This window comes from Budorcas taxicolor, chromosome 18 (assembly GCF_023091745.1).
Source record: "Budorcas taxicolor isolate Tak-1 chromosome 18, Takin1.1, whole genome shotgun sequence".
Classification (NCBI taxonomy): domain Eukaryota; kingdom Metazoa; phylum Chordata; class Mammalia; order Artiodactyla; family Bovidae; genus Budorcas; species Budorcas taxicolor.
This window is the reverse complement of record NC_068927.1, coordinates 55025037-55164675: the sequence shown is the minus strand read 5'-3', so window position 1 is coordinate 55164675 and position 139639 is coordinate 55025037. Positions and strand designations below refer to the sequence as shown.

General features: G+C 52.2%; 5 protein-coding genes across 6 annotated transcripts; 4 read left to right on the top strand and 1 right to left on the bottom strand.

The window, feature by feature from the left end:
- Nucleotides 1-26749: 26749 nt before the first annotated feature.
- Nucleotides 26750-38166, top strand: SLC1A5 (solute carrier family 1 member 5). The gene is made up of 8 exons (XM_052656010.1): nt 26750-27941; nt 30224-30266; nt 30723-30770; nt 31596-31762; nt 34520-34753; nt 35486-35680; nt 35826-35960; nt 37308-38166. Exons 1-8 carry the CDS (start codon nt 27373-27375, stop codon nt 37540-37542), a joined length of 1626 nt encoding a protein of 541 aa, XP_052511970.1. The 5' UTR covers nt 26750-27372; the 3' UTR covers nt 37543-38166.
- Nucleotides 38167-42985: 4819 nt separating this feature from the next.
- Nucleotides 42986-52809, bottom strand: FKRP (fukutin related protein). Its single transcript, XM_052656729.1, has 3 exons — nt 52776-52809; nt 51222-51283; nt 42986-46738 (listed from the first exon to the last, which is right to left on the bottom strand). The coding sequence occupies exon 3, from the start codon at nt 46697-46699 to the stop codon at nt 45212-45214; it is 1488 nt and encodes a 495-aa protein (XP_052512689.1). The 5' UTR covers nt 46700-46738; nt 51222-51283; nt 52776-52809; the 3' UTR covers nt 42986-45211.
- On the top strand, nt 52430-77091 carry STRN4 (striatin 4). Of its 2 annotated transcripts, none has more exons than XM_052656728.1 (18): nt 52430-52714; nt 59479-59582; nt 60065-60138; nt 61041-61119; nt 63186-63383; nt 65504-65645; nt 68840-68999; nt 69530-69643; nt 70009-70103; nt 71945-72120; nt 72211-72258; nt 72616-72737; nt 73798-73968; nt 74106-74246; nt 74705-74803; nt 74985-75071; nt 75695-75932; nt 76159-77091. In XM_052656728.1, the coding sequence occupies exons 1-17, from the start codon at nt 52430-52432 to the stop codon at nt 75862-75864; spliced, it is 2265 nt and encodes a 754-aa protein (XP_052512688.1). In that variant the 3' UTR covers nt 75865-75932; nt 76159-77091. The 2 variants fall into 2 exon arrangements, with proteins under 2 accessions (XP_052512688.1, XP_052512687.1); XM_052656727.1 differs by having other exon boundaries at nt 69988-70103.
- A 2657-nt stretch (nt 77092-79748) lies between these two features.
- PRKD2 (protein kinase D2) lies at nt 79749-112206 on the top strand. Its single transcript, XM_052655492.1, has 18 exons — nt 79749-80683; nt 82871-83009; nt 87079-87210; nt 91406-91560; nt 91665-91887; nt 93154-93231; nt 93307-93460; nt 94490-94607; nt 94886-94963; nt 96446-96704; nt 98405-98457; nt 98593-98665; nt 99320-99426; nt 100285-100446; nt 104283-104381; nt 108346-108613; nt 111374-111459; nt 111788-112206. The coding sequence occupies exons 1-18, from the start codon at nt 80444-80446 to the stop codon at nt 111998-112000; spliced, it is 2637 nt and encodes an 878-aa protein (XP_052511452.1). The 5' UTR covers nt 79749-80443; the 3' UTR covers nt 112001-112206.
- Nucleotides 112207-116828: 4622 nt separating this feature from the next.
- DACT3 (dishevelled binding antagonist of beta catenin 3) lies at nt 116829-126596 on the top strand. The gene is made up of 4 exons (XM_052656496.1): nt 116829-117077; nt 122672-122768; nt 122930-123082; nt 124386-126596. The coding sequence occupies exons 1-4, from the start codon at nt 116829-116831 to the stop codon at nt 125783-125785; spliced, it is 1899 nt and encodes a 632-aa protein (XP_052512456.1). The 3' UTR covers nt 125786-126596.
- Nucleotides 126597-139639: the final 13043 nt, after the last annotated feature.

Genomic DNA, 139639 nt, shown 5'->3' with positions numbered 1-139639 from the left:
AATCCTCTGGAGTGGGAAATGGCAACCCATCCCAGTATTCTTGCCTGGAAGAACTCTTGAGAGTCCCTTGGACTGCAAGGAGATCCAACCAGTCCATTCTAAAGGAGATCAGCCCTGGGTGTTCTTTGGAGGGACTGATGCTAAAGCTGAAACTCCAGTACTTTGGCCACCTCATGTGAAGAGTTGACTCATTGGAAAAGACTCTGATGCTGGGAGGGATTGGGGGCAGGAGGAAAAGGGGACGACAGAGGATGAGATGGCTGGATGGCATCACCGACTCGATGGACGTGAGTTTGAATGAACTCCGGGAGATGGTGATGGACAGGGAGGCCTGGTGTGCTGCGATTCATGGGGTCGCAAAGAGTCGGACATGACTTAGCGACTGAACTGAACTGAAGGGAAGGGAAGCCTGGTGTACTGCAGTCCATTGGATTGTGAAGAGTCGGACACGACTTAATAAACAACAACAACAAGTGATTGATTTACAATATTCTGTTAGTTTCAAGTGTACAGCAAAGTGACTCAGATATACATATAGATATTTTTTCAGATTCTCTTCCTTTACAGGTTATTAAAGATATTGAACATAGTTTTCCCTGTGCTACTCAGTAAATTCTTGTTGTTATCTATTTTATATCAAGTAGTGTGTATCTGTTAATCCCAAACTCCTAATTTTCTCCTTTGGTAACCAACATTTAGTTTTCTATGTGAGTCTGTTTGTTTCATAAATAAGTTCCTTTGTATTATTTTTTAGATTCCATGCGGAAGTGATATATTTGTCTTTCTCTGACTCACTTCGCTTAGTGTGATAATTTCTCGGTCCATCCATGTCGCTGCAAATGGCGTTATTCATTCTTTTTTATGGCTGAGTAGTATTCCATGCTATACACACACACACACACACATATATATATATACCACATTTTCTTTATCCATTCATCGGCTTATATGTCCTGACTATCGTAAACAGTGCTGCTATGAACACTGGTGTGCATGTAACTTTTCAAACTCGAGTTTTCATTTCTCCAGATATATGCCCAGGAATGGGATTACTGGATCAAGTGGTAACTTTATTTTTAAAACCTCCATACTGTTTTCCATAGTGGCTGCATCTGTTTACATTTCTACCAGCAGTATAGGAGGATTCACTTTTCTCCACACCCTGTCCAGCATAAAATGGTAACATTTTATTTTATGTATTTTTAACAACAATTAAAAATATATATATTTACAGGTACTGGAGGAGCCAGCGGCCTAGGGATCTAAGAGTTGCTGGACAACATGAGCGCCCCCTAGAGGTTAATGGTCCTGAAGTAGAGTAGAGCAACTAAGATGCTTACAGGGACAGCCCACCATAGGGGGAGAGTTGCTGGGTGTGTGGGGGGGTGGTCTTCTCCTTGAGACTGATGAGTCAGAAGGACTAAAGGCTGAGGGCGATCAAGAGAATTTGCAATGACCAGCCACAGGCTCTACGCTGGGTGAGGGCAGAGTAGTCATCAAGGGAACGGAGACAGCTGAAAAGGATCAGATTAATGGAATGGAAGTCCTGGGGAAGTTGAACGAATTTCGGAGTTGGGTAGGGCTTCCCTGGTGGCTCAGTGGGTAAAGAATCTGCCTGCCAATGAAGGAGACTCAGGTTCGATCCCTGGGTTGGGAAGATCCTCTGGAGAAGGAAATGGCAATCCGCTCCAATATTCTTGCCTGGGGAAATCTGATGGACAGAGGAGCCTGGCAGGCTACAGACCGTGGGATTGCAAAAGAGCTGGCTGCAACTCAGTGACTAAAACGATAACAACAGATGGGTAAGCAGGAAAGTTTCACGTGGCGGGGCCGGGGAGGGATGTTTGAAGCTGAGACTGTGGAGGGAGCAAACTGTCGGGGAGGGATGTTTGAAGCTGAGACTGTGGAGGGAGCAAACTGTGGTGCTTGGTTGTAACAAGTTGTCTTCTCTGATCTGAAGAGGGAGGGAGGAGCTGGGAGGGAGGAGCTGAGAGAGAGTGGAAGGCAAGATCTCTGGGGGAGAAGAGGTCAAGGCACTGAAGAGCAAGTGTGCTGATAACAGTCATCTCTGGGCATTTGGAAAAGCCCAAGAATTAGGACAGGAAAGAGTGAGAGAAGCTAGAGGACTGAGCGCCAGACAGGTTGGGGTCCACCATTGGTTGCAACCAGCCAACACAGCAGGGGGTAGAGTGACTGCTGAGCTTCAAAATGGAAGGTGAGCAGTGGTGTCGGAGAAGACTCTTGAGAGTCTCTTGGACAGCAAGACGATACAACCAGTCCATCCTAAAGGAGATCAGTCCTGGGTGTTCATCGGAAGGACTGATGTTGAAGCTGAAACTCCAATCTTTGGCCACCTGATGCAAAGAGATGACTCATTGGAAAAGACCCTGATGCTGGGAAACATTGAGGGCAGGAGAAGGGGACGACAGAGGATGAGATGGTTGGATGACATCACTGACTCAATGGACATGAGTTTGAGTAAACTCTGGGAGTTGGTGATGGACTGGGAGGCATGGTGTGCAGTCCATGGGTCACAAAGAGTCGGACACAACTGAGCGACTGAACTGAACTGAACTGAAAGCTGCTATTTTTATCCCCTATCACTCTAATTCCACCCAAAGGGCATCTGGCTGGAACAGACCTCGCTGTCCTGAGGATGCAGGGTTGCCATGGTGACAATGTCTCCATCCCTTTGGGCCAGAGGATGAGATCTGGCTCCCAACTCCAAGGAAACAGCCAGGCTCATATCCTGGAGAATGTTATTATCTGGAAGACCCTTACTTGCCTGGGATTCCTTCTTTTACCAGCCTTACTTCTTCCTCTAAGAAGCCTTCCAGAATTGTTCCAAATCTCCCTTCCCTACCTCATCCCCTCCCCATGCAATCTGGTTTCTACCTTGGATCTACTGCATGAATTTTTGGATCCTAGTTCTCCCACTAGCCATCAGACCTGGGCCCTAGAAGAGAAATTTCTGGGCCCTATAACCACTGAATCACCAAGGAATTCCCAATACAAATTTGTTTTTAATGTGTCTTTCTGGGACTTCCTTGGCAACCCAGTGTTTAAGACTCTGCTTCCAGTACAGGGATACATGGATTCGGGGTTACAGGCTTGATCCCTGGTCAAGGAACTGAGGTCCGGCATGCCAGATCAGGGATCCAGGCTCCCATATGCCTTGCCACCAACAAAACAAAACAAAATAGAAGTGATATCATAGCAAATTCAATAAAGACTTTTAATATTGTCCACATAAAAAAAGTTCTTAAAAAAAGAAAAACATTTTGCCCTTGACCTAACAACCCTACTGCTGAGAAAACATGCCATAGAAATCAAACCTCCAGGAGGTAAGGGCTTATATGCTGGGTGCTCACTACAGGATGTGAGAGTTGGACCATAAAGAAGGCTGAGCACCAAAGAATTGATGCTTTCGAACTGTGGTACTGGAGAAGACTCTTGAGAGTCCCTTGGACATCAAGGACAAATCAGTCCATCCAAAAGGAAATCAACCCTGAATATTCCTTGGAAGGACTGATGCGGAAGCTGAAGCTCCAATACTCTGGCCACCTGATGCAAAAAGCTGACTCATTGGAAAAGACCCTGATGTTGGGAAAGATCGAGGGCAGGAGGAGAAGGGGGTGACAGAGGATGAGATGGTTGGATGGCATCACCTACTCAATGGACATGAATTTGAGCAAATTCTGGGAGACAGTGAAGGACAGGGAAGCCTGGCGTGCTGCAGTCCATGGGGTCACAAAGAATCAGCCACAACTGGTTGACTAATAGACAACAGCACAGTAGTTAGAAGCTGAGAATCAAAGATGAAACCTATTCTGGGGGTGAATAAACGATAGTCTCCTCACTCTGTGAAATCTTAAAAAAAATTTTTTTATTTGTCAATTATTTATTTTTATTTATCTCCATTGTTGCCTGTGGGCTTTCTCTAGTTGCAGCAAGCGAGGGCTATTCTTTCTTGTGTTGTGGTGCATCGGTTTCTCATTGCAGTGGTTTCTCTTGTTGCAGAGCGTGGGCCGGGTAATTGTGGCTCCCAGGCTCCAGAACACAGGTTTCGGTAGATGTGATGCAGGGCCTTAGTTGCTCTGTGGCACGCGGTATCTTTCGAGGCCAGGAACTCAACCTGTGTCCCCTGCATTAGCAGGGGGATTCTTAACCACTGGACAACTAGGGAGGCCCACTCTGTGAATTCTTATGCAATCATTCCAAAGAACCCATTCTGGTGGACTTGGTCCAGTGGTCCACCAGTTGTTTAAAAACCATGATCTTCAGTTTAGTTCAGTCGCTCAGTCGTGTCCGACTCTTTGTGACCCCATGAACTGCAGCACGCCAGGCTTCCCTGTCCATCACCAACTCCCGGAGTTCACTCAAACTCACGTCCATCGAGTCAGTGATGCCATCCAGGCATCTCATCCTCTGTCGTCCCCTTTTCCTCCTGCCCCCAATCCCTCCCAGCATCAGAGTCTTTTCCAATGAGTCAACTCTTCTCATGAGTATGGCCAAAGTACTGGAGTTTCAGCTTTAGCATCAGTCCTTCCAAAGAAATCCCAGGGCTGATCTCCTTCAGAATGGACTGGTTGGATCTCCTTGCAAGGGACTTTCAGGAGTCTTCTCCAACACCACAGTTCAAAAGCATCGATTCTTCGGCGCTCAGCTTTCTTCACAGTCCAACTCTCGCATCCATACATGACCACTGGAAAAACCACAGCCTTGACTAGACGGACCTTAGTCGGCAAAGTAATGTCTCTACATTTGAATATGCTATCTAGGTTGGTCATAACTTTTCTTCCAAGGAGTAAGTGTCTTTTAATTTCATGGCTGCAGTCACCATCCTTCACTCTCTCCTGGAGTTTACTCAGATTCATGTCCATTGAGTCAGTGATGCTATGTAACCATCTCATCCTCTGCTGCTCCCTTCTCCTTTTGCTTTCAATCTTTCTCAGCATCAGGGTCTTTTCTGATGAGTTGGCTCTTGGCATCAGGTGGCCAAAGTATTGGAGCTGGAGCTTCAGCTTCAGCATCAGTCCTTCTAATGAATATTCAGGATTGATTTCCTTTAGGATTGACTGGTTGGATCTCCTTGCAGTCCAAGGGACTCTCAAGAGTCTTCTTCAGCACCACAGTTCAAAAGCATCAATTCTTTGGTGCTCAGCTTTCTTTATAGTCCAACTCTTATATCCGTACATGACTACTGGGAAAACCAGCTGAGCTGTTTTTAAATCCTAAAAGATGATGCTGTTAAAGCACTGCACTCTATATGTCAGCAAGTTTGGAAAACTCAGCAGTGGCCACAGACTGGTAAAGGCCAGGTTTCATTCCAATCCCAAAGAAGGGTAGTGCCAAATAATGTTCGAACTCCTGAACAATTGCATTCATTTTGCATGCTAGTAAGTTTATGCACAAAATCAACCATACTTCAGTTGTTTTTTTTTTAATTACCATTTTAGCATGTACAATTTGGTATCATTAAGCATGTTCATTATGTAATGCTACCATCACCACTATCCATTTCCACAGCTCTTTCATCGTCCCCAGCAGATACCCTGTACCCATTAGGTAATAACTCCCCACTCGCTCCTCCTAGCTCTTGATAACCTTTATTCTCCTTTCTTTGTGAATGTACCTATTCTAGGTACTCTGTGTACGTGAACCAGTACAATATTTGTCCTTTTGTGTCTGGCTTATTCCATTTAGCAAAAGATTTTCAAGGTTCCTCTGTGTTTTAACATGTGTCAGAATTTCACTTCAATTTGTTTTCCATTGAGGTATTTTATCTGTATGTTTTGTTATATCTCTAGAAAAAAGAATCTGAGGACCGTCCCTCCTGTATGTTTCTGTCTCGCTTCCTCTCAGTCCCCGATGCCAGTTGTGGTCGTCAGAACAATGAAACTAAACTGACCGGACGGGCTTGTGAGGTTCACAACAATTCACCCTGCTCTGTGATCGTCAGTGTTTTCAAATTTTCCAGTGTAATCATGCTTCATCATCACTATTAAAAGCTGGAAAATGACTTTGGAACATAGCCTAACAAGAACTTGGCATCTGCCTCTCATTTTGGCCTTGTTGATGCTCTCGAGAACTTCATCCTGGTCATTCATGCCAGCATAATGGTGGCACATAAAGATGGCAGCTTAATAATATTCCATTGTGTAGACATGCTGTGTTTCTGTTCATCCTTTCATTTTTTAATGTCAGTTGGTTTGCTTCCTAGACTTTAAAAATTTTTTTAATTGATTGATTGATTTTATTTTTTGGCCGCACTGTGTCTTTGTTGCTGTGCTCAGGCTTTCTCTAGTGGCAGCAGGCAGGGGCTACTCTCTAGCTGCGGTGTACAGGCTTCTCATTGCGGTGGCCTCTCTCGTTGCGGAACACGAGCCCTAGGGACCACAGTCTTCGGCAGTTGCGGCTCCTGGGCTCCAGAGCGCAGTCTCAGTAGCTGTGGCGCATGGGTTTAGTTGCTCTGAGGCGTGTGGGATCCTCCTGGAAGGGACTGAACCCTTGTCTCTTGCACTGGCAGGCAGATTCTTTACCCCTGAGCCCCCAGGGAAGCCCCCCTCCCACAGGCCTTTCGAGTCTTCTGAATTTGGCACCCCGACCACATCTTATCCATTTAAATTAATAAATGACAATGTTTTAAGAATTAGCCCAGCTCCTGGCATGAAATGAGTCAGCAACTGGAAGCCATGTGTTTATGGCCATGGGGAAACAAATGGGCCCCTTGGCTGGCTCCACGTGCTCCCTCCTCCTCAACCCCCCATCCTCCATTCTAGAACACTCCTGCCTGGGAAGCTGCATCTCCTCTGAGCCTCCCCCACGCTGGCCCAGCCCAAGGCCAGCTCTAGAGATGTTTGATCTGACCACTTCAGAGCCTTCATCTTGGGCCTGCAGCCCATCAGAGGTGGCTAGAACTGGGAATCCTCCCCACATGGGCCTTTTAGGATAAGATGAAAGAGGCTAGGGATCCTCCCCACAGGATCCTTTGAGGATGGGATGAAAGAGGCTGGGCTGGGTCAGGAAGAGGCGCAAGCAGAAGAGAGGCCAGGAGGCAGAGAAGGCAGGCCTTCCTGGTGATGACGAGGGCATTTAATGAGCACCTGCTGTGTACTCAGGCTTGTGCTGGGTAGTGCCGGAGACACAGTTGTGACTGGCTCTGACTTCACAGGACAGAGAGGGAGACAGGTCTGTGACCAGGGAACTACAACCTAGAGTGAACAGGATTAGGGTGAGGGAGCCTGATGCAGTCAAGGAGGGCTTCCTGGAGGAGGGGACACCCAGCTCCTTGCAGAGTCTCTGACATCCCTCATGTAAACCTACCTTTCCGGCTGCCTCTGATGACACTTTCCCTCAGTCCCTTGAATCTAGCCACACTGGCCTTCTTTCTGATTTCACAACTCTCTGAGCTCATTCTCATCCTCTGAGCCATCGCACTTGCTGTTCCCTCCTCCTGATTCTCTCTTCCCAGTTCTTCACCAGGTGAACTCCTTCTCCTCATTCAGACTGCAGACCACTTAGTTCTTTTAAAGAATTCTCCTGTTTCTAGTTCCTACTGACTCCTTTGTTTCCTGCCCTTCCCAGCTAGGATGTGGCCTCTCAGCGCTTGCTCCCTGACCCCTGGCAGGGCGCCTGACAAACCCGTGATGCTTGGTAAATCTCTGTGACGTGAAGGAAGGAAGCTAAGACCTCCAGGCTAAACCAGGGTCCAGGGAAGAGGCAGGGGAAAGGAGTTCCAGGCAGAGGGAACAGAAGGGACAAAGGCACGGGGCATTTGGAGAGGCAGTTGGTGTTTCAGAGGCGCTGGGGAGGTGGTGTGTGGCTGGAGGGAGGCTCCAGATGAGGGAAGCAGGGACGCAGGAGGAGGAGGCGGGGAGAGGAGCAGGGAGTGGGAGGAGAGAGGAGGAGGTCGGAGGATGAGTGGGAAGGCAGAGGGAGAGCAAGAGAGAGGAGCTTTTATCCGCTGACGCTGGCCGGCTGGGGAAAGTGGACTCTTACAGGGATCTTTTTATGTAGAGGCGGAGCTGCCTTTTTTTGGGAGACCCGCCTGTCTGGCTTGCAAAAACCCCAGGCTTGAGGGACAGGCCTGGCCTCCCAGAGCCTTCTAAGGGCTTCGTGGAGAACATTCCACAGCCGGCCCTTCTGGAACACCCCATGAAGGCTTGGCAGCCGCATCCCGCCCCCGCTCCCGGGTCACTGCCCTGGCCTCCTGGCTCAGGCTTGCTCTCCTCGGTGTCCCAGCTCCCCACGGCAGCCTGTGGCAGTACTTTTAATAGAACACTTGAAAAAAAATATTAATAGGTAATTAAAGGCACATGGCACAGATTTCCAAAGGTACGCAAGGGATACAGCGAAACCTTTCTCGTCTCCGTTCCCCCGGAGCGCTTCCTGCGAGGCCGGCAGTCTCTTGGATTTTCTCCCAGAGACTGTCTGTCATATGTAAGTACAGCTAGGGGAATATTATTCAGGTTATTTACACCATTCTGCAGCTTATTTAAAACAAATTTTTTAATTCATTTTTTAAAAACTGACCTAGAGTTGATCTACAATGTTGTGTTAGTTTCTGGTACACAACAAAGTGATTTAGACATATATGCGTGTGTCTATTTTCAGATTGTTTTTCATTTTAGGTTATTGTCGCTGTTATTGTTCGGTTGCCAAGTCATGTCTGACTCTGCACGACCCCATGGACTGCAGCGCGCCAGGCTTTCCTGTCCTTCACCATCTCCCAGAGTTTGCCCAGGTTATAGGTTATTAGAAGAGATTGAACAGAGTTTCCTGTGCTATATACAATAGGTCCTTATTTATCTATTGTATATATGATAGCTTGTACCTGTTAATCCCAAACTCCTAATTCATCCCTCCCTCCTTTCCCCTTTGGTAACCATAAATCTGTTTTCTGTGTCTGATTCTGTTTTTTAAATAAGTTAATCTTTTTTGGCCACGGTGAGGCTTGTGGGATCTTAGTTCCCCGAGCAGGGATCTGACCAAGGCCTGAGCAGTGAAACTACCGAGTCCTGCCCACTGGTTGTTCTTGTTGTTGTTCAGTTGCTAACTCGTGTCTACTGGACCACAGGGAATTCCCCATCTGTTGGATTATTTTTTAGACTCCACATATAAGCGATATCATACAATATTTTTCTGTCTCTGTCTGACTTCACTTCGTATGATAATCTCTAGATCCATCCACGTTGCTGCAGATGGCGTTAGTTTATTCTTTTTTTTATGGCTAAGTAGTATTCTATTCTATGTACCACATCTTCTTTACCCATTCATTTGTTGATGGATACTTAGGTGGCTTCCATGTCTTGCCCATCGTAAATAGTCTATGCTTCATTTTTTTTACCTAACTGTATACTCATTTATTCAATAAATACTTATTGAGCACCCTATATGCCAGGCACTCTTCTAGGCACTGGAGTTAAAGCAGAGAAGAAAACAGACAGAACCCCCTGCCTTCAAGGAGCTAATATTCTAGTGGGGGAGACAGACAGTCAACGAATCAACTGGCAAGTACTTTTTTTTGTTTGGCTGCAGGGTCATGTGGGGTCTTAGCCCTGCATGTGTGATCTTAATTTCCAGACCAGGGATAGAAGCCACGCCCCCTTCATGGGAAGAGTGGAGTCTTAACGGTCGGATCACCACGGAAGCCGTGGCAGGTCTTAATACATTTTAACATTACATAGTAGGTTGGATGGCACAGTCAGTGCTGTTGCTAAAATATAAGGCAAGCAAAGAAGGTGAAGTGTTGAGGAGGCTGGAAGGTTTCTATTTTTTTAACAGGGTGGTCAGAAAAGGCCTTGATAAAGGTAGCATTTGAGTAAAAGCCTGAAGGAGGTGAAGAAGTGAGTCATGTGGGTTATGTGAGTGGGAGAGGGGTAATAGCAAGTGCAAAGGCCCTGAGGTAGGTGTGAGCCGGAAGTGTTCCAGACCTATCCTGGAAAGGAGAAGTAACGGCGAGGGCATGTGTATATGTGGGGGGTGAGATACAGTCCTGCAGAGCCTTGTCCATAAATTGGCTTTGCTGTTTCATCTTGAAACTGTTCCATGGTGTGTGGGTGCCAACTCGTAACAGTTTGTGAGGGCTGATTGCTAAACTTCCAGAATTGTGCAAGCCTGTCATTAAGGATAGCTTTTACTACAACTTAAATTATAAAAATTTACAACTCAGTAAGTTTGTACACTGCCTGGGAAATCCACTGGACAGAGGAGAAAGGTGGGCTACAGTCCATCTGGCGGCAAAGAGTCAAACATGACCTAACGACTAAAAACCTCAAAAAATTCTATTATGCGCAACGATAAGCAGGCACAATTTATCGCTTCTTAACTGTTATCCTAAAGGAAATCAATCCTGAATATTTATTGGAAGGACTGATGCTGAAGCTGAAGCTCCAGTACTTTGGCCACCTGATGCAAAGAGCCGACTCATTAGAAAAGACCCTGATGCCGAGAAAGATTGAAGGCAGGAGGAGAAGGGGATGACAGAGGACGAGATGGTTGGATGGCATCACCACACTATGGACACGAGCAAGCTCTGGGAGCTGGTGATGGACGGGGACGCCTGGCGTGGTTCTGACTATGGGGTCACAAAGAGTCGGACACAACTGGGCAACTGAACAACACCAGCTGTTAGACTACATCTTACTGCTATCTTTGCTCTAAAGGTTATGAAAATCTCACATCATGGTGAGTTATTGAGGAGATCTTCCAAGTTCTGCCTTCAGTGAGGCCACGTTGGTAGCTTACAATCAGCTGTGATGGAAGTATTAACACTTCCGTGAGTGCTTATGTGCTAAGTCACTTCAGTCGTGTCTGACTCTGCAACCCAATGGACTGTAGCCCGCCAGCTCTTCTGTCCATGGGGATTCTCTGGGCAAGAAAAATGGAGTGGGTTGCCATGCCCTCCTCCAGGGGATCTTCTCGACCCAAGGATCAAACCCACGTCTCTTATGTCTCCTGCCTTGGCAGACAGGTTCTTTACCACTAGTGCCACAGACACTGGCAAACGCTACATGTCAGGACTGTTTCTTCCCCCAGAGACCTGGCAGTTAAACATTTACCAGCCCACCAACCTAATACATAGAGATGTGGCTCATTCTTTTGTAAAGCTGCATAGTACTCCAACACACACATGGGCCATGGCGTAGTTTCCTGCCACCTTCCTGACAGTTGACTAACATCCAGTCTCTTACGCACACAGACAGTGTTGATTTCCTATGTGCGTGCGTATAACTATAGAATCGACTCCTTGAGGAACTGCTGTGTCAGAGGCCATGGGACCTTCTAATGTGAATGCCTCTTGCCTAATACGTCTCCATGGAGGCTGTACCAATATCCACAGCCTCCAGCAAATGGGTCAGAGTGCAGAGGCTTCTTCTAAGGACGCAGATTTGATTGTGTCACTCTGCTGTTTAAATCCTTAGATGACTTCTGCTGCTCCCAGGACAAAGCCTTCGGGTTTTTCCCAAGGTCTAGGCCGCTCATCATCAAGCCTTGTCCTTTTCTTTCTGCAAGTGGAGGGTGGCACCATGACCCCACTGTGACCCCTCGTAAATTCCACATTGCAGTCACCTTGATCATCTGCTGTTTGTCCCCCGAAATGGGCCATGTTCCCACCCACTCTTGTTTGTTCATGCCTGTCCCTTCCCTGGGAATTACTTCCCAGCATCTTAATCACCTGGGTAACTCCCACTCCATCGGTTCTGTCCCTTTAAAAAAAAAAAAAAATCATTTATTTTAGTTTTGGCCACGCTTCACAGCATGCAAAATCTTATTTCCCCAACCAGGGATTGAACTTATGCCCCATGCAGTGGAAGCTCAAAGTCCTAACCACTGGACCGCCAAGGAAGTCCCAATTATGTCCCTTTTTGTTTCAAGAGGCTGAAAACCCCAGGGTAACTGTCGTCTGCAAAGTCGGGAATTGATCAGCTCATCTGAGTAAAGAAATCATCGAGTCAACTGGTTTCAGGCGTTTCGATGATTCCACGAAGCCAGTCTTGGCCTGTCAGTTCTGTTCTCTTCAACATCGGGACCCTTTGGCACCCCTGCCTTCAGAAAGGTGGCTCAGCAGGTAGAGAATCCACTTGCAATGAGGGAGATGCAGGAAGTGTGGATTCGATCTCTGGGTCAGGAAGATCCCCTGGAAGAGGGTATGGCAGCCCACTCCAGTATTCTTGCCTGGGGAACCCCATGGACAGGCCTGGCGGGCTGCAGTCCACGGGGTCGCACAAGAGTCGGTCACAACTGAACTGAATGAGCATGCATGCATGCGCACCTTTAGAAAACTCCCTCATGGCCAGAGGAGGCAAAGAGTTAGAGGTGGAAAGGAAGGTTCTAGGCAGAGAAAACAGCCCAGAACCGGTGTTCGTAAACCCAGATCCTGACTGGGCGTGGTGGATAACCTGATAGGTTCATAACATCCTGCAGGGCAAACTCCAAGGAGAAGACGAATTCTTGCCTCCATGCTAAATTCTTCAACTGAGGGGACTTCCCTGGTGATCTAGGGGCTAAGACTTCACATTACCAGTGCAGAGGGCCTGGGCTCAACCCCTCATCAGGGAGCTAGATATCGAATGCTGCAACTAAAGATCCCAGGTGCCTGTGTGTGTGTTCAGTCGCTTCAGGCGTGTCCGACTCTTCACCACCCTATGAACTGGAGCCCGCCGAGCTCCTCTGTCCATGGGGATTCTCCAGGCAGGAATACTGGAGTGGGTCTCCAAGCCCTCCTCCAGCGGATCTTCCCGACCCAGGGATCGAACCCCAGTCTCTTACATCTCCTGCGTTGTCAGGCGGGTTCCTCACCACTAGCGTCACCTGGGAAGCCTCCACTGAGACCCAGCACAGCCAAATAAAGAAATAAATATATGTTTTGAGAAAAATAAATAAATTCTTCAACTGAGAGGCAGGGTAGGAAGAGCTGCTTGGGTTCTGGAGGTAGAAAACCTGGGTTCAAATCCCGGGGTGATGAAAAATATTCAGAACCAGGTAGGGGCGATGGTTACACAGCACTGGGATTGTGCTCAAGGCCACTGAACTGGGCTCTTGAAAATGGTTGACAGAGTCACTGTCACGTTACGTATCTTTTACCACAGTATAAAAGTAATGAGGCTGACGATGCGAAAAAAAAAAAAGAATAAAAACACAAAGAGGAAAAAAAACCTGACTCTACCACTTAGCAACCATACGATTTCTCTGTTGTTCAGTCGCTCAGTCGTGTCCAGCTCTTTTTGACTCCATAAACTGGAGCACACCATACTTCTCTGTACTCTTGTTTATTGGACTATAAAATGAAGACAATAATAGGACCCCACCCACCACACCTGCTTATTTAGAGCCTCAGGTAGATTAACGCATGTACAGTCTTTGGGGTAGTACCTGGGATCTAGTTAAATATTCAGTAAATATTAGTTTTTATGGTTATATCAAAACATTGGGTGGATGGCCCTGTGGAATAGGCCAGATGCAAGAGCTTACTGCTTTAGCTTGTTCGGGCTGCTGCTTGAACAAAAAGCACGGATGGGGTGGCTTGTGAGCAACACAGATGCACTTCTCAGGACTTCCCTGGCAGTCCAGTGGTTAGGACTCTGCTCTTTCAGTGCAAGGGGCATGCGTTTGAACTCCCTTAGTTCCTGGCAAGGTCCAGGAGCTAAGATCACACAAGCTGAGCAGCGTGGCCAAGAAAATTTATTTTTTAAAAATGTATTTCACACAGTTCTGGAGGCTGCAAGCCCACGATTAGGGTAAATGGTTGGCTGAGGGTGCTCTTCTGGGTTGTAGACTTCTCACTGTATCCTCCTCACATGGGCAGAAGGGGTGAGGCATTTCTCTGGAGCCTCTATTATAAGGGCGATAATCCCAACCTTAGGGCATCACCCTCATGAGCTACTGATCTCCCAAAGGCCCTACCTCCTAACATCGTCATCTCGGGGGTTATATTTTTTTTCTTTACATGCATATATTTTTTTAGCTTCTTTTCCTTTATGGGTTATTACAAGATACTGAGTATAGTAGACCCTTGTTGGTTATCTATTTTATGTATATGTGTATGTGTGTGTGTGTGAGTGTGCATGCGTGCACGCTGTGGTTTCCCTCACATACAGGTGGCGTCAGTGGTAATGAATCTGCCTGCGATTCAGGAGACGTGGGTTTGATTCCTGGGTTGGGAAGATCCCCTGGAGGAAGGCATGGCAACTCAATCCACTATTCTTGCCTGGAGGATCCCATGGACAGAGGAGCCTGGTGGGCTACAGAGGTCCATGGGGTTTGCAGAGCAGGGCACAACAACTGACTGAGCATGCAGGCATACGTATGTTAATCGCAAACTCCTAGTTTATTCTCCCCCCCTTCCTCTTTGGTAACCATTGGTTTTGTTTTTTTTTCCTATGTCTGTGGGTCTGTCTCTGTCTTGTATATAAGTTCATTTGTATTATTTTTTAAAATTCCACAGGTAAGTGATACCATATGATTTTGTCTTTATCTGACTTCACTTAGTACAATAATTTCTAGGTCCATCCGTGTTGCTGCAAATGACATGATTTTATTCTTTTTTTTTTTATCACTGAGTAATATTTCTTGTATAAATATACCACATCTTCTTTATCCATTCCTCTGTGGATGGACATTTAGGTGGCTTCCATGTCTTGGCTGTTGTGAACAGGGCTGCAAGGTAGATTTCACCATATGAAATTGGGCGGGGGGAGGGGATGCAAATACTCAGACTGTCACAGTCACATATTGTAGGATTCCATTTGTCTGAAAACATCCAGAATACACAAATCCTTAGAGACAGAAAGTAGACGAGCGGTTGCCAGGATCCGGTGGGAGGGGATGCGGAGTGACTGCTGGATGGGCGTGGGGTTTCCTTTGGGAAGGCGATGAGAATGATTTGAAACTACCTAGAGGCGATGGTTGTGCAATATTGTGAAGTTTACTAAATGCCGCAGTGTATAACAGTTTAAAATGGTTGGTTTTTATGTGAATTTTACCTCAAAATTTTTTTTCCATTAGTATTTTGGGAAAAAAAAAAATGGATGGACTGTATCTTGATGTCCTTCTCAGGCTGCGAAGCCTTGAGACTTCATTGTCCTGGATGGATTGGGCCCTTCTCTCTTCCAGGGACTGATAAACCACTCCAGCTGACTCGGCTTACAGCTCATCCCCTGCAATAATTAGCTGTGGGTCTTTGGAACTCAGCTTCCTTGTCTGTACCAAGAGGGACTTGGACCCATTGGTTTCTCTTTTTTTCGGCCATGCTGTGAGGCTTTCAAGGGCTTCCTAGGTGGCTCAGTGATAAAGAGTCCCCCTGCCAGTGCAGGAGACGCTGGTCTGATCCCTGGGTTGGGAAGATCCCCTGGAGAAGGAAATGGCAACTGACGCCAGTATTTTGGCCTGGAAAATCTCATGGACTGAGGAACCTGGCAGGCTACGGTCCACGGGGTTGCAAAGAGTCAGACATGACTGAGGGACTGAGCATCATGCATGCATACATGTGAGGCTTGCAGGAGCTTAGTTCCCCAACCAGGGATTGAACCTGGGCTATGGCAGTGAAAGAGCTGAATCCTAACCATTGGACCTTCAGGGAATTCCCCAGACCCACTGGTTTCCAACGTGTCCTCAGATTTCACAGGCCCAGGCATTACTTGAGCCCAATGCCAAAGCTGAAGCTCCAATCCTTTGGCCACCTGATGCGAAGAGCCAACTCACTGGAAAAGACCTTGATGCTGGGAAGGACTGAGGGCTGGAAGAAGAGGGGGCAACAGAGGATGAGATGGTTGGATGGCATCACCGACTCAATGGATGTGAGTTTGAGCAAACTCCGGGTGATGATGAGAGACAGGGAAGCCTGGCGTGCTACACTTTGTGGGGTTGCAAAGAGTCAGACATGACTTAGCGACTGAACAACAGCAACAACAAGGTGGTACCCCCTTCACCCTACCCTTCCCCTCTAAATGCAGACTCTCTTCCAGCTCTAGCAGGATTTTGCACAGGGCCTGGGAATCAGCATTCAGACACCCGCCCCCCCCATATTGGACTGCAGACTCTAACACTTCTCGAAGTCAGGCCACTTGCTCCTCACTCTTCTCAGAAAGGGAGACCGGGGCTCTTTGGACTTTTCTCCCGGGATCCAGTTGGCTGCACACAGTGATGGGAGGGACCGGGCACTCCAGGTATCTAGCCCCAGGCAGTCAGAGGTGACCATTGTCTACAGACTCACAATGTCCTGGTCCTTCGGGCTGGCTGCCTTCAGAGATGGTGCCCACACGGTCACAGGAACAAACTGTGTGGTTATCCGCCCTCAGAACTGGTTCCTGACAGGGCCTCATCCTTTACAGCCCCAGGGCAGCCCAGCGTCCCCTCGGCCTCCCCCCATCTGTGGCTTGGCTTGCCTCTGACCGGAGCTCTCTAAAGAGAAAAGCTAATAATCGCAGTAATAAAAGCCTCCCCAACATACTGCCTCTTAATACATCGTCCAGACCCGTGCGAAGGACTTTGGTCACGCCATTTGTTCGTTTCTTGTTTTTTGGTTTTGTTTTTTGTTTGCGCTCTGCTGGATGTGGGATCTTAATTCCCTGGCCAGGGACTGAACTCGTACCCCTCCAGGGGCAGCACAGTCTTAACCACTGGACCGCCAGGAAAGTGCCCTCTCACATGGTTTTGTTCCGTTCTCTTACACCGCTGGGGTGGAAACTCCACTCATCCTGTCTTAGACCAGAGGATCTGAGGCTCGGAGGTGGAATCCTTTGTCCAAGGTCAGCTAAGGGGTGGGCAGGCACATCTCTCTGGCCCTGCCCCCTCTGCCTTTGACCACTTGATGTTGTCGGTCAGTCGTGATGTCGAGTCTGACTCTTCATGACCCCATGGACTGCAGCACGCCGGGCTTCCTTGTCTTCACTGTCCCCCGGAGTTTGCTCAGACCCGTGTCCACTGGGTCGATGATGCCACGCAACCGTCTTGTCCTCTGCCGTCCCCTTTTCTTCCTGCCCTCAGTCTTTCCCAGCATCAGGGTCTTTTTCAATGAGTCCATCATCTTAGCCTATCTCCCTGGAAGCATCAAATATCTTTCTCTGCAGGTCACCTGAGCTCCTGGACACCTGTGGGTTCCCAGGGCAGGGCCTGGAGTGGTGGCAGGGTCGACTTCCTTGGAAAACAGCTCCTACAGCCTTGGCTGATCTGGGCGAAGGGCACTGTCCGACTTTCCCCCCTCTGAGCCTCAAGAAACCTGAGTTACATGTTGTACCACAAACCGCAGGGGCCGGACAGCCTACAGCTGGGGGAGGTGGGGCAGAGCAACCCAGACAAGCCAGCTTTTAAATAAATAACTAGAGAGGTAGGAAAGGAAGGTCTGGGCCCGTCTCCAGTACCCCCAGTTGCAGCTTCCCAGCCAGGCCAGAAAGCATGAAGTCCCCATGATTCTTGGCCCTGATAGACCCAAGGGTTCTGCTTCCTCGTTTCCTTCCTATTTCTTAAAGACTCAACCCACACTCCCAGAGTCCCTATTGTGTGCCTGGCCCCATGCAGGGCGATGCCTGGGGGGATTCAGCAGTGGTTGAGAAGGTCCCCACCCGAGTCCAAGGGAGGGCACAGACTCAACCCCCGAGAGTGACCACCCAGAGTGGGCAGGGCTGGATGAGGATGTCCAAGGTGCTGGTGGAGACGAGAGGGACACCTGAGCTGGCCTCAGGGTCATGGAGACTCCGGGGATGCCTGAGGGGAAATCTGAAGATCTTAGTGACTTGAAGGGAAAAGCATGTGAGAAAAAGAGGTGAGGAAATAGGACTAAAAATTTGAGGAGGGAGATCACGCAGGGCTCCTTCGGCCACCGTTTTCTAAGCTGTTTTGAATTAGAGACCCCACAAAGTGTTTATTTTGCATGTAACACAGTATGTGTATGAACAAGTACGCACACACACAAATAAATTCAAATTTCACGAAACAGTAATGACTTGTACAATATGTTCTATTTGACCTTTTTTCCCTTTTTAATCGGAGTATAATTCCTTTACAATGTGGTATTAGCTTCTGCTGTGCAACGAAGTGAATCAGCTATATGTATGCGTGTATCCTCTCCCTCTCGAACCTCCCTCCCACACCCCTCCTCTCTTTGACATTTTGAAAAATTAACTGCTTGGAACCCGCTACTTTATTTCATGCCCTATTAATAGGTTAACACTGGGGTTTGAAAATATAGATGTCCAGGCTGTGCTTAGAACACTTGGACTCCAATCAAAGGAGGGGAATTCTAGAATCAGCAGGTGTGATGTCTTAGGTCAGCTCAAGGATTCTCCCATCCTCCTATCCCTCTGGGCACATGGTGGGACTGTACTTACCTCCCTTTGGAAGATAGCCTTGAAGCCCAGGAATCTGCATTTTAACAGACAACGGGAGCTGTGAGACTTGGGAAATTTAAGAAACAGTGACATAGTGATAAACTCCGAGAGGACAGGGCAGAATCTGCCTTGGCCATTGCACAGGCCCCAGAAGGACCCAGCGCAGAGCTGGGTGCTTAGATAACATGTGTTCAAGCAATGATTTTAACTTCAGTCTTTTTATTTCTGTCTACCTGGTCTAAGGTTTCCCTGGTGGCTCAGCGGTAAAGAATCTGCCTTCATTGCAGGAGCCACAGGAGATGTGGGTCCAATCCCTGGGCCAGGAAGATCCCCTGGAGGGGGGCATGGCAACCCACTCCAGTATTCTTGCCTGGGGAATCCCATGGATAGAGGGTTGCAGAGAGTCGGACATAACTGATAGCGCCCACCTCTCCAGCTTCAGTTCTCAGTGATTTCCCTCTTCCACTCTGGCCGGATGGAACTCTTGGTTTCATAAATTTCCCGTCTCCAGGTCTTTGCCCTTGCTGCGTCCTCTGCCTGTTCGCGTTTCCTCCTCTCTTCACTGTCTGGCTCTGACATCCTTCCAAACGCAGCTCAAATGTCCCCTCTTGCAGGAAGCCTTCCCTGACTCCATCTCCTAAGCTGGGTTTCCCCTCTGAGCTCCTCCATTCCAGCCCTACTCACTCTGGGTCATCACTGTCTGTCTATCCCACCGGATTCTGAACCCCAGGAGAATAGGAACTAGGTTTGTCTCAGCCACTGATGGGTCCCTAGTGCCACCTAGCACAGGGCACCCAGATCAGTTCAATTCAGTCACTCAGTCATGTCCGACTCTGCGACCCCATGAATCGCAGCATGCCAGGCCTCCCTGTCCATCACCAACTCCCGGAGTTCACTCAAACTCACGTTCATCGAGTCGGTGATGCCATCCAGCCATCTCATCCTCTGTTGTCCCCTTCTCCTCCTGCCCCCAATCCCTCCCAACATCAGAGTCTTTTCCAATGAGTCAACTCTTCACATGAGGTGGCCAAAGTACTGGACTTTCAGCTTTGGCATCATTCCTTCCAAAGAACACCCAGGGCTGATCTCCTTTAGAATGGACTGGTTGAATCTCCTTGTAGTCCAAGGGACTCTCAAGAGTCTTCTCCAACACCACAGTTCAAAAGCATCAATTCTTTGGTGCTCAGCTTTCTTCACAGTCCAACTCTCACATCCATACATGACCACTGGAAAAACCACAGCCTTGATTAAACGGACCTTTGTTGGCAAGGTAATGTTTCTGCTTTTCAATATGCTATCTAAGTTGGTCATAACTTTTCTTCCAAGGAGTAAGTGTCTTTTAATTTCATGGCTGCAATCACCATCTGCAGTGATTTTGAAGCTCCCCAAAATAAAGTCTAACGCTGTTTCCACTGTTTCCCCATCTATTTCCCATGAAGTGATGGGACCAGATGCCATGATCTTAGTTTTCTGAACGTTGAGCTTTAAGCCAACCTTTTCACTCTCCTCTTTCACTTTCATCAAGAGGCTTTTGAGTTCCTCTTCACTTTCTGCCATAAGGGTGGTGTCATCTGCATATCTGAGGTGATTGATATTTCTCCCGGCAATCTTGAAAAGGTCCGATTTCTCCCGGCAATCAGAAAAGGTCCAGTGAATGCATGAATGCAAATCTGAAGCAGGAGGAGAGGCCTGATCACAGGCTTGATGGAGAAGGCTGAAGCCCTGGAGTTTACTCAGTCCCTCCCGAGGTCAGACACCTAGTCCTCTCAGGGAGGATTAAGTTCAGAACTATGCCCATTTCACAGGCAACAAACTGAGACCTAAAAGGGCCTTCTTGTTCTCATCCCAGCCTTCTCCTGGGCCCTCTCACCTCCTTCCCAGAGTCTTTTTTTTTCCCTAATGATGAAATCTGAATCTGGGTGGGAGGTTTGGCTGAATAGCAAGAAAGCTGGCCGAGACCAGTTGTCTGTTTTTCTCTCCAAGCCTGAGGAGGACAAGGGGTGGGACATTCCTGGCCAATCCTGAACCAAATCCTCAAACCCTGCCCTCATGGCTGGGACCCACTCTGTACTTCCTGAAAGTTCTGGGATTCCAGGATCCCTTGAGTTCTGGAGCCTTCTCCCTTCCTCTCCTCCCTGTCTGGCACCCCTGTAGGTGGCCAGTGACTAGACCAAGCCTGGCCCACGCTCCTGTTGCCCAGCTGGCCTGGGTTGCTTCTCCATTGCCAGGGGCTCTGATTACCAGGGAGGCTGCCAGCAGCTTGCTGGCCCCCAGCCTGGCCACCTGGTGCTGGGTCCCACCTGGGACCTCTCAGGCTCTTTTGCTCAGTGGTTCCTGGGCCCTGAACATTCCTGGGCAGAAGCACCAGTCCGTGAGGCTGCGGGAACTCACAGAGAGCTTTTTTTTACTTTCACCCTTAGGTATAATGTCAATATCAAAAAGTCATTGGAGCTTAAAATACCATGAGGCTATGATTTGCCAGACACCAAGCCAAGCATTTTACACACATGATCTTGGTTCACCCTCCACGACCTTGGAGGCAGATGCTACCCTTTAAGCCCATTTCACAGTCATGCAAACTAAGGCTGGAGGATTGAGTGACTTGCTGGAGGTCATTCAGCTGCTAAGCCATGAGACAAGAAGATGACTGTTGCATGGTGCGGTGCGGTACTACAAAGCGACAGACTTCCTTCCTGTAAGTTCCCATTCTGAGAAGTTTCTGTGAATTCTTGCAGAGACAGTCAATGCAGAGGAAACTTAATTTAATTTATTTAATTCATTTAATATATTTTATTTATTTTAAATAAATTTTTATTTTAGTTATTTATTTTAACTTTATTTAATTACTTATCAATAATCACTTTAAATGTGAAGGGTTGAATGCCCCAACCAAAAGACAAAGACTGGCTGAATGGATACAAAAACAAGACCCCTATATATGTTGTCTACATATTTTATTTTTATAAATATTTTAATTAATTTATTTATTTATTAAAATTTTTGTTATATGTTTTAAAATTATTTTTATTTAATTTTTTACATCACTGGGAGGCATGTGGGATCTTAGTCCCCATCTACCTAACAGGACTGAACTCGAGCCCCCTGCAGTGGAAGCACAGATTCTTAACCACTGGACCACTGAGGAAGTCCCTATATACATATTATTATATGTATGCATATATATTTTTTGTTATATAGATTGCTTTTTTCCCCCACAGATGGTAGGGTGCCCTGTCTTATATACTCCTCCTGCATCTGACCTTTATTTCCTTAGCAGTATTTCTTGACCACCTGATTTGGTACTGAAACCTGCCCTCCACCCAGAGCCCCATCTGCCTCATTCTATCTGGTGCCTCTCAGTGGGTCAGGAGGGCTTCCCAAGTGGCACTAGTATGAAGAATCTGCCTGCCAGAGCCAGAGACCCGGGTTCCATCCCTGGGTTGGGAAGATCCCCTGGAGGAGGGCATGGCAACCCACCCCAGCATTCTTGCCTGAAGAATCCCATGGACTGAGGAGCCTGGCGGGCTACAGTCCATGCGGTCACAAAGAGTTGGACACGACTTAGTGACTAAACAATAACAACAACAAAAAGTTCCGTTCAGTGGATATAGTTTGTTGAATGATTGAAGGAATGAATTACTGAATAGACAGATGCTTGGCTAAAGATCTTGGACTTTGTCCTGAGAGAAGTCACTGGGGTGACTAGATTAGATCTGTGCTTTTGAACATTCTAGGCTCTTCTCATGTACTTGCCCCTTCACTCTTTCCCTGGATTTGGTCCAACCCCTCCCTATCCCAACTGGGATGCCTCCTCTTCCAGGCAGCCCTCCTTGACCCCTAGTCTGGGTCAAGCATTCCGTCTGGGCTCCTTCAACCCAGCTCTGCTTGCTCTGTGTTGTCACAATTGGAGGATGTGTCTGTCACCCCCTCTGGACTGTGATTCTCCAGAGGATAGGGTTAGGACTATCTTGGTCATTCCTGGATCCCTGGCACCACCTATCATAGGGCCCAAAGCTGTGATCAGAATAAATGATGGTCCCTGGAAGGAAATAGCTCTGCTTGGGATGGGGACCAGCTGTAGGATAGCTGAGGTGTCGGATAAGGGTTGAGGATACCTGAGTTCAAATCTCCTGCCCAGGTAGGGGTGGGGCCACAACAAACCTCATTACCCTGTCTGCTTCCAAGTCACTAAAATGGGATTGATCTCAAAGATTAGTGAAGATCTGAAAACCTTTGATAGCATCCACACAAGGGCAGAAACCTCTCCTGCTGCCTTAGAGGTTTGGACCGGGTTCGATCCCTGCTCAGGGAACTAGATCCCACGTACCGCAACCAAAGATTCTGCACGTTGCGACTCAAAGATCCTGCTTGCTGTAATGAAGTTTCCACAGGTCACAGTGAGATCAAAAATTCCATGTGCGGAAGCTAAGACCCAGGGCAGCCAAATAAGTTAATTAAATAAATATTTAAAAAAGAGAGATTTCTTCCCAGATTGTCCCAGTGGGCTCCTTGTCATTCAGATTTCATGGCAAATGTCACCTCCTCGGAGTGGGCCATCCTGTACTGTTCTCTCTGTATCTGCTGGGCAATGAACGGTTTCTCTCTCTCCAGCTGTTATTCCCACCTGGCAACCCAAGTTCATTTCCTCATCTCCCCTTGCTAGAATGCTAGTGAGGAGTTTTGTATGAGTTATTATTTTTAAATTTTATTTAAAAAGTTTTTATTAAAGAATGGTTGATTTACAATGCTGCGCTAGTTTCTGATCTGTAACAGTGATTCAGATATATGTGTATATGATTCAGATGTGTATATATATATATAGTTTTCTTTTCTATTAGAGGTTATTGTAAGATATTGAGGGAATTCCCTGGTTGTCCAATGGTTAGGACTCTTGTTTCACTGCCAGGGCCCGGATTCAACCTCTGGTTGGGGAACTAAGATCTTGCAAGCCACATGGCATGCCCCGCCCACCCCCCCCCAAAAAAAGATAATGAATATATTTCCTGGGCTTTATTTTTAATTATTTTCCTTACTGTGAAATCCCCAGCCCCTTAAACGGCACTTGGCCCCTAGTAATGGCCCGAGGAGTATTTGTAGAATGAACAGAGTGCTGAGGAATTGTTCCCTCGTGTTTTGCATCAGGGGTCTTTGTGTACGGCATCAAATTTACACTCACAGTGACTCTAGGACAAATGTGGAAACTGATGCTTAGCTGATAAGTGGTGGAGCCAGGATTCAAACCAGTCTGTGTGGCTTTAGGGCCCACGCTCTGCGTCTAGCAGAGTGCCAAGCATGCGGGAGTTTAAAGTGAGTGTCGTATGAATACAACTTTAGACTCGGAGGGTGGGGTGAGAGACGGGGGCCTTCTGAAGTAGGAGGCATGGAATCTGGAAGAATTTGGGAGGGAGAGCATCCAAGGGACCCAGGAAGGAGGTCTATAATGGCCACTTGTGCCTGGGTAGTGGGCTTTTTAGGTTCTGGGCAAATTCTCTGCTTGGTTTGGCCCCTTCAGTTCCTGCCAGATGTCATCATAAGCTCTCAAAGTTCCTGTCCAGGCAAGTCGAGGGCTAGGGCTGGCTGAGACCAAGTGACCAGGAGGAATAATTCACCACCAGGGGCCAACACCATCTGGAGCTGGTTGGGGACTCCCAAGGTCATGTTCTTCAATAATAATGACAATAACAACAATAGGGTCTTCCTTGGTGGTCCAGTGGCTAAGACTGCATTCTCAATGCAAGGGGCCCAGGTTCAAATCCTGGTCAGGGAACTAGGATCCCACACGCCACAAGGAAGATCAAAGATCCTGTATGCCACAACTAAGACCTGGTGCAGCCAAATAAATAACATAAATATTAAAATATTTTAATAAAATAATAATATTTATTTATTTATTTATTGCTTCTGGGAAGAAAAGCTATGACAAATGTAGACAGTGTATTGAAAAGCAGAGACATTACTTTGCCAACAAAGTGATGGCAAACAGTCAAAGTTATGGTTTTTCCAGTAGTCATGTATAGATGTGAGAGTTGGACCATAAAGAAGGCTGAGTGCCAAAGAATTGATGCTTTCAAACTGCGGTGCTGGAGAAGACTCCTGAAAGTCCCTTGGACCACAAGGAGATCAAAGTGGTCAACCCTAAAGGAAATCAACCCTGAATATTCACTGGAAGGACTGATACTGAAGCTGAAGCCCCAATACTCTGGCCGTCTGATGAAAAGAGGCGACTGATTGGAAAAGACCCTGATGCTGGGAAAGACTGAGGACAGAAGAAGGGAGTGATGGCATCACCAACTCAATGGACATGAGTTTGAGCCAACTTCAGGAGATAATGAGGGGCAGGGAAGCCTGGCATGCTGCAGTCCATGAGGTTGCAAAGAGTTGGACATGAGTGAGTGGCTGAACAGCAACAACAAATGTTTTAGAAAGATAGTGACAACAATAAGGGCAGTCATAGTTAACTTTATTAGGGGTTAGCCTGTACGCCATCTAAATACTTTGCATCTAGGGTCTCATTGGAGCTTCAGTACCCAAGGAGGTCTGAGCTACTATTATTCTCCCCATTTTACAGACTTATAAGTGAAAACAGGCTTATAGAGGTGGTGACTTGCCTAAGGCCCCACAGTTGCTTCAGAAGGAAGCCTCTGAGATGATCACTATCAATAGTCTTTACAAGTGTGAACACCTGATGCGTTATCAGAGAACAGTCCAGGTGGGAAAGAAGTAGGATTTCAACATGGCCAGGAGAAATAGGAGATCACAACTGATTCCCTTTAAGGGTAGGGCCTTGAGAGGCAGGCTTGCAACTCCCAGCTCCCTTCAGGTGTGGCTTCAAGGTGAGTGACTTCCTCTGGCCATAAGGCCCAGTCTTGCCCATCTGGAGAATGAGTATATTAGTGGACCCAACCTCACCAAGCAGTTTTGGAGATTCTGGTGAAATCAGGCATATGCAGTTGTCAAAAACCAGCAGGCGTCACTAATGGTTTGTGCATTTTGTGAAAAAGGACTGTGTACAGGGAATTCACTGGTGGTCTAGTGGTTATGATTCAGCACTTTCATTGCCCAAAATGTGGGTTCAAGCCCTAGTCAGGGAACTAAGATCCCACAAGCCAGTCAGCATGGCCCCAAAATAAAAAATAAATAAATAAAGAGGATTGCGTACAAATATTGAACTGTGATTAATAAATGCATCCTTAATTGTTTGGAAAAGGCGCTGATATTTGCAACTTACTTTGACATGTATCCAAAGAAGGTGAATGGGTAGATGGCTAGAGAAAGATAAATGTATAGAAATTGTATATAGAAGTTTGGTGAAATAACTCTAGATTCTAGGTCTGGGCTATTTGGATGTTCACTGTAAAATCCTCTAAACTTTTTTGTATCTTGAAAATTTTCATAATAAAAAGAGGAAAATATTTGGTGAAAGCAAAAGCCTTAGATTAAACGTAATTACCATTTAAAATAGATAATTGCAAATTACCTACCTAGGGGGAAGTGGATTACAATCTTCAGTTCAGTTCAGTCGCTCAGTCGTGTCCGACTCTTTGAGACCCCATGAATCTCAGCACGCCAGGCCTCCCTGTTCATCATCAACTTCCGGAGTTCACCCAAACTCATGTGCATCGAGTCGGTGATGCCATCCAGCCATCTCATTCTCGGTCGTCCCCTTCTCCTCCTGCCCCCAATCCCTCCCAGCATCAAGGTCTTTTCTAATGAGTCAACTCTTCGCCTGAGGTGGCCAAAATATTGGAATTTCAGCCTCAGCATCAGTCCCTCCAATGAACACCCAGGACTGGTCTCCTTTAAGATGGACTGGTTGGATCTCCTTGCAGTCCTAGGGACTCCCAAGAGTCTTCTCCAGCACCACCGTTCAAACGCATCGATTCTGCCATTAATCGACACGTGTGGGGCTCTGAACTGAGAACCTTTATTATGAAAATTATTAACATCATTCAATCACTCCATTTTATTTAAATCTTAACCAATCACGTTAGGGGTCTGTATTTTACTTCGACATCGAGGAATTGCCAACGAGGAAAAAAAAACCGGAATTTAGGGCGGTAGGAGCTAAACAGATTTACACGATAAGCCCCCCGCGGATTACCTGGCACTTTCTAGATGATTTGGCTCCAGGGACTTTTGTGGTTTAAAGCCCCCAATCCTAGCCTTTCTAGGAGGAAAAACAAACCTCCTTCCAACGCCCAGCCCCTGCGGACCCCCCACGCCCCGCCCGGACCCTGCCCCTGCCCCTCAATACAAACTCTGTTACTTCGCCTTCCCTCGGGGTGCCTTGGGCCCACCCCGGCCCTAAGTCCCGCCCTATAAGCGCGAGAGCCAATCGCCAGCGGCGCGCTCGTCCCCGGCTCTCTCAGGCCTCGCCCCGGGATTCTTAGTCCCGCCAGCTTCCGCCAAAGCCACTCAGAGCCACGCGGCGCGCTCGGGAGGTTTGGTATAGGCTAGCAGCTGTTTACTCCCGGGGTCTCGGGCCACCGCCTTCGGCATCCCGGGGCTCGAATCTCCCCTCTTGGACCCAAGAACCTGGCTCCCTTCTTCCCGGAGCTCCGTCTTCTGGCCCCCAGACTCAGACTCCCCAGCCCTCTGTTTCCAGGACCCCGCCAATCGCCAGGTTCCCGCCTCCCGGATCCAGGCGTCCCGGATCTGAGCCACCAGGACCTAGCCTCTTGAAGACCGCCGTCGCCCGGACGTCTTCAACCCTTCCGGAGCCGAGGACCCCAGGGTCCCAACTTCGAGAAACTCCCGTATTCCTAACCCCTACGGTCAAGAACGCCAGCGCTCCCACCTCCCAGCTTTCAGCGCCGGGCACAGACCGAGAACAGAGGAACCCCAGCGCCCAGCCAAGGGACTCTCAAACATTTCAGCTTCTAAGAGCCAAGGAACTTGAGCGCTGTGAACTCACAACTGCAAAGAATTCTTGAAAGTTCTGGCCTCCGGACTCTGTTAAAGTTTTAAGGAACGTCAGCGTCCTGAGAAGGAACCCCAAGCGCTCCCAGCTTGCAGGCGCTAAGGAACCCCAGGGGCGTTCATCATGGTGGCCGATCCGCCTAAGGGAGACCCCAAAGGGTACGCGGCGGCGGAACCCACCGCCAACGGTGTCTCGACGTTGGTCCCCATAGAGGACGTAGGCTCGGTAAAAGGCGGCCGTTGCTGTTCCAGGGATCAGGTGCGTCGCTGCCTTCGCGCCAACCTGCTGGTGCTGCTGACGGTGGTGGCCGTGGTGGCCGGCGTGGCACTGGGCCTGGGGGTCTCGGGAGCCGGCGGCGCGCTCGCCCTGGGCCCCGCGCGCCTAGAAGCCTTCTCCTTTCCGGGAGAGCTGCTGCTGCGCCTGTTAAAGATGATCATCTTACCGCTGGTGGTGTGCAGCCTGGTCGGCGGCGCCGCCAGCCTGGATCCGAGCGCGCTCGGCCGCCTGGGCGCCTGGGCGCTGCTCTTTTTCCTTGTCACCACACTGCTAGCGTCGGCGCTCGGCGTGGGCTTGGCGCTCGCGCTGCAGCCGGGCGCCGCCTTCGCCGCCATCAACACCTCGGTCGGGGCCATGGGCCCGGTGGAAGAGGCCCCCACCAAGGAGGTGCTCGATTCGTTCCTGGATCTTGTGAGGTCAGAGCCCGCCCTATCTGGTGGAGGGGTGGGGGATAGGGGTGCTTCAGCCTGGTGGGAAGGGGAGTCGCCACGTGGACGGAAGAGGGGTTTGGGGTCCTGGGGTGGGGGGCCCAGGACATCTCCAGGGCCTCAGGAAAACGGGGTGGGATAGTTGGGGGGGGCTCTGGGGAGGGTCAGGATAAGGAGGGTGAGGACACACTCCTGGAGGTTTCTAATATGAGGGCTTGGGTGCATAAAGGGGACCCCACAGGACAGTGATAGGCATGAAAGTCTTAGGAGTGATGCTTGGCAGCCGGGGTGGTGGGGAGGATGTGTTGAGCGGGGGGCCTAGGAGGGTCTCTGCTGTTAAAGGGGAGGATGCTGAGGGGATATTGGAAGGGAATCTTTGAGTGTTGGAGGGCCCCAGGATGAGATTTCTGGATAAAGATTTAAGTCCCCTGTCTGGATAAAAGTTTGGGGAGCTCTGCATCAGGGGGCCCTGAAGGACTTGAGGAGATTGGAGGGGACCCTCCCCCAACCAGGCCCCCTTCCCATGTGGTTCCCCCACCATGTGTCACCCAGACAAAGCCAGGTCCTTTTCTGAGCCTCTCTTCCACGCCTAGTTCATCTGTGCTGGACCATGCATGCGGCCACCTGTGCAGCCTTACCATCCCATTTCCTGTTCTGTCTGGCCCCGGCTGCCCTCCGCTGGCACTAGGCTGCCCAGAGAGGGGGCAGATTCTTTTCCTTCGGGCTTTTGCTCCCTGCTCCTCAAGAACAGCTCTTCTCCCTTTTAAGGAGGGCGGACGGGCTGGGTCCACACGGCCTTGCCTCTGAGGGCTGCTGATTCAGTATCTCCAGGTTGGTTGGGGACTTCCCGGAAGTGGCAGAAGGAAATGATGAGTCACGGAACAGTGTTCCCCCCTGGCCTCTTGGCATCAACGCAAGCTGATATTGGGGGAAGGCTGGGTGTCCAGAAGTTAACATGGTGGGCACCTCCTGGCTCAGACAGATAGCTGCGTCCCGACCCAGCCCTGGCTGGCCTGGCTGAGTACAGGCTGACCTGCAGGCAGGCACAGCCACCTGAAGGCTGTTTTTATGTGTACAAGCTTTGCTCTTGTGCCAGATCCACGTAACGCACTTGGCCAGTCACTCGACAACTGACCTGGAACATCTCAGAACCACCCAGCTTTATAAGCAGCTGACACACAGCTGGACACAGGCACACAGACACGCGGCTGTGCCATCTTACCGACACGTGGGCTTATACCGTTACACACACTGGGTACTCCCACCTTTTTAGCACAAACAGCCACTCACTGATGCTGCCGATCACACCAACATGTGAAACACTGCCTAAACACAGCTCATAGACACCTTCAGGGTCACACCTTCAGGGTCACACATCTCTAGACACTAACCCGTGCCACCACCCCCCCCCCCCCACCAGCTGCATACCCATGGCTTTGGTGAGAGAGAGGATCTGAGGTTACCAAGTGGTTGGGACTGTGAAACCAACCAGCAGGACTCAAATCCCAGCTCTGCTGGTCCTGCAAGTTTCTTCACCTGTCAGTGCCTCAGTTTACTTTCCTGTCAAATGGGGGATGAAATGAGTTGATTTATATACACCACTTAGTCCAACGCCCATAGTTGCCTTGGCTGTTATTTTTGTCTTAACCTGAGACACAGGGGGCCGCTGTCTGACTCGCTCACACACTCCATGGGGCTTAATGCATGCCGCTGTACCCTTAATCACACTCAGACACCCTCACACAAGAGTGGCCGCATAAACAAAGATGCCTTCAGGACAGCACAGCCAATCCTTGTCACTTTCTCACTAACACACCCAGATCTTCCCCACACCCTGCAACCCACCAGGCAGCCCCCAGGGCCAGCCCTTCCTCAGGCTTGAAGGAGGAAGTGGCTGATGCAAGATGTCCTGGGTATTGAGGCTGCTACAGGGGTGGAGCCCAGGTCCTGTAACCCTGCCCCAGCCAGCATGGGAAGCTGGCATTCCTCAGTCTTAATCAACACTCCCTTGGGGCTAGAACACTAGTCTCCTGGGGCCCCAGGAGTCCAGCTCAGACTCCCCACACCCTGGAAAAATGTGCAGGGCCAGGTCCATCTCTGCCTGGCTGAACCTGGCTGAGGCATGGTTGGGGACCACATCTGGATACAAATGGGGCCGCTAAGGTTCCCTTCACTCCAAGAAGCCAACCCAGTAACCCTGATACCCCCTGATCTCCTGCCTTATCTAATACTCCCTCCCCCCACAACCCTGCCCATGTTTCTTTCTGCAGAAATATCTTCCCCTCCAACCTGGTGTCTGCAGCCTTCCGCTCAGTGAGTCTTTGGGGGTGTCCCTAGCGGTTGGGAGGGTGGGCAGGGAGGGAGATAGGCAGTCTCAGCCGCTGGATGCCTGACTTGGGGTGGCACCTGGAAAAACACAGATGTCTACCTATTTATAGCCATAGTGCAGGGCTCCCAAATGACCTATGAATGAAACCCATCCACGTCTCTCATGAGAATATGGGTTCTGAGCCCCGTCTGGGTTCTAATTCTAGCTGGGTGACCCTGAGCAAGGGCCTTTACCTCTGTGAGCCTCACAATGTCCACCTCTGGAAATTGGGGATATGAATGGTCCTACTGCAGTGGGGTTGATGGTGGGATGGAACAAAATCAGTATAAGGGATGCCTATGGGGGGCTTTGAGTATTAACAGAGCCAGGGTCGGATGGGGGAGCCTCGATGACAACTGACAATGACAACTGATCCTGACTCTTCCCAACCCCTCCTGCAGTACACTACCTCCTATAAGGAGATATTGTTCAACGGCAGCCTGGTGAAGGTAAGAGGTGGGAAGGGTTGGGGTGGGCGGGGGGCTGCACCTTGGCCCATTGCTGTGGATTTTTTCATTTTGTTCTTACCCCTGTCTTGTCTGCCCTCAGGGTCTTCTAGCATTTGGGGTGCAGTCTGTTTTAAATTTTCTGAAGCCCCTCCCCAATTTCCGTCTTTTCTGACTTTCTGGAATCTCCCTTTTGCCCTTCTTCCTCCTTACAGCCATGCTCTGATCTGGGTTGTTATTCTCACCTCCACCCCCCCTTCAGCCTGGCTTTCCAAAGCGTGAACCTGACCTCTCCTCTCTTCCACCTAAAGCCCTCTCATGCTCCTGAGTGCCCTCGGAAGAAAGCCCAGGCTCCTCGCCATAGTCCATGGGGCTCTGTGAAGCCCCACCCCTGCCCATCCACCCACCCAGCCCCATCTTGTGACACTGCCCAGCCCATTCTACTCCAGCTTCTTTCTCTTCTTTGAATGCCTGAATTAGAGTCATTTCTAGGTTGTTGCATATTGTTACCACTCTAGAACCTTCTACCCCTTCCCCGCTTTACCTTGTTCACCCCAGTCTCCAAGTCTTAGCCCTCTCCTCCAGGAAGTCCTGCCGATCCCTCTCCTCTGAATTTGGCAGCACTGCTTTCCTCAGTTCCCCTACTCCCTTGGGTTCTCCCTTGCCCACTCTGGGTGGTCCCTGGACCTGGACTATGAGCCTTTGGAGGAAGGGGCCTGGGGAATGATCTTGTCTCTGCTGGGTCCCAGCAGTGCTCAGGACAGGTCCCCAGTCCCTGTGCAGGTTGACTGAATGGCCCCTCCTGACCCCATCTGTTCTTGCCCAAAGGTGCCCACTGGGGGCGAGGTTGAGGGTATGAACATCCTGGGCCTGGTGGTGTTTGCCATCATCTTTGGCGTGGCCCTGCGGAAGTTGGGGCCCGAGGGAGAACTGCTCATTCGCTTCTTCAACTCCTTCAATGATGCCACCATGGTGCTGGTGTCCTGGATCATGTGGTAAGTGATGGGAGTGGGGACCTCTGTCCCTTCAAACCAGATCATCTAGACTCAAGTCTCACGTTGACTGTTCCCTGGCTGTGTGGCTTTGGACAAGTGACTTACTCTCTCTGTGCCTCAGTTTTCTTATCTATAAGACAACAGTGCTGTATTCCATGCGAGCTAAGACTGATCCCAGAACCTTCTTGATCCTACTGCTAAGTCACTTCAGTCGTGTCCAACTCTTTGCAACCCTTTGGACTGCAGCCCACCAGGTTCCTCTGTCCATGGGGATTCTCCAGGCAAGAATACTGGAGTGGATTCCCATGCCCTCCTCCAGGGGATCTCCCCAAGCCAGGGATTGAACCTGAGTCTCTTATGTTTCCTGCGTTGGCAGGCAGGTTCTTTACCACTAGCACGACCTGGCACTGGAAGGTGACAAAAAGACAGCCGGGCTGTGGCCACAGCCTGGCTAACGCATCTCAGTTTTCCGGATTTCAGTGTCATCAAATGTTTGCCTTTGGGTCAATGATTGAGAATAGTGCCTGCTTTATAGGGTTATCATGAAGATGAAACGAGTGACTGGGGTGTAAGTAAAGCACTTAGAAAGTGTTGTAAATATCCCGCACTTACTGAGCATTCACTTAATGTCAGCTACGATTATTATTAATATGTATGAGCTTCTGTTAAATGGCCTCGGATAATGAGGGAAAACAACACATGCTGAGGCTTTCAGCTTCACCCTTGCCACCTCCCTCTGCCGTGTCTCCACATGGTGTCACATTGATTCTAGCCCCCATCCTAGATCAGAAGGTCAGACATCAAGAGGTGGGGGACTTCCCTGGCGGTCCAGTGGTTGACTCTGTGCTTCCAATGCAGGCTGGTGAGGGTTCAGTCCCTGGTTGGGGAACAAGAATCCCACATGCCATGCAGCATGGCCAAAAAAAGAGAAATCAGGAGGTGGGTTAGGGCTGCTGTGTTTTTACCCAATCTCCCTCCCTGACCTTGATTCCAGTGTAGCTGACATCTACAAAGCTGTTGGAACTAATAGAAAAAGTTTGTTGTTTAGTTGCTCAGTCGTGTCGGACTCCTTGCAACCCCATGGACTGGAGCCTGCCAGGCAACTCTGTCCATGGGATTTTTCCAAGCAAGAATACTGGAGTGTGTTGCCATTTCCTACTCCAGGGGATCTTCCTGACCCAGGGATGGAATCTGTGTTTCCTGCACTGGCAAGCGGGTTTTTTTTTTTTTTTTTTTTTTTAACCACCAAGCCACCTGGGAAACCCAGTAGAAAACACTTGGTGGTTGGGTCAGAGTAGGCTCTGCAGCTGGATAGCCTAGATCCCATCCTGGTGCTGCCACTTCCCAGCTCTGTGCCCTATGACATGTTATTTATCCTGCCATGCCTCAGTTTGCCCATGTGGAAAATGGAATTGATAGTGCCGGGTGTGAGTGAGTTAATATGTGTAAAGTTCTTGGGTCAGTGCCTGACCCATAGCGTGCCTACAGTAAATGAGCTTAGCTAGTATTTGTCAAGTAATGGTATAATTTCTGGGCACATCCCAGTGGCTAAAGTTCAGGCATTTGGCCAAACCGTGGTACACGGGTGGCTGGGAAATGGTGCTTTTCTTCTGTTACTAAAGAGGAGAAAGGGGGCACCTCCCTAGTGGTCCAGTGGTTAAGACTCCACGCTTCCAATGCAGGAGGCCTAGGTTCTGTCCCTGGTCAGGGAACTAGGTCCACATGCTGCAACTAACTCTCAGCACAGCCAAATAAATGTTTAAAAAAAAAAAAAAAAGTAGAGGAAAAAGGGTTTGAAAACAAGTAGCTATAGTGATTAGACAGTCGAGGTGATGATGGGAGCCCTCCTGGCAGGGAGGCACGAGCAACCCCTGGGATCTTCACTCCAGGAGTTAGAATAAATCCCTGCTGAAGTCTAGTTGTTGTTTAGTTGCCAAGTCGTGTCAGAGTCTTGAGACCCCCCATGAACTGTAGCCCTTCAGGCTCCTCTGTCCCATGGCATTTCCCAGGCAAGAATACCGGAGTGGGTTGCTATATCCCCCTCCAGGGGATCTTCCCAACCCAGGGATCGAACCTGCATTGGCAGGCAACTTCTTTACCACTGAGCCACCGGGGAAGCCTAGCTGAAGTCTATAGACTTCACTTATTGGGCACAGAAAGCTTTCAACTCATTTCAACTGGCATCTCATTTAATCTTCCCATAGTTCTTGTGAAGTTGGTAGCATTATGGGTCCCTGTTTTATAGACCGATTTGATTTTGCTTAATGCAATGATAGCTGCAAGAGTCTCAAAATAAAAGCTCCCTCCTGGGGTTGTGGTGAAGATTCCATCCTCTTCAAGGGCTCAGCACATCATAAATGCTTCATTCCTGGGAGCTGTCATTAAGACATGAGTCACAATCCTTATTTTTCATGGAGAGACAGTATATTGGTTTAAGTCATGTCAGCTGCTGTAACAAACCCCAGAAAATGTAAATGGTATGCATGGTGGGTGTTTCCTTCCTGGTCATGTGTTAAGTGCAGATCTGGTGGGTGAATCTACTCCAGGTGGTGATGGAACCATCCAGACTTCTTTTACATCCCACCAGCACCATGTTCAAGGGGAGAGAGTGGCAGATGACAGGGGAGGTGTCCAAACGTCAGCCCACAATGTAGTGGGCACTTCCTGACTTGAGGAAGGCTGAGATGTGCCCAGCACAGTGCCTGGCACTGGGTGAGCACATGATTAGAGGTGGCAATCTGTCTTTTGGGTACTTAGGTACGCCCCTGTGGGCATCTTATTCCTGGTGGCCGGCAAGATCGTGGAGATGGAGGACGTGGGGCTGCTCTTTGCCAGTCTCGGCAAATACATCCTGTGCTGCCTGCTGGGCCACGCCATCCACGGGCTCCTGATACTGCCCCTCATCTACTTCCTCTTCGCCCGCAAGAACCCCTACCGCTTCCTGTGGGGAATCATGACACCGCTGGCCACTGCCTTTGGGACCTCCTCCAGGTATGACCTTGGGGTGGACCAGGACAGGATTTTTAAGAGTAGGGGATCTGGAGTGGGCATCTGATGTCTAAAAAGCCCTGGAATTTTGTTTGTGGGACATGGGATCTGGGCACAGAGGCCATACTTTGGTATGTTTCTCATAAGGTCCTGGAAAACCCCTCTTCTTAAGAAACTGCTGTCTTGGAGATTTATTCCTCCGTTTCCGAGAAGCTCTCCCCGCCCCCAGGCCTGCCCTTGAGGGACTCTAGGACCCTGGATCCAACCTCTCTAAATCTCCTTCCACCCCTCCTGGGTAGTTTGTCCATCTGCTGGCCCTGTCCCCTCGGAACCCAACCCTCCCTACAGCAGCTTAGTCGAGGTCTGTTATAAGTAGAGGGAAGGGGTGTGAGTCAGCGAGCACTCAGAATTTAGGTATGAGTCTTTATGTGTATTTGTCGAGTAGTGGTCGGTACTCTCCCTGGGGGTCCTGGACTCTATATTTTGGAGTGTTTTCACTCTATGGGATCCCTAGTGCCTTCTCTCTCTGGGAAGAGAAGGGCATGGAGGGCTGGGGAGGGCTGGGGGTGTGGGAGCCAGGGGGTCTAAGCTGGTGAGCCGAGCTTGTGCCCCAGGGGAGGCGCTGTGGGCGGGGCCTGACCCAGGCTGGTCAGGGGCGTGGCTTGGGCGGTGGGCGGGTCCCGACTGGCCCGGCCTAGGGAGCGAACGCTGACTCTGATCTGTGGTCCCTCGCAGCTCCGCCACGCTGCCGCTGATGATGAAGTGTGTGGAGGAGAAGAATGGAGTGGCCAGGCACATCAGCCGCTTCATTCTGCCCATCGGTGCCACGGTCAACATGGACGGTGCCGCGCTCTTCCAGTGTGTGGCTGCAGTGTTCATTGCACAGCTCAACCACCGGTCCTTGGACTTCGTGAAGATTATCACCATCCTGTGAGTGTGGGGTGGCTGCGGCGGGGACCCCCGACCACCTGACCCCTCCCTTGACAACAGAGAAAACCTGGGCAGAGCAGCCGCCCCCCCGCAGCTTCTCCCACTACCCAGGGACCTCCTTGTGACCTCCCTTCTCCTCCCCCAGGGTCACGGCCACAGCATCCAGTGTGGGTGCGGCGGGCATCCCATCTGGAGCGGTGCTCACTCTGGCCATCATCCTCGAGGCGGTCAACCTGCCGGTTCACGACATCTCCTTGATCTTGGCCGTGGACTGGCTAGTGTGAGTGTGGGTTTGGGATTTCAGGGTTTGCTCAGGGGTACTCCTGGGGAAGGGAATGAGCAAGAGGGTCATTGATAGCCTCTGAGAAGAAGAGGAGAGGAAGGAAGGAATTCTAGAAGAAAGGGGAAAGGATCTAGAGTATTCCAATCAGAGGGAAGGAAGGGATCTTTGGGGTTCCAAAGTAGTTAATAGAGCAGACTCTTCAATCAGGCTCCCAGATCAGCTGTTGCTGGCTATTATGACCTTGGACATAAGATGTGTAAGATTATTACACATAATATTACACACAAAAACTTTATCACACATAAAAACTTAATCTCCTTGTGTCTCAGTTTCTCCATCTGTAAAATGAGAATAGCTTCTCCTGAAGGATTAGATAACGTAATACAAGCAGCTTTCGAAGACAGTTTAGTTTCAAAACTTAGAGAGTTACCATGTATCTTAGCAATACCACCCCTAAGTTTAAACCCAAGAGAATTGAAAACATGGCCACAAAAACTTGTACATGACTATTCATGGCAGCACCATTCATAATAGCAAACAGGTGGAAACAAACCAAATACTGATCAGTTGATAAATGGATAAGCAAAGTGTCCTATGTCCATACAATGGAATATCACCCAGCAATACAATGGAATGAAGCAGTGAGAAAAACATACATAACATATGACCCTTGAAAATATTATGCTAAGTGAAAGAAACCAGACACAAAGGACCACATTGTATATGATTCCATTTATAGGAACTGTTCAGAAGAAGCAGATGTATAGACAAAGTAGATTAGTGGTTGCCTAGGGCTGCAGTGTGGGAGGAAATGGGAAATACTTGCTTAATGGATACAAGGGTTTCTTTCTGCCGTGATGAAAATAATCTGGAATAGTGGTGATTGCCTAACTCTGAAAAAAATCTAAAACCCACTGAGTTGTATGCTTTTAAAGCATGAATTTTATGATATCTGAATTAGATCTCAATTTTTTTTAATAGCATACACACCCACACAAAATGTATAAGAAGAGGAAGGAAGAAAATCCTTAGGGTTCTAGGGAGTTCAGGGGGCCTGAGGGAGAATGTAGTATTTCAGAAGGAGAAAGAGGCATTGAGGGGTCTTCTGGGGCCCCCAGGAAAGGGAGGGGTGACTTTTTGAGGTTCCAGAAGGAACGAATCTTGTATTTTACTGGAAGGAGGATTGCTGGGGATCCAGGGAGAATGGAGGAGATCTTTGAGGTTCTAAAGCAGAGAACTGCATGATGGGGCCCTTGGGATTATGAAGATTTAGGGGGAGGGGAGTGGGGCTGGGGCCTGACCACTCCCCTCCCACTCACTTCCCTGTCACTGTTCCCCCTTCAGGGACCGGTCCTGTACCATCCTCAACGTGGAAGGTGACGCCTTTGGGGCGGGCCTCCTCCAGAGTTACCTGGATCGCACAGAGAAAAGCAACTCCGTGCCGGAGCTAATCCAGGTGAAGAGTGAAATGCCCCTGGCCGCGCTGCCGGTCCCCAGCGAGGAGGGGAACCCTCTCCTCAAAGGCTGCCCGGGACCTGCTGGGGATGCTGACACCTGTGAGAAGGAATCAGTCATGTGAATCCCTGTAGAGACCTTCCCTGCGCCATGGGGTTGCTCTGGACATTGGATTCACGGGGGATGGATGAATGGACAAACAAGGCGTTTTGGAGGGCCCTGACCACACACTCGGGAGCCATGGGCCTCAGCTTCCCTCCCTGACGTCAGATCCGGGAGGCCTCGCTGCTGGGGTGTGTGTTGCTTGTGTGTGAATGAGTGTGTGTGTGTGTGTGTGTGTGTGTGTGTGTGTGTGTGTGTGTGTGTGTGTGACTGTTTCCAGGTCTACCCAGTCCCCACCTAAGGCTAGGAAACCACAGAAGATGGAGAGGGAGTGTGGCCTCCACACCCCGTCCTGGCAGCCTGCCTGGCCTTCCTGTCTCAGGGCACAGGGCATCATGGGAAGCTCTGCTCTCTGAGAGCAAGGATGTTCTGACAGGTTGCAGGCTCCTTTGCTGGTTATTTTGGTGGCTGTGGCTGCGTGTGTGTGTGTGTTCTGTGACTCTCCACGGTACATCCCACCCTGTCCCCGGGCCCTCTGTCTCCTCCACAATAGCAAACACTCCTTGGGGAAACTGAAGGGAGACTGCTAACACATTGCTGTTACTCTGAGGAGGTTTATAATAAAACTGTTCGGTCTGTCTCATCAGATGTTTGTAAAAATTTGACTAAAAATGCTAGCTATGCAGAAAACAACAGAAAATACAAATAGGGCTTCATTGAAATGAAATATCTGCTTATCGAAAAACACCATGGGAAACCCCCATGAGATACCACTTCACTTAGCATGGCAGTGATCAAAAACAATACCAAGTGCCAATTGGGATGTGGAAGTGGATAGAGCCCGTGTTGCTGCTGGTGGGAATGCAAAATGGTCTAGTCATTTTGGAAAATCACTGGGTGATTATGAAAATGGGGTGTTTTAATGTCAAAGCATATATTAAAATATCTACTTAACCAAGGAGCTTGTGAGTCTCAGTCCTGGGACTGTACCCAAGAGAAAGGAAAGTTCCTATTCACTCAAAAACTGGTACACAGATGTTTAGAGTTGCTCTCCGTAATTGCCAAAACTTAGAAACATCAACTGGATTACTGGGTACAATCATCATTTGATGGAAGGCTCCTGAGCAAAAACAAAAGCAAAAAAAAATATGTATATATATACACTCAATGCGATGCATCTCACAGATAACATTTTGAGTGAATGGAACCAGAAATAGTAAGTGCCTTATAATTCCATTTATATGAAAGTCTACATGCTAAGTTGCTTCAATCATGCCCGACTCTGTGCAACCCTATGGACTACAGCCCACCAGGCGTTTCTGTCCATAGGATTCTCCAGGCAAGAATACTGGAGTGGATTCCCATGCCCTCCTCCAGGGATTTTCTTGAGGGATCGAACCTGAGGTGGGTTCTTTACCACTAGTGCCGCCTGAGAAGTCCCATGAAAGTCTAGAGCAAGCTAAACTGGTCTATAATGAGAGAGCTCAGAACAGTGGTGACTGACTCCTGGGTCAGGAAGATCCACTGGAGAGGGGATAGGCTATCCACTCCAGTGTTCTTGGGCTTCCCTTGTGGCTCAACTGGTAAAGAATCTGCCTGCAATGCAGGAGACCGGGGTCTGATCCCCGGGTTGGGAAGATCCCCTGGAATTGCATGGACTGCGGCCCGCAGAGTAGGGCATGACCAAAGAGCAGGATGTGGCTGAGTGACTTTCACATGAAGATCTATCCATTTGGAGAGGGCAGAAAGGAACTTTCTTTTTAAACAAGCTGTAGGGCATATGCCATCTTAGTTCCCAACCAGGAGTTGAAATTGCACCCCCTGCCTTGGAAGCACAGTCTTAACCACTGGACCACCAGGAAAGTTGAGGGCAACTTTCTATGACAGGAAATGTGTGTCTTGATATGACTGATGGTTACACAGATGTAAACAGTTTGAAAAACATTAACTGGTACACAATACGTGGGTATTCTCTCTCCTAGGTATGTTATCTCTTAGTTAAAAGTTTTGTACCACCAGTGGTAAATTCCTTTCCCACTGTAACCACCTCCAGAGTAATGCAGTTTCCTCTTGGTATCTTTTTTTTTTTTTTTAAGTCTTTGCTGAATTTGTCACAATACTGCCTCTGTTTTGGTTTTTTGGCCCCCGAGGCATGTGGGATCTTATCTCCCCAACCAGGGATGGAACCCACATCCCCTGCATTGGAAGGCAAAGTGTTAACCACTGGACTGCCAGGGAAGTCCCTACCTCTTGATATCTTAAGTCTCATTACCCTAAAACAATGGCTTGCTCTTTTTTAAAAAAATCCCAATTTGCTGTTTGAATCAAAAACTTGCTGTGTAACTGTTAGCAGTCCTGTTTGAATCCCTGATGCGGAAGATAGCAATCAAGACTCACCTGTTCCAACAGGATCCTGTCTTGTGCATTGTTGAAACATATTACTCATGACTGATATTCTCTTCCCCTCCCTGGGTTTCTATGTAGACTGCAGGTGCCTGGAGGCACCACCAATATGGATCCAATTATAAATGTTATCTTGTAACTTGGACCTTTCTGGGGAGCTATTTAGTTACATCTGATCATTGCTGTGTGACCCAGAAAAAAGATTCGTATCTGATTCTGTGCAAAACTGTATTGTGCACAAACATAGCCACTAGTGAGTCCATTGAGTTGAAAAATTAATTGTTTTCAATGTTTTCTATTATGCCAAAATCCTTAGTGGGTAGTTATAGAAGTGTTTGATAAGAGTGTTGAATGATATTTAGGGAAATCATCTGGGGGTTTTGGGTGGAGAAAGAGGTGTCTTATTTTCCTCAATTGAAACAGTTATTTATTCTCCAATTTTCTATTTTGTGCTTTTGGGGGAATGGATTAGATTTGGGTGATGAGGGATGGCTGTTTAAACACCTACACATGTAATAAATTGCATATACAATCTATGGAGAAATTACATGTACATAGAAAGAATATGTAGTGGCCAAATTCTGCTTTCTGGAGGGGGTCAACATTATTGAGTATAACTTACATACAATAAACTGCATCAATCAAAGCACACAATGGGAGGAGGTTTGGTTTTTGCCTTGAGAATTGTGGGATCTTAGTTCCCTGACCAAGGATCGAACCCGTGCTCCATGCAGTGGAAGCTCAGGGTCCTAACCTCAGGACCACCGGGGGAGTTGAAGGATTAGTTTTGACAGATACTTACACTCATGAAAAACCACCACCACAAAACACAGTATTCCCACTGCCTCCCCAGATTTCCTCATGCTTCTTTGCAGTTATTTCCTTCCTTCACCCCGGGTCCAACCGCCACTAATCTGCTTTTGATCCTGAAGGATTTCCTTTTGTCTCTTAGAATTTCACAGTGGCAGAATTGTACGGTATGGAGCTTTTTGCATCAGCTCCCTTGACTCAGCATAATGCTTTAGAAATGTAGTCATGTTTTCACACGTATCAGTAGTTCATCCCTCCCCCGTCCACCTTAATCACTGAGAAGTATGTATACATATGTATGATGTATACAGCTTATTTCATGTGTTCAAGGACATCGCATTGTTTCCAGTTGGGAGTTGCCGGGCATAAAAGTGCATCTGTAAACGTGTCTTTGTGTGCCATTCGCTTTTCAGACCAAATACTCTGTAATGTCCAGTAGTGATACTACAAAAGAGATGCTACTTAGTAAACGCATCGGCCCGTCTGACAGCCACTGAGACGTTTCCTCCCACCGTGCCTAGTGTTAACCCTGGGCTGCTGGGTCAGGGGGAGATCTAGGGAGGGGGTCCCCAGAGAGCCAGGATAATAGGGGATTCTTGGTGGTCCAGCAGTCGGGGCTCTGCACTTCCACTGCGGAAGGCATGGGTCCCATCCCTGGTCTGGGAAATAAGATCCCCCATGCTGCGCAGGGACACAAAAACTAAAGTAAACAAAAGGGGCTCTTGGCAGGGACCATTTACCAATGAATTAATAACCTGTAAGTTAATGCTTTTGTGTTTAAACCACAGGCAGGGCCACACCAGTGCTTGTGCTGACTTGCATGTCAGCTCTAGGAAAGACTTCTTGGTTCTCCTCAAATGAGGTTCATAGGTAATATAACCCACGCACACCTGATATTAAAAATGATTCCAAAAAGCAGCAAGGTCCTGCTATGCAACACAGAGAACTAGATTCAGTATCCTACAATAAGCCACAACAGAAATGAATGTGTGTGTGTGTGTGTGTGTACAACTGAATGACTTTGCTGCACAGCAGTGATTAACATGACATTGTAAATCAACTATATTTGGATCAGGAATAAAAATTTAAAAAGCAAATCCTTTCACACACACAAAATAATCCCATATTGCCCAAACTGAAAGAAAAAGGAGAAATAAAAGAATAGGAATTTGGGACTTTCCTGGTGGTCAAATGGCTAAGAATCCACCTTCCAGTGCACGGGAAATGGGTTTGATCCCTGATTGTGGAACTAAGATCCCACATTGCGGTAGGCCGCCCTCTTTCCCTGGTGGCTTAGATGGTAAAGAATCTGCTTGCAATGCAGGAGACAAGGGTTCGATCCCTGGGTGAGGAAGATCCCCTGGAGAACGGAATGGCTACCTTAGCTTCTTGCCTGGAGAATTCCATGGACACAGAAGCCTGGCAGGCTACAGTCCTGCCAGGGGTTGCAAAGAGTCTGACACGACTAAGTGACTAACTCTAAGCCCGAGAGCTCTAGAGCCCATGCTCCACAATAAGAGAGGCCTGTGTACCACAAGGAAGACCCAGTGCAGCCAAAATAGCAAATAAATAACAACTTAAAAAAAACCGATAAAAATTTATAATGTGTATTTCAATATGCAGATATGTGGGGCCACCTCCCCAGAAGCTGAGAGAAACCAAACATTTACACCTGTAAAGTAGACAGCTCCCTAGTTGGCTATAAACACGCAATGTAGGTGTCGAGTTACTGAGAACCAGGTGGAACATGATTTTTTGATATTGTTGACAATCCCTGGCCAAGCTTTGAACAAAACCTGATACTTCCCTCATCTTTCATGGTAGTTGCACTTCCTGGAAAATTCAGAACTAGTGAAAGCCGTCCAAAAAGGACTTTGTGTTTGCCCAAGGATAGTCTAGTTCTGGGCTTGGATAATTCTTAACAAGGTTTTTCCAAGTAGGGCTAAAATTTTGTTCATTTGTGCTAATGTGGATGGGCTGGTTGTTGAAATATTGAAAAAGCCTCTGTTCTGGCTGGTGAACAGTATAAGAGTAATTGAGAAAGCAGTAAAATTCAAAAAGACAAATTGCAACAAACGTATTAGTTCAAGTTAGTTGTTGTGATGGGTTTTCTGTCATTCCATTACTTAGCTGAATATAAAGATATTGAACAGACAAAGTGATTACACAATATTTTAAGGGCTAGAAAAGTCTCAAATGTAATTGCTATTAGTTCAGGAACTGCAAACAGAGAATTCGAAAAAAAAAAAAAAACACCAACACACTAAGTTTGAGTCTAAGAGAAATTCTTTATCTACTGAGATCTCAAGTTTCTAATGATTCTCATTTAATGGAAAGTTGCTAGAAGCATTTGATGTGGTTCCTTTCTCAAACCACAGCTAAGAAAAGGTTGTTTTAAATATATATATGTACATATATTTTATGTATATATGCATATACAGCTGTGTCAATCAAGAAGTCACACTAACAATTTCTAAATGAAACAAAACCATTACAATAATTTAAGTGATTTGAGCTTCAAGTTACGTCCTTAGCAACAAGAAGTATGGATATATAGATAATTTTGATCATTTTGAGAATTAAAAAATATTTTTAAAATGTGATACATATATTGATTTATACATTTATATTACCATACCAGTTGCAAAATATTTTGAATATCACCAGTCCTTCATGAATGCCTGATGGCACATCTAGAAACAGTATGTGACAAGGGTCCCTGCTTCGTTGTGTGCAGGTGCCCTGCATATAAGACATTTCCCTGGACTGTGCAGAGAGCCAAGAACATTGTCCAACCGCATCGATAACCTGAAGCATCCCCATAAGTTTCCAGAATTCTGGGAACCCAACAGACTGCCAGCAGTTGGCAGGTTCGAAACAGTGGTTAGAAACAGAGGCTGCATTATAAGAAGTCAGGCTTGGGATGTCTGAGCCTCTGGAGATTGGGCCGAAGTGGCATTTAGCTTCTCTTGCCGGTGAAGCCTTCTCCTCCAAGGGTTTCACACCCGTTCAGAGAAGCAGTGACTTGCCTAAGGTCACAAAGAAAGACAAGAGCCACACTTGGTCCTGACTCACAATCCCTTTACTCCTGCGGGTTGAGGATCAGATCACCGTTACCTAATTCTTGGGTGCATACTGAGGTGCAGGGAAGCAGAGTCCCTCGTGGCCGAAGTTCATAGTAGGAGTACGCAGCAGTCCTTGGATTTGAACCCAGGCCTCTCCCTTTTCAGAGCCTGTGCTCTCAAAGCCAAGTGCACATACCCAAGGGGTGTGCAGGACATGTCACTGGGATAAGGCTGGTCAACAAAGCCCTCTCTTTATTTTTTTATTTAAAAATGGAATAATTTGAGCTGTGTTACTAATACACAGAATGCTAGTATGCCTGGATATAATTTATCAATAAATACACATATTGGAGGTACACGGCCAAACAGGATTTCCTCTGAGGCGCCCGATCACCAGAGGAAGGCTGTCACCGCATCACCTGCTAAGTGGTTTGGCTTCCCCAAGCCCCCACCTTGGGGTACCACATCTGCAAAGACGATGTGGGCAACGGCAATGAAGTCTCCAGACTCACAGCCTGAGTTCGAGTCCCCGACTCTGACACTTCCAAGCTGTCTGACCTTGGACAAGTGACTTTATCAGTTTTCTCCTCTGTAAAATGAAAATAAGAGCAGCTCTCACCTCAGACGGTGGAGGTGAGGGGTAAGTCAGTTACTCCGTGTGAAATGCTGAGAACGAAGCCTGATATACAGTAAGTGCTCAGTAAATGTGAGCTATGAGGACTGTTCACCCTGCCTTGCGAGTGGGCGAACAGGCACAGAGAGCTGAAATAACGAGGTAAAAGTTCAGTGGCCTGGGGCTGGGATCCAGAACCATATCTGCATCTCTGAGCTCTGAGCCTGCTTCCTTCTCTGCAAGATGGGGTGAATAGCAGCATGCACCCCCCAAGGGCTCGCCCAGGAGGGAAGGAGGTCATTTTCTGAAAGAAAAAAAAAAAAGGGTGGTGGTGGTGTGCGGGTTTGTTATCCTGTCCAGCCAGGCGCAAGAGACCAGAGAGAGAGAAGCCAAAGGCTCAAAAGACGTGAAAGCCAGTGGAACACAGGTCCTGGGCTTACAGTCGCTTTGGCTCCAAGGTAGGACAAGGGGGCCCTCTAGTGGCGAAAGCAACCCAACAGCCAAGCGTCCTGGCCTCTGCGCTGGACTCCGCGGAATACCGAAGGAAACCCGAGGCACAGAAAAATTGCAACAAGACAGTCTGACCCCATAACCTACACGCATATTCTCCTTCTCTTTCCAAAACTCTGTCCCAGCCCCGGAGCCCCGGTTCTGGAACTCTTGGGTAGGGCACATCCTTGACATCCGTGGCTGGGCGGTTTCGCATCCCTGTCCCGCCCACCAAACGCCAGCTGCACCAAGCAGAGGACAGCGCCCTGTGCCCGAATGTTCTCCGGACGCCAGGAGCAGGCGCGGCAGCTTCAACTACTTCCCCCCAAACTCAGGAGTGCCGGGTTGGGATATTCGGGGTTCTCGATGACCCCGGGGCCGAACTTGAGCTCCAGGAAGCGTCGGTAGTTGTTAGGCGCCTGCGCCATGAAGCCGGCAAAGGGCAGGGGCACGAGAGGTTGCAGGAAGTGTTCGGGGAACTCGACATCCTGCCGGTGGTCCAGCCATGTGTCCTTGGTCATGACCCCGTTCCGGGGGTAGAAGGGCCACAGGTCCACGTGCAGGTGGTTGCTCTCGCTGTACTGCACGCGGAAGAAGTCACCCTCCACCGCCTTCTCCCACACGAAGCCGCGCTCGTCTACCACCGAGCCTGCCTCAGCACCCCGCAGCTGCTCACAGTTGCCCACGTCCTCCAGGTAGATGCCCAGGTCCACGTCGTAGTCCCATGGGATGATGTCCCCGTGGCGGGCGGCCCCCAGCAGTGAGCCGCCCTCTAGCCAGTAGCGCACGCCGGCTGCCTCTAGCACGCCCACCACGTAACGGGCCGTCTCGCGCAGTGCGCGCAGGCAGCACGGGGGCGTCCAGCGCTCCTCGTACAGGTAGGCCGGCGTGTCAGCCACCACCGTCCCAAAGCAGCGCGGGGTCTCCTTGTTGCAGCCGAACCACTCGAGCCGCCCGCCCTCCCAGCGTACCAGGCGGATGCCCAAAGCCCGCAGCAGCGCCGCCCGCCGTGCGCGCCCCTCGCGCTCCGCCTTCCAGCGCGCGTGGGCCGTGGCCAGCGGAGGCTGGCGCGCCGCGCCGAAGGGCAGGTCCAACATTTGCACCGTCCAGCCGCGGAGGGCGGTCTGCAGGAAGAGGCCGGTGCCCACGGGCCGGGCCAGGGGCGCCGAGAGATTGAAGAGGTCGCGGGCGCGCAGGAGCACCACGGCGTCCCCGTCCAGGGCGTCGCAGCGCGGTGCGAAAGGTGCTGGGCCGTAGTGGGCGGTCCACTCCCGCAGGCTGACGTTCAGGGCCAGGCACCGGGCCGGGTTGGTTGAAGCGACAGGAGCGGCCACCAGGCGTGCGCTGCCCGCTCGGAGCACCTCAACCATGCGCTCCAGCTGGCCTGGTGCTTCGGCTCTCGCGCCGTCGGGCACCAGGGCCACGTACTCGGTGGCCACATAGGTCTCCGGGCGCGAGGCTGCGGCGGGTCGGTCCAGGGCGGGCTGGAGCAGCGCCAGGCGAACGTTGGGAATGCGCGGCAGGGCCAGGGGCGGGTAGGGGAGCGTGTCGGCCACCACCACCATCGGCTGGGCGGGCTCTTGCTGCAGGAAAGAGTCCACCAGCTCGGGTATCGCGTTGTCAAAGGCCTCGAACTCACGCACCAAGATGGTGACACGGGGGCCGGAGGCGGATCCACGGCGGGAACCCCTGGTCCGGGAGCTCCTGGGCTGGTGATGCAGCCATGAGACGTAGAACAGGACCAGCAGGTTGAGGGTGATGGCGGCTGCCAGGGCAGCCTGGCAGCGGGTGAGCCGCATGGGGCTGAAGTCAGGCCCTAGCTGGGCTTCCGGGGTATCCTGGGGTGGGGGCAGTGATAAAAGGGGAGACTGGAACTGGTTGTCAGAAACTCCCCCACCCATCCTCAGCCTTGTCTTCCTCTCCCAGCCCTTTCTTTATTTTTCAGTTCTGACTTTTCCTCCTACAGGAAGCCCTCCCTGATCCCAGGCTGAGTCATGCAACCCCCTCTGGTCTCCTTCAGCCTCCTCCAGGTTCTCTGACTCTAGCTTACCACTCTAATTCATTACAAGTAGGGACCAAGCTCTGTGAGGGGGGTCCAGAGCCTGTCTTGGTCACTGTTGAGTCCCCACAGCCACCCAGCCCAGAGCCAGGGACACACTAGATGCTCAGGAAGTTTTTATCGAATGAACCACCTTCCCGTCTTCCTTGTTCAATCCCACCCTTTTATTCATTGTCAGCTTCTTCAGTTTTGGGTTCAGTTACATATGCCCAGACCCCTTCACTCCCTGCTCTTACCCCAGATCTTTCCTTCCTTTCCCTCCCACACTGTGGCCCTGGGGTCAGAGCTGTGGCCATCCAGCCCCTCTCCCCTGCCGTCTCCTTCTCACTTCCTCAAATCCTGTGCCATCTGGCCATCTCTTTCCTGATGATCAGCCAGATGGTTTTGCAAGAAAAGCTAGAAGTTTTAAGTCAGAAATTCCAATTTGTAATGTTGGCCACTAATTAATTTTCTTTTTTAATGGAATGGGTCAAACTCACAGAAACAGGAAGTAGATGGTGGTTGCCAGGGACCATGGGGGAAGGAGAAAGGGGGAATTGTTAAGTTAATGGGAATGGAATTCCAGTTTTGCAAGATAAAATTTCTGGAGATTGCCTCCCCAATAGTATGAATATACATAACTCTACTAAACCATACGCTTGAAAACTGTTAAGATGACAAATCTTGCTATGTGTCTTTTGTCACAATTAAAAAATCATTTTTTAAAAAGTAGAGTACATGCATGCTAAATCGCTTTAGTCGTGTCCAACTCTTTGTGACCCTATGGACTGTAGCCTGCCACACTCCTCTGTCCATGGGATTTTCCAGGCAAGAATACTGGAGTGGTTTGCCATTTGCTTCTCCAGGGAAACTTCCCGACCCAGGGACTGAAACTGCGTCTCTTACGTCTCCTGCATTTACCACTACAGCCACCTGGGAAGCCGCTCTCCCCACCCCCAAAAAAGTAGAGTGGGCTGCATCAAAGCAAAGGCTGCGCTCCATAGCGCACCGTCTACGGTCCGTTCACTGGTCACATTTCTAGGCAACCCCCAGGTGGCGCTGTCTCCCTATCCTCATCACAACTTGAAGCTTGGGCGGGTTTCCAGCATACAAGGAGTAACTAACTCGCCCCATTTGGAGCAGATACTCAAGAAACAGTTTTCCGATGAAGGATCATCTTAGGTTCAATCCTTCCCAGAAAGGGAGACGTTAGAGCCCCAGCTAATCTTCCTCCCTCCTGAGTACTTCTGACCCCTCCTCTTCATTCCCCCAGCTCCTGCTTCAGTCCAGGTTCACCGAGATGCCCACTCAGCCTCCTCCTGGTCTCCTGACCGAGTCCCTTCCTCATGGTAGCCACAGGGGTCTGCAGAGAGCACACCCTGACCTCTCCTCCTCTTGCTCGGAATCTGCCATGGCTCCCTAGTGCTCTGGGGAGAAAGTCTAAGTTTCTCACAACGTCCCACAAGGTGTGACCTGCCTGCCCAGCTTAAGCCATCTTGGGCTTTGCTTCTGACAGGTCTTATTCACCCCTACCACACACGATTTTTAAATTTTTTCTGGCCATGCTGCCCTGCTTGTGGGAGCTTAGCTCCCTGACCAGGGATTGAACCCAGGCTCACAGCCGTAAAAGCTCAGAGCCCTAACCACTAGACCGCCAGGGAATTCCCAAACAGGCTTATTTCTAAGCCTTTGCATATCCTGTTGCTCCTGCCTGGAAGAGTCTCTCTTGAACACCTTCTCCCCATGCCTCTCTTCCTCTGGAGAACTCCTGCTTATGTTCAGGCTTCAGCTCAGATGCCCCCCTCCTCCAGGAAGCCCTCCCTGAACCACCAGCTGAGTGAGAAATTCCCTCTAGGCTCCCAGAGCCCTTGGGCTCCGTTCTGGTTTGCCACTGTCTGGGAATGGGTCTGTCTGCCCCGACTAGACTGTGAGCCCCAAGAGGACAGAGCCAGGGCTGTCTCGATCACTGCTGTGTTCCTTGCATGCAGCTGGACACCGAAAATGTATCTGGGGAAAAGATGATGACCGGGGGCATGGTTTCTGTGTGTCTGTGTAGCCCACTCAGGTCCCCAGGGCTGCACTGGGGCCATGTACCTGGGGCCCTGCCCTGGTCTCCCTGTCTCCTCTCTTTCACCCACCAGGAACACCCTCCCATCCCCTTCAGCCATCCAGGCCTGCTTGTCCTTCTCTGATCCAATTCAGATGATGCTTAAGAATCTGTGTTGCACTTTCAGAGTGACTTGTTATTCTTCAGGACCCTGGAATTGCCTTCTGGACCTTCCATGAGCCCCTCCTTCCTTTCACCCTTCAGCATCTATTTGTGGAACTCTACAACACAGAGGGCACTGTCCTAGGTACTGGGGACCCAGCCGTGGAGACATAAGAGACAGATAAGACTCCTAAGCTTGGACAACGCACATTACAGTAGGGGAGGAAACTTTAAACCACAGAATGTTCGGGGTCTTAAAGACCTGAGAGTTTCAGCACTCAGGTACACAGAAGCACAGAACAGACCCTCAGGTGGTTCCAGAATCATCTACCAATTCTAAAGAGACCATCCTGGGACTTCCCTGGTGGTCTAGTGGTTAAGACTCTGCGCTTCCAATGTGGGTTCAATCTCTGGTCAGGGAACTGAGAATTGCACATGCCGCCGTGTGGCCAAAAAGTAAAAATGAAAAACTGAGGATCGCTTGGCTTCACTTACAAAAAAATAGAGACCATCCTGCTGCTTCACCCTTGTCCTCTATGGTCTGGGTCCCCCTCAGAGCCCAGAGGGATCCTGTTCGACCTTGAATTAGATCCTGTCCTGCCTGCATCTGCTCTCAAACCTTCTGTGGCTGGAGACTCACTCAAATGGAGGGCCAGAATCTTCACTGGGACCCACAAGGCCCCACGTGATCCCTGCCCTCTCCCACTCAGCTGCAGCTTGTTCCCTCCGACTGGACGCTCTCCCGGCCCGGCAGCAGCTGGATGCCCCCCACCCAGGCCCGCCAGCCATCAGATCTTGGCCCCTTCCTTTGGCAACCCTACTTAAAGCGCCTCACCCTAGCACCCCCATACTTCCTATGTCTTTCTTCCTCTCCCAGTAGTTCTCATGTAGATGTGACTTATCTTATGTCTTGCTTTGTCTGTTCTGTTTCATGTTGTATACCCGGAACATGGCTCAGTACCCTGCCCACTCCAGGTGCTCAATAGATTTGCGTGGAAAGAATGACTGATTCCTCTTATTCAAATGGGAAACATGAGCCCCATAGAGAGGAAGGCCAGAGGGAGCAGAATCCAGGTCTCCATCCCCTGGCCCTGACTCTCACTAGGCACTGTCTGGCTGACTCTGGGCCAGGAGGCGCCCAATAGAACACAGGACAGGAGCTGGTTTCTCAGAGACCAGTGGTGTGAGAGCCAAATGAGGAGGCGATGGGACCAGTGAAGAAAGAGGTCTCATCTTGTTCCGTGACAAGGTCAGTCTTGGCTTCCCCAACTGTAAGGACTCAAAAACACTGGGGCCAAGGGGATGAAATGAGGCTTCTGAAAGATCATAACAGGATCATAATAATATCAACAATTCTAGCCACTCATGATGTGCCAGACTGTATTCTAAGCATTTTACCAGTATCAACTTATTTAATCTTCACATTTGATCACACTAAAAGATGAGGAAACTGAGGCACAGAAAAGTGAGGTCACTTGCTTCAGGTCACACAGCGGGGAAGTGGCAAACCCAGGATTGGATTGGGAAGCTGGGTTCAGAGTTGTGATTTTAGCCAATAAACTTGGCTGTCTCTTTTGGGTCCACAAAGATAGTCCAATTCAGCCCATCTTCAGTGAGACAACCCTCTTTTCCCAGCCCTCACCTAACAGGTGCTTTCAAAGCTGAATATGGCCCGTTAATTAATTAACTCGTCACTCAACAAACAGGTATTTATTGAGTGTCCTCTATGTTCTGGAGACCCGGGATGAACCAGACAGTGGTTGGGCATGTCCTTCCAGAGGTTGCAAGACAGACAAAATCCCTGCAAACAACTTACAGATAGAGCAGGAAAACAAAAGGGGGTGTGAGAGAGAAAAAGTGGTCAGGTGAGGAGAGGACTGTTAAGCTGAGACTGTCCTGCCATTGCCCACGAAACAGTGTAAGGGGATCTATGCTCACTTCAGGCCAGGCTTCACCTGGCTGCAGCTGTAGAATGGTAATGTAATGGATAAAGAAAACATCTGACGTGTGGAGAAACCTTTGGGGACAAGGGCAGTTTCCCTGTGAGTGCTGGTAACACTGAGAGATTTCTTACCTTTTAGGTTGCAGGATAAGGGAGCTTCAGGGGAGCGGTTCCAGCCCAGCTCAGCTGCATCGCTGAGGAAGGAGAAACCAGGAGACCCCAAATCAATTTCACACAATAGAACACAATTTCATCTCACCTACAAAAGTGAGATGGGAAGGATGTCATAGCAATGTATAACCACCTCTTCTTTCATAAATATGCCCAGAAAGGTAAGACTAGAAGTGACAGAAGGTGTTACCATGACAACCCCTTCCCTAGATCCACTCCATCCTGAGAGACAATCTTAAAATGTCCTTTACCTTGGTAGGTCTTAGGGTCACTGGAAGGGGGACTGCCCCCATTACCATAGTAACCAGGACTTGGCTTTGCTTGTTTCTCACCTCTCTGGGGATGGTCCAGGCCTTGTAACCATAGCAACTACTTCTCAGCAGAGCATCTCCTCTAAATAAAAACACCTGGTTGGTTTAGTCCACAGACCTCCCACGATGGGAAAGGGGAGATGGTTACCATGGTAATGCCAACTGTGTGGCTGGGGGGGAGGGGCTGGGAAAGAGCTGCTTCCCTCAGCACTGTCCTTGGGGCTGGGGTCCTTTCTACCTGAGTGCTGGGTGAGGTTGCCATAGTAACCGATGTGGGTAGGGGCATAAGGACCACCAGAGACTTGGGTTACCTTAGCAACCTCTTCCTGGTGCAGGGCCAGGAGAGAGTTGGAGCTCCATAACCACAAAGGTGGAAGGGAGAGGAGGCTAAGGGTGTTGCAGATTGGGAGGAGTTACCATGACAACCGACCTGGGCCAGAAATCAGGATGGGGCCATTGCTGAAACCACCCCTGGTGGTCGTTCTTTCCCTCAAAGAGTGACAGTGATTGTGGAGGAGAGTGCTATTTGGGTCTGGAGAGGGCTAGAGTCTTTCTTTGGGGTGAAACGGGAGGAGGAGGGTAGAAAGCGGTCCCCCGCCAAGCACCGCGTTTCCCAGGGACGACCCTCGCGCGGAGCCTGGGTCGCGTTTGCCCTCCTCCGGGCGCGCGCCCCCTTTCTGCCCCGCGCCCCCTCCCACGCGCGCGCCTTCGGGGTCGACCCGGGTGGGCGAGGCGCGCGCCCGACTTCGTTCCCGTCACCCGCCCCCCTCGGCCCGCGCCGAGCGCGCGCGCGAGGGCTGGCGCGGCCGCGCAGGCGCGCGAGGCACAGCGGGCGCGCGGGCCGGCCCCGGGGCCTCCATGATGGAGGAGCGAGCGGCCGCCGCCGTCGCCGCCGCCGCCTCCTCCTGCCGCCCGCTGGGCTCCGGCGCGGGCCCCGGCCCGACGGGGGCGGCCCTGGTCTCCGCCCCCGCCCCCGGGCCCGGCCCGGCTGCCAAGGGAGGCGGCGGCGGCGCAGGCAGCCCGGGTCCCGCAGCGGGACCGGAGCCCCTGAGCCTGCCCGGGATCCTACACTTTATCCAGCACGAGTGGGCGCGCTTCGAAGCGGAGAAGGCCCGCTGGGAGGCCGAGCGCGCCGAGCTGCAGGTGAGCACCGCCCCGGGACCCCCGGCCCCCGCCCGCCCGGCCCGGCCCGGCCCAGCCTCACCCGCCGCCGCCGCCGCCGCCATCTTGGAGCAATGGCCGCCGGGACGGCCGGGGGGGGGCGGGCGGGGACGGCGACCGGCCGGGAGCCGGAGTGAGGGGCCGGCCGAGGGGCGGCCGGCGGCGGCGGGAGGGCGGCCCGCGCGGTCGCCGGGAGGAGGCGGCGCGGGGCACCCGGGCCTGCTGGGAGCGGGAGCGAGCCGGCCGGCGGGAAGGTTCCTGGGAGAGTGGCCGCGGAGCCCCGAGGGGCCCCAGGAGAGCTCCGCGAAGCGTTGGGAGGGGATGAGGGGTCTGGCATACGAGTGAGCCAGCAGCTCCCAGGGTGCCGCACGAGGGACTCCCCATTCCGCCCGCGACCAGGTGCGCGCCGGAGGCGGAGCCCGATGGACCCCGGGGGGGGGAGAGGGGCGTCGGGGGTGACTGGGATCAGCCGGGGGCGAGAGCGGGGCGGGGAGCCCGTGTGAGTCGAGAGAGGAAGTCAGGGAGCCCGGGACGCGTGTGTGTTTCGGAGCGTTGGGACTGGAGGGACTGAATGACGGCGGTGTTGAGGACTCCAAGGATGCGGAGCAAGGTCTCCAGGCGCGAGGTGGGGGGCGTGAAGGTGTGTGTCCTCTCCTCTGAGGAGGAAACTTTGGGGAGCCCTGGCAGGCCTGGCTTCCGAGTGCAGGGGAGGGGTCCCAGGGTTGGAAGCACGGATGGAGCCCGGACGTGAGCCAGGAGCCTGTGTTGGAAGAGAACGGAGAGCCGAAACTCTTTGGGGATGTGGGGGCCCCCGCCGTGAGGTGGGAGGTGAGGTGTGTGGGATGTCAGATGGAGAACCCCCGAACTGGAGTATGGGAGGGTCAAACTTGGCCAGCTGTGGAGAGGGGCGGTGGGATGGAGACAGTGAAGAGGAATCGGGGAACCTGGGGCATGGCAAGGGGAGCCTTTTTGGAGAGCAGGAAGACAGCCAGAGGAAACATTTAAGAAGGATCCTGGGGTGGGAGGTGTTTGTGGAAGTTTCTGGGAAAAGATCCTATGGTTTGTGGAGTAGATTGAGGGAGGAAGGTGTCCTGAGATGTTTGGAAGAGGCTGAGGAGCTGGGCTGGGTTTTGTGACCTTGAGAAGTGTGGGTCGATTGGCAGAGTGTCCTGAAGAGCCTGGGTATCCCAGTGGCGAGGATTTGGAGGGTTGGGGCATTGTTAGTAGAAGTCGGTATCTCCTTCTAGCATCTGGTCTTTCCTCTTTTGAGTTGCTGTTTCATATCTGGTTGAGGTGGGGACCCAAGTAAATAACCAGATTAGAATTTTCTCCCTAGGATGATTAAAGAGAGCATCCCACACTTCTCCCACCCCGAAAGGGATCTTCACTGTGTGGTGGCTGAGGCTTGGGGTTAGGGTGGGCAAGAGCCTTACGTAAGTACCCCTTGCTATGATATCCCATCTGTACGTCTTATTAGATCTTCTCAATACCCCCATTGTGGAGACAGGGCCAAGGACGTTGCCCTTATTTAGCAATTATAATAGCAGCTGCTGTTTATTGAGTTTGTATTATGGGCGAGACACTGTGTTAGACACAGCAGATACATGGTATCACTTAGTCCTTGCAACATTCTGGGAGCGTGAGGGATGTTATTCCCCTTCCCTTCCTTTTCAAAAATAAAAGAGGAAGCGGAGACTTTGAGAAGGTCAGTCGTATATCAAGGATCATAGCCTGTGGGTGGCAGGGGTGGTCTGTGGACTTTCAAGCCCATACCTGTCTGACGCCCAGGACAGATGACAAGCTTGTTTCAGGGAAGCTCAGTGACCTTCCCAGGGTCATCCAGGCGGTCATACCAGACGAGGGTACCCTACAGCACCCACCACGCCGCTGCCTCACCTTTGAGACCAGCAAGAGGAACGATGTGTCCAGGCTCCAGCGTCGTTTACTTTGTACTCCTTTGTTGTTATTGTTCTGTTACATTAGTAAATTTCAAGGATCTCAGAAGTGCCTGTGTGTATAGATGTACACACACCCCCAAGTAAGTGAGAAGGGAAAGAGCCACTCCCCGAAACCCTATTATTGCTATAAAAGTAATTCAGCTCTGTGTGTGTAATATATGAAATCCTATTCAGTTCAGTCGCTCAGTCGTGTCTGACTCTTTGTGACCCCATGGACTGCAGCACGCCAGGCTTCCCTGTCCATCACCAGCTCCTGGAGTTTACTGAGACTCATGTCCCTCGAGTCGGTGATGCCATCCGGCCATCTCGTCCTCTGTCGTCCCCTTCTCCTCCCGCCTTTTACATCCTATTATATGCATCACTTTGTGACTTATTGTCACGTACTTATATATCTTTGAGTTTCTTTCATATGAGCACACAGAGCGCTTATTATTTTGGGGAACTGCACCCCGCCAGTGTCTGCGCCACAGCTCATTTAGTTTGTGTCCCCTTGATGGATTTTTTGGTAGTTTCCACTTTTTGCCCATTGGAAGTGGCCGCAGCGACTGTCCTCGTATTCCCTCCTGAGTGAGTGTACAGCAGAATAAACAGGTGGGGTGGTAGAACAGACGTGTTTATAAACTGGTGATTGGTTCTGCCAAGTTGTCCCACATTTACACTCCCCGCAGCAGCACCTCTTTTTATACACTTTTACTTGAGCACTTATCACTTAGAGAGGTGTGACTTCTCCCGCGAGAGCCTTCAAGGCCTGGACTGCGTCAGATTTTCCCCATAAACCCCGAATACCTCTTCTCCAAATAGCTTCTTTGTGCAGCTGCTCCTGGCACCAGACAGTCAGTGTGGGGGAATGGCAGAAAAGGCAACTTCTTGGGAGGTCCTGCCAGGAGGCGCCTGGAAGATGGGAGCAGGAAGCTGGCATCGTGGGGGGATTCAGAGAAGGAGGTGGTGAGGTTTCTGCCCTTCAGAAACTTCCAGGCTAACAGAGAAGGCTGGTTTGCGCAGGGGGTTACAGAGGTTCACACGCAGTTGAGGTTTCAGTGGTGTGGCTGTGGCACTTCTGCAAAGGGCAGTGAGCTTTTTTGAGGACAAGAGGAACCTTGAGGGGTGGGGGTGGGGTCTGACTGGACATTCAGGGAAGAGCAGGGGCAGCGAGTACACTGCTGCAGGTGCAGAAGATGGGGAGCTGGTCCCTGCCCCCTGCGCCCCCACCCCCCACCCCCGCCAGCCTCACAAGGAGCTCTGAGGGATCCACAGGGACTCAACCCTGCCAGAGCCTGGGGAGGAGGGAGTGGAGTGCAGGAGACACAGGGCCAGATGGTACTGAAGGGACCGGGAGGGGTGGGACAGAAAGCTTGGGATGGGGAGAGTCAGCAAGGGCTCGCGGGAGGACTGAGATAGCCAGGTTCCTCCTGTGCCGCCTGGATGGGGAGGGAACAGCCGGAGGAGAGGCGGCCGCCCTGTCTCAGTGGCAGTGGGTGGAGGTGCTGGTTGGGTAGAGAACTTGCAGATCCCAGCCTTGCCTGCTGGCCCGGCAGGTCAGGCAGCCGCAGCCATGTGGCTGTGACCGCAGGTGTGCGCAGGGTGGGAGGGCCAGGCCCCCAGTGCTTCCCCTCTCTGTGGCATTCCACCAGCTCAGGACCCTTCACCCACGTGTTTCTGGTTCTCCTTCTCCTTTCTTTGCTGGAGGAACTGGGGAGGGGACCACAGAGCAGAGTGATATTCTTCCGTCATCACTGGATGGGCGCTCAGGGAGCAAGGGGGGCCGTGGGGGGCGAGCAGGTGTGAGGTCTGGGCGTGACTCTGACCCTGCTTCTCCCCCTCCACTTTCTTCCCCCACAGGTGAGGGCCACCTCCTTAGTACCCTAAACCCACTCCTCACCCCCACTGCCTGATCCTGGTTTGAGCCCCTGTCATTTCTCCCTGGGATCTGCCTCCTTCTGTGACTGGTTTCTAGGCCTTTGGCTTGGCCCTCTCCCTGCCCCAAATTTGAGCAAGTTTGATGATATCTGCTGAAAAAGCCCTTCCATAGCTTCCCCTGTGCTCCTAAGGTGAATTTCAAACTTGTTTGCATGATCTGTGATTCTTTGTAAGGCTGACAAGCTTCTCTGACTTCCCTCACTAACCCTTTTACGCATTCTCAGATGGAGCCATGCTGGCCTTTTTAGAGTTTGCCGCTCTCTACCAGCTGCGCGCTCCGCCCCTGGCCCCCTGCTAACCAAGCTCAGGTCTCAGCTGAACTGTCACTTCTTCACCTAGGTGTCCCTCCTCCCCACCCTCCTCTGCTCCCTCCTGGGGTCCGAGTCGAGTCTTGTGTTAGCTGTGGCTGCTCATGCCGGCCCATGCCCTGGACTGAGGGCTCTGTGGGAGCAGGAGGTGCTTATCTTCTCTGTTACTCCGCCAGCCCTGCACCCTGAACCTGTCCCATCACGGGCGGGTCACCAGTGTCCAGTGGGGAGCGCCTGTGGGCTCAGCAGGCAGGGGAGGCACCTGGCAGCAGAAACTTGTGGATGGAAGCCCAGAGGGGCGAGGGCGCAGGGAGATGGGAACCCGGGGCATGTGTTTGGTGATCAACCTCGTCTTCTCCACCACTCCCCTCACCTTCTAAAACTCCAGACAGCATTGATTTGGGTGGCTGAGAAGATCCACGAAGGACATAAATTCAGACTCTGAAGATGTTGATCACATGTATGTCTGCCTGTCTGGTCTTGGATTTTTATGTACATATGTGTTGATTTAAATGTAGGGAAAAGAAGTATTGGGAGGAGTCCCTTTCTCTCAGTGGACAGGTGAGGTTTATTTTCCGTAGCACACCTGCGACAGGTATTTATTTGTTCACTGCTGGTCCCACACCCTCCTCTAAAATATGAACTTCATCTTGTTCAGTTCTCTGTCCAGGATTGTATCTGATGCATAGTAAGCATTTGTGGAGGGAATGAAAGATACTTTTGTTGTGCGTTAATATATGCAAAGGAAGGAAGTCTATCCTTGCGATTATACTTATGGGGTAAACTCCTTAGAAGTGGAACTGCTAAGACCAAAGGAGTGTGTATTTGACGTGTTTGTGGATATGGCCAGATTGCCTGCTGGAGGGGCTTGTGAACTTGTGGCCCGCTGGCAGTGTCTGAGTGTGCCTTTTCCTCTGGCCCTGCGCTCAGGCCCATGCTCAGCAGTGCTCAGCCCACATGTGATTCTCTGCTGACCTGAGGGAGAGACCTGGTCCCTGGAGCAGGAGGCCAGTGATGGGAGGCATTTGGGCACAGGGCCGTGTGGGGCACAAATGCCCAGGGCAGGGAGGTCAGGGCTCCTCAAGCCCCAGGCCGAGGAGGAAGCATGTTCATGGGTATCTGAGAGGCCACTGACCGCGGACAGTCCTGGAGCAAGGCTTTGGGAATGTTCACCACCTGGCAAAGGTGTCTAGGGACTCCTGAGGGAGCTGCGGAAGTTCTTCAGCAAGCACATGATGTGTGAGGGTTGGCTCCAGGACGACGCAGCTGCCAGGGGGGCAGGAGGCCTATCAGCCACGGACACCTCTGCTCAGTGGTCTCAGGTCTCAGGGATCCTAGCTCCTGTGAAGAACTGGGCCCCGGGACTTTTCTGGTGGTCCAGTGGTTTAGAATCTGCCTTCCAAAGCAGAGGATGCGAGTTTGATTGCTGGTCAGGGAACTGGGATTCTACATGCAGCGAGGCAGCTAAGCCCACAAGAGAAGCCTGTGGACCACAAGGAAAGATCTCGCGTGCCTGCATGCCAGAACTGAGACCCAGTGCAGCCAAATAATTAAGTACTTTGAGAGAATAAAAATAACAAGAGGTGGGAGCTGGCATTTGTTAGCCCTTCGTCTGTGCCAGGCTTTGGACTGAGAACAACCTAACACATGAGGGGCAGGCACTCTGAGGGGCACTCTCAGGAGCCCCATTTTCTGGAAGGGGAAGGGGAGGTTCAGAGAGGGCTGGTTCAGAGAGGGAAGGGGAAGGGGAGGTTCAGAGAGGGCCTAAGATTGTGCCTCGCGGAAGTGGCCGAGCCAGGTCTGAAGCTCGGGTGGTCCCAGCCTGGGTCAGAGGAGCACTTGAGGGGAAGCCAGGGGGGAGCACGGCACTCAGGGCTCTGGCACTAGGCTTCCGGAACATGGTCGGGGGCCAGGAGCCTGCCTCGAAGGCCATTGGTGTCTCCAAAAGGCCTGTTGACAAGCCAGAGCAGATGGGGACAGACTGGGCCAGCAGACGGTGTGAAGTGGCTGGCAGGGGCCTGGGGTCATGTCTGTGACATGTCTGCCTTCCTCTGGGCTGACTCCCCTAGGACGGTTGGTCCCCACCATGGAGGTCAGGCGGTGAAGCTGTTGCGCGGGAGCCGAGCCAAGCCACCCACTCCTGTCCCTAGACTCCAGAAGCAGCTTCCCACACCCCCCAGAGACAGAAGCTCTGCTTGAACAGTGCCATGCCACCTCCCCCAGCCACCTCGGGGACGGCGCCTGCCTAGGGGTGGGGGAGGAGGCGCCCAGGCCTCTTAATATCTACCGCCCCCACCTTCTCCCCAAAGGTGGGGGCCCAGGGAGCCCCAAGCTGTTCCCATTTAGTCTCTCTTCAGTCGTTTCATCGCGGGTGACAGGGAAACAGATCCAGCCGCCCTCTCATTGCTCCGCTGAACCCTGGCTCAGGGTCTCCACGCTTGAAGAACTGGCTGCTGTGTGTCCGGGGGTGGAGGTGCTGGAGCTGCCTGCCCCGAGCGAGCACAGGACACAGGTCGGTGAGCCTGAGCCCTGCTCTTCCCCGCCCTCTTCTGTCCGCCCGCAGGCTCAGGTGGCCTTCCTTCAGGGAGAGAGGAAGGGGCAGGAGAATCTCAAGACGGACCTGGTGCGGCGGATCAAGATGCTGGAATATGCGCTGAAGCAGGAGAGGTGAGCCCTGCCATGCCCTGGCTGCCTGCCTTCAGGGGTCGAGCCCCTGGGAGCATCCTCTCCTCCATCACTCAGTACTGCATGGTCCAGGAGAGGGGGGCAGAGCAGGCCCTCGTGGGTGGGGTTCAGGGCAGACCGCGAGCAACGGCTTCATCATGGCAGCGGCCCACCACGTGGTAGATGCCACACAGTCCTTGTCTCATCCCTCCCTTCCAGGGGCCTGATGGGTGCAGGTGAGGCTTCTGGAGGGAGAGGACTTCTTCGAGGACTCTGGAGCTGGGACGGCAGCCTGGTGTGCCCGGCTCCCAGCAGCGGGCTCGCCACGGTGCCGTCTGTGCTGCCGCCTCCGCCACGGCTGCTTCCCAGTCGGGCAGGGCGGAGGGCGGAGGAAAGCGAGAACCCAGGCTCTGGGATTCTGGAGGCGAGGGCTGGCCCTGTCGACGCTTCGGTGCCTCTCATTCTTTCATCATTTGACCTTTCAGGGCCAAATACCATAAATTGAAATTCGGGACAGACCTGAACCAGGGGGAGAAGAAGCCAGAACTGTCGGAACCAGGTACCCACGCCAGCCTAATCCTTCCCGCATGCCCGCCCCCTGCAAACCTAGCGTGACAGAGCAGAGATGGACCCCCAAGCCTCAAATGCTCCAAGGAGAGCAGCTTGGCTGGGACCGGGAATGGTCGGGTCTCATTCTTGGTGCCCAGTCTTGGGGGGGCAGGGGGCAGGGAAGGCCTGGGAGTCCTGCCCGCTGTCCCTCTGTCTGTCTGAGGCAGACAGACACACGAGGCCCCTGGGAGTCGGAGCTCCTAGAAAGAGGCATCAGTCCATCCTCGGGGCAGTAGGGAGGGTGTCCAGGAGCGCGGAGACATGGAAGAGAGTGGTGTGCTCACAAGGTGAGGCTGACGGTGGCCGTGGTTCTTCATGTCGGACGCCGACCAGAGTGCCTTCCCCAAGGACAGGGGTCTGTGTTGACCGATACAGTCCAGGCACCTAGCCGGCCACATAATAGATGCCCAGTAAATATTTGATGAGGAAAGTAAACAGGCTGCCTCATTCAGTCCTCACAGCAGTCCCAAGAGGTGGGTGCTGTTATTGTTAACTTCGTTTCTCAGATGAGGAAACTGAAGCTCAGAGGATAAACCGACCTGCTCAGGCCACATAGCCGGGAAGCGGCCGAGGCGGGCCAGTTGTCTGCCCGTTCGTTCAGAGCCCAGCCCGTTTCCTGTGTGGGGAAACAGCAGGACAGGGTCTGAAGACAGTCCGGGGACGGTCTGGGGAGTGACCCAAAGAGATCAGAGAGGAGGAGGGCCGGGGGGAGGGGGACTCCAGGCCCTCACGGCACGTGGCTCCGCAGTGACCGACTTGGGTTTGAGGGTGAGGACAGGGCCTGTGGAGGAGGTGGTGGGCGCCTGGGTGGTGCCCTCGAGACAGCCCACCTCCTTTCTCTCCACCCTGCAGTCTCCAATGGCCCCGTGGAGTCGGTCACCCTGGAGAACAGCCCGCTGGTGTGGAAGGAGGGGCGGCAGCTTCTCCGACAGTGAGTGCGCGCCGGGCCAGGGCGGAGGCTGGGCCGGGGAGATAAGCCCGGGGACGCCACAGTCCTTCCTGTCCCCATTGGGGACCGAGAGCTCTCAGGATCCCTGCTGGCCACAGCTGAGAGGGCCCTTCACCCTGTGGGGGCGGAGCGCGGGAAGACTCCTGGCAGGAGGCAGCCCTGGGGGACCCCCACACTTGGAAAGCAATCCCACATACCCTTTATTCCCCCCCAGGGTGTAATGTTAAAATTTTTTTGCTTTTCATTAGAGAGATATGTGTGTTTTAGAAAACTTGGGAAACAGGAAAACACAGAAAAGAACAAAAATCACCCATAATTCCACCACCCAGGGAATTTCATGCCCCTGTAAACATTTTGACACACAGGCTTTCTCTTCTGTATATATGTATTTGTGTGTCTGCGTGTTTTATAAAAGCAGGGGTTCCCCCTTTGTATTGTTTCATAAGGCATTGCTTTTAAGTGTTGAACGTTTTTCCGCATAAATTAGTTATGTTGCATCATTTCAAGACCCATGTAATCGTCTGTTATGTGGATAATCATAATTTCCTGTGGCCAGTCTCTTCTTGTGTATTTTGTTGAAGGCATTTTTTTAATTGACAGTGTGACAAACACCAGGAAGTTATTTGTCCATATCCTTGATTTCCTTATGCTAAACGTCAGAGAGGGTAGTTGCAGTTGGTAGCTTAAAGGGCGTGCAGGCAGTGATGACAGAAGGATTGTCCCAGCCGACGCCTGCCAGGTACCTGTTATGTGCCCAGCACTGGGCTAAACGCCTGGCACACAAGGATTCCTCACGGGAATCCCCGGGCAGTGTAACTGCTAGTGTTTCCCTCATTTTCACAGGTGAAAAAAACGAGGTGAAGAGAGGGCATCTGTGCAGAAGGTCCCAGCTAATAAGTGGAGGGTCTGACGTGTGATCTTAGGAACCCGTCCCCCGAGCCCAGCTCCTTCCACCCCACCTCCCCTGCTTCCCCCGCCTCTCCCTGGTGGTGGGGGCAAGGGAGCCTCAAGACAGGCATGAACGTGCCCAAGATGGTGTGTCTGTTGTTGCCCAAGGGGCAAGGTCACGGTCAACAGAAAAGGCTCTGCGGGCGCCCCCTGAGGACCAGCCAGGGATTCCTGTCTCCAGTGATTTGAAGCCACAGATACCCATAGTTGAATTTTTTCCGTTTTTTTTAGCCCTTAGGCCAGTCTCAGCTGGCTTCAGATTTTGTAATCCTGGGGGTAATAAATGCTCGTGTGTAGAGTAAATGACAGAAGTTCCTACTGGCATCCCTAATCTCACTCCGCAGAGGAGATCACTGCTCTGAAGTTCAGTGCGTTTCTTTCTAGGCCTGGTGCGGGGCATGATGCAAATGCGTGTTTGTGTGTGGTCTATCCTTAGAGGCACATGCTTTTTTTTTCTATGAACACTTGAATTGTAAGGAACACTTAACTTACAGTTTCCGTCGTGCTATTTATTTAGCAGGCCCTTTCCTCTTTGGGCTTCCCAGGTGGCTCAGTGGTAAAGAATCCGCCTGCAATGCAGGAGCCATTAAGAGACATGGGTTCGGTCCCTGGGTCGGGAAGATCCCCTGGAGAAGGGACGGCACCCTGCTTCAGTATTCTTGGACAGAGGAGCCTGGTGGGCTACGGTCTGTGGGCTCACAAGGGATCGGACGCAACTGAGCACGCAGTGAGCACTTGGCACTCTGCCGCGTTTATCCCGTGCCTACTGTCCCACCAGCAGTCTACTTCCGCAATCCTCACCAGCAGACATGTGGGTCGGCCCCTGCCTTTAGGCCCCCCAAATGTACATTGTCTCTGCGAGCATCTGCGACAGCACGATGCCCACGTAGAAAGGCTTCCACTGGGAGTAGTCTCGAAGGGGAAGCAGCAGGGTCAGGGGAACGCTTATGTGAGATTGCTGTGTGTTGCCTTCAGCTGCTTCTCCAAAAGGGCTGGCCCAGCTTGCATCTGCCCCTGCGGTATAGAAAGGAGCCATGTGGTGCCTGACCCACCCCTGTTCCGCCTCCCCCACCGACCTGTCCTCGTTCTGCCTCCCGCAGGTACCTGGAAGAGGTCGGCTACACCGACACGATCCTGGACATGCGGTCCAAGCGTGTGCGCGCCCTCCTGGGCCGCTCGTTAGAGCTCAACGGGGCCCCCGAGCCCAGCGAAGGGGGCCCTAGGGCCCCACCGGCCCCCGGGGGGCTCAGCGGCGGGGAGTCACTGCTGGTGAAACAGATTGAGGAGCAGATCAAGAGGTGAGCCCTGGGGTCTGGAGGGTGTCTCTCCACCCCTCCCCCCCATGAGGCCGGTCCATGATCTGGGGTCGCATCCTTCCTGGAGTGTATCGTGGGTTCCTCTGCTCCAGAACCCTCTGTCCATCCCTTACAGGATGTGCAGGCTCTGTCCTGGGTCCCCCTGGGTGGCCCTCCCCTCGCGTCACCTCCGTGCTGATACACTCCACAGTTCCCCTCCGGTCCGGCCCTGCCTGAAGCTCCGGCCTGCATGCTCCCCATCAAACGCCACGTCCCTGCTGAAGGCAGCCCTGGGCCCACGCCAGGACCTGGGGAGCGTAGCACGACATGTGGTCACTGTTCCCCGGGGAGCTTTCCTGTGTTCATTCTCTCATCAGTAGCTGTTGTTTGTCAGAAAATAACTAAATTGCTGATGACGTGAGGAGGTCTATGAAAGGCAGTGAGAGAGCGATGGGAGGGGGCTTCCCTGCAGTCCAGTGGTTAAGACTTTCCCAGGTCTAGAGCTAAGATCCCACCCACATGCCTCGCAGCCAAAAGCCCAAACATAAAACAGACACGATAGTATAACAAAGTCAGTAAAGACTTTTAAAACCATCTACATCAAAAAAGAAAAAAAAAATCTCAATTTAAGGGAAAAAAAGAGATGGGAGAAGCAGTACTGCTTAGGACAGGATGACGTTTGGGCAGAGAACTGCCTGGAGTGGAGGCCGAGCCAGCCGAGTAGCTGGGAGGGGAGTGTTCTTGGTAAAGGATCCAGGACAGGAGAGGGCTGGCATGCCCAGGAGCAGGCAGAGGCCGGCGTGGCGGCAGCGCTGCCAGCATGTGGTGCCGCGGTCTGTGGTGAGGCTGAAATCTCAAGAGTCCGATCACAGCGGGCCTCACGGGCCACGATGAGGAGCTTGGAGACAGGCTTGTGGTTTCGAGCCAGGGTGTGACATCATCTGATAGGCTTGGTCTTCTTCAAGATGGAGAGGCTAACCGAGGGCCAGGCTGGGAGCAGGGAGGGGCGATCAGAGACTCCTGGAGACATCCAGGCCAGAGACAGTGGACGTCAGCAGTGGAGGGGTGAGGCCAGTCCGCTTCTCAGCAGGTTTTCAGCAGGAGTTGACGATAACGAAAGGACTGGCTGTGGGGATAGAGGCAAAGAAACTGGGGTGACTGGAGGGTCGGGTCTGAGCAGCTGGGAGCAGTGCTGACCTGGGTGGGGGGCTTCAAGGGGGCCATTCAGGTCAAGTGGAGTGTGAGGTGTCTGTGTGAGCCCCCGTGGCGAAGGTAGGGGCAGCACTTGACTCGTAAATGTATCTGCAGTTCACCAGCACACAGGTGGGCTTGAAAACTATGAGGCTGGGCAGTCGCTGAGGCAGAGGGTGTGGAGATGGCGCCAAGGAAGGAGCCTGTTTCACGTGTGGAGGCCCCCAGAGGGGCAGGGAGGCTGGGAAGTGAGGTCTGGGGGCTGGACTGGCACCCCAGGGGTGGGAGGTCTCTACCAAGTGGCCCCCGTCTCGCCCGGGCAGCTGACAAGAACGCTTAGAGTATCAGCCCAGTGGCAGCCTCCTTTTGGGAGGCTGTTCGCTTTAATCTGAACTTCGAATTCTGCCTGCCTTTCTGCCCTGGAGTCACGTTTGGTGGCAAATGACTGCTTGTCATCCCAAGGGAGCCACTCAACAGCAGGCCTGGAGGTGGATGGGCAGTGCTGTCTGGCGGTGGAGAGGGTGCAGGCTGTGAGGGGCCCGAGCGGTCACGGGGTGACCGGTTCCGCTTCCCTGCCACCGGGTGTGTCCCTGGCATGCTCTGCCCTCTGTGCGCGTGGTTCAGCCGTGGTGACGGGGGCTGCGGAGTCAGCAGTGATCTCTCGACCAGCTCTCTGTCTGACTGGGCACACGCGGGGGATGTGTGGTCAGGGTAGCGGGCTGGTCTGGAACTGCTCCGGGGAGGGTCAGAGCTCAGTGAGGGGTCCAGCCGGGGTGCGCCCAGCCAAGGCTGGGCTACAAGCCCCCTGCGGGGTCAGAGTCGAGGCTCCCCTGGGCTCAGGCTCCGGCCCCCAGCCTCCGCGCGCTCCCAGCTGAGCTTTGTCGCCCGGCAGGACTGACCCCTGCCCCTCTCCCCCACCCCGTCCTGGGCAGGAACGCGGCCGGCAAGGACGGCAGAGAGCGCTTGGGTGGCTCGGTGCTGGAGCAGATCCCTTTCCTGCAGCACTGCGAGGACGATGACAGTGACGAGGACGACGAGCTGGACGGCGCGCAGCACAGGAAGCAGCGTGTGAAGGTGAGCGCGCCGCCCCGCCCAGGGGGAGCCCCGTAGCAGAGGGCCTTCAGGGGCGTGCTTGGCTCCTCTGAGGGCTGCTCCATCCCTTCCCCATGTCCCTGGCTCCTGCCAGCCATGCTGTGGCCTCTGGTTCCTTTCGAGGCGCCTCGATCGTTTTCATCAGGGCAACCCCTTCTCCAGCTGTACCCCCGTCATTCTCTCCACATTCCCTCCTTGGGCTCTGACGTTTCCAAGAGTCCTTTCCTGAATCTCCAGGCCAGGCCAGCCCCGAGACACCCTCTCATGGCGCGTTCTCCTTCCTGCCAGCCAGACCATAGTGGGACTTGGAAATGTTCTGACGCGCCCCCGGCTCTGTCTCCTGCAATAGACTGTGAGCTCCCCGAGCCAGGGGCTGTGTGGGTCTTTTCTCTTCCCTCCCCAGCACCCTTAGCGGATGTGGCCGAGCCCCCAGCTTAGCCTGGAGTCAGGTTGGGGGGCTCTGGGAGCACTTTGTAGGATGCGAGTGTCCAGTCTGCTGGTGGTGGCAGGACCCAGGCCCAGGGACGCTGCTCACAGGGTAGAGTCCAGGTCTTCTCAGCTTGGCCTGGAGGTCAGTCTCCCACCACGTTTCAACCCTGCTCCTGAACTGCCGGAGCCCAGTGCTCCTGCTGTCCTGACGGCGCTGTCCTCAGGCGGGCCTGGTCTTGCCTGTCAGTGTAGGCCTTGTGGGCCAGGCTCTGTGCTGGCAGCAAGGACATGGAGACCCCAAGGCCTGGTCCCTGCAGGGAGGAGCTTGTGGCCGGCAGTGGGCTTATAGGTAGTCACGGGCAGGTACACACACCCATGAGGGGCGCCTGTGGGAGAGGAGACAGCTTCGGGGGCTTTTCTTGAGCAGCTCTTCCCACCTGAACTCCAGCCTTCCCTCCTCAGACTCGCCTCAGACACCCCCTCCTCCAGGAAGCCTTCTCTGACTCGCCCCTGTGGGCTGCCCCATCCTGACCGGGACCACCCTAGGTCCTCCCTGTCTGGTGTCAGGCCTGTCCTGGCCTCCACTCTGTATCCCAGGCCCCCACCATGGCTCAGCGCAGGGGCCCACGCAGGTCAGGCGCTCACTGACCACACTGAGGGGAACGGAGCGCCCGGAGCTGGAGCCCTGGCCCTGGGGTTCCAGGAAGAGCAGGGTGTCTCCGAGTCCAGAGCGCCTGGTCCCTCCTGCCCCCTGGTGGATTTCCACTCCTTTCTCAGGCCTCCCTCAACCCTCTCTGGGAAACCTCCCCTCTCCCCTGCACTCCTGTTAGGAATGTTCTCCTGCTCCCCACGTCTCTCCCACACACCCTGTCAGGCGGCTCCCTGTGCAGGGTCTCATGCTTCCCCAGGCCTCTGTCTCCACCAGCTGACCTTCAGTGACCAGACCGAGATTCATGAGTGCCTCCCAGAGTGGCCACTGGCCTGGTTCTATAACCGGGGACACGTGATTCTCTTTGTCATGGTTTCAGCCTCAGAGGCTGGTAGTCTGTTTCTGAGTTGTTGAGGAATTTATTAAAATGAGTCCTGGGAGTTCTCTGGCAGTCCAGTGGTTAGGACTCGGCGCTTTCACTGCTGCAGCCCAGGTTCAGTCCCAGCTCAGGGAACTGCAGTCCCATAAGCCGCCACATGGCAGGGCCAAAGATAAATGAATGAGTAAATAAAATCTGTATGTTTGAAAAATAAATGAGTTCACACTGGGTAGACACGTGGCACTGATGGTCCCAGGTGGTGAGAGAGAAGCGAGGCCCCTCTCAGGGCCTGAGCCCTACCGTCCTGTCTCTGGGCAGGCCAGGTCTTCTCCCAGAAAGGAAGGCGAAGGCAGTCACATCCCACCCCGCTCCTCCCACACAGGCCAGAGGCTGGCCGCTCAAGATGCCCTAGTGCAGCCACCTCCATGTCCATACCCTCGAGACCCAGCTTGGGGTGCTGAGCCTCTGGGATGGAGTCACCGGCACCCCGGAGGAATTCACAGCCTGACTGAACCTGGGTCCAGGCTGGGGACACTGAGGAGGGGGAAGGCTTCCTGGAAGAGGTGGTGTTTGAGTCCACTGGGCCCGGAGTCCCAGTGCTGAGGGCGGGCTGAGTCCTAAGCCAGCACTGAAAGCAGAACTCAGATACCCAAACGGTCTTTGAAAACTCTGAGACTCTCTTTAAGCCACCTAAGTGCAGTCTGTGACATGCCAAGCACACAGCTCCCTCCCAGATGGCACTTGACGTAAAACATAGTGACGCGTAGGAAATGGGAGGCTGAAGGATTACGTGCGAGATGTCACTTCATGAGGCTGCGTCTCAAAGGTGTCTGGTGGGGAAACGCAGGCGCGACGCTGCCCCTCCGTTCACAGGCCTGGGATGGGGTCCAAGCTCATGGACTGAGGAAAACGAGGGTTTGGTTCTCAACCCTGGTTACGACCGACTGTGGGAAAACTCAGCAGACTCTGTTTACTTGCCCAGCGTTCTGTTGCTCAGAAAGGAAGAACTGGGGTATTTTCTTATTCTAAAAGTAGCTCCTGCTTGTTATATAAGAAAATAAAAATGCAGCCAGTATAGGAAGTTATCAGGAAGACTTGGAGACCCCCAGGTAACCTCACACCCCAAAGCTTGTCTTTGATGTATGTGGAATGGCTTGGACCTGGGGCAAGGGGCTTCACTCTGCTCAGCCTCAGTTCCTTAATCTGTAATATGGGGATAGTAATTAGAAGACTGATAACTGTTCGTGGGGTTGTGAAATCATACGTGCGAAGCTGATGAGTGCACTGAGTAACTCAGAGAGGCCGGCACTGTGGTAAGTGTTCATCATCATTACTGTTGTAGCCGTGGATCTGATTTCACTTTATAGTGTCTCCTTTCACACCCATACACCCAAATATAGCTTCCCTTGCCCCCGAAACAGGTTGTCATATTATCTGACTTTTTTTCATGAGAAGTGTACTGGGCTGGGAGGCAGGGCACGGGGGAGCAGGACCAGCCTGAGCGAAAGGAGGAGGGCCCTGTGTAGGGGTCCCTGTGGGCAGCAGCGAAAGGGGTCTCCAGAGCCAGGCTGGGGGCTGGCGCCCCCCGAGGGCTTCCAGTAGGGGGAGCACGGCGGCAGGCTGTGGGACTGGGGGCCGCAGGCAGGAACGCTGGTTTCCCCGCTCTGGGCGAGCAAGTGGGCTGGGGCCCTGAGCTCTCTGCTGGTCTCCGCGCCCCAGCTGCCATCCAAGGCCCTGGCCCCTGAGACGGAGGATGAAGACGAGGAGGATGACTCGGAGGACGCTATCAGCGAGTTTGACTTCCTGGGCTCGGGAGAGGACGGGGAGGGCCCGCCTGACCCGCGGCGGTGTGCTACAGAGGGCGCCCACCACGAACTGGGTGAGCTGGGGCGTCTGCGCCGGCCTTCCTCGCCACGGGCACCACCACTGCCTGCGGCCTGCAGCTGCTTCCTGCCCCAGGGTCCCCACCAGCCGGATGCGCTTCCTGAGAGGAGAGTGGCCCCGCAGAGCCGGCAGCTGCACCACTGTGGCCAGGCCCTCTCCCTTTCCCTGGAAAATCTCAGGGGGTCACAGGCAGGCCTGGCTCTTCCTGAGGCAGGGCCTCCAGCCCTCCCACCCCCCGGGGATGGGGAGGGGAGGGGGGACAGGATGCAGACCCAGCACGGGGGAGGCAGGGGGGCAGCGCTTCCTGTCCTGTGACTCTGAGCTCTGAGGCCCCCGGGGTCACGTAGGATGGCAGGGGACTGAGGCCATGGAGGGTCCCCTCTCGGTCTGTCTCCTCCGCCTGTCCCCCACCCCCACTCGGAGCCCAGGGCTCTCCAGCCCCCCAACAGTGGCAGGAGAGCACCCTCCCCACGTGGCTGAGTGGCCGGTCAGTGACGCCTGCCTGCCTGCGCCCTGTGCCTGCAGAAAGCCGGCGGGTCAAACTCCAGGGGATCTTGGCTGACCTTCGGGATGTGGATGGGCTGCCCCCAAAAGTGACTGGCCCGCCTCCCGGCACCCCTCAGCCCCGGCCCCACGAAGGTAAGCGGCCTCTGCACCCTGGCCCAGTCCTGAGGGGCCCACGGCAGAGGGAGGCTGCAGAAGCTAAGCCCCGGGCTTCTGTGTCCTCAGGGTCGAGGCCCAGCCTCTGGTCTGCAGCCTCCTTGTCCCAAAAGTTCGTCTGTCTATCTCTGTCTCCCTCTCTTTTTGTCTGTCCTGCCCTGTCTGTCTGTCTGGCTCTCCCTGTTTCTTTCTTTCCAGCTGTGATTCTTGATCTTGTCCTCTCCCTGCCTCTCTGTCTCCCTTCTCACCTCTCTCTGCCTCTCTCTGTCTCTCTCTCTCTCCCCTGGCCCCTCTCTGCCCCTTCCCTCCCCTCCCCCTACCAGGTTCCTTTGGCTTCTCCTCAGACGTTTTCATCATGGACACTATCGGGGGCGGGGAGGTGAGCCTGGGGGACTTGGCAGATCTCACCGTCACCAACGACAACGACCTCAGCTGTGATGTAAGTCCTTGGGGTGCCCCACCCCTCGCAGGCACCCCCAGGCCTCCGGTGCAGCGCCGGGACTGGCTGAGCTGTGGCCGGGTGCCCGCCTGCACCCAGCCCCTCACAGAGCAGGATGGTGTGAGATCATTCGCCAGCTCAGCCTGTGTCACAGGGGTGCCGATGCAGACAGGCGCTGGGACTTGACGGGGTCACTGAGGTGCCTGGCCTGGCAGGCTCTGGGGCCTGGGTTTCAGTCACGCTGCCAGGCTGCTCCTCTCAGCGACGCTCCCTCCCACCCCAGGCTTCCATGCACCTCAAATCCAGGACCCACCATGGGCACGAAGCAGGGTCAAAGGGGCGCCGAGTCCAAACACAGCATCAGAGGCGGCAGGTGCCTTTGGGCTGGGGCAGAGCGGGTTGGAGTCTGTACAGGAGGCGGGGATTGTGGACGGGAAGGTGACCTCCAGCCACAAAACAACACAAACAAAATCAGGCTGATCTGGTGTGAGTGGAGGCTGGTGGGGCAGTGGGGCTGGAGTGCAGAGAGGCCTCAGGGCCAGTGTCCCGAACCTGAGGTCTGTGGCCAGGCCGCTGGCTCCCCGGGCATCTCTGAAGCGGGCGCGTGTGAGCTTGTTCCTGTGGTAGGACACTTACCGCAGCTTCCAGCGAGACTCCATGTGGTTGATGATCTCAGCCAGGTTAGGCACGCTGGGGGTGAGGGGGCGGGTTGGGAGAGTTTGAGCAGGAAGATGCAGGGTTCTTCTGCTCCCCCAAAATGAAATGAAGACACCCCCGCCCCGGAGCTACATACACGTGATGGGGTAGACCCTCTAGTCCAGAACAACTGTGGCAGAAGCGATGACCTCAAGGGACAGAGCCCAGAGGTAGGGGTCTGTCGGGGTGCACTCCGTCTTAGGGCAGGGCACTGATGCTTGCCTGACAGTCTGCTCGTCTCCTTTCCCCAGGGGCCCTCCCTGGGTCCCCTACCTCGAGAGTGACACCACGATCCATCAGGCCCTTGGTGGTGTCTCGGGAACTCTCCCCCAGAGGCCTGTGGACTCTGCTCCCTGGTCTCTCCCCGCCGGGTGTGCTGGTCCCCTTCTGCACTCCCCGCGTCAGGTCTGCCTCACCACTCCCTGGGAGACTTTCCTGGGGACCTCTTCGCGCCTCTCTCTGCAGCCACTCTCCTCTTGCCCAGCCCAGCACCCCCGCCATGGAGCAGCCAGAACAACCTGGGCCATTCCCCTGCTCTAAACCCTCCCGAGGGCGCCCCCCCACCCCCGCCCCGTCCCTGAGAAGGAGCAGCAGGTTCCTGAGTGTGGGCCAGCCCTCCAGGCCTCTTCCCCTGCCGCTCTCCCTCACTTGCTGCGTCCCTGGCCTCCTCGCAGCTCAAGATCCGCCTTTGCTCCCTCTGCCTCAGGGACTTCGCACGTTCGGTTTCCGCCCTCTTCCCCTTCATTTATCTAGTCACACGTCAGTTCCCCAGGAAAGCCTTACTGACCCGCACAGATGGGGACGGGTTGCCCGGTGCCTCCTCTCAGTGCATCTGAAATTCATAGCACTGCTTGTTAATCGTCTCTGTGATGGAGGCCATCTCTGACCATCTCCCCAACACTCCCCCTGAACGGGGATAGCCCCGGGCTTGGGCTCACCATTGCCTCCTCAGAAGCTAGCACGGGCCCTGCACACTGCAGGAACTCACAGAGCGAGTGAGGGGGCACTGCGGGCGGGCGAGAAGGAAGCGGCGCGGCCTGGCCCGGGCCAGAGGCTCGCGTGTGCCGCGTGCCACTTCATGTGGGGCTGGGTGTGGGGACCGCCGGCTGGGATGGGCAGACCCTGAGGCAGCTCCCCCACCCCAGCTGTCTGACAGCAAAGACGCCTTCAAGAAGACCTGGAACCCCAAGTTCACCCTCCGTTCTCACTACGATGGCATCCGCTCCCTGGCTTTCCACCACAGCCAGTCGGCTTTGCTCACCGCTTCTGAGGACGGCACGCTCAAGCTCTGGAACCTGCAGAAGGCAGTCACGGCCAAGAAGTGAGGGCAGCAGCCCCGGGGGGGAGGGCTGGGTGGGGGAGTCCGGGCATGGGGGTGCAGGGTGACCCTGGCTCTTCTGCCTGCCCGCAGGAATGCTGCGCTAGACGTGGAGCCCATCCACGCCTTCCGGGCTCACAGGTAGGGAAGCGCCCCTGCCCCCGTGGCAGCCTGCCCCTGGCCCGCTCACTGCCATCCTGGGGGCCAGGGCAGACGGCAGGGCAGCCAAAGGCTCCAGGTCCCCGTGGCCCTCTGCACACACCCCACCCGCTCCTGGCGCCCTGCAGACTTCCAGTGCCCTGCAACCGGTTCTCAGCACAGCCTTTAGAGGAGTGGGGGGAGGCTGGGGGCGGGCAGCTAGCCTGGGTGGCCCAACCAGAGGTCCACATGCCGGGTTCCTTTTCAGCAGCCTTGAAACACGCTAGCGGTCTCGTTGAGGGGAGAAGGCGAGCCCGGAGTGTCTGGTCGCCCCCTTCAGCCCACCTCGGTATCTTCTAGGGGCCCCGTGTTGGCCGTGGCCATGGGCAGCCACAGTGAATACTGTTACAGTGGTGGGGCAGACGCCCGCATCCACAGCTGGAAGATTCCAGACCTCAACATGGACCCCTATGACGGTTACGGTGAGGACAGCTCCCTCCCGTCTTCCTTTCCCCAACCCACCTGCCTCCGGGGCCCTCTTGGTTCCTTAGCACCCAGGCTTCACACTTTGAGAACTCGGGAGGGAACACCAAGGGCTCCGGCTCTGGTGAAGCCAGGACCCAGGTGATTCAGCACGTGACCGAGGGTCAGATGAACGAGGCAGCGAGGGGGCGGTGGGTGAGCGGTGCACAGAGCAGCTCACTGGGCTGGAGCTTTGGGCAAAGCCAGGTGAAGGCGTGGTGGGCCCTGGCAGCACCCCGCGGTCTCCACCTGCATCTGCGTGGTGGAGCGGAGCCGGCAGGGCCGGGGAGGTGCAGACGCTGGCTGGGCCGGGCTACAGGGTTTACTGTTAAGTGGAGAAGTGAGCAGACCGTCCCCTTGGTTCAGTGTCCGTGTCCCTACCCTCTGACACCTCTTTTGATAATGCTTTTGATCACACTTGGCTCCATGCCGCAGCATGTCGGGGCAGAGTTTGGGGATCTGTATCTCCTCTCAGGATCGTCTCACCCTGTCAAAGATCAGGGGTCAGCCCCAGACAGTGTCTGCTGTTCACCAGGCAGGCTGTCACACATTGGGTGTCAGCAGGGCCCAGCCAGAGCACCCCACATGGACCCAAGTGACCAGGGAGGTCATGGTGGGAATGACCACAGAGCTTTGGAGGAGAGAATGGGCAGGAAAAGACTGCGGGGACAGAGGGTGGGGCTGACTCCAGGGGCCAGGCTGCAGAAGTCTCGGCCCTTATCCCCTTAACTGAGTCCTAAAAGTTATGTCCCGCGCAGGGCTTTGTGGTAGGCGCTGTCACGGGCCTAGGGGAATGGCAGGGAGCCAGATCATCCCTACCTCTGGAGCTTCCACTTTGGGGGTGTTGAAAGCCTGAAACCTTCACAGAACAGCCGGCCGGTGGTCGGAGCCTGAGCAGCTCTGAGGGCACAAGGACGGGGCGGGGGGAGGGTGACTCGGCAGAGTGGGGCTGCTGGGCTGTCCGCGCTGGAGCTGGGCAGAGGCCCTGACGCAGCCCTCTCCCCACTCTTGCGGGTCCAGACCCGAGCGTGTTGAGCCACGTCCTGGAGGGCCACGGGGACGCGGTGTGGGGCCTGGCCTTCAGCCTTGCCTCCCAGCGCCTGGCCTCCTGCTCTGCCGACGGCTCTGTCCGCATCTGGGACCCCAGCAGCAGCAGCCCGACCTGCCTCTGCACTTTCTCCACAGCCAGCGGTGAGGGGTGGGGCGGGGGGCTGTGACACCCCGGGGGTGGAGGCCCCAGGGGAGGTCGACTTCTGACCGGGGCCCAGGCTTCCCGCCACAGGGCAGGAGCGGGGCTGTTGGCAGCCTTCTGTCCCCTCTGCCTTCAGATCACGGGACCCCCACCTCAGTGGCCTTCACCAGCACCGAGCCTGCCCACATCGTGGCCTCCTTCCGTTCTGGCGACACCGTTCTGTATGACCTGGAGGCTGGCAGTGCCCTCCTCACGCTGGACTCTCGGGGGAACAGTGGTAAGGGGGTGCCCAGGGCCAGGGGCTGAGGCCTGAATGCCTCCAGGGCCCCAGTTTCTCCTGGGGCTTTGGTGACCTGTTGCCCAGTCAGTGGACAGGGGCTGCCCTGCCCTCTGCGGGGCTCTGAGCAGGATGGACATCAAGTCCCAGTCACTGTGCCCTTACGGACATCTCCGGAGGGCTGGGGGAGAGACATCCCAGGGGCTCCCCTGTGGGCCGCTCAGTGGAGCAGAAGCACTGCCTTCATGGTCGCCATCCCTCCTGCTCGCCCCGGGGCCACGCAGCGTCCACGGCACAGATGGAGAAACCCTGGGCCCTGGAGGGAGCAGCTGGGGTGCCCATCCCCACTCGGCATCTCGGCAGAGGACAGGGATGGGATGGCCGTTCTCCTCTTGTCTTTGTTCCTCCTGGTCTCCCTGATTCCGCCCCCCTTGACTTCTGCTTTCTCTCCTGTTCAGGCCCAACCCAGATCAACCAGGTGGTGAGTCACCCCAGCCAGCCCCTCACCATCACCGCCCATGACGACAGAGGCATCCGTTTTCTGGACAACCGCACAGGTGAGGCCCAGCCTCCCCAGCCCCCGCTCACCTGTGCGGGTGGGGGGCGGGGTCAGCCCAGCTCAGAGGGGGAGATTGGTCAGTCCACCTTGGAGCCTCAGTGTCCCCGCTAGCCCCTACACCTTTCCAGGCTGGGCACAGAGTGGAAAAGTAACTTGGTGCCCACCCTGTCTCCCTGCAGGGAAATCGGTGCACTCCATGGTTGCCCACCTGGATGCGGTCACCTGCCTCGCCGTGGACCCCAATGGTGTCTTCTTGATGTCAGGAAGTAAGTCAGGGGCCTCCTGGCCCCTCAGGAGTGAGGGCACGTGCCCTTCCCAGCAGGAGCGGGAGAGGAGCGCTCGGGGGCTCCCTGAGGCTGGGGCGCTGGTGGGAATGCTGTCTGAGCAGGGCTCAGGAGCCCCTCTGTGGCAGGTTAGAGTGGTCACGGGGGTGGGGATACCAGAGCCACGGTAGGTGCGCTCCCACACGGCCCTGTTGCATTTGAATGAGGTTGGTACTGGAGCCCCCACTGTGCACATGTGGAAACTGGGCCTAGAGAAGTCACTTCACTTGGTCACAGCCCAGCGGGTTGCAGGAATTGACGTTCAGGCCTGTCTGACTCTCAGTCCCTGCAAGACAGGGGACTCTTAGCAGTGGGGCACCTGCCATTTGTGGATAAAGACACCAAGCCCCAGTGACTGCTCCTCGATGGCGTGGCCGGGACTCGGGCGGATGGAGAAGGGGCTGAAACTCCCCAGGGGGGTGAGGAGGAGGCACTGGCCTGACAGGATGGCCCAGGGCGGTTCAGCTGTCTCCAGGGAGGCCGGGTTCAGGAGGCAGGTCTGGGCGGGGAGCTGGGGGACCCGGAGCTGCTGAGCGACAGCCCCTCCTGCTCCTGCACCCGCACAGGCCACGACTGCTCGCTGCGTCTGTGGAGCCTGGACAACAAGACGTGTGTCCAGGAGATCACGGCCCACCGCAAGAAGCATGAGGAGGCCATCCACGCAGTCGCCTGCCACCCCAGCAAGGCCCTCATCGCCAGCGCAGGCGCCGACGCCCTGGCCAAGGTCTTCGTATGATGCCCACCTGGCCCTCCAGCCCAGGCCGCCACGCTGGCTGGGGGGTGGGGCCGGGCAGTGGGACTGAGGTGAGGGGATGGAGGGAGGGAGGCTGGGTTGGGAGGGCAGAAGCCCCGGGCACCCTCACTCCCGCCTGGCATTTCTGGAGGGTGCCAAATCCCGACACCGTAACTGGGATGCCCTGCGAGAATTGCCAGGGTGGCCCCCCGGCATTCAGAGGAAGGGCCGGAACTGCCTGACCTCTGGCACCCTGGAGACTGTGGTCCAGCCTCCCCTCTCCTCTGTCTCCCGCAGGTGACCCCGGCCTCGGTCTGGAGGCCCCGAGGCCCAGCTGCCTCCTGCCTGCCTTGGGGCCTGGTGGTGCTATCGGCCCTCTCCCCAGGAGGCCCTTCCCACGGCCTCCCACCGGGTGTGGCCTCCTTCAGGAATCGCCCTCCAGCGTGGTCTCTGGGAATTTTCCCTCTACCCTGGCACCCACTCCGGGTCTCTGAGCTTCCTTCTCGGGAGCCGCACATCCAGGCCTGGGTGTCCTTGGGGCTCAACTTTTCCAAGACGCCAGAAGGTGCCGGGTTCTCTTTTGGAACCCCTGACTGCTCCTCTCCACCTCCCTGGCCCCAGGTGGGAGCTGAGCGGGAGGCGCCCCAAACCCCTGCTCTGGGTCTGCTGGGGCCCTGGAGCCAGCTACAGGCTGAGATCGTCCTCCCTGTGGGGGCCTCCCATCTCCCCACCAGCGTGCCCAGTAATCCCCCTCCCCTCAGGTCCCTCAGCACAGCTTTCCAGACACTACCCAGGGCCGCCAGGGCCAGTAACTGCCTGGGGAGCAGGTGTGCCCTCGGGGGAGCGCCCGACCCTACCTCCCCCAACACTCCTCCAAGGGCAGCCCCCCAAACCCCCATGGGGTCGCCCATGGGGGGAGAGATAGCCTTCTCTTGCCCCTCCGCAGGGCATGGAGGGTGGAGTGGGGTCCCCTGGGCCCCCCATAACTCCCTGTATATCTGTATAAATAAATGGGATTTTAATGGAGCCCCCCCCCCCATGTTGTAATCACTGTGTGATAGTCTGTCCGTCTCCGCTCCTGACCCTTCACTCTCTTCCTCTATTTATTTCACTCTGTTTTGGGTTCCACCCTGTGCCCCCAGGCCCCCCTCCCAGGTTCCTGTTTATAAGCCCCATTCCCTCCGCCCTGACTTGTACGTGAAACTTGTCTCAATAAACCCTTTGGAGTAAGATGGGTGGCAGTGGTGACTCGAGGGGACTGGGGACTTTCGGGGAGGAGTCACCGGCTCCGCCAGGGGTGGGTGGAGCTTGGAGAGAGGAGATAGGATGGGTTGGGGTTTTGTGGTAGGGTTGTGGGGGCAGAGCTTGGGCGGGTGTGGGTGGAGGGACGGAAGTGGGGGCACAGGACCGAATCTCCCCGTGCCCCTCCTTTGGGTCCCTAAGCACTCCCTCCCCAGGGGCTTGAGCAGCAGCCTGGGGGGCAGAGCCCTGACTGGCTGATGATAGACGATAGACGCGACAGTTCAGCTCAAGATGCTCCCCTGCCCACCCCAGCATGGCAGCAAAAAACTGGTCGCGAAGTCAGCGTGCTGACCGAGTACGGAACAACCCCCCTCCCTCCCTGCCTGCATGGGGTGTAGGGCCTGCCAAGGGCCTGGGGCCTGCCCGCTCAGAACACCTCCACCCTGCTGGGATTCCTCTTCCCTCTTGAGGTGGCCACATCTCAATGGCTGGCTGTTCCTTCAGCGGGAGCCAGACCCTGTGCTTAAGCTCTTCAGGTGCCATTGTGCCGGGTTCCCACAACCTCAGAGAGTGAGGACAGATCATGACGCGTGTTGCAGAGGATGAGAGATGGAGTCCGGGGCTTGAGTCAGCCCCGCAGGTTGTGCAGGGCCCAGCAGGTCATCAGAGTTTGTATCCAGTCCCTGGGGACCCCCTCTGCTTGCTCGGGTCCTTGGACCAATCCTGGCACCTCTCTAGACCTCAGCATCCCCAGGAAAGAGCCAGACAGTAATGCCCACCTCCTGGCTTATCAAGGGCTGCACCCCAATGCCCAGAACAGGGCCTGCCTCCTGTCAGGGCCCTGTGAACACTTAAGGAAGGATGAAGGCCTGTGAAGTGCACTTGAGGAAGGATGAAACCCTGAGAAGTACACACTCCTGTTAGGACTTCACAGTGGCAGTTGCCCGCCCGTCTGGACAGAGGGTTCAGGTGGGCAGAGGGCCATCAGGTGAAGCTGACAGGAGCCCAGCTTCGGGCGCCACGTGCCCTCATTCTCCCCACCCCCCCCCCACCCCCCACCCTCTCATCCCTCTAGGCTCCGTGCTGCTTCCCCAGGTGGTGGTTTAGGTTTTCACCCCAGCCTCAGACTTCCTTCCCCAGCCCCAGCCAGCCTCCGGATGTGGTGGCAAATTCGCTACTGTACCGACCTCAGCTGCCCCCAACAGCCCTCCTAGGAGCAGCAGGGGGCTCGTCTTGAGGTCCTCATCCCCCACCCAGCCCTGCTGGTTGGGAGCGCATCTCAACCTGGGTGCCTCTGGGGCTCAGCCAGGCCTTGGCCTCTCGATGCAGCCCATGGGCGGCAGCTACCCGCTGGATGATCTTGGACAAGTCACTCTGTCTCTCTGAGGGTTCAGCTTCCTGTATGTAAACTAAATGATAGCCACCCTTATTATTAGCTGGGGAGGAGAAATCAAGTCCAAATGGCTCCTGAAGGGGTGTTTTATGACAGGCCTGGCACATTCTAGGGCCTCAGTTCATACTTGCTGAATGACTGAGCAAACCCACCCACAGCACCTGAGTGTCTGAGGTGCGCATGCCTTTATCAGCACATTAGAGTCACAGCCAGCAGGACTGAGCTTCTGCTGTGTTCTAGGCACACTTACACCGTCTCATTAATCCCCACAAAGACCCTCGGGGGTCAGTCCAATTGTCCCATCTGAGAGATAAGAGAAACAGGCTCAGGGCGAAGTCACCAACCTAGAGTTCCCCAGAGATAGACACGTGCACACTCCCCCAGGAGAACAATGTGCTTTCCGTCTGTGTGGTGGTGAGGCTGCGTGGTCCTCCCTGGTTGCTATGGTTCTTCCAGGCTCCCCTAGGCTTTTATTTGGCTCTTCACCCTTCTAAAGACTGGGGCAGAGTGGGAAGCTGACTACAGGAGGAAGGAAGCTACGCCCCTTCTGCACCGGCCCTGCGCCTGACCCTACCGGCACCGGCTGCACCAGCCCTGACACTCCAGTCTGTTCGTGGCACTTCGGCCACGGTCGTTGGAGCAAGACCTGAGGCAAGGCTCTCTGTCCATCTGGAGGCCTCGGTCTTCCCACCTGTGGAATGGGCTAGGGTGTGTCGCGAGGGAGGACGGGGTGACGCTCTGGGAAGAGGCAGGCTCATTCCGGAGAGCGGACCGGACCTGACACCGTCTCCCACCCTTTCCCCTGCGGTGGGCGCCGGATGCAGGCCAGGCGAGATGGCTCCCTTCCTTAAAGGGCCAGACACCTCCTCAGCCCCGGCCTCGCGACCCGTGGTGGGGGTGAGGGTGGCTTGCTCCTCCCTCACCAGCTGAGGGAAAAGTCAACTTTCCAGACAAGGGTTTGTTGGTGAGAGGAATCAGTCTATCCTCCCAGTCCTGCATCTCCCACCCTAGGTCCCCAGGCCTGAGCGGGGGAGGTGTTATCCCCAACTTGGAGGCGCGCTCAGCCCCGCCCTCCTCTTCCGCCCCCAGGCTCTCATCAGGTTCCACCCTCTCTGACGTCACCAAGACCGGTGCCGATTGGTCAACTGAACTGTCACTCTGAACACTTCCTCCTGGGCCGCCACTGCGGAGTTAAACTTTGGAGGGGGAAAAAGAGCCACCGGCTCCCTGCGCTGGGAGACTTTCCCATCCCTCCCACCCCCCGCCACCCCACTGCCGATGGTAACACCGCCTTCCCCGCGGGCCCCGACTGAGTTTTTCTCCAACTTCCGAGACCCGTGAGATTCCCTCTTTAGCACCCCGGCCCTCGGGATCCGTCTGCCCATCCCCCGGGAACCCTCTGCCCATCCCCGGCCCCGCCATCGGATCCCTGGGATCCATTCGATCCCGACTCAGAGGCTCCTGCTCTCCACCCTCAAGGTCTGGTGAATCCTCTGGCCCCCTTCTTAAATGGATCCTCTTCCTAGAGCCACTGACTTCTCGACTCCACCTGCTCCCTTTCCAATCCCCTCTCTCTCCACGAATCCTTTGGATCCTGGGCTCTTCTGATCGCTGTGACCCGGACCTACTAGCTTTCCTTCTTTGATTTCTTGGTATCTCCCAATCGCTGGCCCCTCTCCCCCAAAGCACTAGATTTCTCCTTTCTGATCATCTGTGATCCTTTAATTCCCCGGATGGGTGTCTGATCCACTGGATTCCTTTTCTCTAACTTCCCAGGGTCCCACCATCCTCGAGTTCTCTCAACCTGCCAGTCAGGGTTCTCTCTTTGGATCCCCGGGATCCCCGCTTATAAGATCCCTGGGATACTGTGACCCGAGCCTCCCTGCTCAGGCTTCTCCAGCCGGATCCCGGGGTGGGCGCCGGGCGGCGGACCCCGGGCCTCGCCCTATGGCCGCCGCCCCCTCGCATCCCGCCGGGCTCCCGGGCTCTCCCGGGCCGGGGTCACCTTCGCCTTCCGGCGGTTTGGAACTGCAGTCGCCGCCACCGCTGCTGCCCCAGGTCCCGGCCCCGGGCTCGGGGGTCTCCTTCCACATCCAGATCGGGCTGACCCGCGAGTTCGTGCTGTTGCCCGCCGCCTCTGAGCTGGCCCACGTGAAACAGCTGGCTTGCTCCATCGTTGACCAGAAGGTGAGCACACAGTTTTCCCACCCCCCCACCCCCACCCCAGTTTTAGGAGATGTCTGGGAGGTGCGGGGGCGCTGGCAGAGGTGGTTTCGAGCCCAGTATAAGGAAGAGGGAGAGAAGTGGACTAAGCCTTGGGCTGCTGAGGGTGCAGCATTGGCCCCCCAGTTGCCTCCTTACCCACTACCCCTTTGAGAGAGGCCTGGTCCGAGGTGGGGTGCCCCAGAGGCCTCCCCGAATTGCATGTCCCTGCATGTTGTTGTTCGCTGCAGACAGCAGGGAGGAAGGGAGGGGCCGGCCAGGTGTAGGCGCTGAGAAGGAGCAGGCGGGAGCCCCAGATGTGGGAGACCTCCCTGCCTGGGCCCACCCCAGCCTCCGACTTGGTGGAAACAGGAGAAATTGAAGCCGGGACGGCCTGGGCGATCGGGTGACATGTGTGAGTGTGGGTGTGGGTGCACACCGGACTAACTGCCAGGGGCAAGTGAGGTCTCAGAGACCAATTTCTGCCCTCCCCCAGGCCGGAGGTGTGTGTGGAGGGGCAGGCACGCCTCTTCAGAATCCCCAGAGGTTCTGAGGTCTCTGTCCCCGCTCCTGATCAGTGTCCCCACCCTTCAGCTCTGAGGCTGGCCTGTCAACAGGAGCCTTCCCCACTCCACCCCACTCTTTGCTTTGGACATCACAGTCACTGGGATTGAGGCCTGGAGAATCTCGTCAAGGGGAAAAGCATGTGGGACACAGTGCTTGAATTCTAGAACGCTGAAAGTTAGAATAGTGGGCTACTCTGCTGTTGGAATTTTTGACTTTAAAAATGTTAGAATTCTACATTGTTGGAATATGCAACTGCTAGGTGGCCGACTCCTCTGGTGTTGAAGTGTTCAAACATTAGACCCTGAGGTGGTTGAAATACTAAAACATTAAAATGTTGGAATATTCGATTCCCATGTTGTTAGAATCCTAGAGCATTAAGATGTTAGAATTTTGGTACCCTGGGTTGTCGAAATCTTTCAGACTAAGATATTCAAATATTAGAATCTTAGTTTGGCAGATCCCTACAACATTAAAATGTTAGGCTACTGCTAATCTAAGTAGTTAAAAGTCTAAACCTTATAATAATTTGTTGGAATCTAGAAATGAATCCTATCATAGGAGCATGCTGGAATCCCCAAATAGTCAAATTCTAGAATCTTCTTAGACTCCTGGGAATGGATTCTCTGGGCTTCAGAGAAAGCACGAGGAACCTGGCCAACTCTCCCATTTTACAGACAAAGAAACTTAGAGAAAGACCCCCGGGGGCAGTCAGGACTGAGTCCTGGCACTTGGGGACCCTCTCCCAGCAGCAAGAACAGATTAGTTTCCTTTTGCCACCAACCCCTCTTCCCCTCAACCAGCTCCCACACCCAACTCAGCCTGCTCTTAGGGGAAACAGGCTGGGGGGAGATCAGTTGTTCCCTGGGTAAGATTCTTTATCTGCTCAAGTCCTCAGCCTACCCCCTCAGGCCTCACCCCAGTTTTCTTTTCTGCCCCCCTGTCCAGGTGTAGTAGGGCCTCTTTCCTTCCTTCCAGCGGCTCCACCTGGGTGGTTTCACTTTCTGTTCTACAGGTTTCATTTCCTGCCCCCCCTCTCCCTAAGCTGGGGACCGGGGCACCTGGGTCCTTGGGGCTTTGGGTGGGGGCACCCTGCCTATCTTCCAACTCCTTGGGGCCCTAGACTTTCTGCACCCCCCCACCCCACCCTCCAACCAGGAGTCTTAAATCTCCTCCTTCCAGATTGCCCAGCCCCAGTGCTGGGCGTGGAGCCAGGTAACAGGGACAATAGATTCAGGAAGGAAACTGGTGGTTAGGGGACAAGGAGGGGGGAGGCGGGGGGTGCTGCGGGAGCAGGAGGTGGTGTGGAGATAAGGGAAGGGGTGCTCACTCAGCCGTGCCCCTCTAACTTCCAGAAGATTTTAGGTCCCTAAGATCCCAGAGCCAATCTCCCTCGCCAACTCTGGCAGGCAGCTCTCGCCCACTACACCTGGGTCTCTGGGACCCTGCCCGGCTCGGCTCGAGCTGGGTTTGGGAGGGTACTGGCAGGAAGCAAGGGACTGCGGGGTCTCTTGAGTTTCCGGGGGAAACAGACCGCCCTGCCCTGGGAAGGTTCCAGACCGCTGCTCTGAGCTTTTCCGTCACCACGTCCCTCTCCCGCCCCCTCAGTTCCCCGAATGTGGCTTCTACGGCCTTTACGACAAGATCCTGCTCTTCAAACATGACCCCACGTCGGCCAACCTCCTGCAGTTGGTGCGCTCTGTCGGAGACATCCAGGAGGGCGACCTGGTGGAGGTGGTATTGTCGGGTGAGAGGCCGAGGCCCGCCTTGGGGCGGAGCCTCGGGGGGGGGGCGGGACATCGGTAGAAGGCGGGGTGGGGTAGGCCCAGAAACTTAATTCTTCGGTTCTAAGCACTGGCAGCAAATTAGTAGCCCAGCGGGAGCTCTTAAAAACTCCCGCTTCGCGGAATGGGTAGATGTGGTCCTTGCACACTGTGGAATTCGCCGCGCACTGAACGTAAATGAGCCAGAGCAACCCGGATGGATCTCACACACCTTGCTTAAGGGACAGAAGCTAAGCTAGGCATTGAATCATGCCATTTACGAAGCACAAAGACATTTACGCTATTTTGGCAGAAGCCAGGAGAATGGGTGCCTCTGAGGAAGCTGCGGTGCGCGAGGGGGTGGGGGCGGGTCACAGTGGTTGAAACTTCCATTTATCCATCAGGACGCTGGTGACACGGCGTAAACAGTTTGACGGTTCATCGAGCTATGTGTTTCTGATTTGACCCCTTCTAGACCTACGTGTCACCTTGATATAAAGTTCAAAATGTTTTGCTGTCTGTGTCTCCCCTAGATGACATGCTTAATTCAGTCAGGTTCTGCAGCAGGAGATGAAACCCGGGCACCTGGATTTTCAGCCAGAATCTAGCCCACCCACTGGCCATTCCCATTTGATAGATGCGCAAGCTCTCAGCACTTAGAGGAATCTTTAGCCCTTGGTTCTTTCAGAAAAGGCTGAGGTGGATGGGAAGCACCTTCCTTACTCAGGCTGTGTGTCCCCCCGTGCCCCCACCTCCACCCCCACCCTGAGTGCTGCAATGCTCAGTAAAATTTGCTGGATGGATGGATGACAATTAGAAGTTTGGATTTACCTCCCTCCTGGAGTCTCACAACCGTTGGATGTTTATCTGCATCCTGGTCTCCCCCCAGACCCTAGTCTTGTTCATGTAGCTGTCTTCCTGATGCTTTCACCGGGTGCCTCCAGGCATCTCAGATATAGCCTGTCCAAGACAGAAATCTTGATTTTGCCTTCTTTTTTTTGTTGCACCGCTGGGCATATAGGATCTTAGTTCCCCAACCAAGGATTGGACCCATGCCTTCTGCAGTGGAAGCGCAGTGTCTCAACCACTGGACCACCAGGGAAGTCCCCTGCCCTTCTAACCCTTCCCTTCCCACAATCTTCTCCAGCTTGGTGAAGGATATCACCATTCACACAGGTGCTCATGCCCCAAACCTTGGGTCATCCCTGACTCTTCTTTTTCTCTTACCCCTTTACTTGGTCCATCATCAGACCTACTGATTTCACCCTTAATTTACATCCTGAAGCCATTTCTTATTCTCTCCATGGATCCAAGCCACCATCACTTCCTGCCTAGATTATTGCAGTAACACCTAAGTCAACTCATGACATTCCACTGTTGAGAATCCTCCCGTGGCCCCCCAGTACCCTTGGAAGAAAAAAATGCAAACTCCTCCTCAATGTGGTCTCAAGGCTGTGCATGACCTGGCCCCTGGCAATTCCCAGAATTCATCTCTTAACACTGTCCTTCTTTCTTTGTTCCAACCATCTTGTCTGCCTTCTGTCCCTTGAAGAAGCCAAGCTCCCTCCCACCTCAGGGCCTTTGCCCTTGCTGTTTTGTTTTTGGTTTTGGCTTTTGGTGTGTTTTTTTTTTTTTTTTTTTTTTAACATTTCTTTACTTATTTTGCTGCGCCAGGTCTTTTTTTCGGCTTGTGGGATCTAGTTCCCTGTCCAGGGATCAAACCTGGGCCTCCTGCATTGGGAATGCAGAATCTTAGCCACTGAATCACCAGGAAGTCCCTATTCTTTGTGTGTGTGTGTGTGTGTGTGTGTGTGTTTCTTGTCTCTTTCCTAAAAGAATGCTCTCTGAGAGTGGGGCGAAAAATCTCCCTTGTTCAGAGCTTTATCCTGAGTGTGTAAACAGTGCTTGGCACATAGAACCCAGTCCCCTTTCAGTTGCATAATATAAGAAAGGTAACTTAATGACAGACAAAAATTGGGGTGGGGGTAGGGAGCCCAACAAGATTTAGTCCAAAAACAAAACTTTAAAAACAATAGCTAACATATTATTGAGCATTTTCTCTGTGTCAGGCAGTTTTAACAGGTTTCCAGGACTTCCCTGGCAGTCCAGTTGTTAGGTCTCCAAGCTCACTGCCAAGGGCCCAGGTTTAATCCCTGGTCTGGGAAGTAAAATACCACCAGCAATGTGGTAAGGCGCAAAACAAAACAAACAAAAAAATAAAGCTTTCCATATATTCATTTAACCCATAAAAAAGAACTGTAAGCAGATAGTATTAAGATACTGGGCACAGAGACATCCCTGGTAGTCCAGTGGCTAAGACTCTGTGCTCACAATGCAGGGGGCCCGGGTTCGATCTCTGGTTGAGGAACTAGATCCCACATCCCACAGCTAAGATCCAGTGCAGCCAAATAAATACTTAAAAGAAAGAAAAAAGATACTGAGCCTGTTCTGTGCTAGATTCCTGCGTGGCCCAGACTCTGACCTTTTTCAGGCCTATATCCTCATGTCATCTCCTCAAGAAAGCCTTCCCTGACTACCTATTTTATTTTGGCCGTGCAGCACAGCTTTCGAGGATCTCAGTTCCCCAGCCAGGGACTGATCCCCAGCCCCAGGCAGTGAAAGCACCAAGTCCTAACCACTGGACCGCCAGGGACTTCCCCTGACCACCTATTTAAAATGGTACCTCTTGCATCTTCCCTATCTAACCTCTTTGCTTAATTTTTCTCCCGAGCATTTACTGACTTCTCACTTAGTGTATATTTTGTTGCTTAAAAATTTCAGAAGCAGTATGTATAGTGGCTCAGGAAGATCCCCTGGAGAAGGGAATGGCAACCCACTCTAGTATTCTTGCCTGGAGAATCCCACAGACAGAGGATCCTGGCGGGCTATGGTCCATGGGCTTGCAAAGAGTTAGACATGACTAGCAACTAACACTCTCAAGTACAGGGTTAAAAGCATGAACTCTAGAGCCACCCTGGCCTGGATTTGAATTTGAGTTCTGCACCTTGCTAACTGACCTCGGGCAGATTGCTTCACCTATCTGTGCTATAGTCTTTTCATCTAGAAAATAGGGATAATCATGTACCTCAGTGGGCTCTTGATAAGGGTAAATTTGTTAATATTATAAAGTACTCAGCACAGTGTGGCTCAGTGGCTCAGTGGTAGAGAACCCACCTGCCAACGCAGGAGACACAGGTGTGATCCCTGGACCAGAAAGATCCCCTGGAGAAGGAAATGGCAGCCCACTCTAGTATTCTTGCCTGGGAAATCCCATGGCGGGCTACAGACTCCACAAAAGACTCTAACACAACTTAACAGCTAAACAGCAACAACAACTCAGCATAGCGCCTGGCACAGAGTAACTGCTAGATTGAGAGACTGTTAAATGAGAGTATTTCTCTTCCTTATTTTGTTTGTCAGTCTCCCTTACTAGAGGCCAGGCAGAGATTTTGTCTGTGTTGTTCTCTGTAGTGTCCCCAGCCCCTGGAACAATATCCAGTAATTATTTGTTGAATTTCCATTTTACGGATGGGAAAAGTGAGAAACATAGGTATTTTTCTTTTGTTTTGTCTTTCTCTTTCTCTCTCTTTTTTTTACACTTCCCAGATCAAGTAGATCAGAAACTCTGAGGGTGGGACCCAAGCATTTGTATTTTCTTTTAGTTAAACATTTTAAAATTGTGATGAAATATACATAAGATAAAACTGCCATCTTAACCATTTTAAAAGTCCAGTGTTTAGCAGTGTTACTCGCACTCACATTGTTATGCAATCAACCTCCAAAACTGCTTTCATATTGCAAAACTGGAACTCTGTACCCATTAAACAACTCCCCATTCCCCCTCCCCTCAGCTCCTGGCATAGGTACATAGGTGTTCTGGCCAGTGGTGGAGCTGGGATTTGAACCCAGGTCGAATGTAGGATGCGAGTAAATGATTGAAAGAGAGATCAAACCTTGCAGCCGGGAGGACTGTTGAGAAACCTGGGAACGCGGAGGCTGAAATGGCCACCGCTGGTCGCGGCTCAACCATGCGCCCCTCCCTGCTGCCTGCAGCTTCGGCCACTTTTGAGGACTTCCAGATCCGCCCGCATGCCCTCACCGTGCATTCGTACCGAGCGCCTGCCTTCTGCGACCATTGCGGGGAAATGCTCTTCGGCCTAGTTCGCCAGGGCCTCAAGTGTGATGGTGAGAGACCGAGGGGGCTGGAGGCGGGGCCAAGAGGAAGGGCGTGGGCGCGAGGGCGGGGCCGAGGGGGAGCTCAGGACCTGGAGGTGGGGCCTAAGAGGGGGAGCTCGGAAGGCGAGGTGAGCGCCCAGAGGCAGGGCTTGGGAGAGGAACTGGAGGTGGGGCAGGAGGCGGGGCCTGGGTTGGGGGCGGGATCTGGGTGGGACTCGGTTTGGGGGTGGAGGATGGGGACTGGGAGGTGGAGCTCCGAGGGAGAAGTAAGAGACAGAGGCTTTGGGGTAGAAAAGGGGTGATGGAGAAGAGCGCGGAACCCGTACCAGTCAGGCACCAACGGGAGAAACAGAACCTGTGGGGAGCACATATTAAGGGATTTGGGGGGAAGGAATTGGCTTCCAGGATTGTGGCCGCTGGCAACTCTGAAATCCACGGGGTGGGTCGTCAGGAAGGGCAAGCTGGAGCTCTGGCAAGAGCTGAAACGTCTTTCCACCTGGGAAATCTCAGGTTGCTCTTTAAACCTTTCAACTGACTGAAACAGGCCCACCCAGATTAACTAGGATGATTTCCCTCCCTTAAAGTCAGCTGATTGTGGACTTGAATCACATCGCCAAATACCTTCGCAGTAACACGCAGATTAATAACTGGATGCGACACATGAAGCTGACCGTCAGCGTCCACCCCTTGGCAACTTAGCACTTCCTTCTCCTAGGGCTGTCCTAACAAAAGATCATGGGCTGGGTGGTGTAAACAATGGAAATTTATTTTCTCTTGGTTCTGGAGGCTGGAAAGTCCAAGATCTGGGTTCTGACAAGATATGGTTCCTGGTGAGGGCTGTCTTCCTAGCTTGCCGATGACCACCATCTCATTGTGTGCTCACATAGCACGTGGGGAGAGGGCGATTTTTCATGTCTCTTCTTTTTATAAGGATCCCAGTCGCCCTGATCAGGGCCCCATCCTTAGGGCCTCGCTTAAACTTAATTCTTTCCTTAAAGGCCCCATCTCCAAATACAGTCACATTGATGATTAGGGCTTCAATAGATTAATCTGGGGGAGAACACAAGCATTCAGTCCATAACAAGCAACCTTACGCATCTCCTTAAGCCATACTTTAAAAAAAAGAAAGGAACACAGTGTGTTCCTTTGAGACAAGTTGTCTTAAGGTTAAGCCCAAGAGTTGGGATCCACAGGTTCACTGTCTATGTCTTTGACGCTTCTGATCGGCAACGCTGAGATTACGCCTACCCTGAAGATGAGGGCGGCACTGCTTGGCTTAGCTGGGCTCTATTCACAGCAAAAGAGGACCATCCATTCTGAGATGATGATCTGCACCACCATTGTTTATTCATTGTGACCCACCATGAAAGAGTATTCTCAGATGTTCCATTGTCTAAGGATCTCCAGTTTTGTGGCAGTCAGGCTCATATGGAAATCTGGAGTCCCTGATACCCTATGTTTCAGAAGGCCCACAGCACTGGTGAGGACTCTTATCATGCATTCCTAAATATGGGACTTCCTTAGTGGTTCAGCAGTAAAGAATCAGCCTGCAATGCAGGCAGGAAGTGCAGGTTCAATCCCCGGGGTCAGAAAGATGCCCTGGAGGAGGAGGGCATGGCAACCCACACCAGTATTCCTGCCTGGAGAATCCCATGGACAGAGGAGCCTGGAGGGCCACAGTCTGCCTGTGTGCATGAATGCTAAGTCGCTTCAGTCATGTCCGACTCTGCAACCCCATGGACCGTAGCCCGCCAGGCTCCTCTATCCATGGGATTCTCCAGGCAAGAATACTGGAGTGGGTTGCCATGCCCTCCTCCAAGGGATCTTCCTGACTCAGGAATCAAACCCATGTCTCCTGCGGCTCCTGCATTGCAGGCAGATTGTTTACCACTAAGCCACCAGGGAAGCCCAGGCTACAGTCTATGGGATTGCAAAGAGTTGTACATGACTGAAGCTACTGAGCAGCAATGGCAGCCCTAAATATCCTTGTGGAGGACTTCCCTGGTGGGCCAGTGGTTAAGACTCCACTCTTCCACTGCAGGGGACACAGATTCGACCCCTGGTTGGGGAAATAAGATCCTGCATGCCGCATGGCCAAAAAACAACAACAAAAAGCAAAGCATAATTAAATACACTTGTGGCATTATTTAAGGGCTCTAGAGATAATAGCTGTATTAGGCCCGCAAAAGCCAATTTAGTGCATTCAAAGCTGCTATCAATACTGCCATCGTCCACACATCGTATCCAACTCTTGATGTCTTGGTTTGCATAACCTTCATCACGGTGTGTTCCTGGTGTCATTAAGTTCTAATGGCCATTCTCCAAGTGGACTTCATTGGCCTGGCATCACAGATGATGGTCCAAGTACACATGGTTCCAAAAGAGGCCCAAATGTCTGTCCTTAATGCTAGTGACAACCTTCCTACAGGAGATTGACTCCACTTTGGTATTCGTGCTAGGAGTCAAAGATGAGTTTCTGAAATTCTGTGAAGCATGTGAGTGATTAAAGACAAATTGAGATATGGTTCCTGTGTGCGATTTGCCATCCTGGAACTCCTAGCAGTGCCAACAGCGGTCCTGAGGCTTGCATTTGCAGTTGTGACATTATGCATTCGAGACTGCCTAGGAGGAGGAATTGCTGAGCAGGAAAGTCTGTAACAGGCAGGCTGCCAGAAGACAGGTTTCATGAGATGTTTCAAAAAAAGTTTCCAAAGGATGGAGGAACATTTTCTTTCTTTCTTTTTTTTTTTTTTTTAGTATTTCTTTATCTGTTTGGCTGTGCTGGATTTTAGTTGCAGCATTCCAACTGTTAGTTGGAGCATGTGGTATCTATTTCCCTGACCAGGAATCAAACCCAGGCCCCTTGCATTGGAAAGCATGGAGTCTAGGCAAGGGAGTTCCTGAAGGAAGATTCTTTGCTCCAGAGGGCAGTCCTGGAGTCATCTGGAATTATCAGAGATGTATGGAGAAGCGTTCAGGAAGTCCAGTAGGAAATGACAAGCTGAGCCTGACTCTATCATGGTCAAGGATTAAAAATAGAAAAGAAAGAACAAAGTCACACTTCCACCTGATATGATATAACCATCCGGAGTGGGACTGAAAATGTGCTCTTTCTCCAGAAGGCAATGCCCTCATGTGATAGTCCCTTTTCTCCTTTGATATCCTGTAACTTAGATATTGGGACTCTCCAGTTTTCTCAGTGGCAAAGAATCCGCCTGCCAATGAAGGAGACGAGGGTTCAATCCCTGGGTTGGGTAGATCCCCTGGAGAAGGAAATGACAACCCACTCCAGAATTCTTGCCTTGGAAAATCCCATGGACAGAGAAGCCTGGTAGGCTACAGTCCATGGGGTGGCAAAAGAGTCAGACACGACTTAGCAACTGAACAACAACTTACATATCATGATATAAGTGAAGTGAAGTCGCTTAGTTGTGTCCGACTCTTTGCGACCCTATGGACTGTAGCCTACCAGGCTCCTCCGTCCATGGGATTTTCCAGGCAAGAATACTGGAGTGGGTTGCCATTGCCTTCTCCAGGGGATCTTTCTGACCCAGGGATCGAACCCGGGTATCCCACATTGTAGGCAGATGCTTTACCGTCTGAGCTACCAGGAAAGCCCATGATATAAAGCTAGTTATTATTAATATCTTATGTTATAGGATAACGGGGTAGAAGAGGGAAGAAGAAAATATTTGGTATCCGCATGTATTCATAACAAAGTAAGGAAGAAATAGTCATAACTGTGAAGTCCTCGGGGCTGCAACTAGCCACGTGGCTTTGGCTTCCTTGTCTTCCTTCTCCACTGCCTGGTCCATGTTTCCCTCGCCCTCAGCCAACACCTCACCTGCCCAGGGTGGTGGCCCAAACCTTTCTTTCTCTCTTTTCTGGCTGCCCTACGCATCTTGGAGCTTATTTTCCCAACCAGGGATCGCACGGCATCGTCAACTGTGAAAGCGCAGAGTCCTAACCACAGGACTGCCAGGGAATTCCCCAGACCTTTATTCCTGCAGTCTCCCAGCCCTTAGCAGTTCTGCCTGAATTGGGTTTTGTAGTTTTCCGTTGAAGTTAATTACACTAGGAAGAGGTATCTCAAGGGATCTGCTCTATTCCAGAGCTTCAGAAAAGGAGGAGGAGGGGGTGAGCGGAGCTTTAGAGCCCGGACCCGGTAGAGGCTATGAATCTGACTGTCTGGCGCCCCCTACAGGCTGCGGACTGAATTACCACAAGCGCTGCGCCTTCAGCATCCCCAACAACTGCAGCGGGGCGCGCAAGCGACGCCTGTCGTCCACATCTCTGGCCAGCAGCCACTCGGTGCGCCTGGGCACCTCCGAGTCCCTGCTCAGCATGCCTGATGAGCTGGTGAGCGGCTGGGGGAATGGAGAGGGTGAGTGGCTGGAGGCTGAGGGGGCTCCGGTGTGGGGACGGCTCACTAGAGTGTCCCCTCCACTCTTGACGTCTGATAGAGCCGTAGTACCACCGAGCTCATACCTCGCCGCCCTCCCTCGTCCTCCTCTTCATCTTCGGCCTCGTCCTACACTGGTCGCCCCATCGAGCTGGATAAGATGCTGCTCTCCAAGGTCAAGGTGCCACACACCTTCCTCATCCACAGCTACACACGGCCCACCGTCTGTCAGGCTTGCAAGAAACTCCTCAAGGGCCTCTTTCGCCAGGGCCTGCAGTGCAAAGGTCAGCGAGGGCCCCCGGGGTGGAGGTGGGGACAGAGTCAGAATCCACCCCCACCCACACACACACTCTAAGAGGCTTAGGATCTCAGCTGGGCTTGTGGCTGGAAACAAGAACCTCTGGCCTGTTCTTTAGAAGCACAGGGTCTCAGAGGGGAGTGCCCTGAATCCTGGTGTTCTAGAACCTTTGGAATTCTGGAATCCTAGAACCTCAGTCCTTAGAAACTTGTAATCCTAGCACCTGCGAAATCTAGATTCCTATGACTCTCAGCATGGAATTCTAAAACTGTAGAACTTGAGAATTCTCAAATCAGAGAATTGTAGAAACATGTTTCAAGACTTCTGGATCATAGGGTTCAACAGAATGTATCACAGAACCTTAGATTCAGAAATATTAAAACTCTCAAATTATAGATTCTCAGGTGTCCATTGTTTTCATACCTTATTCAAGACTCCCCAGTATATTTAATTGCACTGAGCCAACTACAGCTGCATGCAACAAATTCTGGTAAATTCTCTTTTCATATCTATTCTATGACAAATATTTTCTATATCCTTGTTATGGTTTCTGAGATACACCCATCATTTAAAACTGGGCATTTAATTTCCAAATACATGGGGTTTTTAAAGCAAAAAAAAAAAAAAGATTCTCAGAATGTTACAACTTTAAAACCATAGGAAGCGAGAATCATAGAAACCTAGAAACAACACATTTGAGTCTGAGAAGTCTAGAACCATATAGCCTTGGAGGCATCCTAGAAATCTAGGATCCCAGAACTTTGAATGACCAAATTCTGGAATACCAGAAGTCTAGACCCATAAAAAGTTAGAGCCATCCAATTCTAGGATTCATCAGAACAAACAAATTCTAGAACCTTAGATGTTTGGAGCTAAAGAACCATAGAAACATTAAGTTCTAGGTTAATGGGTGTACAGAATCCTAAGAATTTTGACACTCTTAGATTCTAGAGGGTTAGAAGTCTAGAATCATAGAAGTGTAGAATCACCAAATTTAGACTCCTTGAGTCCTAGGACTGTAAAGCTTTGAACACTTCATCTGGCCCTCTTCCATTTAATCGAGCCACTCCATAGTTGAGGACTTTGACTCAAAGGCAGGATGACCAGAGTAGGATCAGTTAGCTTTCCTGCTCCACAAAGCAAGAACAGACTCTTTGAGCCTGGGGGCTAGGGGTCAAGGGTCAACCCTTAGAGGTGACCTCTCCTCTCCCGCTCCCACTCATCTCCACATTTCTTGTCCTCCTACCACCAGATTGCAAGTTCAACTGTCACAAACGCTGCGCCACCCGCGTCCCTAACGACTGTCTGGGGGAGGCACTCATCAATGGAGGTAAGAAGCTAGGGGTGCTGAGTGAAAGGACGATAAGACTGGGTGGAGGCCCCTCTGATTTCCCTGTCCCCCCAGATGTGCCCATGGAGGAGGCCACTGATTTCAGCGAGGCTGACAAGAGCTCCCTCACGGATGAGCCAGATGACTCTGGTTTCATCCCTGGCTCCCACTCGGAAAATGCTCTCCATGCCGGCGAGGAGGAGGAAGGCGAGGGGGGCAAATCTGAGAGGTACCCAGGGCCCCATCCAGCGAAGGCCCTTCCCCATCCCTACTGTGGGTTGACTTCACCCTGTACTTTTCTATTTCCCAGTTTCCTGAGACCTGTTGCAGGAGTAGCAAGCAACCTGGTGTGGTCGAAGCAGGGAGAACGAGGGGAAAAGGATGGGACGTGAAGCCAGGGAGGGGGTGGGGTATTCAGATCACAGTGGTCACCCCGAGTTTCCTCCTAGTGCCACCGACTCTGGCCGCCTGGAACCTCAGAATCCCTTTCTCCCAGGTCTTTCCTATCATTAACAGAGTGATAAGCTATCAGAGCTGGACCTTGAAGCACTTGAGAAGAGAGGGCTATTGGGAGAGGCAGCCTATTTCACAGAAGAGGAAATTGAGTCTCAGAGAGGCAAAGAGATGTGGCCACAGTCAGTCCAGTCCAGGTTCTCACAGAGGGATCAAGAGATTGTTGGCTCTGGAGTTGCACAGTCACTTAATTTTTCTCTGCCTTCATTTCCGCACAATAGCAATATATGCTATTGTTACAATAGCAATATATGCTATTGTTACAATAGCAATATATGCTATTGTTACAATAGCAATATATGCTATTGTTACAATAGCATGATGTGCACAGCGGCACAGAGGCTGAGCCGCTTGCTCGGTGTCACACAACTGGCTCCACGATCAGTGGGTTCAGAACTAATTACCGCTTATTGGGGGCCCACGATGTGCCAAACACTCTGTTAAGCTCCTAAGAAGGGCTTCACTTCTCACAACAACCCCTTTGGGTTGAGAAACTGAGGCACGAAGAGATTAGTACTTGCCAGGTAGCCTGACTTTGGAAATCAGCCTCTTAATGTGGGTCTCTCAAAGAGTCGCCTTCCTCTTTATGGTAAATCTGGAAACACAGGCAAAAAAGTGCTGGCGAAATGGCCCTAGCTACCCAGAGATTGACTCCCACTTCCCCACCCCTCCCCCTGCTGTAGCCCCAGGCACTATGGTTATTTTCTGCTTGTAACCTCTCACTCCTTCTCTCTCCGACTCTCAGCTCCCTGGGGTACATCCCCCTAATGAGGGTGGTGCAGTCAGTGCGACACACGACGCGGAAATCCAGCACGACGCTTCGAGAGGGCTGGGTGGTTCATTACAGCAACAGGGATACACTGGTGAGTGGGGGCGGGGAGCCAGGTAGGTGGAGCTAGAGTTGGAGGAGGTGGGGTTTGAGGGGGCGGGGCTGGTTGGGGCTTGGAGTGGGCGGAGGCATGCTGGAGGCAGAGCTAGAAGTGGGCGGCTCTAGGGGTTTGGGGGCGGGGCGGGATTTGGGGGCGGGACTAAGGCAAGGTCTGGGGTGAGGCGGGGCTAGAATTTGGCTGGGGTTCGAGTCAGAGCAGCAGTAGTATGGGGGGGCGGACGACCTCACCCTCTCAAGCACCTCTCCCAACAGAGGAAGCGGCACTATTGGCGCCTGGACTGCAAGTGCATCACGCTCTTCCAGAACAACACGACCAACAGATACTACAAGGTGGGCCTTCTGGCTCCCAGGTCCCCCAGCGCTCTCCTCTTTGTCCGCTGTATTCTCCCTTCCGCTCTTAGTTGCTTCAGCCAAATGCCTGCAAATCACACCCTCTGCCCAACCCCTGCTTGTACACTCCATTCCCATCAGCAAGTGTCGCCCACGTGGACGCCGTGCCCTCAGTTTGATTTCGGCTCCACCACTTTTCAGCTGGGGGACGCAGGCAAGTTACTCCACCTCTCTGCACCCTGCGCCTCTCACCTGTAAAGGGCGTCCAAGAATAGTCCTTGCCTCAGGGCTGTGCCGGAATTCAAAGAGATAATCTGTGTGGAGCAATTAGTTTAGGACCAGGCGTCTGCTAAGCTCCATTAAACTCCCAGTAATTTCAAGTGTGTTATCATTATTACTTTATAATTAATTTATTCAATTCTTTCTTTGTATTTATTCATCAGTGCCTCCCATGCCAGTCCTGGGTTCCAGCGAGTCTCCTCCCGGGTCCTTGCTTCTGCCCTCGCCCTCACTGTCTTTTTCCACACAGCAGTCAGAGGAGTCCTTTAAAACCATTACAACCTCCCGGTGGCTCCCACTGCCCTTGGAATAAAACCCAGACACCTCACTGTTTACCTGCTCTGGAGCATCCTCCTAACCCGTCCCATGGCTGCTTTCTTCTCATCCTTCCCGTCTTCCTCAAGCCATGTTATCTAAAACACCATCCCTGTTGCATCATCTCCATCTCCTGGTTTGTTTGGTTTGGCCATGCAGCATGTGGGATCATCCCTGACCAGGGATCGAACCTGTGCCCCCTGCATTGGGAGCTCGGAGTCCTAACCACTGGACCCCCAGTAAAGTCCTGGCTCCTGCCTTTATTGGTTTCATAAGTTTCTCTTTCTCATTCTTTCCTTCTTTTCTTCCTCCCTTCTTTTGTCTTTCAACACTTGCCAAAGCATATTCTTCCTCTCCATAGACCCTCCACCTTCTCTCCTTCTCTGCCTCCCTCCTTGTCTCCTCTGTCCCATCCTCTCTCATTCACCTTCCATACGCAGCTAGAGAGAAATGCTCCCTGCCTTGCACTAAACCCTTCCATGGTTCCTCAGGGCCCTGGAGACAAAGCCCAGGATCCTGCCTGTGGCCCATTAGGCCCTGCAGAGCTGGCCCTAGCCTGATCTCCCTTTTTTATCCATCAAACCTGGCATACTTACTTTGTGCCAGGCACCATCCATGTAATGGGGATATGGCATATCCCTTGAACACAAGCCTTTTCTACCTCAGGACCTTTTCACATGCTTTCCCCCCAACATTCCTCCACCAGCGGGCCTCTTCTTACTTTCTGATCTCTGCTTCAATGTAAATTCCGCCAGGAGGCCTTTCTTGACCACTCCATGCAAACCAGGCTCTTCCCCACCAAACCTGGATTCTGTGTGCTCATGTGAGTAAGTAGAGAGCGCCAGGGTCTGCCCGGACCCCTCACGCATACTCTCTCTGTCCTGCCAGGAAATTCCACTGTCCGAAATCCTCACTGTGGAGCCAGCCCAGAACTTCAGCCTCGTGCCACCAGGCACCAACCCACACTGCTTCGAGATTGTCACTGCCAATGCCACCTACTTTGTGGGAGAAACCCCTGGTGGGGCCCCAGGAGGGCCTAGTGGGCAGGGAGCCGAGACTGCCCGGGGCTGGGAAACAGCCATCCGCCAGGCCCTGATGCCTGTCATCCTCCAGGATGCACCCAGCGCCCCAGGCCACACACCCCACAGTAAGGGCCCCACTCCAGGTCCCTGGGAAGAGGGGTCTCGGAGGGCTTAGGTGGGGCTCTGGAGAAGGGAAGAGCTAGGGAATGGCAGAGAGGAGAATGTGGCTTCTGGTCTCAGCAGAAATCAGTCTAAATCATTAAGCCCCAGACCTCGCATGTCACTTCCCCTTTCTGAGTCTTGTCCCGGGGCGAGTAAAGACTCCTTCAGGTTGTGAGTTCAGACTTTTTAATTAATGCTCCTTTGTGCCTGGCCTGTGCCAGACAGTACTGTGGGCCCAGCTGTGACCAAAACAGCCCAGGACCTGCTTTTCTGGGACTCAGTCCCAGAAGGAAGGCAGACCTGTCCCCAGACACTGATGACTCACAGTAGGCAGGGTTGGGACAGGGGAGCAAGAGGGCTGTGGGAGCTCAGAGTGGGGTGACTAACCCAGGCTGAGTGTCCAGGAGGGCTTCCTGGAGGAGGCAACATCCAGGCTAAGACCTGGAAGTCGAGGAGGGGTGAAACAAAGAGAAAGGAAATGGGAAATCATTTCAGGCGGAGGCAAAGGATGATCAGAGTCCTGGTTTACTATGTTATGGAGCTCATAGTCCAGGGTAACTGACAGATGTTCATCAGATCTTCCTGGGAGAATGACAAGTAGGATGTAGAACATGTGCCAGAGGAATCCGATGTGGTCCCAGGGTGACATGTGAGCTGAGACTGGGAGACGAGGAGGATTTAACTAAGTCCAGAGTGAGGGGAAGAGCATTCCTGGCAGAGGGAAGAGCAAGTGCCAAGGACTGGAGATAGGAGAGACTTTGATGTATGGGAGGCCTGGCGAGGAAGCCTGAGTGTCAGGAACGCACAACAGCAAGGGAGAGGATGAAGTCAAAGAGGCAGAGGGACCAGACACTTCCTGTTAGGCTATTTAAGGGACTTGGCCTTCCCCCTCAGGACACTGGGGAGCCATAGCAGAATTTTTTTGAATTAAAAAAATATTTATTTATTTGGCTGTGCCAGGTCTTAGTTGCAGCACACAAGAGGTTTAGCTGGGGCATGGGAACTCTTAGTTGCAGCCTGTGGGATCTAGTTCCCTGACCAGGGATTGAACCCAGCCCCCTGCATTGGGAGTGTGGAGTCTTAGCTACTGGACCACCAGAGAAGTCCCCATGGCAGGGTTTTGCGCAGGGGAAGGACTGAGTTAGGCTTATGCTTTGGCAAGATCCCTCTGGCTCCGCTATGGAGGGGGAATAGGAGAGATGGAGACAGGACAGGGAGACCAGGGAGGAGGCTAAGGAGCAAGGACTGAATATGCCTCAGGGAGGGGACAGATGTTCAAATGGCAGAAGGGTCAGGACTTTGGAAATGTCTGGCCCTGGCTGGGTTGGAGGTGGCGCAAATTCAGGTGAAGAAGCCTGAGTCAGTTTCCTACTGAGCCCCAGTTTCCTCCTCAGTAAAATGGGATCATCACGCCTCCCTTGGTGCTGAGATCACAGAATGAAATGCTCGGTGAACTGCTTCATGACAACATCTTTTGAGCTCCTCTCATTTCCTCCTCTCACTGGCCCTAGGAGGGGGGTCCTTTTATTATTCCCATTCTCTGGGATGAGAAAACTGAGGTTCTTAGTGAATGAGTCTAGTCTAACTACTGGCCCCAGAGGGTGGAGTTACGGGTGATCTTGAGCCTGGGGTCTCCTCACGTCCGCCTTCCCCCTCTCCCCAGGACAAGCTTCTCTGAGCATCTCTGTGTCCAACAGCCAGATTCAAGAGAATGTGGTAAGACCCCACCCACACCCAAGGATGTGCCCGTCCCCCGCCCCCAAACCACTTCCCAGCTCTCCCACCCTCCCAGCTTCCTTGACCACCCCCCATCTCCATGTGCGCCTCTGACTCTCTCTCCCCACCCTGCAGGACATTGCCACTGTCTACCAGATCTTCCCAGATGAGGTCCTCGGCTCCGGCCAGTTTGGGGTGGTCTATGGCGGTAAGGATGTTTCAAGAGCCGACCTAGAAAGGCGTCTTGGGGGTTTCTGGGCCCCAGATTTAAAAAATTATTTATTTATTTGGCTTCCCTGGGTTATGGCACCCAGGATCTTCGATCTTCACTGTGGCATGTGGGATCTAGTTCCCTGACCAGGAATTGAACTCGGGCCCCTGCACTGGGAGCTCAGAGTCTTAGCCACTGGACCACCAGGGAAGTCCCCAGACCTCCCCTTCTGATTGGCCACATGCTCATCTCCTTTTCTAGTTGATTAAGAAAGCTGGATCCTGGGGGCAGATGGTTGCAGGCTCGCGTTTTCTCACTCGGAAAGGCCAGTGACTTTCTCCCGTTATTAATAGGGAAGGTAAACTCTGGCCTGATTGGCCACAGAGCTAGATGCTGGATTCTGATTGGTTACAAATCTAGTTTCTTCTGTTATAGCGCCTCAGAGCTCTGACTTTACCTTCCTTCATTCTACCTTTATTCCTAGGGGCCCCCACCCTTGACATTGCTCCTGGGGGCCCCTCAGAGGCCCCCTGGTGGCCTTTCATCCACTTCTGCCCAACTGTAGCTGTGTGTCTCTAGTGGGGTCTTCCTCTTGCCAGGACTGGAAGGTCTTGCTCCTCTCATCCCCCACCTCCCCTACCCTCTGCCCAGGGAAGCACCGGAAGACAGGCCGGGATGTGGCAGTAAAGGTCATCGACAAACTGCGTTTCCCCACCAAGCAGGAGAGCCAGCTCCGGAACGAAGTGGCCATTCTGCAGGTGAGCCCTGGAGTCTGTGTTCCCGCTCTGCCCCCATCCCCACCCTGCAAGGACTTTCCCTTCCCACTTCCTCCAGTCTGGGGGTGGTCAGGGCAGGCTTCCTAGAGGAGGCGGTATGCATGTTGAGACTGAAGGGGTGGCGCACGTATTCTGAGCAGAGGGACCAGCCTGGGCAAAGGTCTAGAGATGAGAGGGAACACAAAGTCTTCGAGGAACTTGAAGGGGTTCAGGGTTACTAGATGGTTTATGTGAAGCAAGGTGGTGGTAGGCGCTGAGGCTAGGGAATAGGGTGGGGTCCCAGCCTATGGGCTTTCTCCTGAGGGTACTAGGGAGCCATGGAAAGATTTTGAACAAAGAGGGGGACAGAGTCAGATGTGTGAACTTTAGAAAGATCCCACTGGCTGCTATTGGAGGGGAGGCAGAAGGTTTGTGGGGCTGGTGCCTGGGGCCCTGGGAGGAGGCTGGGTGGGGACCTGCGTGAACAGATGGGGTTCAGTTAGGGAAGGGTTGGGGAAGAGCCAGGAGGGCGGGGATTTAAAAGATACAGATGTGCAAAGCTTCTTCCCATTTCTTCAGGCTCCCTTCCCTCTTGCTCCCTCAACCTTGGGCCTTCACCACAATTTCATGATATAAAGATCCTTCTGGACACCTGGTGGTGTGGGAGGGGTGGTCCTCTCTGGGGCTCTGGACACCCTTTCCCCTCCCCCACTGCCACCCCCGGGGGGAACGGCCCTCCAGGGACATCCTCTTGTTTGTTGTCCGCCCGCTCCTGTGGCATGTCCTCTGGGGTCCCAAGCTTATGGGCGACCTGGATCCTAACCCCCACCCCTCCTCCCCACCCCACCTCACCCACCCCAGAGCCTGCGGCACCCAGGGATTGTCAATCTGGAATGTATGTTCGAGACCCCGGAGAAGGTGTTCGTGGTGATGGAGAAGCTGCACGGGGACATGCTGGAGATGATCCTCTCCAGTGAGAAGGGCCGGCTGCCTGAGCGCCTCACCAAGTTCCTCATCACCCAGGTGCGCACGCCCCGCCCACCGCCCGCCTCCCCAGCCTGGCTCCCCACCTGTCCTGCAAGACGTACCTGTGCTGTGTGCCCTGAAGGGCAGGCAGACATTGGGTGAGAATCATAATCGCAGATAAGAGAAAATGTAGTAATAGAGTAATAATGATCAGAAAAAGTATTAGAATGATACTTTAAAAATTATAATATGATAGAACAGTAGAATAACAGTAATAGAGTAATAACTACAGATACATAATAAGTTGAAAATAATAGAGCAGTTATAATAATATTATAGAAAATAACTATTATTTTTTTTCTTTTATTATTTTATATAATGAGTCAGGCTCGCTGGGCCTGACTTCATGAAGAAAAAGGGAAGGAGAGAGAAGCCTTTCTCTGGGGAGCTCATTCATTCATTTATTAAATGGTTCAGCAAACACAAACACTGTCTGGCCCCATGTTGGGCAGTGTGAGGACGCAGCGGTGACCTCAATAGCCCTGGGTCTGCACAGTGATCACCCGGAGTGGGTAGGGCTGAGATCGGGGTGCTGATAATGAGAATGATAAACAATGTGGTCACTAACCTTTATTGAGCCCTTACTGTATGCCAGCCACTGTTTTAGTTCATGTAATCTTCCTAGCAACTCATGTGGTAGTGGTTATTACTACTCCCATTTTACTGTGGCTCAGAGACTTTAAGTAACTCACCCAGGGTCACACAGCTGGTGGGATTTAAACCTGGAAGCATGCTGTTACTGAGTAAAGTCAAACAGTGTCTTAGTCGCTCAGTCATGTCTGACTCTTTGCAACCCCATGGACTGTAGCCCGCCAGGCTCCTCTGTCCATGGAATTCTCCAGGCAAGAATACTGGAGTGGGTTGCCATTCCCTTCTCCAAAAGTCAAACTAATTTGTGTTATTTGTCTGTGTGTGTACGTACATACATTTAAATTGATTTCACATCACATATAACATGGTTGTTCTGCTTCTTACTTTCTTCACTTTAATAGTGTTTCTGAAAGACCATTCTATTTCAGTATGTAGTTAGCAGAACTGTCTCTTTTTCTTAATTGTATCCCATGACAATATCACTAAATTCTCCAGTTGCTGAGCATGTAGTTGGTTTCACTATCCCACTCCTGCAAACAACAGCCTGTGAACATTTGTCTACAAACATCGACAGGCTCTGGTGGGAGGATTTCAATAGAACATGTTTCAAACAGTAGACTCCCGAGCCTAAGGAAATGTGCTTAAAATTTTTTTGAAAGGTGTTGCCCAGTTATTCTCTAAAACCTCTTTCAACCTTTATTCTCACCAACAGAGTTTGAGGGTGTCTATTTTCTCAGTCCTTACTCTGGATAATATATTCACCAGTCCTTTTTTTTCTCCCCAAGCCACATGGCTTGAGGGATTTTAGTTCCCGACCAGGGGTTGAATGTGGGCCACGGCAGTGAAAGTGCTGAGTCCTAGCCACTGGACTACCAGGAAATTCCTGATACAATCGCTAGTCTTAAAGGTGGAAAAATAATACTTCATATGGCTTCACTTGGTGGTTTAAAAATTATAAGTGAGGTTGAGCATATTTTCACACGTTTATTGACCTGTGCTTTATGTGCTCTTTGGCCATTTTTTTCAGTTGTATTCTTATTGAATTGTAAAGAGCTCTTTGTGTATGAAGGACCCTGGATCTTTGTTGCTTGTGTTGTTTCCATCTTTTATCCCAGTATTTCTTTTTCCTCTTCATTTTGTTTGTGGTGTTTACTTTCATTTTGGGGGTTTCACAGCCTTCTTGGAAAGATCTTCCCACCTGGCTGGCCCCACACTTGATTCTGGGACATGTTCTCTGTTAGTTGAAAAGTCTGCTGTGCTGGCTTCCTTTCTCCAGGCCCAGCACCCTTGCTCTCCCAAGCTGTCTGCCTTTGTCAGTCTGGCTTGTGGGGTGGGGATAGAAACTCACTGAGGGAGGCCCATCTGGACTTCAGGTGGGGAGAGAAAACTGCCTGCCTTCAGCAACTGAGGCCGTTTCTCTTTCATTCTGGTCTTTCATCTTGTTCTCTCTTTTTGTCTGTGCTCTCTCTCTCTCTCTCTGCAGATTTTTGCTTTTTGCCTCTTGCCTGCCCCACCCCAAGTCCTAGGCTAGGCCCTATACCTCATGAACTTATAAACTTCACAACCATCTTTGAGGTAGGTATTACTATAATCTCCATTTTACAGACGAGGAAACTGAGGTTGAGGGGTTTCCTAGGTCTCGCCCAAGGTCATACAGGTATAAGGTCACACTGCCAGGTAGCAGTCTGGCCAAGGTTTGAACCTGGGTCTGTCCAGTTTCCCATCTACCCTCTTTGTTCACCATATTTACTAGGGGTTGGGAAAATCAGTACACTGAAGCTCTGTAGGAGAGGATGTCCGTATATAGCTTTGGACCTCCAGGCTCTCTGTCTGTAGAGTGAGGAACTTGGACCTCAGCAGTAGCTTTCAAATAGCATTTCCATACTGAAAACAACGAAAAAGTCCAAATATTTCCGTTCTAAGATATAAATTACAGCTTCATGCTTCTGTCACACTTTTGACAATTTGGCATTTTGTTTGAGTTATATAGAATCAAGGAACATCATGGCTTCCATAGACAAGTAGTTAGAAATGGTCTTTTTTTTTTTTTTTCCATTTATTTATTTTTGGCTGTGTGGGTCTTCCTTGCAGCCTGGGCTTTTCTCTAGTTGTGGCGAGCAGTGGCTACTCTAGTTGTAGCGTGTGGCCTTCTCATTGCAGTGGCTTCCCTTTTTGTGGAGCGCAGGCTCTTGGGTTCAAGGGCGTCAATAGTTGCAGCTCCTGGGCTCTAGAGACCGGGTTCAATAGTTGGGAATCACGGGCTTAGTTGCTCTGCAGCATGTGGGATCTTCCCAGATCAGAGAGTTAATCCATGTCTCCTGCATTTGCATATAGATTCTTTACCACTAAGCCACTAGGGAAGACCAACAGTTTTTTGTTTGTTTGTTTGTTTAAGTCAGCTCACCTTCCCATCATAGAATATTCTTAAATTAACAGCTACAGCAGGAAAAGTTTTATTTGAAACACTCACAGGAAGGTGTCCACTAACAGGCCATCACAAGAATAATAACCAGAACAACAACAATAATAATAGCTCACATGGAGTGCTTGCTGTGTGCCAGACACTGCCCTAAGCATTTTATATACCTCACTCAGCTCACTTAAAGCTCACAGCAACCCATGAGGATGGGTTCTATTATTACCCCCATTTTACAGGTGAGAACACTGAGATCCAGAGAGGTAAAGTGACTTGCTGTAGTCATCAGGCTAGTAAGTGTGGAGCCAGGTTTGCTACCTTGATAAGGCTGGCTCTCAAACCAACCTAACACCCACATAACACCCCACCTCTTAAGGGTGTTATGTTTGATTTATGTCATATTAGTATTGTTTGTAATTGTTTAGTATTTCAGGTTTTTAATCCGTGAAAAATATTTTTTTAAAAATTGAATCACACAATAGCACCTCCTTGAAACCACTGCATTATTCATAGCTCTTTTTTAGCAGGATCTGCATGTTAGGATCTTCCCAAAATCCCTGCTCCAGTTCAGTCTCCCTAGAATTATATGTCCAACTTCTATCTTTGACTGAAATGGTTCTGGGGTTCTGAGCTTCTTCTTTGGTGCTCCAGTGCCTTCCCTGGTCCGGGGCGGGGGGGGGGGGGGGGGGGGGGGGAGGGGGGGGAGGGTGGAGTTGGAGGGGGGCGGTGATGGCTTGGATGGGGTTTGGAGGGCTGGCTGCTGAAGGCAGAATCTCACAGCAGAGACTTTTCTAACTATTTTACTGGTGCCATCTCCTCCCCTCAGATTCTGGTGGCTTTGAGACACCTTCACTTCAAGAATATCGTCCACTGTGACTTGAAACCAGAAAACGTGTTGCTGTCATCAGCCGACCCATTTCCTCAGGTCAGAAATGTCCCTTCCTTATTTGGGGAAATCCATCTAACACTAACGGTGGGTGGGGACTGTGTTAATCAAGATAATTAATCAGCCACAGAGACCCAAGATAATGGCTTAAGTGAGACAGAGGCTTGCTTCTCACTCATGGAGGGACCAGCATAATCATTTTGAGGGTGAAAAAGCAGTGCAATGTTGTTGGGACCACAGCTCCTGCTGTGTTGTTCTGGCCTCTCTATGGCGTTGCCTGGTCTTCGTGGTCCATGTTGTGCCGCTGCTGCCCCGCCTCCCAAATGTAAAAGGATAATGTGGGGGAGGAAAGAAACGGGGTAGAAGAAATGAATGCACCCCTTTCCTTCCCGAAGGTAATACTACGAACGTGCACGGGGCACGCCTCACATTCTATTGGCCAGGACTTGATCACGTGGAGCTTCAAAGGACGCTGGGAAATGTAGTTTTCATTCTGAGCAGCCGTGTGGCTCATTAAGAATCCAGAATTTTTATTAAGGGGAGAAGCAGAGAACAGATATTGGAGGGGAGCGACTGGTAATTTATTCTATGGGTCTCTTAGGAAAACAGTTTTTTGGTGTTCTTCTTTGTTTGTTTTTAATATTTATTAGTTGCCACATGTGGGATCTTTAATGTTCCCTTCCATATGTGAGATCTTTTTTAGTTGCAGCATGTGGGATCCAGTTCTCTGACCAAGGATCAAACTCAGGCCGCCTGCACTGGGAACGTAGCCTCTTAGCCACTGGTCCACCAGGGCAGTCCCAGGAAAACAATTTTGATGAGCCTCTGACTGGTTAGATGAGAATCCCCTTGGAGCAAAGCCAGATTGAGCAAGGGTGATGATTATAACAGCTACAGTTGATTGGGTGCCCACTGTGGTTAAGGGCCTTTAGCTACAGCTTCTCATTTAGCTCTTCCACATCCCTGTGAAGTTTTTGCTTCCTTATTTCTCTTTTGTGATTATTTCATTTCATTTTAAAAGTTCATTTTGGTCATCAACTAAAAATTATTGTGTGCCTACTATGTGCCAAGCTGCATGCTGGAGTATTAGGAACTGTAGTAAGTAGAGACATCCCCATCTCCATGCCCACTGGTTTACAGCTGAGGCTGATTTTGCACCCCAGGGGATATTTGACAACACTGGAGATGTTTTTGGTTGTCACAAGCTGTTTGAGGGGGAGCATTACTACTGGCATGGAGGGATTGCTAAGCATCTGACAGTGCACAGGATAGCCCCAAAATACAAGATTATCTTTCCCTAATGTCAGTAGTGCAGGGTATGAGAAACTTTAACTTGCAGCAGTAATATCCACTAGAAATATAATGTACTGGGACTTACTTCCCTGGTGGTTCAGTGGCTCAGACTCTGTGCTCCCAGTGCAGGGGGCCGGGATTTGATCCCTGGTCAGGAAACTAGATCCCACCTGATGCAACTAATAGTTCACAGGTCACAATCAGAGATCCCATATAAATTAAATTTTATTTAATTTATAAATAAAGATAAATTAATAAAAAAAGAAATATAATGTGAACCCCATCTATAATTTTACATTTTCTAGTAAGCCACATTTTAAAAACTGAAGAGAAACTGGTGAAATTAATTTTGCTAATATACTTTATTCTAGTATATCTAAATATTAACATTTCAACATGTAATCAACCACATAAACATGAATAGTGAAAGAGTCTTTCTTTTCCTACTAAGTCTTCCAAATCTGGTGTATATTTTACACTTAAAGTAAATCTCAATTTGGGTAATAAATTTCTATGAGAAATACTTGATTTTGCACTTAGATCTCAGAAAGTTAACAGTTGGGAAAGTAGGTTGACACACCCAAGTTGTTCCAAGCTTATTTAAAAACTATCCAATAAAAAAATCTAGGACCCCCCCTTTAAAATATAAATTAATTAAAATTAAATAAAAAATAGTTTCTCAGTTGCCCTTGCCACATTCAGGTGCTCTGCAGCCACATGTGGCCACCATACTGGACAGCAAAGCTCAAAGAGGGAAGATGAAATATTGGTCAAATTGTCACAAGAATGTAATTATATCTGTGATGAGTTCTGTGACACAGTTCTATGAGCTCAAACTGTATAGCCCAGTGGAAGGTCAGAGAAAATTTATCTGAAGAAAGAGTAGGTTTTTTGGGGGGAGGGGACAAGGGTTCTAGTCAGTGGGAGCAGCCTGTGCAAAGGCCCTGTGGTGTAGTTTAAAAAAAAAAAACAGTTTTATTGAGATATAATGTGCATCCTATACAATTTACCACTTTAAAGTATACAATTTAGTGGCTTTTAGGGTATTCAGAGTTGTGCAACCATCACCATGATCAATTTTGGAACATTTTCATAACCACAAAAGAAACCTCATACTTCTAGCCAACATCCTCCAATTGCACCATCCTCCCAACCACAACAACTAATCTACTTTATGTGGATTTGTCTGTTCAAGCATTTTATGTAAATGGAATAAACAAACACTTCTCTATATATGTGTGTGTGTGTGTATGTGTGTTGTGTGTGTGTGTGTGCTGAGTAGTTTCAGTTGTGTCCAACTCTTTGCAACCCCATGGGCTATAGCCCACCAGGCTCCTCTGTCACTGGGATTCTCCAGGCAAGAATACTGGAGTGCGTTGCTATGCCCTCCTGCAGGGGATCTTCCTGACCCAGAGATTGAACTGGGTTTCCTGCACTGCAGGCAGATTCTTTACCATCTGAACCAACAGGGAAGCCCGTTATACACGGCCATAAAAAGAAGTAAACGACTGACACATGCTGTAACATAAATGAACCTTGAAAACAATTAAGAAAAAGAAGCCAGTCACCAAGGATGACATATTATATTATTGTATATTCCATATTGTGTATTTCATGTGTACATGTATGGAATATACAATAATAATATGTCATCCTTGGTGACTGGCTTCTTTCCCTTAATGTTTTCAAGGTCCATTTATGTTACAGCATGTGTCAGTACTTCTTTTTATGGCCATTTAATATTCCATCATAAGATAGGTAGAAAAGGGTGGATCTTAGAAAAGTAAAAGATTATAAGATCTGTTAAAAGGCAAAGGATCCTAGGAAAAGGCTGTCACATTGAGATCTGGGTCAGGGGTTGGGGTGTGGCTGTTTTTGAAGGCAATAGAGGCTTGGGGGCAATAGTGAGCCAGAGAAGGGTTTTGAGTAGGGGAGGGACAGTATACAAATAGAGGTGGCAGCTGCCTATGGACTGGTAGGCAGCAGACAGGACTTTGAACCCAGACTTGCTGGCTCTGAAGCCTATCCATGACCCTAGACTGCCTCCAACAAGGGCAAGGTAGGTTCACACCTATTACCATGGATGCCATGCTTAGCTGTTTACACACTGGGTGCCCTTTAATCCCCAGGGAAGCCTGATCGGCAGCTGCTGTTAACATTCTCAACCCGGATGACAAAAACGGGGCTTGGAGAACTACTGTCCCTCAGCTGAGATCCCCGACGCTCTCTCTGCGCCCGCCGCTGCTCCTATCATTTTCCCGTGTATTTACTCTTTCAATTCACACAGCTACCCTTTAAGGTAGGGACTGTTAGCATCGCCGTGGTACCAAAGAGGAGACAGAGGCAGAAGAAGGTTGAGACCTGTTCGACGTGACAGAGGGATGGCAGCAGGGAGCCTTTATGGAGCTTCACTGCAGGTTGCGCATTTATTGTCCTGTGAGCTTTAGATGGATGAAACCCATATAATCCTCACGACAGCCCTTTGAGATAGGCGCTGGTACGATCTTCCTCCTCGTACAGATGAATAAACGGAGGCCCAGACAGAGGAAGCCCCCTGCCCAGGGTCACCCAGCTAGCTAGTGAGCAGAGGAGCCTGGATTCGAACCAGCGTCCGATTTTGTCTGGAATACCGTAGTGGCGGTACACTTGCGCAGAGGCGGGAGGTATGACCTCCATACGCCCTGAGACCCTCTACCCCTCGCCTCTGCAGGTGAAGCTGTGCGACTTCGGCTTCGCGCGCATCATCGGCGAGAAGTCATTCCGGCGCTCGGTGGTGGGCACGCCGGCCTACCTGGCGCCCGAGGTGCTGCTCAACCAGGGCTACAACCGCTCGCTGGACATGTGGTCGGTGGGCGTGATCATGTACGTCAGCCTTAGCGGCACGTTCCCTTTCAACGAGGACGAGGACATCAAAGACCAGATCCAGAATGCTGCATTCATGTACCCGGCCTGCCCTTGGAGCTGCATCTCAGCCGGAGGTGCGCGGCTAGCTTGACTCCTGGAGGCAGGCGAGGGGCGGGGCCCCGCGGTGGGGGCGTGGTGGGGGTAATGGGCGGGGCCGCCCTGAGAAGGCCAGTGGCCGTGAGGGTGGAGCCTAGTGAAGGGGCGAGAGCACCCGGAAGACTCTGTTTAAGGGAGGCAGTGAGACCTGGAACTTTGGGGGAGGGACTCAGCACGTGTGTGGAACTAGGGTCCGAGGCCTCAGGCCTAGACTAGGTTATGCGAGTTGGAAAGGAAGTGCCCTGGAAACACTAAGACACTTGCCACCTTGGAGGCTATTAATACTTGGCTTGTCTAGGGCGAGACCAGGAGAAGGACTAGACCCGAGAAAGTCAAAGGGCTGGGATGGCCAGGATTGAAAGAACAGGTCTTCCCAAGGTGTTGGCTGGAGCCTGAAGTCTTTGGGGTTATGACCCCAAAAGGATTAACCCCGCAGAAGCAGTGGCCAGGGGGGCAGGGTTGAGGAACAAGGGCTTGGCTGATTTGCCGGGTACTGGGGCCTTGACTGGGATGAAGATGGGTCTGGGCCCTGGGATTAGATCCAGTGATGGAGGGAGCTGATTTAGGGGCTTAGCTAGAGAAGGGGCAGGGGGGCTTCCCTGGTGGCTTAGGTGGTAAAGAATCTGCCTCCAATGTGGAAGACTTGGCTTCAGTCCCTGGATTGGGAAGATACCCTGGAGAAGGGAATGGCAACCCACTCCAGTATTCTGTCCTGGGAAATCCCAAGGACAGAGGATCCTGGCGGATGGGCTACAGTCCATGGGGTTACAAAGAGTCAGACATGACTGAGTGACTAACACTTTCACTCAGGAGGGGCAGGGCCATGGAGGGTTTCTGCAGACTTCTAAGGGAAGGACTGATCCTGAAACCAAAGTCAGGCCTGGAATCTGGGAGCAGGTGGAGGTCGGGAGAAGCATGGGGCTATGGGGGTCGGGGCTAGGGGACAGGACAGAGGTGGACATTGGGATCTCTGCATATAGGGGCTTTGGCATCGTGGCCTGGTGGTGGTGATGGTCTTTGTCATGCTCCTGCCGGCTTGGAGACGGGTCTGGGAAATTTAACTCCTGAGGGCCCCCAGCTTTGGGGCAAAGCCAGGTGTGAGGGTGAGCCAAGGGCGAGGCTAAGATACTGGGGTGTGTGAAGATGGCTTAAATGAGTTAGAACAAAGGGCAGGTTCTGAAATCAGAAGCTCAGGAAGACAGAAGTGTGGGAGGGACCTTAGTTAAAAAGACAAGCATTTGGGAGTTCCCTGGTGGTCTAGTCATTAAGATTGAGTGCTTTCACTGCCATGGCCAGGGTTCAATCCCTGGTCGGGGAACTGAGATTCCAAAAGACACAAGGTGCAGAGAAAAAAAAAACAAAACCAAGCTCATCATAGGAGTTTCTTCAACAAGTATGTGTTGAGTGTCTACTTTGTGCCTAGTACTGACTGTCCTAGGTTCTGGGAATACTGGAGTCAGTTGGAGAGAAGGGATCATGAAAGAAGGTTGCCCAGTGGTCTGTGAAGAGGAGGGGGAGGGGCATAGAGGATGTGACCTCATGGAGCAGGCAAAGGGGGTTACTCAGTGCAGGAAAAGGTGTTGGTGGCCCAAGAAAGATGAGCACTGAGCAGTGAGGCGGTGGATTGACTTGAGTCCTGGAGCAGTATAAGGGGTTGTCTTTTGGGACCTGATCCGGAGTCCCTCGGTCAGTGTGTCCTCCAGTGTATGCGAGTGAATTTGAGTGTGGATGGGTGTGTGCAAGGGAGCCTGTGAGAACAAGGCCTATACTCAGAGGAATTTACATAGTGGGGCCTTGTCTTTCAAGGCTCATGATCAAGCAGGGCATTGGACAAGTGCTAGCTTGTCTTGAATGCCTGACACTTGCTAATCATTCTCATAGAGAGCGGGCCTCCAACTCTGGGTCTTTTGCAGGAAACTGGTGCCTGATCAGCATCTCATAACACTGTTTTCTTTTCATTTTATTTTTGTGGACCTGGCAAGTGATCTTAGGATTTCTATTGACCAGGGTGATGGAAAGTTTCCATTTTATATAATTCTGCATCCTATATTTTATATGAAGTACATATTTATACAATTACATATATAAATATATAATATTTGTGTATTTGCACCTTAAAAAGTGAGTTGAAAAAATGAATTGATTTAAAACCAAATTCCACCTATTTTCCAAGGGTTATGTACATGGTTCAGAGTTCTTCTAGTACAAAAAGGTCTAAAATGAAAATTCTCTCTTATTCTTTTGACATCCTTCCCAAAGGCAGTGTCTATTACAAGTCTATATACTTATGCAAGCAGACATGGGTACATACATTCTCTTATTTCTCCTTTTACACAGTGGCAGCATGCTATACACAATATATTGTTTTTAACCAACTTGCTTTGTCCACATCCCAGCAATCTTGGGTAAATGAGTTGGCTTAAAGAAAAATACTAAGTGAAATATAGTATAGATGTACCTGTACATACTTGTGTATGACAAAACCTATGAAGGTGGCCTAAGAATGGGGAAACATTCCTATGGTATGAGACTTGGTGAGGAGATGTAGGATCCAACGTGAGGGATGGGGATAAATGTGTAGTTTAGTGAGGAAATAGGTGGGAGAGTGATTCGTGCAGGTGAGGCTTACTGCACTGAAGGACGGCCCCCATGGCAGGTGAGTAGGATGGGGTGCCTGTTGAAGGAGGGGCGGCCCCTCACCCCACAGGATTTAAGCTGTCTCTCTCCTTCCGGTGCAGCCATCGACCTCATCAACAACCTGCTGCAGGTGAAGATGCGCAAGCGCTACAGCGTGGACAAGTCTCTCAGCCACCCCTGGTTACAGGTGATTCAGGGGCAGGGCTGAGAGCCAAGTGGGAGGGGCTGAGTCATTCGTTGGGATAGAGGAAGGCGTGGAACCACATCTCTTATCGGATACAAAGGTAGTTGTAGGTACATTTCCCGTGGACAGGGAATGTGGCTGAGCCTCCCATTGGCTGGGCTGTAGAAAGAGCTGGAGCTAATTGGCTAGGTAGGTTGTGAAGGGTGTGCCTTCATGGTCCTTGGTATCCAGCTTCTCACTAGCAGGGCAGATCCCATGGGGGTGATGCTCTGTCAACTATTGGCTGCCCTTGGAGCAGTACCGAAACTAATCTCTGTTCTCCCCGGCGCAGGAGTACCAGACGTGGCTGGACCTCCGGGAACTGGAAGGGAAGATGGGTGAGCGGTACATCACGCACGAGAGTGACGATACGCGCTGGGAGCAGTTTGTGGCAGAGCACCCACTCCCCGGGCCGGGGCTGCCAGCCGACAGGGTGCTCGGTGGGACCCTCCCACCCCCGGACCACGAGATGCAGGGGCTGGCCGAGCGCATCAGTGTCCTCTGAGGTCTCGGGCTCCCACTCTGGCTGCCTCGTGATGCTGTCCTTGCGTGCTCGGAGAGTGGCGCTTCACACCTTACCAGTGAAGAACTGTTCTAAGGAAAGCAGTTTCCTGCCCAAGTTGGACACGCCCCCGGGGGAGGGGCATGGCGGGGGCGGGGGCAGGGGCCGGGGTTATTTCCAAAGTTAATTCCCCAACAATTAAAATGGACTCATCTCTGGCCCTATGGCCTTGTTCTTTGGCCACACCGCACTCTCGTATTATTGAGTCTGGAAAAAAGATGGGATGGAGGAGGGATGGAGGGAGGGGCACTGAAGGGAGAGGAGTTTTGGAAGGAGAACTAACGGATAAAAAAATATACGGAGGGAGCACTGCCAGGAGGGAAGACTAGAAAGGGAAACGATATGAAAGAGCATAAAGAGGAGAGGGAAGATTAATGGAAGAGAGATAGAAGGAATCGGATCGGAGGGGTGAAGGATTTAGAAAAACTCAAAAACTCAAGTAATCTCATGGCTTAATGGTTTAAATTTATAATTTGGTGTTATTGCTACTAACTGCACATCTGGTCTATGGTAGAAAGTCGATACACAGTGGTTGGTATTTTCTTATAAGTTGATGTGATGACTTCTCTCATTCGCTGGCTCATCCATTTGTCACACTGTGCGGGGTGATGCTGGTGATCCTGGTGACCGAGCCAGCCCAGGTCCTGCCTTCAGGGGCTTCACCATCCAGTGGGGGAGACAGGCTTGTTCCTGGCTAGTGAGAACCCAGAGTGGGGAGGGCTGGAATGGGAGAGCCCAAGAGGGTGGGGCAGCCTAGAATGAGCTTGGGTGTCTTTGGGGGCAGTTCTTCTAAGCTGACTTGAGGCTCACCTTCACCCAGAAGGTTGTAGGCTGAGAGAACCTCTGTCCTTTGACCCCTGTCCTCCAGTGCCCTAGCTCCCCATTATCACCCAGACTTTTGGCCCTAGAGCTGAAGGCAAGCGATCAGAACTTGCGCTTACCCAAGTTCTCTATACACCTTGGTCACACTCGAAGTTACACAAACTTAAAGATTTTCCTGAGCCCCATAAAACCAGGATGGTATTCAGCAGCCAATTTAAAACTGCCTGCAATGCAGGAAATGTGGGTTTGATCCCTGGGTCAGGAAGATCCCCTGGAGGAGGAAATGGCAACCCACTCCAGTATTCTTGCCTGGGAAATCGCATGGACAGAGGAACCTGGTGGGCTACAGTCCATGGGGTCACAAAAGAGTCAGACACGACTTAGCAACTAACAAATTAGGCTAGTACCTAGAGCTTAGGCTCCATGTCTTCCCAATTTATATCAATTAGCCCATCTGCTGGTCGGTTGGGGAGTTGCAGCTCTTTAATTTGAAAAGGATTAAATGAATGAACCCTAATGAGGATCTCCAAACAAACCAGAGCACCTCTGAGGCATATTCCAAGCCCACACTTTGGGGGCATGTCTCTTAGACCCCATCCTGAATGTTTCTCCTTAAACTAACTGGTCTAAAATCCAGGAGGGTAGACAACAAAGGGACAAATCCATCTGCAATGATAGAGCCAGGCCAGGAAATAGATGGGAAAGACTACTCAGGCCTGATCCCTGACAATCACACTGTGTCTATCTTGGCCACGACTTTTGTCAACATCCTGGGGTCAGAAACTAAAGACAATCAAAAACATCGTGTTAGTCTGATTACAGAATTCCAAGAAAGTCCAACATGAGATGAAAAAAAAAAAAATCCACACAATCCAATTTAAGGTCCTGTTACTTAAACAACTGGAGATAAATAGGTGAAAAATCCATCCTTTTGGGCCATCAGAAACCACTAAGCCTAATCTTGAGAGAGACACCTACAGGTACTATAAAGAAAAGGAACATTGGACTTTAGCCTGTCCAGCTTTAAAATACAAAAAATGAATTTGAAGGACTTCCCTGGTAGTCCAGTGGCTAAGACTCTGTACTCCCAATGCAGGGAGCCTGGGTACCATCCCTGATCAGGGAAGTAGATCCCATATGCTACAACTAAGACCTGATGCAGCCAAATAAATATTTAAATAAATAAAAGGAATTTGAACCTGAGATTCATTCTCCCTGGTGACTCCCAGCAGACCTTCTCCTCTGCCTCCATAAACATCCCTCAACCCACAGAGGAAAATGACCATCCCCATTAATGGGCATGCTACCCTCAGCTTTGTAGATACAGGGGCCACCCCACCTCACCTTTCAACCGCCCTCAGGTCTCAGCAATGATTTTGATGAGATACCACAATTTGCCACACTTTAATTTTTTTTATTTTTTTGGCCTTAATCACGTGGCATGTGAGATCTTAGTTCTCCATGGGTGTCTGCATGCGTGCGTGCCCAGTTGCTCAGCGGTGTCTGATTCTTTGCCACCCCATGGACTACAACCTACTAGGCTCCTCTGTCTGTGGGATTATCCTGGCAAGAATACTAGACTGGGTTGCCGTGCCTTCCTTCCATACTCCCTTCCAAGACCCTTCCCAACTCAGTGCTCCATCTGCACAGGAAGCTCCCCCTACCCTATCTATGGATCAGGAGTCATGTGTAGTATGTTCATTCCCAGGAACTCTGCAGACATCATCATCACCACCATCCAAAGGCCAACAAGGAAATCCACAAAATTGCTACCACTCTTCTGACTCCACCTACTAAGGATCTCTCTTCATCTCCTACTTGGAACCCTCTCAGCTGGCTGCACTCTTGTCTCAAATCTTTGGTTTTATTCCCTAATTGGATCATGAGCAGTTCTCTTTTTATTTATCTTCCTAGGAATACTTATCTTCAAATGGCTGGTGACCAGAACCCTAAGTCAGCTCCAGATCTAACATTTTACACAGAAAACGGTTCCACTGGTCTTGCACAAACAGCAGGGATGAAAACCAATCCTGACATCACCCCACACACTTACTGCCAAGAAAATCTTGTTTCAGTGTGAGCTTTCCATATCCCCTTTCATCAATCTGATCATCTCCCCACTGTTGGTAAATTAATGTAACTTAACAAAATGGTAACCCACTCCAGCATTCTTGCCTGGAAAATTCCATGGACAGAGGAGCCTGGTGGGCTACAATCCATGGGGTTGCAAACAGTTGAACACGACTTAGTGACTGAATAACAACAACAATAAAGGGCAGTATACATCTGTCTTAAACAAGAGGAGGATTGAATAAAGTTTATCTCTACTAAAATCCAGACTCATTTTTTTCTCTGTGGGACTCACAAGATTATTTTTAACTTATTTATCAGACCCTTCTGTGGCTCTTTATAATGGAAGTATGCCAAGCACTTGACAAACATCTCCCTTAACCCTCATAACAACTCTATGTAGTAGACAGTATTACAGCCCCGATTAGACAGCTAAGGAAAGTGGGGCACAGGGAGGGCAAGCATGTTTTCCAAGGTCACACAGCTAGAAAGTGGCAGAGCTAGGGCTCACCCCAGGCAGTCTGGTTCTGTAGTCTTTGCTCGCAATCTCTAACATTTTCTCTCCAGTCCAGGACCAGAAGGTAACCCAGGATCATAAAGGAGGAAGGATCTTGCACGATCTTCTGGGTCCTGGTTTTTAGGGAGTCAAAGTCAGTCTGAGAAATGGGTATAAATTTTGTAGCTAGATCTTGAAGGTAGTAGGGACGCATACTCAGCGTAGTGACACAGGCTGGCCGCCTGAGGGGGCATCAACCCTGTTCAAGGAGCCAGGGGAGGGAGGAGGGAACCTTGCAAACGAATGTCAGGCTCAGACTCTTATGAACTGTAGAGCGTTGAGAACAGAGCATCTTAGAAGGCAAGAGAACAAAGCCTCTTAGAACGTAGTACAAAGGCCCCTGGAATCGTTGAATGGTGAGCGCAAAGCCCCACAGCATCTGGGAGATAAAAGACACTTAGATTCTGTTCGGCCCAGGGTCTTATAATTCCCGAATTTGGGACAAGACCGATCTTAGACTCTTAGACGTAAGACTGGCTATCGAATTTGAAAGGCCTAGTGCAAAATGAAAATGCAAGGCCCTTTTTCAAAAAATAAGAATGTCAAGACAGTAACAGAGTATTAAACCAAATTCGGGGCCCTCCTAAGCGGGTCATATGCCCGTGAAGCCGACCTCGCTTAGAAGTACAATTTTATGGGTGGATGTCGTCTCAGTTGTCCTGGCCCTCTCGTATTACAGCTGAATATCTGGGAAGGCTTCCTGGAAGAGGAGGCAAAATCAGTACTAGACTCTCAAATCCTTTCCGCCCCGAGCGTCGCTTCAGAAGCTGAAGGTTAGCAGAGGTGGGGAGAAAGGAGCAGCTGCCAAAATGTCACAAGCACCCATTCTCTATTTATAGATCACCCCTGCCCTTCTCGCGGGACAGTCCAATGACAGCCAGAGCTCTCCCGCAAGGGGGCGGAACCAGCTGCGGGATGGGAGAGACCAGGACCAATGACATCCGGGCAAGGGAGAACTTGTTTCATTGTGACGCGTGGGGGCGTGGCCAGGGCCCAAAAGGCGGTGAGAAGGGGGCGTGGCGAGGAGGGCCGTAAGCCGATCGAGTAGGCAGCTGCGAGCATGCGTCGCGTTGGGGGGGTGCACAGCAGAGCATCTTCGTAAGGAAGTGTACCAGCCAATAAGCCGGGGTTGCTCTGTCGCTGGGGGCGTGGCCATGCAGATAAGGCGCGGGTGGGCGGCCCAATGGGCGGGCGTCTATGCAGATGAGACGGTGACAGCCGGGCCAGCGGGCGGGCTGGCAGGCGGGCTGTTGGGGCGGGGAGGTGGGACCGGGAGAGGGGTGGCCGCGGGGCCCGGCCGGTCTGGGGCGGGGGGCCGCAGCCATGATCCGGGCCTTCTCGTTCCCGGTGAGCCCCGAGCGGGGTCGGCTGCGGGGCTGGCTAGAGGGCAGCCTGGCCGGGCTCTGCGAGTTGCACTGGCTCCGGGAGAGACAGGAGTACCGCGTGCAGCAGGCGCTGCGGCTGGCCCAGCCCGGAATGGGGGGCGCCGAGGCCGAGGACGAGGAGGACGCCGACGAGGACGAAGATGCGGCGGCGGCGCGCCGGGCCGCAGCGGCCCTGGAAGAGCAGCTGGTGAGGGGCCGCCTGTCCTTCCGTCCCTGTGCCCTCGTCTGTGTCTGTCAGTCTGTCTCGGTTGGATGCTCAGACACCCGTCCGGGTGGGGGAGGGAGGAAGGGAAAAGGAGAGGGGGGTGGGGCTGGGGAGTCTGGGTGGCGGGCGGGATCAGGCCTCCCCGCCCCCAAACTGGGAAAGGGGGCTGCCTCGCCTCTGCCGGTCCCTCGTGTGATGCACAGGCCCGCATTCCCTACACCCCTTCCCCAAAGAAAATCCATCTGGGCGCCAAGTACGTGTCAAGCCCGGGCTGAGTATTTGGCAGGCGTTGTCTTCTTGCAGCTTGGGGGGATAAGGGGATGATAGTACCCATTTTATAGAGAAAAAACCCAAGGCTCAGAGAGGGCAAACGACTCACCCAAGGTCACTCAGCCGGATGCAAACATGCCCCTCTCCTGGCCTCCTATCAGCGGCCCACACCCCCGCCCCCCGCCGTCTTCCCTAAGTCCTAGTGTGCTTGGAGATCTCCGGAGGGGGCGGGGAGGGGGGAGGGGATCCTTGAACCTCCTGAGGGGAAGGATTACTGCTGAGAGGAAGTTCACAGTCCCTTAGGATCCCACGGTGATCTCGACCCTCTGGTGACACTTTCCCTCCTTTGCTACCTGGTCACAGCCCTGCTTAACCCAAGTGGTGGCAAATTGGAGCAGCATGAGAGTCTGACTTCTAGACGCCCTGGGTTCTTGATGGTGGAAGATGAGGCAAGCTGTCCAGAATGACTTAGGGAGCATCACCCCTCTCTCCCTCGCTGTTATTCCTTAATTCTCCTGGTTTCTTGCACTCTTTCCCCTCCTGCCACATCTCTGTGACTTTCTGTGCCTGTTTCTCTGCCTTTCTCAGTCCTCTTGGTCTCTGTCTCCCTTGGTCTTCCTTTCTTGCATTTCTTCCTGCCCCACATCCCTGTCTCTCTCTTCCCCTCCCCCCAGCCTGCCAGGCCCCAGACCCCAGCTCCACTTGCTGATCCCATCCTCAAGCCTGTGTGTGGTCAGAGCTTCCCGTTTGGGGAAACCTGAGCTGAGGTAGCAGGGGGAGGGGGCTCTCCCTGCTACTGACCTCGACTGCCCCCTCCTCGGATGGGGAATGGCGGGGAGGTGGGGATAAACTGAAGCCAGACTCTGGGGCTGGACGGCCAGCCCCTCCCCCCACCCCCCAACCCCCACCCCCCCGCCGCGCCAGGAGAGGGACCCTGCACATTCTTCTGTGGAAACAGAAACAGCTGTGGGAGGCCCCACCCCCTCCCAAAGTTAGAGCCGCGCGTTGTGGGGGCCCTCACCAGCTCACCCCACCCTAAACTGGCTGGGCTTGGGAAGGCACCTCCCATCCCTCCAAAGAGAGGCAGAAGGCATGGGGATGGGCCAGCTGTGTCCTGCCTCCCTGCCCTTCATCCTCTCCCTCTCTCTGCCTCAGTCTCCCCCTTTTCTGCCCCTCTGTCTACTCCCAGCCATCAGTACTCCCACCCCCCACCCCCAACAATCTCCAAGCAGAGCTCCGTCCCCGCATCAGGGAGGAGGCGGTGGCAGGCAACGGGAGGGAGACAGCGCCACTGAGGGAGGAGCAGAGAAGCGCTAAATATAAACTCCTCTGGTGTTGGGGGTTCCTGGGTCCTTCCAAAGAGGGGGTGGGGGCCTCCTCTGATACCTGAGCCTCTGTTGTGTGATGCTCGCCCCTTCGACTCCTCCATCCCGCCACCCAGGGATACACTCCCTTTGAAACAAGAAAGATTGAGGCTAGAATTGATTCATTTCTAGTAGGAAAGATAGGGATGCAGGGAAAGATTAGGGAGAACCTCACAGAAAAGAGGCAAGAATCCTGAATGAGGCAGGAGTGCTGTTCTCTGCCGCCAAGGAAAATGGTCCCCTTCCAGCAAGAAGGACTCAAGTTAGACTTGCAGAAGGACTTCCTAACAGAGATCAAGGGAACTGGACACAGACCAGGGGCATGCGAGTGGGGGCGGTAAAGGTCTGGGAAAGTTTGGGCAAAGGGGTCTCCAGGGGTCCAAACCACATTCATCTTAAACCTGCCTGAGTTGGACAGCCTCAGGTCCACTTGCAAACGGGCTTGCAAAAAAAATAAATAAATAAAACCAGTGAGGGGCACTGTGAATAGGCAGAGAGCCAGATTCAGGCCAAGGACCTTCTGGTCTTTTAAAGATTCATCCTCTTGCAGCTGGGAGGATGAAGAAATGAGGTCAGACTTGCAAATAGGGGGGTGTTGTGGGGTCCAGGCACTGGGGAGGAAGAGGCCTCTGCTATTTATCTTCCTTACTCCTGCTCTTCCCTGCAGTGGAAGAACTGAAATTGGACCTACTGAACTTACTGGGGGAAAAAATCTTTTTTCATTTATTTCTAATTACACCAGTAAAGCATGATTTTATATTTTCCCTGTTAGAAATTCATGGCTTTCATGTAATAATAAAAGTCAGTATTTATTAAGTGCTTAAAAGGAACTGCTGTTTAAATTTGTTTAATCCTTACAACAACCCCATTGGAATCAAAAGATGCCCATGTTAGAGATGAAGAAACTGAGGCCCAGAAACTGGCTCAAGGTCATACAGCTGGCAAGTGGCTGTGAGTTGAACTTGAACCCTGGCAATTTGGCTCCCAGCCGTGCCTCCATAAACACTTCATCCTACCATCCAGTCCCCTCATCCCTCCCCTGACCCCCTAAAATCCACCCTCTTGTCTGTGATCACCATTGTCACCCTGGTGTGAATTCTGCATCTATGCACAAAACCAGCCTACATTCCAAAATACATAGAGTTTGCTTGGCTTTTTTCAAATTCCAGTTTCTTGAGTGAGGTATCAGAGACTATGGTTCTTAAAGTGTCACCTGATGCACTAGCAGCATCACCCAGGAACTTGTTAGAAATTCAATTTCTTAGGCTCCTGCCTGGAATCAGGGGTCAGACCCAGCAACCTAGCTTTTAATACCACCCCCAGGTAGTAGTTCTGACTCATCATTATTCTGTACGTTCTGCTTTTCTTTCTTGGCTGTGCTAGCTCTTCGTCATGGCACTTGGGCAGTCTGTTGCGATGCACAGGCTTCTCTAGTTGTGGAGTGTGGGCTTAGTTGCCTCAGGGCGTTTGGGATCTTAGTTCCCCAACCAGGAATCAAACCCATGTCTCCTGTCTGGTAGATCTTAACCACTGGACCACCAGGGAAGTCCCTCTGCATTTTCCTTTTTTCACTCCACAATAGGTCTTGATGATGGTTCTATTATATAGAAATTGCCTCGTTCCATTTTAACAGCTGTATAGGATTCTACTGTATTCATTCATTCCTTTCCCAAACATTTCCTGGGCACCTACTTTGAGCCAGGAACTGTTCTAGGTACTGGGACTGGGTTGGAGGGGAGGGGTGGCGACAGAGACGGTGCAGCAGTATACAGAAGAGACACGATTCTCTGCCCTTCTGGGGCTGGGGCTGACGATCTGGTGAGAAAGACAATGAACAAATGACAGCCTGATACATCATTTTAAGTCAGGAGGTCATTGCTGCTATGTCGGGGCGGGGGGAAAGGCAGGGCAACCCAGGTGCAGAATGATGGGGAGCTATTTTGGAAAGAATGATCAGAGAAGGGAACATGTAGGCATCTGAAGGAAGCAAGGGAGGGAGCCAGGAGAGTGTGCTGGGGAAACACATCCTACTGAGTTAGGAGCATGTCTGGTACGTTCAGGGAACAGTCAGGAGGCCAGTGTGGCTACAGCGGGGTGAGCAAGGACATGATTAGTGTGCGACAGGATGTGGGATATAGGGGTGGTCCTTGATGTGTTTTAGCCATCCCTGACACTGCATCATGTCCCTGCACAGATCCCTGGGATCTGCTCAAGGATGACACCACTCTGAGCATCTCTGTCCACTGAGCTCAGAGTGAAACGATCTGTTGACTTTCCTCCCAGATACAAGCCCAGATGGGGGCTTCTGTTCTAGGGGGGAGGGGTAAGGACCAGGGCCCAGGAGAGCAGCCACAGGAATAGGAAGTTGGGGGGGGGTTGTCTGCGGGGGAGCCGGCCAGTCTTTCTGCCCTAAATAGGCAAGCCTGGGCGGCTGCCCTCTCAGCCCCTCCTTCCCCCTTCCCTCCCTCCCGCTGCCTGCCTGCCATCCAGACAAGCCGCTTTTGTCTGAGGGTCAACCGTCAGCCCGAGGCTGCCCCCACCTCTGGCCTCACCCAGATCCGTGTGAGACTCTTCCTGGCTCCGGTCCTGTTTTTCAAAAGGGGGTTAAGTCCTAGTGTCTTGGAGACCCCATGTGTGTTGTTGCAGCCCCTGCCCCCACCGTGTCCCAGTCACTCCCCTTAAAGGGTTTCACCTTCATTTATTTATTCACATCTGATAGGAGGCGGTCTTTTCCTGCAGCACAAAGGATCCAGAGTAGACTCCATCGACATTTCCCATGGGGATGAGGTGCTGTGACCCACACTAGGGCTTCTGGGTGAGGATGGAGCTAGGGCAGCAGGAGGAGGGGTCCCTGCTGGAGGCAATGGAACCCCCTGGGGTTTGCTATGGTAGTTCCACTAAGGCTAGATTCACAGAAGGGCATTTGCTATTGTTGACCAGTCGCTAAATCGTGTCCGACTCTTTGCGACCCCATGAACTGTAGTCCACCAGGCTCCTCTGTCCATGGGATTTCCCAGGTAAGAATACTGGAGTGGGTTTCCATGCCCTCCTTCAGGGGATCTTCCCAACCCAGGGATCGAACCCGCATCTCCTGAATTTCCTGCATTGGCAGGTGGATTCTTTACCATTGAGCCACCAGGGAAGCCCTCCAGTAGGCATGAAGGGATTCTTTCTGGGATGTGCAAAGATTTATATGAATCATGGTCAGCCTGTTTTACCCAAATGAGGGACAGAGTCAATCTGCAGCAAGAAAAACTTAAGGACGACTTGCAGAAGGACTTTTCATTGGTGATAAGGGGCACTGGGGGACTTCCCTGGCGGTCCAGTGGCTAGGACTCTGAACACTCCCAATGCAGGGGGAGCCTGGGTTAGATACCTGGTCAGTGAGTTAGATTCCACATGCTGCAACTACAGCCTGGAGCAGCCAAGTAAGTAAATACATAAATATTAAAAAGGGGGGCCATGGTGGGGGAGATGGGAGCATCTGAGAAGAGAGAGTCGAAGTGTGGGAGAAGCCAGATGAATGAATAGGGTCCTGAACACTAACTTCTAGCAGTGACCTGCCTTTACAGCAGGAAGACCTGAAGTGATGCTCAAAGAGCATCGTAATAGGGGTTAAGGAGCCATGAGCTCCAGATGGAGGGAACAGCTGGTAGAGAAGGGACAAGGGATGGGGCCTTCTGAAGCCTTATCACTCACACTGAAGAGGGAATGAGGTGCCTGCAGCGTGAGGGACTGGAGTTAGACAACCAGGAGGATTTTCTAATGGGTTGAAGAGACAGAGATATTGAAGGGAATCCTGAAGTTGGGTACTGCTTTTACCTTTTTGAAATTGAGCCTCACTGTCAAAGCAAAACTCTGCCCATGGGCTGGCTAGAATAGAGGACCAGTTGGCAGAGGATGAGGAGTCTTCTGACCGTCTCGCTCTCCCTACCTCCTTAGGAGGCCTTGCCTGGGCTCATCTGGGACCTGGGCCAGCAGCTGGGAGACCTGAGCCTGGAGTCTGGGGGCTTGGAACAGGAGAGTGGGCGCAGCTCGGGTAAGCATGAGTTAGAGGTAGTGGGGTCTGCCTGGACCACCCCACCCCGCTGTCTCCTGTTTCACAGGCTCCTCACCCTGCCTCTTGATCTCCTCTCCTCCACCCTATGTCCCCCTTTCAGTGCCCCCTGATTGGTTTCTCCCCTTCTCTTTGAAATCTAGGCTTCTATGAAGACCCCAGCTCCACGGGAGGCCCGGACTCACCACCCTCGACTTTCTGTGGGGACAGTGGCTTCTCTGGCTCTGGCTCCTATGGACGCCTGGGTCCCTCTGAACCCCGAGGCATCTATGCCAGCGAGAGGCCCAAGTCCCTAGGTAAGATGGGTGGGGTTGGGCTCCCGAGAGCCAGGCTTTTGACCACAAGCATCTGAGTCAGACCAACCTGGATTTGAAGTCTGGCTGTAACTGTCCCTTTCTGTGTGATTTTGAGCACATTCCTTCTTTCTGGGCTTATCTCTCCATCCATTAAAATGGGATTCTCAACATCTACTTCACAGGGAAGTTTTGACTATTCAGTGAGCCTCTGCCCAAAGACATTGAAACTTGGCACATGGTAGCCATTCGTTAAATAGAAATCGCTGCTCTTCATTTGTTCAACTACGTTTCTGAGTCCCTACTATGTGCCTTCCTGGCACATATCATAGGGGTGAGGAATAGAGCAGTAAAGAAATCGCTGTCTTCATGAAACTGACATTCGAGTGAGAAATAGATAATATACAAGATAAATAAGTGAAACATTTTTAAGATACTAGATTTTTGTTTATTTATTTAATAAGCTCCCTGGTGGCTCAGACAGTAAAGAATCCACCTGCAATCCAGGCGTCACGGGTTCGATCCCTGGGTCGAGAAGATCCCCTGGAGAAAGAAATGGCAACCCACTGCAGTATTCTTGCCAGGGAAATCCCATGGACATAAGGGCCTGGTGGGCTACAATGCCTAGGGTCACAGTCTCACGTGACTGATGACTTTCACTTTCACTTTTCATTATTTAACGGTCATGTCCCATGTTAAGATCTTAGTTCCCCGACCAGGGATTGAACCCATGCCCCCTGCATTGGAAGCACGGAGTCTTAACCCCTGGAACACCAGGGAAGTCCCTAGGATATTAGATATTGACATGTACCATGAAAAGAAAATTATGGAAGGGGACGAGAGCATGTTTCTAGGAGCCGAGGAGGGAACCGCAACTGTAGAAAATTTGGCCAGACACGGCGTCACGGAGACTGTGACACTGGAGTGGCGCCCTAAAGTAAGAGAGGGACTGGGTCAAGCTGAGGGAAGGGTAGTTTAGGTAGCAGGAGCAGCCGAACAGAGGCCGTGAGATGGAAGTGCGACTGGCCCCGTGCATCCAGGAGGTGGAGCTCTCTAAGTGCAGAGGAGTTGGAGGTCAGACACGCAGAGGCAGGACGGACCATGCAAGGCCTTGGAGGCCACCGTGAAGACTTCGTTATGAACCTGATGTGTGGAAAGGGGTGAGAGCAGGTGCTTCGTTGTGACTGTCGTTTTTAATGGGAGTGGGAGAGTAGGGCAGGCGGCAGGCAAACTGCTCCTCCTAGGCTCATAGGGAAAGGGCTTTGAGAGCTTCTCCTCTCTTCCTTTTTTTGCTTCCCTCCCCTAGGAGACGCCAGTCCCAGCGCACCCGAGGCGGTGGGCGCTAGGGCAGCCGTGCCGCGGTCCTTCTCGGCGCCCTACCCGACGGCTGCGGGGTCTCCGGGCCCGGAGGCCTGCTCCTCCGCGGAGCGACGAGCCCGCGCGGGGCCCTTCCTGACGCCCAGCCCCCTGCACGCCGTGGCGCTGCGCAGCCCGCGGCCGTGCAGCCGCCGTCCCCCGGACTCGCCCGAAGCTTCGGGCGCGGGGCGGCCCCTGGACGGCTACATCTCGGCGCTCTTGCGCAGGCGCCGCCGCCGGGGGGCGGGCCAGCCCCGGACCAGTCCTGGGGGCGCGGACGGGGGCCCGAGGCGCCAGAACAGCGTGCGCCAGCGGCCGCCCGACGCGTCCCCGCCCCCCGGAGGCGCGCGATCCGCGCCCGAGCCCCCGGTGGAGCGCGCGGGGGTCCGTCCCGCCAGCCCGGCCCCGTTGGGCCGCGCCTGGGCCTCGCCGTGGGAGGCGGAGGCGACCCCCGAGCCCGTGGCGCCGCCCGCTGCCCCCTCGCCCCCCGACAGCCCGGCGGAGGGCCGCCTGGTGAAGGCACAGTACATCCCGGGCGCGCAGGCCGCCACCCGCGGCCTTCCTGGCCGCGCGGCGCGCCGCAAAGCGCCCCCTCTGACGCGGGGCCGCAGCGTGGAGCAGTCCCCACCCCGGGAGCGTCCCCGGGCCGCGGGCCGCCGCGGACGCATGGCCGAGGCCTCGGGCCGCCGGGGCTCGCCCAGGGCTCGCAAGGCCGCGCGCTCCCAGTCCGAGACCAGCCTTTTGGGCCGCGCCGCCGCAGTTCCGCCAGGTCCCCCCAAGTACCCCACAGCCGAAAGGGAAGAGCCCCGGCCGCCGCGGCCTCGCCGTGGTCCCGCGCCCACTCTCGCGGCTCAGGCCGCGGGGTCCTGCCGCCGCTGGCGCTCCACGGCCGAGATCGACGCTGCCGATGGGCGCCGAGGCCGGCCCCGCGGCCCCGCCGCCCGAGGCCCGGGTCCTGGCCCATCCCCTTCAGCTCCTCAGCGCCGTCTGCTCTACGGCTGCGCGGGCAGCGACTCGGAGTGCTCGGCCGGGCGCCTGGGGCCCCTGGGGCGCCGGGGCCCGGCGAGCGGCGTCGGCGGAGGCGGCTACGGGGAGAGTGAATCGAGCGCCAGCGAGGGCGAGTCGCCTGCCTTCAGCTCCGCATCCAGCGACTCCGATGGCAGCGGTGGCCTCGTGTGGCCGCAGCAGCTGGTGGCAGCCACCGCGGCCTCCGGGCCGGGGGCTGGTGCGGGTGGAGGGGCGCCTGCGGGCCCCGCCAAAGTCTTCGTGAAGATCAAGGCTTCCCACGCGCTCAAGAAGAAGATACTGCGTTTCCGTTCGGGTTCTCTCAAGGTCATGACTACAGTGTGAGTTTAGAGGTTTGCTTGGGATCCGCCTTCATGGCCTCTGCACCACCACACCCCCCACTCACTGACCCTTCTACACCTCCTTTCCAAAGACCACCATTCTCTCTGCTTCCAAAGACCCTTCCTCACTGCCCCATCCATTGCAGTCTTGGTTGAAAAGGCTCCTCCTCCACCACAGGGAGGAATTGGGGAGGAGTCCTGTTTGACCCAGTTGAGCTGCGGACTCTGCAGCCCTTGGGCTAGGAAGTTCCCTTTCTGTGGGCCTCACTTTCTTCATCTGTGCTATGGGTGTACTGTGGTATACAGAAGGGGTAATTCAGTTTGAATTTCCCCATTTTAGTTTAGACAGTCCGTTTTTTCCATTTCGTTTCTCTCACCGAGCCCTCTTATTCCTAATTTCCATGCCAGTTATGGCCCCCGTTCACATTCACAAAGTGCCCCCGTCCACATCCTTGAACTCTTAGGATATCCCCTTAGCACCCTGATCAGAGACTCTGTGGCTGACCCAGAGGGTGCTTGCAGAGTGCCCTGAAAAGGGAAGGAGCACTGACTTTGGGGTTTTGAGGGTCAAGTAGGAGTTGGTAACACCAGGAAAGAAAGACTCTTTCACCTCCCTCCCTGGACAGATATGAAGGATTGGGAGGTAGAAGAGGGGAAGGAAGATGGCTTCTATCTCATGGCACCCCCTGTGAGAGGGAGTGGGGGAAGCCCAGGATGACCCTCAGTTGTTCCAATCCAGTATTTTTTCCTTTAAAAAAAAAATTACTGTATTTATTATGACGATGGTGACTCCCCAGTGCACAGGGGGGCCAGAATCTGTGTGTTTCTCTAACCTCTTTGTAAATAAATGCACAGTGTTACATAAGTGGTGGTGGACTTTCCTTTTATGGTTAAATGGACTTTTCCTTTGGACTAATATTTATTGAGCAACTACTATTTGTTTTGGGTATGGTAGTGTCAGAACCAGATGTCAAATCCTAGCTTAGGTCTCAATAGCATTTTTTTTAACCATTGAATATTTTATATCAATGAATCTAATTCTAGGTTGAGTTTTGTTTGGTCATAAATATGGTTTCATAAAATGGAAATAATAAAGAAATAAAAAGCAAAATGTTTAGAAACAGAAATAATGTAGATAAAATGACAGCCCCAAATGCCTTCTCTCAGAAGTCATCATAATCAGTTTGATGTGGGTCCTTGTATGTATCCTTTATGTGTTTGCACATGTATGAATCCTAGTAGCTATATAAATATATGTGACTATACATATGCATGAAGTGAAAGTCGCTCAGTCGTGTCTGACTCTTTGCAACCCCATGGATGTATATAGTCCATGCAATTCTCCAGGCCAGAATACTGGCGTGGGGAGATCCGCTTCTCCAGGGGACCTTCCCAACCCAGGGGTCAAATCCAGGTCTCCCTCATTGCAGGCAGATTCTTTGCCAGCTGAGCCACCAGGGAAGCCCATATGTATTCATATACATAGAGTTATACTCTATACAGCTAAAGCTGTTTACCTAAGTTGAGCCATATGTATACATTGTTTATCAATTTTTTGATCTGTGCCTGGAGATTTCTATATGGGAAGGGTTTTAATTAGTTGAATTTCTTAGTACTATTTAGATTTTCTGTTTATGCTCTTCTATTTCTTCATGTGTCAGTTTTACTAAGTTGTATTCTAAGAATTTTTTCATCTCATCTAAATTTAGGTGACGTATTTTCTTTCTTTTTTTTTCTATTTTAATTTTTTATTTTTACTTTATTTTGCTTTACAATACTGTATTGGTTTTGCCATACATTGACATGAATCCACCATGGGTGTACATGAGTTCCCAATCCTGAACCCACCTCCCACCCCGTATCATCTCTCTGGATCTTCCCCGTGCACCAGCCCCAAGCATCCTGTATCCTGTATCGAACATAGACTGGCGATTCGTTTCTTACATGATAGTATACATGTTTCAATGCCATTCTCCCAAATCATCCCAGCCTCTCCCTCTCCCACAGAGTCCAAAAGTCCGTTCTATACATCTGTGTCTCTTTTGCTGTCTCGCATACAGGGTTATCATTACCATCTTGCTAAATTCCATATATATGTGTTAGTATATTGTATTGGTGTTTTTCTTTCTGGCTTACTAGGTGACGTATTTTCCTATCACTGTAGTAGCTGCGTATGATTCCATGATCTCACCTTATTGTCAGCTCCTCAGTTCTCTATTTTGGACTTTAGTGCAGTTGTGTCTTTGTATATGCCTCTGTGCGTATACATATTTCTAGGATCCTAGAAATAGACTTGCTTGGTCATTACAATCATTTGAAATTTTAATTGACACAGTCACAATTCCTTCCACTGAGACTGCCCTCAGTTGACATTTCCAACAGTAATTTCTGAGATGCCCAGTTTTTTCACCCCTTCACCAAACAAGAGATGCTATTAATCATTTTCATTTTGCCAATGTGGGAGAAAAATGTTTTTATCTTAATTAGCGTGTCTCCCTATTTTCGTATAATACATTTTGTATGCTTGACCCACTTGTAATTCTCTGAATTGCCTGTTCACACCTTTTGCCCATTTTTCTTTTGGGTAAGTCCATAATTATAATAAGTGCATGGATGGGTAATTAGAGACTCAGAGAGGGGCTATTACCCTGGTCACAAAGTAAGAGAGAGCCAGGACTAGGATCCAATCTCCACCTGACTCCACAATCTGAAGAATGGGTATTTGTTGCTGCTTTGATCTTTGTGACTACATGGCTACATGGGTGTATCCACCTCTCTGTCGCTTTGACTTTTGAGAGAGTAAGGTCTGCTGTACTCAGTTGTATGTCCAGGGCCCACTAAGGCAATTTGGATATAGTAAGGAACAAAACAGAAAAATAGTCCTTGCCCCATGGAGCTTCCCTTCTGGTAGGTGTGAGTTGTAGTGGTGGTGTGAGTGTGGATTAAAAGATACTTCCTTCTACAGTAACAAAGTTTATTATTTGCTTTGTTTTGATTTTTTTGCCTTTTTTTTTTTTTTTTTTTTTTTTTTGCTATGCCTTGAGATTTGCAGGATCTTATTTCTCTGACCAGAGAACTGGGGCATTGCACTGAAAGTGCCATCTAAAATCACTAGACCACCAGGGAACTCACAAAGTTATTTTTTAAAGTTTCCAGGAAAAGTCATTGCTTTTCAGGCCCTTGGGAATATTTCTCCCATCTCTGTTTCATAAAAGGAGCAACTAAAGCTGAAAGGGGGAAGGGACTTGTCTAAGGATACGCAGATCACTCAGTGGTCAAGATGGTTGAAGTGCAGATGGCTGACCTTTCTTCCTTTTTAGTGCTTAATCATAAAAAAATAACAACTAACACTCTGTGAGCACTTACTATATGCCAGACTACTCTCAGTAACTCATTTAATTCTCACATTCTCACGGAGGTGGATATGATTCTTATACCCATTTAAAAAATATATTTATTTATTTGGCTGTGCTGGGTCTTAGTTGTGACACTTGGTATCTTTAGTTGCAGCATGTGGAATTTAGTTCCCTGACCAGGGATCGAACCCAGGGCCCCCCTGCATTGGCAGTGTGGAGTCTTAGCCACTGGACCACCAGGGAAGTCCCTCTTATGTCCGTTTTGATGGAGAAACCAAGGCACAGCTCTCTGGAGTCACTTAGCAGAAACCAAGAAAGAGCAAAGCCAGACCTTTAAGTTCAGACTGCCTACAAGTCCATGCTGTTAGCCATTGCCCCATCAGCCTATTTCTGTATGGATTATCTCTAGACAGATACACAAGGAACTGCTCACAGGGATGGAGGCTGAGCTGGTGGCAGGCAGGAGAGGATGCTAACATAATAAATACATAAATTCTATAATTTTTAAAAGGTGATAAGGACTGTGAGGGGAAAACAGCAGAGATGAAGGAATTGGGAGGAATAGGGAGGCAGAGGAGTTTTTAAGTAGACTGATCAGGGGTGCTCTAATTGAGAGGGTGACGTTTGAACAGAGACCTGAAGGAGGTGGAGAGTTGAGGCTTGTGGATCTCTTGGGAAAGAACCTCCCAGGCGGAGGGGTCAGCCAGTGCTGAAGCCCAAACAGTGCCTGGTATGTTGGCAAAATAGCTGGGAGTCCAGCATGTCTGGAGCAGTGAGTGACGGGGGAGAACGGGGCTTGGGGAGGGTGCGGGGGAGGCGAGGGCTGAAAATGGTCTGGGACCACTGCATCACATGGGGTCTCATGGGCCATGGTGAGGAATTTGGTTTTTATTCCTCCAGAGAGATGAGAGCCATGGGAGAATTCAGAGCAGGAGAGGAACTTAGATGTTTGGGGTGTGGGAGGAGGGGGTTAACAGTTCTATTGAAACATAATCCACTACCATAAAATTCGCCCATATAAAATATGGGACTCAGTGGTTTTTGTTTAAAAATTTTTCCCCCTTGTGATGAGAGCTTTTAAGATGGACTCTCTTAGCACCTTTCAAACATGCAATACAGGATTATTAATTATTCTAACCATGTTGTACTTTATATCCCATGACTTTCTTGTTTTACAACTAGAAATTTGCTTTTGACTCTCTTCACCCATTTTGCCCATCCCCCGACCCCTCAGGCAACCATCAATCTGTTCTGTGTCTACAAGCTTCTTTTTGTTCTTAGATTCCATATGTCAATGAGACCCCGTGGCATTTGTCTTTTTCTGACTTCTGTCATCTGTTGTCCATCCATGTTGTGACAAATGGCAAGATTTCCCTCTTTTTTATGCCTGAATAATATTCCATTGAATTCACATTTTCTTTATTCATTCCCATCAGTGGACACTTAGGTTGCTTCCACAGTCTTGGCTATTGTAAGAAATGCTGCAATGAACATAGGGGTCAATGTATCCTTTTCAATTACTGTTTTCATCTTCTTTAGATAAGTACCCGGAAGTGGAATTGCTGGATCATATGGTAGTTCTGTTTGTTTGAGGAAACTCCATACTGTTTGTCCATTGTGGCTACACCAGCTTACATTCCTAGGAATAGTGCCCGAGGGTTCCTTTTTCTTGACATCCTTGAATGACACCTGTCATTGCTTGTCTTTTTGATGATGGCCTTTCTGATAGATGTGATATCTCATTGTGGCTTTGATTTGCCTTTCCCTGGTGTTTAGTGATGTTGAGCGCCTTTTCATGTACCTGTTGGCCATCTGTATGTCTTATTTGGAAAAATGTCTATTCAGATCTTCTGCCCATTTTTAAATCAGATTTTCTTTTTGCTTTTGAGTTGTATGAGTTCTTTATATATTTTGGATATTAGTTCTTTATGTATTCTGAATGTTAATCCCTTATCTTGTACATGGTTAGCAATGTACCCCATTCAGTAAGTGGCCCTTTCATTTTGTTGATGATTTCCTGTGCAAAAACTCTTAATTTGATATAGTCCCACATTTATTTTTGCTTTTAGTGTCAAATCCAAAAAATAAAATCTCCACATCTGATGTCAAAACATACTGCTTATGTTTTCTCCTGGGACTTTTGTGGTTTCAGTTCTTAGGTTCAAGTATTTAATTCATTTGAGTTAATTTTTGCATAAGGTGTAAGATAGGGGTCCAATTTCATTCTTCTGCATGTGGCTGTTGAGTTTTCAGAACACCATTTATTGAAGAGACTATCTTTTCTCTGTTGTATATCCTTGGCTCCTTTATTATAAATTAATTGCCCATGTATACATCAGTTTATTTCTGGGCTCCCCATTCTAGTCTGTTGATCTATGTGTCTGTTTTTGTGCCAGTACCATACTGTTTTAATTACCATAGCATTGTAATATAGTATGAAATTAGGGCACACGATGCCTCCAGCTTTGTATTTCTTTCTCAAAATTGCTGTGGCTATTTAGGGTCTTTCCTGATCTCATACACATTGTAGAATTGTTTGGTCTATTTCTGTGAAAAATGCCATTGGAATTTTGATAGGGATTGCACTCAATCTCTCAATTGCTTTGGATAGTATGGACAGCTTAATAATATTAATTCTTCCAGTCCATGAACACAGGATGTCTTTTCATTTATTTCTGTCTTCTTCAATGTCTTTTATCAAGGTTTTATCAATGGCTTTTATTATAGTCACAGAGTTGTCCTGTGATTATATTATCACCACAGTAAATTTCAGAACATTTCCATCACTCCAGGTAGAAACTCTGCATCCCTTATCTGTTATCCCACAGTCTCCCCAGCCTGTGGGGATCCACTTTTGTAGATCTATTTTTGTCCTTTTCGAGTGGCCTGTTCTGGAAATACATGTGGAGTCACGCAATATATAGTCTTTTGTAACTGTGTATTTCACTTAGCATAATGTTTCAAAGTTTATCCATGTTGTAGCACATGTCAGTACTGCATTTCTTTTTATTGCTAAATGATGTTCCACTGTTTGAATAGACCACATGTAGTTTATCCATTTATCAGTTGATGAACATTTGGGTTGTTTCCACTTTGGGGCTTTTGTGAATAATCCTGCTATGAACATTCAAATACAAAGTGTTTGTGTGACTACATTCTTTCATTTCTCCTAGGTAGATACATAATAGAGGAATTGCCGGATCATCTGGTAACTCTGTTATCTCTTGAGGAACTGCCAGAGTTATTTTCTAAAATGGCAGCATCGTTTTACATCCCCACGGTCTCCATATTCTCACTAGCACTTGCTACCGTTATCTTGGGACTTTGTTTTAAACAGGGTCCCTCTGGCTGCTCTGTGCCGAACAGGCTGAGGGAGACAGAGGTATTAATAGAAGCTGGAGACCCAGTGAGTAGGGACTATAATTGCCCAAGCTGCAGGGCATGGTGCCTGGACCAGAGTGGGGGCAGCAGAGGAGGTGAGAAGTGACTGGATTGTGGACAGACTTTGAAGATGGAGTTAATGGGATTTGTTGCTAGAGCAGTTGTGGGGTGTGAGAAAGGGAGGGGGGTTAAGATTGACCCATCAACTGACATGAATAAGACTGTGGTAGGAGAGGGTTTGGCAGGTGGACTTAGGAGCTCAGTTTTGGGCAACTGAGTTTGACATACTGCAGACATTCATGTGGAATGTCCGGTAGGGACTGGGTATTCCATGCTAGATTAACTGTTGGCAGTCATCGCCCGTTTCTTTAATAATTCAAGTCAGAATTGAATCTGCAATCCAGGGTCTCAGTTTCTCCCTCCAGAAAATGGGATCAGGAGTACCACTGTCATGAGGCTGGGGAATTCCTCTGCAGCACAGGGCAGGGTTGCACATCTGGAAACCAAGGTAATCCGTAGAGTGGAAAGGTCCGCAACTGGGAAGAGAAATGGAGGTTACTCTTGGTTCAGACAGCGTCCGCCTGTCCGTCTCCCCGCCCCCAGCCTCTGGCTGCCATTAGAGACAGGGAGGGAAGATTGGGTCGTCACCCTGCCTTTCCCCGCTCTGCGCCGTGTTTCCTCCTCGGGGGCTGCCCGGGCCAAAACTGCTGATGGAAACCAGCTGCGGGAGGCGCCGAGGTTAGGCGTAAACCCAGGCCCCTCCCCGGCGCCGGCCGACCCCGCTAAGGGAGGGGGACGGGGGCGCCCTAACTCCCCTCCGCTCTTCCGCAGCCGGGCCCCGGGCCCTGGCACGTCCGGCGCGCCTGATGCTTTCCAGATGTGAGCCTAGTTCCCCTCCCCCAACCCGCAACCTGGCCCTGCTGCTCCCGCGCGATAGGGGGTTGGGGAGCCAGGGTCCGATATCCCCCTATCAAATTGCGGACCCAGGCCCGTATCCCCTGCCGGCCGGTCTTGCTTCCCCGCTCAGGCGGTAAAAACCGAGTTGGGATGGAATGACTGCAGTAAAGAGGCTTCTTTCCGCGACCTCCACGTCTCCCCGGGGCTCGGCCTCCGCCCCTCCCTCAGCCCGCTAGGGAGGCGAGGTCGGGAGCTGGTCCCAAGACCCGCCCCTCGCGGCAAACCACACCCAGGACACGCCCCCAAAGACACGCCCCGAACACGCCCCTTCTACCCCCGGCCCCGAACTTCCACGCCCCTTTGGCGGCCCAGAGGTCTTGCCTCTGGGAAGCGCCTCTGCAGACTCCGCCTCTGCCGTCTGGTCCCCTGCGGAGGGTGCGGTCGGTCGTGTCTGTCTCTCTATCCTCTTCTGTCTGTGTCTCGGTGTCCATGTTTCTCAGTCACCGTTTCTGACTGTGCTTTTCTGTCTGCGTGTCTCTCCTGCACGTCTCAGTCTCTGCAACCCTCTGCCTGTCTCTGTCTCTCTTAGTCCCTGAGTCTCCATCTCTCCAAATTTCCGTCTCTGTGTCCCTATCTCTGCCTCTGTCTCTCCCGGCATCTCTCTCTCCCTCTCTCTGAATTTCTGTGTCCGGTCCATCTTCAGTGAGCTTTCTCTAGCTCCCTCCACCTTTCTGTGTCTCTCCCACCTCTAATTCCCAGCTTGCCAGCGGGGGCGCTTTGCCCTCCGGGTTTCTACCTCCTACGGCTTTGGCGCCGGCGGAGTGGGCGGTTCGGCGGACCGCGGGCGCCCCCGTGTGGCCGGCAGGAAGCTGCCAGGAGACGACTGCGGGCTGAGTGTGCAGCGCCCGCGAGTGTGTTCAGGGCAGGACACTATGGGTGACACTCGCTGTGTGAGTGTGTACCACTCTGAGATCGCGCGTGAAGTCCAGAGGTTGTGCGTAGCTGTGTGACCTTGTGAAATTTTCTGTGACAACCAGAAACTGGGCGTGACTGTGAAACTGTGTTCAGTTCAGTAAAGTTCAGTCGCTCAGTCGTGTCCGACTCTTTGCGACCTCATGGACTGCAGCATGCCAGGCTTCCCTGTCCATCGCCAACTCCCGGAGTTTATTCAGACTCATGTCCATTGAGTCGGTGATGCCATCCAACCATCTCACGCTCTGTTGTCCCCTTCTCCTGCCTTCAATCTTTCCCAGCGTCAGGGTCTTTTCAAATGAGTCAGTTCTTCAAATCGTGTTACACCGAGACATTGTGTGTGACCGTTTACTTGAGTGACCGAGATGACATATCGGTGACTGCATGTGACACCATGAGTTTGGGGTTCCCTAAGACACTATTTGGAGGACTGTGACATTGAGAGACCATGTGTGAGCAAGAGGTCGTGTGTGACAGTGTGCAATATGGTGAGGATGGGAGAGGTGTGTGTGTCCATGGGGAGATGGTGTGTGAGAGACGGCAAGAATGAATGAGAATGGCCCACCAAGTAATGGCGTGAGAAGCAGTGTGCGAGACTTGTGGGGAGGGAAGCTGAGTGTGAATGACCTTGTGAGTGTGCGACAAGGGTGTGTCAGTCACAGTGATGACTGTGCGTCACACAGATCGTGTGGGGCCCTGAGAGACTGGCAGAGTGTCATGGCAGTGCATTAGATAATGTGCAGCTGTCCAGGGCGCTCAGATGAGCACGCAAGGAAAACCGCATGGGTGTAAGCTGTGACACCAGGCGGCTGCGGTATGAGGGCAGCACCTGTGTGTGGTACAGACTGTGTGAGGCTCAGCAAGACATCTTGAGAGGTTGCGTGTGATCCTGTGTGGAACTGCACGTGTGTGTCTCTACACCTGATGCTGAGAGGTTGTCCCTCTGACTGTGGTTGTGTAAGATGTCACTGGTGGTGATGGGCCTCTCAGAGAGATCGTGAGGGACCGTGTGACATGACTGTGGTGCCGCGAAAGGTTAGGGTGGTTCAGGAGACTGTACGCAGCATCATGTGAGGCATCTCTGCGAGGGACTGTGAGTGTGACTCTGTGTGCTGAGAGGGCATTATTTGGGGTGGGGTGACACGGAGGTTGTGTGTGTGACAGGGTGGCCGAGCGTATGTAATGGAGTGTGAGGCTGTGTGAACGCACAGGAGAGATTTGGATGACTGTGGGATAAATGCGGCAGAGTGGGGTGGGGGGGGCTCATCCTAAGACTCTTTTCCTGTGAGAGTGTGTGTGTGTGTGTGTGAGTGTGACGGAGATAGAGACAGAGATTGAAAAGGGAGACTGACACAGAGAGAGAGAGAAAGGAAGAAAGAGACAGACACACAAAGACAAAGAGAGACGGACAGATGTAATGAGAGGACCCAGAGAGACAGGACGCGAGGGTGAGGGGCATGCTGGTGGCGGTAGCAGGAGGAGGCGGGTCCTCAGGGGCTGTGCCCCAGGAGAGGGGGCGGGGCAGAACCGAGGTGGGTACAGACGCTGTGTCTCTGCCACCCGCCTGCCTTCCCAGCCCTGAGCAGCAACAGGTAGGAGGCTGTGGTCCTGAACCCCGACAGCTGGTCCCTCTGCCTGGGAACGAATGAATGCGCGAGCGAATGAGTGACTTTATCCTTGCTCATCTCCGTCAGCCTGCCTTTCCCTCTGTCTCTCCGTGTGCCCTCCTCTGTCCTTTCCATCACTCTGGGTCCCCTCCTGCCCCTCCACTTCCTTCTGTCTGTTCCCTGCCCTTTCTCCCCTTTCTCCCCCTGCCTCTAGCGCTCTATTTGCCCTTCTGTCTACTCTCTCCCACCTCCGTCACTCCATCTCTCCCTAAGCCTTCTGTCGCCCCTTCTCTTTCCTCCCTCTGTGCTTTCGTCCGCGCTGTGCTTCTCTCTCCCATAGCACTCTGCCTCTCTCCTCACACCCCTCTCTCCCTGTCTCCACTCCCTCCAGCACTCCGTCCCACCCGCCTGTCTCTCCATCTTTCTCTCCCTCAGTCTCTTTATTCCCCTCCCCCTCCCCATCTCTCTCTGCTCCTCTCTGTCACAATCCTCCCTGTCCCTCTCCCAGTCCTGGCTGTGTTGCCCCCCTCTCCAGCCCTTTCTAAGGCTGCTAATGAGCAGAGGAGCCTTTGAGGTGGCCAGGGCTGGGATGGGGGGCCCCCCAAGGGGGGCGGAGGGGGCAGCTGCTGCCAAGGCCCTAATGAGGCCCCCTCTGGCCCCTCCCGCGGTGATCTTAATTCCCTCTGCTCCGGGGAGCCCCTGCTAATTGGCCTGGGGAGGGCCCCCTCCTGGCTCTTGCGCTCTCCCCGGGAGGCGAGGACACCTGGATCTCTGGATCTAACACCTGTGTCCCTGTCCTCTGTCCCTCCCTCCCCCTGCCTCTCGGCCTCCCGTCTGTGCTTCCCTCCTGCCTTCCCTCTCATCCCTCCTTCACCTGCCTCTAGGTACCCCATCTGTGCACCCCTCCAAACCTTCTCTTGGCTTTCTCGTCCCTGTTCCTAGGTCCCCCTTTCGGCCGGCTTCTTGGCCCCCCATCTGCGCAGATCTCCATCGCTCCCCTTTCCTTCTGTTTTCCTGTCTCTTCCTCCACTCTGGGCACCGCATCGGTGAGCCCTTCCACGCACGCCCTTATTAGTGGGTTCCACCGCCACCGCCAACCCTATCTGGGGACCCACCTTTGCCCTAGCCTACTCCTTCGCCCCCACTCCCACCGGCTTTTAACCTTTCCCCGCCGCAGCCATGTCCAACAACATGGCCAAGATCGCGGAGGCCCGGAAGACCGTGGAGCAGCTGAAGCTGGAGGTGAACATCGACCGCATGAAGGTGCTGGGTCGGGGTGGGGAGGAAGGCCGCGGGCTCCGGGGCTGGAGTCTGGACTGGTCAGACTTGGGAGTGGAGCCGGGAGCCCGGGTGGAAAGATCCCCTTCGGAACGGGACTGGACTCCAAGGAGGGGGGGTGGAGGGTGGGGAGCTGCTGGACAAGGGGGCTGGACCGAGAGGGGGCGGGGCCTAAGGGCGGGGGCTGGCAATAGGAGAGGCCTGGACACGGGGGCGGGGCCTGACGGGGGCGGGCCTGACTCGAGGAAGGGCCCAGGCAGGGGGCGTGGCCCAGGCAGGGGCGGGGCGTGGCCCAGGCAGGGGCGGGGCGGGGCGGGGCGGGGCGGGGCGTGGACATCTCCCCCTGGGTGCCCGCAGGTGTCGCAGGCAGCGGCCGAGCTCCTGGCCTTCTGCGAGACTCACGCCAAAGAGGACCCGCTGGTGACGCCGGTACCCGCCGCAGAGAACCCCTTCCGAGACAAGCGCCTCTTCTGCGTCCTGCTCTGAGCCCTCCCGACCCCCCTACCCCGTCAAAATATGAATCCAATAAACGTGGTGACTGCGGGGGTGCCTGTGCTCTCGGGGAAACTGAGGCACATGCAGAACCTGGGGCCACCATGGAGAAGCCCGTGTCCCTTCTCATTCCTTCTTCGTGTGTGTGGAGTGTGGGGGTGTGGGGCGAGGTTATGTGGATGCGCGGCAGGGGGATTATCAGAGGACATCCTACGTCCTGGCTCTGGCCTCCACGGAGTGTTCCCGCGATCCTGAATTGATTTAATCGTCCCAACAGCCCCAGAAAGCAATTGGCTACGTATATGAGGAAACTGAGCCAAAGGAGGTCCCTTACTCAGAGTCACAAGCTAAGAGATAATGGGGTGAAGACTGGACGCTCCTGCTCCCTGAACCTCTCAGCTGGCGGTTCTTCTTGCCTCTCTCCTGGGCTGGAGGTCTTTAGAATACCCAGTACCCACCTTTTTCATCCCCTGAATGATTCCAGCCCCTTTTTACACATGGGCCTACTCCCTACCACAGTCCCACCCCCACAAGCACTGAACTTGTCCCTGTTCCTTTATTCATTCTTCCAAACACTCTTGGTCCTGTAATAGTTGAAACAGGGGTCATGGACACGACCAACACAGCCCTGGCCCCGGGTTCCTGGGGTTCAGAATCCAGTGGGAGTGATAGAGCTGTCCTGGGATAGTGATGATTCAGAGTGGGCAGAGCTGGGATGGGGGAATTCAGAGGGAAGGCCTGACTCAGCTTGAAGGTCAGGGAGGGCTTCCTGGAGGAGGGGACATCTGAGCTGGTACAGGGTGGGAGTTAAACATGGGGTAGAGAAGAGAGAAGTGGGGCTACAGGAGACAAATCAGTACGTACATTCTTTTCTATTTCCTTTTTTCTGAGGACATGGATTACGGTGACAGTCCTGATTTCTCTTCTGTGTTTCCCACTTCATACACTGGTGATTTCCAGGACCTGTATTTGCTGTTTAGCTGCTAAGTTGTGTCTGACTTTTTGGGACCCCATGGACTGTAGCCCACCAGGCTCCTCTGTCCATGTGATATTCCAGGCAAGAATACTGGAGTGGGTAGCCACTTCCTTCTCCAGGGAATCTTCCCCACCTAGGGAATGAACCCATGTCTCCTTCATTGCAGGCAAATTCATTACCACTGAGCCACCAGGGAAGCCCTTTTAGGACCTACATGCCAGCAGTTAAATGAGAGTACTTCACATAAACGCCCACCTTGATGGCTTCTTCCATTTGGAAGGTCTGGGTGACCTCAGAACTGCACAATCTCCAGGGTGACCAGAGGCTATGATATGGGGCCCTGGCTTTCCAGTTTGCCAAAGTCCCCACCACACCCTATTGTCTCCCAGTGAGGGACACTGGGGATCAGACACTATTTACCACAGAGCCTGTGCCAGGAGCTTCTTACAGAGAAATGAAGAGAAAGGTAAAATGCCTTGAACCCATGATTCTGTTGAAAATAAAGAAATGCAGACTGGGTGAGCTATGGGCTTAATTATTTAACCTGGTTGGTCTGAGGTCCACTGAGTTTGTGACCCCTCCCCTCTCCTCGAGCCCTCTTGTCTTGAGTCTGCACCCCTGGATCTGGTGGAGATGACTCCCTAGGCCTCCCCTTCCCAGAGGGCCCGTGCCTGCGTCTGGCAAGTGCTCCATTATTCACATTGAATTAGGGTCCCCTGGGCCCCAAATCTGAGCTTCCTGTTGAATTGAGGCAAGAGACGCTGTAATTACATCTCCCTCCTGCCTCCCACCTCTCAGCCTGGCTCCAGCCCTGGTTGCATCATGTCTGTGGGAGCCCCGGGGGAGACAGAGGGGGACAGAGAGAGCCAAGGATGAGCTGAAGGGAGGAGGAGTGATGC

What these genes read in the sequence shown, in the direction of transcription:
- PRKD2 (XM_052655492.1), top strand. Translation starts at nt 80,444, where the DNA reads ATGGCCGCCGCCCCCTCGCATCCCGCCGGGCTCCCGGGCTCTCCCGGG. An exon ending in GAGGGGGGCAAATCTGAGAG is followed by an intron (nt 93,461 to 94,489) that starts GTACCCAGGGCC and finishes TCCGACTCTCAG; the next exon opens with CTCCCTGGGGTACATCCCCC. An exon ending in CAGCCGACCCATTTCCTCAG is followed by an intron (nt 104,382 to 108,345) that starts GTCAGAAATGTC and finishes TCGCCTCTGCAG; the next exon opens with GTGAAGCTGTGCGACTTCGG.
- STRN4 (XM_052656727.1), top strand. Translation starts at nt 52,430, where the DNA reads ATGATGGAGGAGCGAGCGGCCGCCGCCGTCGCCGCCGCCGCCTCCTCC. An exon ending in TCAGCCCCGGCCCCACGAAG is followed by an intron (nt 69,644 to 69,987) that starts GTAAGCGGCCTC and finishes TCCCCCTACCAG; the next exon opens with GTTCCTTTGGCTTCTCCTCA. An exon ending in GGACTCTCGGGGGAACAGTG is followed by an intron (nt 74,247 to 74,704) that starts GTAAGGGGGTGC and finishes TCTCCTGTTCAG; the next exon opens with GCCCAACCCAGATCAACCAG.
- FKRP (XM_052656729.1), bottom strand. Translation starts at nt 46,699, where the DNA reads ATGCGGCTCACCCGCTGCCAGGCTGCCCTGGCAGCCGCCATCACCCTC.
- DACT3 (XM_052656496.1), top strand. Translation starts at nt 116,829, where the DNA reads ATGATCCGGGCCTTCTCGTTCCCGGTGAGCCCCGAGCGGGGTCGGCTG. An exon ending in GGAGAGTGGGCGCAGCTCGG is followed by an intron (nt 122,769 to 122,929) that starts GTAAGCATGAGT and finishes TTTGAAATCTAG; the next exon opens with GCTTCTATGAAGACCCCAGC. An exon ending in CGAGAGGCCCAAGTCCCTAG is followed by an intron (nt 123,083 to 124,385) that starts GTAAGATGGGTG and finishes TCCCTCCCCTAG; the next exon opens with GAGACGCCAGTCCCAGCGCA.
- SLC1A5 (XM_052656010.1), top strand. Translation starts at nt 27,373, where the DNA reads ATGGTGGCCGATCCGCCTAAGGGAGACCCCAAAGGGTACGCGGCGGCG. An exon ending in TCAACGGCAGCCTGGTGAAG is followed by an intron (nt 30,771 to 31,595) that starts GTAAGAGGTGGG and finishes TCTTGCCCAAAG; the next exon opens with GTGCCCACTGGGGGCGAGGT. An exon ending in GCCTTTGGGACCTCCTCCAG is followed by an intron (nt 34,754 to 35,485) that starts GTATGACCTTGG and finishes GGTCCCTCGCAG; the next exon opens with CTCCGCCACGCTGCCGCTGA.